The 116,740-nt window shown below is 44.3% G+C and overlaps 5 protein-coding genes across 8 annotated transcripts; 4 read left to right on the top strand and 1 right to left on the bottom strand.

The window, feature by feature from the left end:
- The first annotated feature begins 2,106 nt into the window (after nt 1-2,106).
- LOC143099902 (rap guanine nucleotide exchange factor 4-like) lies at nt 2,107-10,501 on the top strand. The gene is made up of 6 exons (XM_076262812.1): nt 2,107-2,174; nt 5,529-5,671; nt 5,895-5,983; nt 6,804-6,950; nt 10,204-10,255; nt 10,371-10,501. The coding sequence occupies exons 1-6, from the start codon at nt 2,107-2,109 to the stop codon at nt 10,499-10,501; spliced, it is 630 nt and encodes a 209-aa protein (XP_076118927.1).
- A 4,109-nt stretch (nt 10,502-14,610) lies between these two features.
- On the top strand, nt 14,611-35,436 carry rapgef4a (Rap guanine nucleotide exchange factor 4a). Its single transcript, XM_076263785.1, has 28 exons — nt 14,611-14,739; nt 19,269-19,341; nt 19,876-19,940; nt 21,790-21,840; nt 21,975-22,081; nt 22,912-23,033; nt 23,687-23,870; nt 24,320-24,404; nt 24,506-24,566; nt 24,792-24,868; nt 25,370-25,516; nt 27,044-27,153; nt 28,607-28,692; nt 28,856-28,934; nt 29,304-29,454; nt 29,607-29,695; nt 29,784-29,814; nt 30,051-30,129; nt 30,227-30,373; nt 31,499-31,596; nt 31,934-32,059; nt 32,205-32,383; nt 32,813-32,903; nt 33,057-33,107; nt 33,478-33,565; nt 33,752-33,816; nt 34,040-34,094; nt 34,361-35,436. Exons 2-28 carry the CDS (start codon nt 19,284-19,286, stop codon nt 34,486-34,488), a joined length of 2,610 nt encoding a protein of 869 aa, XP_076119900.1. The 5' UTR covers nt 14,611-14,739; nt 19,269-19,283; the 3' UTR covers nt 34,489-35,436.
- Nucleotides 35,437-35,723: 287 nt separating this feature from the next.
- On the top strand, nt 35,724-58,954 carry map3k20a (mitogen-activated protein kinase kinase kinase 20a). 3 transcript variants are annotated; one of them, XM_076263786.1, is made up of 20 exons: nt 35,730-35,900; nt 38,092-38,302; nt 39,078-39,165; nt 40,884-40,985; nt 41,182-41,247; nt 41,431-41,459; nt 41,603-41,740; nt 42,805-42,891; nt 43,230-43,304; nt 43,804-43,910; nt 46,505-46,640; nt 52,823-52,867; nt 52,973-53,003; nt 53,113-53,252; nt 53,404-53,466; nt 53,554-53,649; nt 56,434-56,550; nt 56,747-56,821; nt 56,978-57,128; nt 57,482-58,954. In XM_076263786.1, the coding sequence occupies exons 2-20, from the start codon at nt 38,144-38,146 to the stop codon at nt 58,183-58,185; spliced, it is 2,409 nt and encodes an 802-aa protein (XP_076119901.1). In that variant the 5' UTR covers nt 35,730-35,900; nt 38,092-38,143; the 3' UTR covers nt 58,186-58,954. The 3 variants fall into 3 exon arrangements, with proteins under 3 accessions (XP_076119903.1, XP_076119901.1, XP_076119902.1); XM_076263787.1 differs by lacking the exon at nt 35,730-35,900 and adding an exon at nt 37,834-37,906; XM_076263788.1 differs by lacking the exons at nt 52,823-52,867; nt 52,973-53,003; nt 53,113-53,252; ... (4 more) ...; nt 56,978-57,128; nt 57,482-58,954 and adding an exon at nt 47,999-52,805 and having other exon boundaries at nt 35,724-35,900.
- Nucleotides 58,955-59,081: 127 nt separating this feature from the next.
- cdca7a (cell division cycle associated 7a) lies at nt 59,082-62,988 on the top strand. Its single transcript, XM_076262635.1, has 10 exons — nt 59,082-59,163; nt 59,896-60,036; nt 60,152-60,274; nt 60,403-60,624; nt 60,739-60,816; nt 60,975-61,160; nt 61,468-61,602; nt 61,733-61,882; nt 61,991-62,127; nt 62,241-62,988. Exons 1-10 carry the CDS (start codon nt 59,152-59,154, stop codon nt 62,275-62,277), a joined length of 1,221 nt encoding a protein of 406 aa, XP_076118750.1. The 5' UTR covers nt 59,082-59,151; the 3' UTR covers nt 62,278-62,988.
- Nucleotides 62,989-97,654: 34,666 nt separating this feature from the next.
- On the bottom strand, nt 97,655-103,444 carry sp3a (sp3a transcription factor). Of its 2 annotated transcripts, XM_076263790.1 has the most exons (7): nt 103,323-103,444; nt 102,896-102,993; nt 102,628-102,723; nt 100,832-102,119; nt 99,580-99,769; nt 98,417-98,613; nt 97,655-98,017 (listed from the first exon to the last, which is right to left on the bottom strand). In XM_076263790.1, exons 1-7 carry the CDS (start codon nt 103,327-103,329, stop codon nt 97,731-97,733), a joined length of 2,163 nt encoding a protein of 720 aa, XP_076119905.1. In that variant the 5' UTR covers nt 103,330-103,444; the 3' UTR covers nt 97,655-97,730. The 2 variants fall into 2 exon arrangements, with proteins under 2 accessions (XP_076119905.1, XP_076119906.1); XM_076263791.1 differs by lacking the exon at nt 102,628-102,723.
- Between the last annotated feature and the right edge of the window lie 13,296 nt (nt 103,445-116,740).

Here is a 116,740-nt window from a genome sequence, read left to right on the forward strand (position 1 = left end):
AAGGTGGTGTGTATCTTTGTTTTTGAGACTGCTGCCGGCCACACAGAGACAGCATACCGCCCGTACTGCACATAGACTTTTTCAGAATCATCACAGCACCATCATTACAAGCATAGGGGTGGCTAAAGGCTACTCTGCACCAACGACTACTGTTTTCACAGGCAGTCTCAGCAACCCAGTTTATAGCATTCAAAATAGTCATGGGGTGTCCTTATGGTTGTTATGGCAACTGTATTCTACTGTACTATGTGTCTGTTTTGTGTAAAAGTGTCAAGACAGGGAAGACAGGAAACCATGGGCCTCAATAGAGTAATGCATGGCTGCCTAATAAGAGGGACCCCTGTAGAGTCCCTCACAATATGTATACATTAAAAATGTATGTTTAGGCCTACTGATCTGTAAACTGCTGATCTGTAAACACCATCCTGAAGGGCATGCCAATTAATTAACCATCCACTTCAAGAGGTTCCAAACTTCATGACCATTTTTTCTCAACTGAATCTGGCCCGAACCCATTTTGTGGATACAGTGGAAATCAAAAGAGCGAAATTATGCTGAACCCACCGCTCATAGGCTGCGGCACAACAAAAGACTGAAAAAAAAATCTTGCATCTTTCCCACCCACTCAGCTGTCACAGTGGCGCCTGGTGCTTGATCCTTAATTCACACTGCATTTATGCTGTCTCAGAGGGAATCCGCCACGTAGACTATGCTACAAATCCAAAAAGAATTTGAGTTTATTTGTGGGCTAACTATTTGTGTTCTACGTTGTGTTGATAAGCTCTCCAACACACTTAAAATGCCCAAAGCAACCACATAATTTTCAGTGTCCCGCCGGCGGGATGGTTACCCCCCTCCCCCACCTCCCGCCAACATTCTAAATCAATTGTATGCACCATATTGCTATGTAGCATAGTAATGTTATACACCATTTCAAAGCTTTGACTTTTTTCATGTACAATCTGTATAGTGCTTTATACAAGAATCCATAGAAATTGAATCTTCATGTTGATTTATCCAATAGTTGTACAGATGTATACTCTATCACACACTCATTGAACCATTGAATATTCCACCACATTGAACTTTTTTGTAATTATTCCATATTTTGTGTAGTCAGTCTATATCAGAACACCTGACATACAATCAAAATAGTCCACAAGAAACCTCAAAGTGTTACCTTTCATTTGAGACCAGGATTATGCTTCTACACAAAGGGGTTCATGTGCAGTAAGCATTTGATGTCAGTATGCATTTTGGATAAGAACAAGTCCTATGGGGAGTTTATAGGCACTTTACAAAACGCATGAGCATACCTTGGCAAATAATAGTCTAAAGCACTCATATTTTCATTCTATTTTGATCTACTTTTGCACACAGCTTCACAAGACCTGGTGCTAGGGCTCAGTTGTGTTTCTAAGGGATATGAAGTGACCTAGAGGGCTCAAATGTGGTCAGTTCAGAGATGCTTGTATTCCGGCAGAAAGAAAAAACTATATTCTAGCCTCTGTAATTCTTTGTCAGTACATCAAACAGTTATTTTGACTGTTTCCTACGAAAACTACAGGTTCTGAGCTTTCTATAGAGGTCCAGCATTTGATGGTTGGCCCCAAAAGAGGTGGGAACAATGCCCTTGTAAATAGGCAAAGTGCAATTTCAGGCAAAAACTTGAAATTTGTATTGAGATCCATGTCCAATAAACCCCCCCGCCCCCCAATATTCTAATTATGATTAGTATTGGCTACCCAATTAATTAGGCTATTATGAAAATACATGGAAGACTAGTGTATTAGTCTATAGTCTATCTCATATCCTAGACGTCATCTTCATTCACAGAAAAGCAATGCAAATATGATGACAAAATACATAGTTTCATACTATGCTGTCATTAATTTACGCATATTTGAACACCCACTGGACTGGCTAGATTACATTTGGTCGTTTTACATGTTAGCCTATAGGCTGTGGCCGGCATGGGAGGTGCACCTCTTGAAGCATGGGTCAGGTGACAACCATGTGTTGAAGTTCAATCTAAGAGAGGAGCAGCTCATTAACGAGTGATGTAAATCGTGCCTATAAGTCTCTGTGTCCATGATCTCGCCAAAAATGGTAGCAGCGCATACTTCTACTCATTCTTCTGCCTCTGCAGAATGGATCGTTTGTCTCGATAAAAGGTAAGTTAGTGCACTATTTCTTTCCTTCGATTGAAAGTCAGTGGTCTTCTGCATCTTCTGCTTGCGACTGAAGTGTCTGATTTTTTTTTTTAGAGATTTAAGTTATTTTTTTGTGTTGTGGACAGCACCCCATCGCACCTAGCGTCAGCATACATTTCGATGGGAAACTCGTAGTATGTGTTGCCTTAATTCAATCAGAGATGATGATTTGCGACTACGGTTTTATTATTTTAGGTAATTTGGCAGGAGGGACACATAATTCGTTTCCCTCGGTGTAGCTACTGTTCCGTTATCAAACAGATAATTGCACCTACGAAACATAAGATGTGGGCACAGCTTCTTTGCAATGGCATTAATGCTGGCAAGCATTTAGGCTACGAGGTGAAATAAACGGGACGGGAAAGGCGATACTAGATAAAGGGCGAATGTCACCTGGAGGAGAGAGACCGAAGCACAACCTTTATACCGCAGCCCAGTACAGCGCAGTCACAGCCACAGGAGATCCCCCCCATTTGTTTTCATAGAGAATCGCAGTGTCCCACCAAACACGAGGCGGTGCAGTTTTGTGAGGGGGTGAGTTTGGCATCCCGATCAGGTCGTCATCAGGCAGATTAGGTCTTCTTTCTAACGACTCTGGCTTTGATTCCAAGGTATGTGTAGTCTTCTCTGTCCTGTCTGCCAACTGAACTGGGCATATCGTGGTGTTGAAAACAGACGCTGAGACTGCTGCAAGGGACTGAGATGCCAAACTAACAACAGAACAGTTGTGCATAAAAAGCACAGTTAAAACCAACCTAGCTGAACGGCTGTCCCAGCTTCGCAATTAGACATCAGTTCATCACCTTAGAGATTAAACTGGAAGAAAATGATTTAGTGAATGTCAAAGCTAGGGGCCAACAGTGTTCCTCATAATGTGTTAATGATACATACAGGGTTCACACTGATGACTTAATGGACTCATAGAGCCATGCACATCAAGGATTAATGGGATCTTCTCCCTCTGGATCAATATCTTTGCACATTTATTACCAGTCTTTGCATAGCCAAGCATTGGTGGACTGTCAAAATTAGCCATGTTAATTGTGTGCACAGTTCAGAAGTAGTGGCATACTAAGTGATGTTAATTTAGGGGTGCTCAATTGAATCACTCACTCACATACAGCACATATACCCACTATAGTAGTTTGTCAGTACAGCCATCAATTGATTTTTCACAAAAAAACAGTTGTATCTACCTGACACTCATCCTGAATGCTGTCAAAACAGGCAGTATTACTCTTTATCCACTAAAGTGCATGGAGATTCTACCTTTGTAACGCTTAAGAAAGCAAAACTGAATCACCGACACCTTGGATGACACAGGTGGGAGGCTTGTTGTTTTATCACCAGTTTTTATGCACACTTGCCAGTCCTGCTTTGGAGAGAGAGAGAGAGAGAGAGAAATAGAGAGAGCTGTGACCTGTCTGAGAGATTAGGACCAAACTCTGAGATGAAAGGAGGCCAGCAGCTCTGGTTTTGGCTGCCTCTGCTGAAGGCCCTCTGGCCGGACACAGCCGAGCTGAGCAGCGGACGGGACTGCAGAGGGAGACGGTCCAGTGCTCCAGGAGATCACTGCCTCTGCAGTCCCCTCAAAGTACACTGGGGCATGGAGAGAGAGAGAGAGAGGGAGAGAGAGAGAGAGAGGGAGAGAGAGGGAGAGCGGGAGGCAGGGCGTGGAGGGGACAGCTGACACAGTGGAGGGAGGGAGTGAAAAAGAAGAAAGGGAACAAGAGCCAGAGTGACTCAGAAATAGTGAGGCGAAAGGCAGAAGCAGGAGACTGGGAGACTGTACCAGAGGAAAGCAGTACGAGGGACTAAATTAACATGAGAGGGAGAAAGAGAGATATAGTTACACAGAGAGAAAGAGAGAGAGAGATAGAGAGAGGACTTTGAAGAGGCTGATCTGAGGAAAGGTTCAAAGTGCACTCTGACAGACTGCTTGAGCTCGAGAGCTTTGTGCCGCAGTCTCGACAGATGTGTTTACACAGTGTTCCATGTTTACCTAGCGCAGGATAAAACGGTGGGTTCTGGAGGGACTTACCTGTAAATAATCAGACCTTGCTGCAGTAGGGAGGGGGGCTTATGTCAGGGAACAAGCCCTGTGGGTGTTAAGCAGGCGATTTGTCATTACACGTAATTTTGTCATATCTGATCCAGTGTGGTAAAAATAGGCTGGCTGCATGAAATATTAAGTACAACCTCTATACCTGATGAGTAAGCCTCTCTAAAAATTAGGATATTGTGTTTCTATGTACAGCATCAAAGAATACTCGAGAATATATGCCCCAGGCTCAAAACAGAGTCTCTTATCTCTAGATGAATGTGCCTCTGTATGCCCTGTAGATGCACTATTACAAATGTCAACAAAGTGTCCCACTAGATCGTCTGCTTTCAATTTAGTCTACTAATGTAGCTGAAGTGGATATGTTCTCGTACCAGTCTGGCTGTTGTTCTGTGCCTGTTGTGTAATAGGTAATTACAGTCTATTGCCCCTGTGCCACTAGAACCCTGCAGCTCCAGGTAGCAAAAGCACCAGTCTATCACATCAACGTTACATCAGAGCATGTGGGGTCTTTGTCCGAGTAAGTCTTTATGGTGTATTTAGGAGCTGGTTTTTGATGAAATGTTTTATTTGCAAGTATTTTGCTAGACAGTAATAGGATTCGTTGAGAGTGCATGTGAAATATTGCAGGGATGGAGAACAAGTGCAAGAATTAAAATGGATGATGCTGAAACATGGTTGACATACCAGTGGTTGGGCTTTTCAGAAATATATAGAAGTGGTGATATGCTTCATATGCACTATATGGTGTAAGTAAGGTCATATAATAAGGTAGGTGTGATGCAGAAGTATCATCAGATACCAGATCAGATTTCTCTAGACAAATGTAAGCAGGAAGTAAAAGACCTCAACAAAAATACTAATGAAGACAATGACTCACTGAATGCAAAGAAAAAACATTACAGACAAATTAAAGTAAAAGCAGATAAGTGGAGCCCAGCTGCTTATGGTGTACATTTAAGACTAAGTCCCTTCAGCACATAGTTTGAGAAAACAGACCTCATAGTCTGTTAGGCACTCTACTCATTTGTACAATCACTCTTTTATGCATTCACACATGTTCAAAAGAGAAAATCTGCTCTTATCAGTGTTGCTGGCCAGCAAACCCTGATTTGCTAGGTGTTGCTGTAGCAACCGAGCTTACATCAAACAAGAGAACGGGATGAAAGGACACATTCACATTCTCTCTGGCTGTTGTAAAGGACGGTTTGGTAAACAACTGATGGTGAACTAAATGTGCTTGCTTTGTCCAGGCCAACCGAACGGTCAGGGGAGGATGTGGACATCATACTGGCCCGGCTGAAAAACGTGAAGGCCTTCGAGAGGTTCAACCCCAGGCTCCTACATGAGATATGCCTGTGCGGATTTTATGAATGTCTGGAGAAAGGGATCACATGTAGGTTGCAAATTAAACTAGTTTCACTAAAAATGACACGGACGGAACATTTTTACCAGACTGAAGTAAATAACAAAATGTCTGTAGTTAATTTCCACATAGAATTTTCTGCTGTGTCAACACAGAACAACAGTATTTCACCAAGAGCTGTCACTTTATTGTATATATGGTTTTGGGCATAAGGCAGTTTCTCAGGGCTAAGCTTTGCCTCTGTTTTCCCCAGTGTACCGACAGGGGGACATTGGGACCAGCTGGTATGCTGTTTTGTCTGGATCTCTGGATGTCAAAATCTCAGAGACTGCCAATCACCAGGTACACGCCATCACTGTCATACTATAACTCATTTGTATATACAAGCCTCTCTAGAGAGACCATATTATGCTCTCAAATAAAGTGTTTTATTGCACATTTGAACTGTGACAAAAATATACTTTATTTGATTGTCGGGATGATAATGGTGCATATCTTTAACCTCACTTTATAGCTGTATCATCAGTACACTATGATCTCAAAACTAGCTATTTGTTAAGTCTGCTCAACATTCACATTACTGACCTGTAATACAAAACAACCTAACCTAATGTGACTAGTCATGATTGATGTGTTACGTAATACAGATTTGTTCCTAAGCTCATTTGAAATGTGTGCTTGAAGAGCTTCCTGACAGTGATGTCTAACCTTGGAGACCACAGAGACCTTTTAGTGTTATTGGGGCCATCACTCGCACCCCTCCTGGTGCAGAGTACTGGGATTTGAGAGCCTTTAAGAGTCTTGTGTGTGTTGTGTGTGTGTGTGTGTGTGTGTGTGTAGTGTGTGTGTGTGTGTGTGTGTGTGTAGTGTGTGTGTGTGTGTGTGTGTGTGTGTGTGTTTCAGTGTATGCGTGTGTCCAAGTGTTAAATTGCTTTCCATATCAGGCAGTGGATGGAACCACAACACTACAAGATCCACTCTCTTAGGCACATTTTAAATTGAGTGAATGTAACCTGATTAAATTTGTCCTCAACATCGTCCCCCTCCTCATCTTCTTCCTCCTTCTCCTCTCCTCTCCTCTCTGCCCTCAATTCTGCCCATTTCTCTCTCTCTCTCTCTCTCTCTCTCTCTCTCTCTCTCTGTCTTTCTCTCTCCTTCAAAGGATGCAGTCACAATCTGCACTCTGGGGATTGGCACGGCGTTTGGGGAGTCCATCTTGGATAACACCCCCCGGCACGCCACCATTGTGACGCGGGAAGTGAGCGAGCTCCTGCGCATCGAGCAGAGAGAGTTCAAGGCCCTGTGGGAGGTGAGGCCAGCGACACGGGCAGGTCACTCAGAGAGCAGCTCCGGCCCTCTCTCTTCCTAGAATGATGTGGACCGGTGGCTCAAGTGCTTACCACTCAGTATATATATTTGCTCATTGGGTGTGTTTATTTGGGCCAAGATGTAGGCCAAAGGTGTGTTCATGTAGACAGGACTTGTACTCAGTGGACCTTGATATATTGTACTGATGTGCAGTCATGAAGATAGAACACGATATGATTCCACACAGTTTGCAAGCAAGTTGAGCTTAGGATCTTGCTCATTTGCTTCGTTATTAAATTAGCTTTAGTTAGACTGCACTTTGTTCGTCCTTTTAATTAAGGCAGACTATATTGTACAGATTGACTGACTATATTGTTATGATTGTTATAGAGTATACTCAGTCTTGATAACTAAGGTATTCAATAGTAGTTGTTAGTTAATATTTTCTTTTTTTTCTCATGCAAAAGGGAAAAATATTATTTCCTAGTGTACGTCAACAACAACAAAAGCAATCACCACAGCACAAAGTACAAAGGATGTGCACACAGTACTCTAACTCACACACCTCATATTCAAGTCTTTCATAAAGTGTTAAGGCAGAAGAACTTTGCAGTGAAATACTGTTCCATCCAGTGGTGTTCTTCAAAATGCATACCTAATCAAATTCGTCCACTAGAGGGTGGTGTGACGTAAAAGTGAACTCTGAAGTCTCAGTCAGTCTACACAGCATGGCATGTTGGTTGGTTGCTGAAACTGAAAATGTCTTCTGTGACTTATTCTCACGTTTCCCATATGTGTGGTTATTTTGGTTTGTTGTTTAACTGTAGATTGCTTTAGATGCCAAGTAATGGAGTCCATTTGAACAACTCAGATACAGATGCTCTCATATAGATGTGGCCAATAATATTTCTATATGACAAACACACCACTTGTATTTGCATGAGGAAAAGGCAGATAAATATTTTCCTGGAAAACATGGAATGTGGTTTCATAACCTTACTAAGCCCTTTCCGCTGGCCAGTATTGTCATTGTATGCTCGCTATTCCATGGTATTGGGGTGTTTACATAAACTAGGAAATGGTTAATTGCAGAGAGACTTGCGTTGGGGTTCATTTGTGGTCAAGTGGAATGGGAATATTCCACCCGCCTGTACCAGGAAGGCACAGAATGGCCAGGAGGTGACAGAGTGTCTGGAGAATCCTGCCGCCCTGATGGAGACAACACTGCGGTTTCCTGAGTGGGAGAATCTATTTCCTCTGGGATGTGGAGGTGGATGCGGGGGAGAGAATTGGGCGAGTTGTGCTTAAGGTTTTGTGTATCAGTCGTGTATCCTCTCCCAGACAGGGAGGCACTATTCAAATGTGTATGTGGGTTGTGTGTTTGTATGTGGCTTATATGTGGTTTGTGTTTTGCTTGTTGGTTGTGTGTACTGAGAGCGTAGCATGGAATACTGCCTGCAACCAACAGACCATTAGACCTGAAAGGTTGGTCTGAAATGGTTACTTTCCATTCAGTGCTGGGTTATGTTGTGTGTGTGTGTGTGTGTGTGTGTGTGTGTGTGTGTGTGTGTGTGTGTGTGTGTGTGTGTGTGTGTGTGTGTGTGTGTGTGTGTGTGTGTGTGTGTGTGTGTGTGTGTGTGTGTGTGTGTGTGTGTAGCTTTTATAAGTAGGCTTGTTTTTTTGTCTGGTAGACTGCTTTTAAGCATCTGTCTGCCTGGAGCCTCTGGAAAGCTTCTCTGTCCCATGGACCCTGCGATAGGTTTTTATTTGGGTGAGGTGGGGAAAAAATGGCTGTGAATCCTGTCTGAACTCATTCGCTAATGGAATAGGAGCTTCAGAGAAAGGAGTGTTATTATATATTTCTGTACTGTATTAGAGCATACCTGTCAACACTCAAGTTTTTCCCGGGTTTCTCCCGTATTTCAAGGTCATCTCCCAGCACCCTCCCGTTTTGTTATTTCTCCCGGAAAACTCCCGTAATTTGCATGGCCATCAAACTTCATTTTAAAATCATTGATCCATTCAGGTTGCCAGATTGTGTATGAAATACACCCTACACATACACGATCACTTAGTTTCACCGTTTTGTCATAGGCTAAAACCTGGCAACCCAAAGTCAAAGTCAAAACCCAAATAAGGAAGCGGGTGCCAACTGCGCAGCCTGAGTCTCGTCGTAAGCAAGCGGGTTAGATGAATGGCCTACTCCAGAACTAGCTGTTGTGAAATTGTTGGGAATTTAATTAATTAACACAAACACATCACATAAACTGTTATTGAGTGTTGTTGATACACTGAACTTGTGCCCTCGGAACCAAATCTGACAGCAAGCAGCTTTGGAAGGAGTTTTGGAAGTAGGCTGCAGGCAGGCAGCTGGTGGATACATAACTGGCATAAAGTAATGGTAAGGTAAAAGCAACGACCGAAATGCAGTGCTGAAACACGTGTATGAAACGTATTAAATATGCAAAGACAGATCCTGTATAAACACTGCCCCCCCCTCCCCGAAAAAAAATCTCCCGTTTTTTGAAAGCTAAATGTTGACAGGTATGTATTAGAGTCTGTCTTGACTTTAAAACTTGACTTGTTTTAATTGGTCTATAATATATTTAATGTACACATAACATTTAAGATACTACTTTTACACATAAAAAGTTGGTGCTTGACTTTGTGTTGTGTGCTACTGATTGTGTCCTTTGACAGTTACTGGCACAGTCGTGGAGTGGTTTCTAAAGTGGACTTAGCTGAAGTGATGTGTGCACACATAATCCATAATAACAGCAATGAAGAAATACACCAATGTCTATGGCTCATTTGTCTTGGTCCCTCTGCCAATTCAATCTTCTTATAATTACATTTTCTTGCTGTTCCATAGTTCAATGTACTATAAAATGTCAACTGTATGGCTGTGAATGACTTTAAAAGTCAGTTAATATACTCTGCACTAGCATCAAAGGACCAGAGAATAACTTTGATTCACTGTTATGTGTTGAGCTATAAGCGAGCGTTGTTTCCCAGTTGTGCACTGTCAGTGATAATGAGTAGGTTCTGTTTATCGGAGGCTCTCTAGATCTTATTTTGTGTTGGTTGAATGTTCCGTGGCAGACCAGTGATTTCATCACGACTATTTCTTATGAATTGGCTGCGTTCTTCAGAATTGTACCAACGCAAACCTACATGTGTGAGTCTATAGGGCCTTTCTAACTTCCCTTTACTCTTGTGTACTTCTTCACTCCCATATACCACATCCCTTTTAGTTGCCACCTCACTTCATCACTTGTGTAAATCAGCCCCCACCCCCCATGGTTTGTGAGGCAGCTTGGCCCACTTCATTGTTTTTAACGACAGCTGACATGCTGTGAGCTTCTTACTCAACTGGGTCACACGGATGCTCTGTGCTCTGCGGACCCCACTCCTCTCCGAGGGCACGTGGGCATCTCGTCCTCTGGGGACGCCAGGCCCCTGGGCATCAGGGCGTCCCCCGGAACAGACCTCCTGTCCTCCACCCACGCATGTGTCCTGGCCTTGCAGAACGCCTGTGGCGGCGCGTGCTGACGGAGCAGGGCCAGACGGAGCAGAGCGGAGCAGAGAGGATTTCATTTATACAGTAGACATGACGGGCTTTCCCTCTTTTTCTGACATCTCTCTTCTCATCTGCTCCGGGTTCCTCCACATCAAAAGCCCTGTCTGTAACGAGATGCTCAGTGGTGTTTAATGGGGCCCTCAAAGGTGTTCCATGGGAGATGGGTTTCCTTTGTGGTCCTTAAACACTATGAACATGTATTTTTAAATCGACTCCTATACAGTAAGTAGGGATGGAATTCTTTAGGACTTTATTGTGACATTTATCTCTCAGCTCTGGCGAATATGTTCCCTGGAACATGAGTGGCGGTTGGAGGTCTGTTGTATTCTAGGCATTCCCCTGACATCAGCACCCACCGCACTGAGAACCGCCAGGCATGGCTGCCTCCCTGCACATGTCACAGCTTAGCTGGCGTTATTCGAAGAGGCAGTTGTGAGAATGTTTATTCAACAGAGTAGGCACAGAGGAATCCCCTTCACAGGCACACACACACACACACACACACACACACACACATACACTTACACATACACATACACATACACATACACTAACACATTTTGTTTTACTTTTTGGATACCCTCTCTGACAATCCTGGAAACACCATCCAGATAGATCACTACAAATGTTGAAGGGATGGTTACTTGTTTGACTGGGAGCTGAATGTGTCTGTAGTATACTGAAGGTTGTATGAGTGTAGTCCATGATGTGTGTGCTGAAGTGTGTTTTTTGTGTCAGTTTGTGTATGATTCTGTTGGTTATATGTGAGTGTTGTCTATTACTGTGTGTGTTGTATGTATGTAATGTAATACACATTGTTTGTGTGTGTTTATATATGGTAATTTGTGTTTTGTGTATGGTGCTGTGTGTTATATGTGTGTGTGTATAGTGACATGTGTTGTGTGTGTGTGTGTGTGTTTGTGTGTGTGTATAAAACAAATGTGTGCGTGTGTGTGTTTGTATATGGTGACGTGCTGTGTGTGTGTGTGTGTGTGTGTGTGTGTGTGTGTGTGTGTGTGTGTATATATAAAATATATATATATAGTGCTATGTGTGTATGTGTGTGTTTATGTATGGTGACGTGTGGCTACACACAGCTGCTGAGGTGGGCAGGGATGACGACTGAGGCTTCAGCCTATGGGCCGGGCTGGCGGTTTGCTGTGTCAGCACGGAGACCTGATTAACAGGAAGTGACACAGACTTGGTGTGTGCTCTAAGTCGGCGAGCGACAGAGGGAAATGGGGAGGGAGGGGTCAAGACTGGGTCTGCAGTTTCACTTTTAACCCCTTTCCAAAATACCGGCGCCACCCCACAGAGATCGGAAAAGACAGAAAATAGCTCATTTATTTATTGTTTTTATAGTGTGTTTGGTTGAGGAACATTTTGGATGGAAAGGAGTTAATCTAACTTCTGTTGTGAATTGTTGGCTTCCAGCTAGGTTTATGTTGCTCTAGACATCTTATCACTCAGATGTCAGATGATGCCTTTTAAGTCTCTCCAAGTTTTTGTCTTAACCTTTGCAGCATTTGATATGCAATGGAAAGATGGAAAGACAAGAAATGAAAGTGATATTATATCATCACTCAGCCCCCACCCATACACACAGTCACGCACGCACGCACGCACGCACGCACGCACGCACGCACGCACGCACGCACGCACGCACGCACGCACGCACGCACGCACGCACGCACGCACGCACGCACTAAAAGTCTTTCTCTACTCTATGAGATCCATCTTCTGGCACAAACAGAATTTCTCTCAGCTTGTTGCCTTTTGTCTAATTGATTTTCAGTTAGTGCCTTTGAGGGATTCATTTGCATGCACTAAAACCGCGCGAAACGTTGGCTAGGGTTGGAAGTGACTGTCATGGAAAGCCCAGTCCTCCTTCAGATCACTTTTTGGGGAGTTTCTTCATTCATTCATTGTTCAATAAACTGTGTTTTATTGTAAGACATAGCCTAATACACAGTGCTGAATGCTCATTAAAGTAAAGTGAAGTATTTAGCACAGACTCCTAACAGGCTGACCGATTGCAGGCATTGATGCTATTCTTGCTCCACTGCAGCCACACTAATTGTACTTACTACTACAGTGGTGTGGCTTTCAAGAGCATAATAAGGTGCCACCCAGACCAGGTCTGTGGGTCTGATTCCCAGAAAGCATACACACTGCTAAACATGCATTCCCCCGATATACATCTTTATATAAAGTCATCTTTATCACGTCATCTTCACAGTTATTGATATCCCATACCAGAAATCTGGTGTGGATAACAGTGTCTGCTAAGTGAATGCATTTAAATGTAGTTGGGTTGGCCTTTTGGAGATGCAAAGGCCATCTCAATCACAGAAGTCTGATTCCCGCTTCCAGAGGAAATAACCATGCTCTTCTGTAATTGCATTTCTGCTCTTGTGTAATTGCTTTGGCATATAAACAGAGCTGTTCTTGACTGAATAATTCCACTATTCTGTTTACTTTATTCATGCTTACTTACTCTGGTTGATGGATGGCATGTACATTCACTTTTTACATTGCAATTTGTCTTGAGGTATGAGGTAGGTTTGTTGGAACAGTTAACCATCATAGGCTGTGTGGTGTCATTTTTAGATGTTCATTTTCAGGCCTACCTTACATACTCCAGCACCTGCTCTCATTCCGTAAGAATTACCTAATTCCTGCCCAAACACCCACATATGCGCCCGCACGCACACACACACACACCCATACACGCGCACGCACACACACACACACCCACACACACACACTCAGGCGCAGAAGCACTGAGATAATGCCCAGTCAAGTTGACAGAGATGCAGCAGCAGTTATGTAATGAGTAAAACGCTGCTGTGGCCCCTGGGCAGTTTGTCCACACTGTGACATCAATCGATGGGCATTTTTTTATGTCTGTATTAACTCATCGTGTCAGGGCGGAATGGGAGGAGGAGATGATGGCCCTGTAGCTACACCCCTCCGCTCTCTCTAGAAAGGACAGAGGCTAGACAACATCCTCTCTGAAAAGCCCACATGCAGTTCAGAGGAAATAACTCATTTATTATTTCAAAGCGGCCACCAAAACAGCGGCACTATGGTTTTGATATCAATTGGAAGTTCTCCTTTTGATATGCTGCTGGTCTGTTTGTTGTGCAGCCCCTCTGGCCACAGGCGAGGCAGCAACGCTGGGCTTTAATCAGCTGGAAGGTCAGAGCTGAGATTTTATCTGCCTCCATCTTTCTCCTGGAAGCTCAATCACGTGACTTGGGGAAGAGCACAGTGTTCCCTCAACATTCATATTCTGTGTAAAGCCTTTGATCCAAATGGTGACATACACATTGTTCTTACCGTACTTGTAAGTGAGGGTCAAATTCAGTTCAAGCAGTATCTCTATGACATACTAATGCCAATATGTGTTGAAAGTAGATTCTCTCTCTCTCTCTCTGCAGTGTCTGAAGGAGATAAAAGTAATTCCCACAAATCTCAGCCAGTTTTAAATGGCCATTTTTCAAAAAGAGTCTTTTTTTTTTCTCTGAACCTGGTTTTTCTCCAATAATGAGTGCTCTGTGAAAATGGTGGCTTAGGCTTATGCATTAAATATAATGGTGTTGGCTTGAGACCACTTATGGTGCACGTCTGTGTGTTTGGTCTAAATACTGCTTAATAGTTTGAATAATTGAAGGAACCCCTGCCTTATGGGACCTTCTGACTACTGTATCTCTCAGAGCCTGTGTCGAGTATTAGCTCAAAACTAGAGAGAGAGGGAGAGAGAGGTAGTGAGTGAGATGGAGAGAGAGAGAAAGAGGGAGGGAGGGAGAGAGGCAGAGAGAGAGAGAGAGAGGTAGAGAGAGAGAGAGAGGTGCATTCATCAGTGCACAATGATTTGAGTAGCGTAATCGCCTAGCAACTGCCCTATGAAGGGAAGTCAGCTGTTTGGTGCCCCTCTGCTGGGCAAGGAAACTCCAGCTCTGTTTTCCCTGCACTCAGCGTGAGAGAGAGAGAGGGAGGGAGGAGGGGGAGAGAGAGAGAGAGTGACTGGGACTGGGATACTCACATCCTTACCCAGCTGAAAGAGAGAGACGTTGGATGCTGGACGCATAAAGCAGCACTCTGATGCAGACTTCAGAAAGGTTGACTGGATTTCATCTGAGGATCTGAGGAGCAGACAGAATTATTACAACCCAGCTGTCTCATCATGAGCCACTCACTTGTCTAGGTGAGTCCTGTTTAGTCACCCATTAAATGTGTTGTCTGTGAACTGTTTCACTGGAGTTCAGTAGTGCACTGGACTTTTCATGAGAGAAGCTCAGAGACCCACACTCTCTTTTCCAATTGAAAGATAAACTCGTTTGGGAGTAACCTGGTTTTGGAAGAAGTGGTTTGCAAGTGTACAGCATGTCAATGATGTAATTTGAATGAATAATTCAACTTTGAGACTAATTGTGCAGCCATGCACAGTGATGTATAGAGTCCTGTGTAGTCATGTGTGTAAAACAGAGCAATTTGGGCTGTTCAGAGCAGATATTTGGAGTCATTGCAAAACAAGTGAAATCAAACCATCGGAGATACATGTTTCTTTCACTGTAGCCTTAAGGCACATTTAAAATGAATATATTTGGCCCCTTTTAATGCAATCTCTCTGAAGCCTGCCATCATTAGGGCTGTAAATAGAAGGCAAACACAGCTCCTCATGAAAGCAAATGTGTATCCCAAACTGACCACATGTCGGACAATAACCAGAGAGTGCTGTGAGGCTAAGGGCGTTGATGTCTGTGTAGTGTAAGTGATGAGCGTTTGGCTGTGTGCTGGGTCTGTGCGGGTCAGTTCTCATGTGGTCTCCACGTAACTCCCCAAAGAGGGGCTAGAGAGACTCAGCTGTCACGTCTCATAGAAGCACAGAGTCCCTGATCTAAAGGTTGAGGATGGAGCCCAAATTGAATGAGGTGAAATTTATTGGTATGGGAAGAGTGATTGGCAGACGGTGGGTTGTCATAGAGACGCAGTGGTCCCAGAGTTATTTGTGTGTACTCATGCGGACCTGCAAATGCTCTGTGAGGTGTGTGGTGGATTTGCCACACTGTGGAAAATCGACATTCTAAATTAGCTCTACAACACATGGTGCCTACTATGCCAGGCCCTTAGACTTCCAGGTACGGCAGTGTGAAGGTTTTAGTAGGCTTACGTCTTCTTTTAGCACTCTGTACTAATCCACAGTGGCAAGGGACAGACCCTCCTCTTAAAAGACAATTAACACATCCCTTTAAGACACAAACACAATTAACACATCCCTTTAAGATACAAACGCAATTGCAGGTAGTACACTCTGATCATGACCCTGGGGACATAACATTGTGTTGCATTTCCAGTTCTAATTCCCACATTAATTCAAAGAAAATCCAGTCAAACAGTCATGAATGATAACCCCTTAAACCACCCATAATGATGGGATTACAAGTATAAGATTTCATTATCCAGACTTAAACCAAGCGGAATTTGATTATTTACAGTATTTCCATGGTAAACTAGTTGGCACAGTTATGTTGGCATCCAAAAACAGATTACAGTGTATTGTTGTTCGAGTTGGTATTTCAATACAGTTTATGTACACACAATATTAAAGTTTGAACATTTTTCTAATGGACTTTACCATGTGAACATGTAGAAGTATGTGGCATGCCTTGCCTTGTACAGGGAGATGGCAGTCCAAAGTGGTAGTGGGAGCGACAGTGGTTGTGGGAGCGACATCCTAGATGCAGATTATATAACAAAGCCGTGTCAGATATATTTGCTGTCTTTCGGCATGACACCAGATGATCAACGGTTGATTACTTCTTAGATCGACGGAGACGCGTGTCACGGAACAGAGAGGCAGCCTGTCATGTTCCATTTCCTCTCCACACTGGACAGCGCTGTGTGTGTGTGTGTGTGTGTTTGTGCGTGTGTGTGTGTGTGTGTGTGTGTGTGTGTGTGTGTGTGTGTGTGTGTGCATGTGTGCAGATCTTAGTGTTGGGGGTGTGTGTGCTGGGCATGAGTGTGAAATCGTAATAATGCATTGGAGTGAGCACGAGCTGCCGTTTGTACAAGCTCTGATTTTACACGTGGTCTTGTGACCTGGCGTCTCTCTCTCTCTCTCTCTCTCTCTCTCTCTCTCTCTCTCTCTCTTTGTCTCTCTCCCTCTCTCTCCCTCTCTCTCCCTCCTCCCACCAAAACCCCATTTGACGCTCCAGCTAATTCTGAGTAATTGCCCCTCCTAAGCAGGGAGCCTCTCGGAGATGACAGGCCAGCTTAGCGGACCTGACACCATGATGAAGACGCCTCGCAGGATGCCGTGTGAGGTGTGTCTGCCCCCAGCAGAGTGCCTCTGGCCGCTGGCATGCTCACCAGTCAGAACGCTGCCCACGACCAGTGGTTGTTTTTCTAATCAGCATTAGGATTCTCTATAGAGCTGTCTGCATGCTGACATATGCTGGATACGTAATCATCACTGGGGGTCTGACAGTGCGTATTTGCTCATCTTTTTGAAAGTGATGGAGGATCTTTAGCCTCTACTGGAGGCTAATTCTCAAATAGTTATTCACTCTCTACCCAAGCAGTCAAGGACTGTTAAACCTGAGCTGAATGGTGAACTGCAAGAGCATAATATGTTTTAGCAAGGTAGAGCTTTTGTTCTGACTCGTGCATAGGCCTAACTGCCGTATATAATGTGTGAAACAGGGCCAGACAGACAGTGTGATGTGTGCAGTAATGGGGAGTAATTGAGGGACATGTGTGGGTGAATGGAGGCTAGCTGTGTTGAGTTCTAATCATCATAGTGGAGTCGTGTCTGCCCTAATGGGCGTTGACTGCAGCAATGATTAGGTCAGACACTCAGGCTGATGCTTAAATGGAGACAAGTGACCGTAATTACTGAAGAGTACTGAACGAGCATCTGCCAGATATGCCTAATATTCTACTGATTCCTTGCCCCTGGTACCCGAACATACAGTGGTACTCACTTGTACCGTAACATTGCTCAAAAGCTCTATGTCTCATGGACTGTCAGACATCAGAGTCAGGCAGCAGTGTGTGGAAACTGAGTATTTAGTCGCACAGATTACATTTGTCAAAGCCTTTCCCTGTCATTTACTGTCTCTGTCCCATTGAGAGATGGGCAGTGTTGGCGAAAGGAATGTTTTGTAGCAATGGAATTACACGAGTACAGGGACTCTTTTTGAAAGTAAGCGTCCATTAAGACATGAGTTGAATTGAATTAAAAAGCTGTTTACGTATGCCTTTAAAGGGACACCTAAAGTGATTAAGTCATGTCAGTGCCTTCCAATTAGATTTGGGGTTGGACCTCTAATGGAACATGGGCATATGTTTACGTTTTTTTTTTTTGCTTTTGGGAAAGCATGATGTCATGGAGAACATGACACCACTGCTGGTAAAAAAGGCACAATTGCTGAGACAAATTTTCAGAAGCATAGATATCTATTTGCTTACCGGCTATAATATTGTCAGCATATTTGCGTGAGACTACTGAAACGAAAGCCGCAATAAAGTTCTGCTTTAAGAGCGAGTCATTTTGTTCAACAGTGTGGAAACATTAGCCTTTCACCAAGCCAGGGAGCACACCACTCTAGCTGTGATTTGCTGTATACATATGGATGCTTTATCTTGTGTTGGTCAGAAGGACAAAGCTGTGTGAATAACAATACAACACCCACTCAACAACATAGACTTTTGAATATTGTCTGTGTACAATTTGTTTCAAATTGTATTTTATCTTTGTTTCAAATTGCAAATTATCATTGCAATATGAATCTTGACCTTGATTTTAACTCTCAGATCAGATAGAAATCCAGCTGTTCCAGCTGTGTGTGTGTGTGTGTGTGTGTGTGTGTGTGTGTGTGTGTGTGTGTGTGTGTGTGAGTCTGTATCTTTGTTTGCATGCTTGTGTGTGTATTTATATGCATTTTAGGTGGGTTTGACCATTGATGGTTTCTCGGCACCAGTTTGTTCCTAAAGGATGTAATCCGGTGTAATTCCATCTCATCTGTGGAGTCCGCAGATTGAGAGGATTTGATCAAGGCAGGTCGAAGGGAACCGCTTTTCCTCCCATGACTCCATCTGCTCTGAGTCATGGTGACCCCTAAGACGCCCGCGCGCTGTTCAGGGCATGGCAGCCATACAGTCCTCTAGGTCCTCAGTGGGCTCTAAGCCCCGGCCCGTAAGCCCTTACCGTATGCCCCGATTACAGGACCGCCAGCCCATATGGATACATGAGCCTGATTGGACATGAAAGGATGTGTATATGTGTGTTTATTTGTGTGATGGGATGTGTGTGTGTGTGTGTGTGTGTGTGTGTGTATGTCGCAGCTTTGTCCGGAGGAGACAGAGAGCAGCCTCCTAAAAGAGGGTGTCTTATGCAAGGGCCTTGTTAAAAGGATGCCGGGGCTGTGAATTTTGCTGAGTGCTTGTTACCGCCAGCTGTGTCCAGCTGTTGTGTAAGGTGCCAGAACCATGTTTGTGGTAAATAAAAACATACAGTAAGACATCTTTGCTACCTCCATGTGCTCCAATGTCCATATCAAAATGCTGTTAGCCTCATAGAGAAATAAACAAAGACGAACACATTTTGTTATTTCTTGTTTTATTTCATGTAAGTCACTTCTCAAAGCACCTCAGGCTGTGGATTTGGACTAGTGTTGAGTGAGAGTGTTCTATTTGTGGTGTGTTGATTGTTTTGTGTCGCGCTCTTTGCAGAAGTACCGTCAGTGCATGGCTGGCCTCCTCGCCCCACCCTATGGTGTTATGGAAAGTGGACCCAGCAGTGACAGTGAGTTCAGCTTCTCTTCTCTCAGACCCTCAGGGCTCCTCAGAAATGCACAGCCTGGCGTAACCCCGCCACTGCCTTTCAACCCCCTCACAGACAAGACGGGAATAATTCATATGGCAGTGTGTGGAGAAAAGAGCAGAATGAAAGGGAATGAAAGAGTAGGCCCTTAGTGGAAGCAGCATTCACTATGATGAATTCAGTGGCTGTCTCTTTGGCAATTCATGGAGAGTCTAGTTCATACTGTTCAGGCATTTCAGTCCATGTTGCTGGTGAACTTTAATGTCAGCGATGCCTTTTCCACAAAGATGCTATTGTTAAAAGGCAGATGAATTTAAATGTTGTCATGGCCCTGAAGCAACTCCTCTATATTTAAATGATAACAGAGCCTTCTAGCAACTATCTATAATTAGTGTGTTAAGTACATTGCAACAGTCAGGCATTGTGTTTGAAACAGACTGAAGTAAGCCAAATGTTATGTATGTGTGTATGTAGAGATGTGTGTTGCCTATTGTGTGTGTACATCCATCCCTACAGGAATGCCAGACAAAGAGAACTTAAACAACAACACTTTGGGATCCATGTCTAAACATCTTAGCAAGGTATGATACAATTTAAAGTTACTCTGTCTATGAAGTCTGTGAACTGAACAGAATACCTGTAGCTATAGTTAAATATATGCAGGAGGCTAATGTACAGTATTACTTTATAGTTGTAAGTTACAATACCAGCAAAACAGTTTGTATTCTGACCGCCTGTTTGTCTGTTTAGTCTGTTTTGCATTCTGTCCAGTCACCATGACCATCACCATCCTCATGAAACAGCACTGTTAGGAAGGTCCCGACCTCTGTCCTCATATGTGAAGCGATGCTCACACACCTCCCCCATGCGTGGTCACATGCAGCCACATCCTCTGTAGTCGGCAGTGTCCGTCCGAGTGAAAAGCGGAGGTCAAAAATAAGACAGGAATGCAAAGTTTGTTGTAAAAGCTTGTCTAAATATAAGCAGGGCGGTCGTGGTCGAGCGCGGCGTGTTCGTCCTCAGGGGTTCCTGTCCTGCCCTGCTCTGTGTCGTTTCCTGACCTTTCCACAGACAACATGTCACTTACCGGGGAGAGGCCTTTATTTACTGCCCAGTGCACTTTGTTTCCAGAGAGGGCTTTTTGCCAGAGGTCTGGTCCAAAACATTCAAACTATAAATATCAGCAACAGAGAAGACGTACAGACCATACTTACCGGCAAATGGCAGAGAAACATCCTACCCACCCCAAAGCTTTTTGTTATGTAATGCAGTTATACAGTATGTTTATGTTTGACCATAAGTGCAAGCAGAGCTATATAAAATAATAATGCATACAGATTGTGTGATGGTCAGAGTGGCTGGGGCGGGGGGGGGGGGTGTGTGACTCAGCTGTGAGTGGGGGTGTTTTAAAGACTCAGCTGTGAGTGGGGGTGTTTTAAAGGTACATACTGTAAATCCTCCCCTGGCGAGACTCATTGATCACTGATGCATGTAAAATGCTGCTTTAATGCCACTGTTGCTCTTTGTCATGGGCTATATCTCAAACCAGATCATTATCATCTTGGCAGGTACCACTGCACACAGACCGCAGTGGTTAACAACATTTTAATCAATATGCACCGCTTAAAATGTCCAGCACTAGAGATGTGTGTGGAACTATACTATGGATTTTTTAATGTAAATATATTGAGAGTGAAGCAAAGACAATAAATGATTAACACTGCAATTAAATATGCATTACGTTGTGACATGGCAGCCTGAAGGAAATACATTGCCCACTTACAGTGACAACAACTGAAACAGAAGGGGGTGATGTCCTCCAGCAATGCCTGGAAGTCCTCTTTGCTGTTAATTGAATGCTGACTTGTGCATTTGAATGCTGTTTTATCCCCATTATATACTTGTAGCCACATGTGCTCTCTAAACAATTAGAGAATCCAGTGATGTCACAGTGTATTATTCAGTTCATCACTTCATGGAATGCTGTAGTATGAATACAGAATCATTTCTCACCCTGATATTTAATATTCTGTTGGCTTTATATTCTAGTCTGTGCACAAAGTTCACATCATGTCCTATGTGGGTTATATTCTGTGTCTGCATCAATAATATCAATAATTCAGTAAGGCTGGGCGTCAAGCTCACATGAACTAAGGGTGTTGCCAAACCAGCTGTGAAAAATCAATACCGGTGGTTCTGTGTGGGGGACAGACCTGTTTTGTCTATCTAGGGAGAAAAAAAAAACTAGGAAAAGATTAAATAATCAACATTTTGCCAGTAATATGGGAATTCTGCATTCAGTAATGCAGAATTCCCAAATTTTGCCCATGCCAGATTTCCTTTGTGATTTTACTGTGTTTTCTTTAGAGAATCCATTATCGTTTGTGGTCCCTTATGTTTGGTCAATGTCCATTAAATTGTATTTTTCAGACATCACACATTGAAACCCAGGCCAAACCCCATCCTAAATCCATTTACCAGGTACTTAAAAACAGACACAGAGGCCTTCTCCTCACTCACCATCACCATCATCATCATCATCTTGCCATCCTCATTTACTCACACATCCTTAACGATAGCTAAAATGGTTCTTCCTGTCTTTGTTTTTCCCGCAGGTTCCTTCAGAAAAGATCTTGCGGGCAGGGAAGGTCCTACGAAATATCATCCTGTCCAGGGCTCCTCATATGATCAGAGACAGGAAGTACCATCTGATGACATACAAGTGAGTCAGTGGCACAGCCACAGGGTCAGAGGGCACAGCCACCAGCCCTGTAGATGTATTGGATATATACTGTATGCAGACCTGCTCCTTGTTTCTGTCAAATAGACCAGATGTAGGATAAAGCCAGTTACATGTTAGCACACAGTGGGTTACAGCAAGTGTGTCCGTCACCATGATTACCATGCTGTCCAACATGTTAGTATGTAAGGGTTCATTTCATTTCTATAGTATATAAAACATGCACACCGGTAATATATTCTAGAAGGACAGGTGTGGTGCCAAGCTGACACTGTGCGATTTCAGCCCTGAATCAGTCGCATTCGATTTGTCATGTCACTTGAGCAGGCTCAGAAAGAAGATGTAACAATCCATGTTTTAGCTGTAGTCTGATCTGATTTGTCTGATCATTTGTGGCATGTCTGAAACGCTGTCAAGAGTGCGAGCAGTCAAACGTACAGTATGAGCACAGTAATCACATCTGATGTGTAGTGTGAGTTACCATGTCGCATGCCACTGAGAGAAAATGCTGCTTCTGCCCGGCTGTATGTGTGTACATACAGTGCTGCTGTAAGTCTATCTTCACCATTGTCTGTGTCTGCGGTGTGCGTGCATGCGTGCGTGCGTGCGTGTGCGTATGTGCGTGTCTGTGTATGTGTGTGTGTGTGTGTGTGTGTGTCTGCGATGTGTGTGTGTGTGTGTGTGTCTCTGCGGTGTGTGTGTGTGTGTGTGTGTGTGTGTGTGTCTGCGGTGTGTGTGTGTGTGTGTGTGTGTGTCTGCGGTGTGTGTGTGTGTGTGTGTGTGTGTGTGTGTGTGTGTGTATGTGCCCATAGGCAGTGCTGTGTGGGCACAGAGCTGGTGGACTGGCAGATTCAGCAGAGCTCCTGTGTGCATTCCCGTGTCCAAGCAGTGGGCATGTGGCAGGTGCTGCTGGAGGAGGGGGTCCTCAACCACGGTAACACACACACACACACACACACACACACACACACACACACACACACACACACACACACACACAGGAAGTCATCCATATACTCCCAAATTCATACACACAAAGGACACAGATGTACTTTGCACAGTCACCCCAGTACTCCCACGAACATGCACATTTGCATACAATGTTAATACTGTCATAGCATTAGTTCATCCTGAGCTCCCAGGAATAAACACAGACACACTGATGTGCCTCACCACACTCACCTTACAAACTCTTCTCTAGTTCAGCTGACTGTAGCTCTGATTGGCCTAACCTCACACCACTAGTAGAACACATGGGCACATTGTCCACAAGGTTTACAGTCATTTGCTACCAAAGCCTGTCAGCTCAGTCCTCAGTCCCCAGGTACTTCATTTGCAGGTGAAAACACTTAAATCTGAAATCCTGTTCCTGCTCAAATCCTGCTTCCCCTACACCAGTCGACTGCTTGTCAGTTGGCTCTGTGTCATACTGGCGCAGACTGTCAGAGACTGTTCCAAATGGTGTCTCTCTCGGGAAGTGGGGGTGTGTGTGTGGGGGGGGGGGGTCAGGGGGGTGCAGAGGTGTGTCTTTTTTAAAACACAAAAGTGTGTCAGACACCTCTCCCTCTCTGTTGATTTATGCTGCAGTGGACCAGGAGCTGAACTTCCAGGACAAGTACCTGTTTTACCGTTTCCTGGACGACGAGCAGGACGGCGCCGTGCCGCCGAGCGAGGAGGAGATGAAGGAGAGCGAGGACGAGCTGCAGGACACACTGCTGCTGCTGTCCCAGATGGGCCCCGACGCCCACATGCGCATGATCCTCCGCAAGCCGTAAGGGCCCCGCACACACACGCATGCACACACACACAAACACACACACACACACACACACACACACACGCGCACACGCACACGCACACGCACACGCACACGCACACGCACACGCACGCACACACACACACACACACATACACACACACAAACACGCACACACATCCCCTCTCCCAGACCACATGCTAATACAAATCGCCTGGAGTACTTGCAATGTTGTTTCATATTAAAAAGCTAGTGCATATTACTGTTTGTATGGCAGCATTCTGGAGTCCTCTGTCAATGGACATAACTAGTCACATCCACCCCCCCTCCTCTCTCTCTCTCTCTCTCTCTCTCTTTCTCTCTATCCTGCTCGCCATTGAATGTTCCCTTCCTCCTACCAAACGGCCACTTGATTAGATACAGTATCATCCAGTTTAAATTGCCGCTCACTTCCTCCCTTGCAGGCCGGGCCAGAGGACAGCGGATGATTTGGAGATCATTTATGAGGAGCTGCTGCACATCAAGGCCTTATCTCACCTCTCCACCACCGTGAGTGCGGCTTCTGTTGCGGACGCTGCGCATCCATAGCCATAAGTCCTGTCTCGTCCCGTGTAACGATCCTCTCCCCTGTGGTCCTCCGTTTCCTACAGGTCAAAAGGGAATTGGCCGGTGTGCTCATCTTTGAGTCTCATGCCAAGGCTGGTACTGTGCGTAAGTAGATCCTGCAAATTAGCCACATTAGTTTGGTTGACAGTTGACATCATGATAATACTGTGGTTTTACTGTGCTGTTAGACCAGGAGAAGTGTATAGAAGCAAAGGATTACATGGTCAGCTGGGTTATAACATTCTGACAATTGTCAGTGTTCTACCAAACCTCTCAAAAACTGAAGTATAATGCATTGTAGTGATTGACCTGGTGTTCTCTGTCTTCCAGTATTTAATCAAGGTGAAGAAGGCACTTCCTGGTACATCATCCTGAAGGGTTCTGTAAATGTTGTCATCTATGGGAAGGTGAGACTTTCCAGGTTTTCTAATGATCACCCCCCCTATTCCATCCATTCCTAATGGTTTTGAATGAAAACAGCAGGAACTGATCAGATATCTGCACACTGCTCAGTGCTCCCCAGCAATTTATTAGGCACAGTTTGCCAACTACTAGGTGTTCATCAGGTGCTAATTGCAGTTCATTCTCATTGTAGCTAATTAGCTCTTGGCAAAGACCTTTTTTATGGAACCCTTTTTAACAGTTTTCTGATATGTGATTGTCAGTGACACAGCCATTTTTCTCCAAGATAGTGTTCCCCTCAATACTAGACTAGGTTTTCTATTTCTTGTGCTAATTCCCTACAGATATATTTAGAAAGCAGTAGTAGTAGCAGTATGAAGTCTCTACATGGATCATTACTGCATAATGGATTCATGTGCAGTGTATGTCGTGTGCCCATGCTGTGCCTCTTGTGGGCAGTGGGAGCCTGGCCCTCATCAACCCATGCCATGCTGTGTCTCACGCAGGGCGTTGTGTGCACTCTGCACGAGGGCGACGATTTCGGGAAGCTCGCTCTGGTGAACGATGCGCCCCGGGCGGCCTCCATTGTCCTGCGCGAGGACAACTGCCACTTCTTGCGTGTGGACAAGGAGGATTTCAACCGGATCCTGAGGGTGAGTGGATGTTTAGCAGTGTTATCGTTGTTGTTGCTCTGGGAGGTCCTCCACCTCCTGGCTGTCGACCTGCGTAATCCTACCAACTTGATTCCGTGAGCTCAGGAAAATCCCACTTGATCTGCCCCACACAATAGCTCAAGCACACAGGATTGCCAGGGCAGAGGCGAACCCCACACAGCACTTTGGGGTGGATCTGTGTCCAGTCTCCAGTTATAAAATGATTTTGACAATTAAGTACAGATTTTTAATGTGTTTAATGCCTGTTTCAATTTGCTAAATCTCTAAACTGAGACATGGATCATTATGGTCTATTTAAACTGCAGTATGTAGTACACAGAGCATACAATGAATAAGATTAGTTTTGGGGACGTACTCCATTGGCCCATGACACAGTAAAGGCTAAATGAACTTATGTGGTGCTTTCAAAGATGTGCCAGCATGTGTTACTCAAAGATGTGCCAGTATGTGTTACTCAAAGTGAGATTTTCTGTTTAATATTTTAGGTGAATGCTTTCATTTAGTGCATCTTCAGGAACGACTGCTCTGTGATTGGTGTTGATCTCCCTCTTCTGGCCATGACGTAGAATTGCACAGTTGTCAGCCCACTACTATACAATGCCTCCTAGAAAAAAGGACATTCGTCACAGTTGAAAAGATTGTTAAATACATAAAGTAAAAAGAACAGCACAATCCTCTCTCTGTACTGGTTCTAGTGCACAGTGCCTGGGGTAGTGTGCTGGGGATGTCTGGGTTGCGAGGCGGAGGAGGGTGGGGCCGGTCAGAGGGCTGCCCCCTGTGTGTGTGAGGCTCACTGAGTCCTCCTTATCCTCTCTAAATCTGCACTTGGCGCTGACCCACCCCCCGGCCGCCCGGCAACAGTCAGAATGCTGACCCCCGCATACACTCTCGCTCTTTTACTCGCTCTCCACCACTGTTTAGAAGGTGACTAATCCAGTATGCTTACGGTGCACTCTCGTGTAATCACATTGCTCTCTCTCTCTCTCTCTCTCTCTCTCTCTCTCTCTCTCCCTCTATCTCTCTTTCTCTTTCTCCCAATCTGCCGATGGAGGAGTTGTGTGCTGTTGATGTTTTGATACCGCATGACAAAAGATTTTCTGGGTTTAAGCACCACATGTGTCTTGCTGTACTGCTACTATACCCTTTTGCCATTTGTTTTATTTATCTCTGTAAAGTGGTTCCCTTGCTTTATTGCTGCTACTACTACTATTACTACTACTATTAATAACTATAATTATTAGTGACAATTATATAATCACTATCATATAATTATATTGTTATTATAAGCCTATAAATGTAGATCTTCAGAATAAATCAGAAAATAAAAAAAAGTCCTCAGATTTTTTCAGTGCATATGGTCTGACTGTTCTGTATGACTGTTATTGTCTGCTGTACAATAGTACAATAGTACAATAGCTATACTTCTGTGTGTGTGTGTGTGTGTGTGTGTGTGTGTGTGTGTGTGTGTGTGTGTGTGTGTGTGTGTGTGTGTCTATACCCTCTCAGGATGTAGAAGCTAACACAGTTCGTCTGAAGGAGCATGAGCAGGATGTGTTGGTGCTGGAGAAGGCCATTGGCCGCACCTCTAGCCATGGAGCCTTCTCATCCCACCACAAGTACGAAGGCATACACACACACCCACACACACACACACACACACACACCCACACACACCCACACACCCACACACACCCACACACACACACACACACACACACACACACACACACACACACACACACAGACAATTAATTCACTCATGCATGTGCACACACATACACACACACACACACACACACACACACACACACACTCACAAATTCATACATTTAAATTAATTTAATTTCAATGAGCAATTTCCCAATGTTTACCTTGAGAATCAAGTGGTTACAGTAGGCTCAGGGTTTATAGAAGGCATCTGGCCTCTGATGGATGTAGAAAAACTCCTTGACCTGTTAATGGTCCAGGTCTGGCATATGATGGAGACAGAGGTGAACGGGGCAGCAGGAGACGTGGGGCACATCTGTACACAGAGCCAGAGAGGATTGAGGGGAGGGGGGGGCTATATCCAGGTGTGGTATCTTCTCTACTGTAATATATAGAGAATATATATTATATATTAGATTTTCTAGAGAGTTCTCATTGGACTCTCCGTTTGTGTGGCTATTATTGCGGGGGCAAGCGTACATGTGCGAGAGTGTCGGAACACTCCAGTGGCTCAGGCGGAGGACAGGAAGGCCCTGGACCCTGGCTGTCGGAGCCCGCCGTGTGTGGCTTAATGGAGGCGGCTGATGGCCGACCAGTGGAGCCACAGTGATGGCGAGAGGCACATTAGCGCTAATGACAGACGGCTCTCGGGGAGGGGGCAGGCCCTTCAGGGGGTACATCCACTCGGTCAGGGTCGCCCTCTAATCAGCCGCGGCGTGGCAGGCGAGGTGGCAAGAGGGGCCGGCGTGTCAAGGGCTGCTCCTTCCCGCTAGAGGGGCCCAACTTGCGTCTGGTCACCTAACCCCCCCCCCCCCCCCTCCCCCCGTCTGTCTCGTTAGGCTGCTGGCTGGTAATCAGAGTGCCACCTCAACGCTGGCCCACTGATCTGCTGCTGCTGGGAGTAGCACGCCCGCCTGCCTAATGGAGCCACTGACATGGCATTATCCAGCAGACACGGTCATTAATGAATTCACAGGGACTCATGGGGTCTGTTTAAATGGCATTATGTCCCACATGCTTTTGGCTTTTAATGTAACAGGATCAAAACAGCACAGTCACACAGGGTTTGGAAGTGGGAGCGTGACAAAATATTTCTGCTCTTTTATCCGGCATAAGGTTCTCATTTTTGTTTCTCTCTTATCCCTTGGCAGATGACTACAGTTGCAATAGAGTTTATAAACCAGAGCAGTTGAAAGGAATTCTTTAATTGGACTCAAAGACATGTTTCTCTGATCACAGCTAGGCTCTCTCCAAGCACATCATAATAACAAACAACATCAGGTACTTCTGGAGACTATGGAAAGACACACGCTAGACTGGTGGTGTTTGAAATCTCAAAATGCCCATTCCCCTTCATTGCAGATACACTGTTATGGCAGGCACACCTGAGAAGATCCTGGAGCACTTCCTGGAGACTATGAGGCTAGACTCACAATTCACTGAGACAGGTATAAATAAAGATTCATACGGGTGGGTTTGTTTCTGTCCTCAGGTGAGGGCTTTTTTAGCAACAGTTCACAAAGTATATACTTGAAATAAGGACCAGGACCAGCTTTAGTAACTGCTTTGTCTTTTTGTCCATCTATCTCCCTGTCTTTCCTGTCCTCACAGACCCAGCCCTGGACGATTTTGTCCTCATGCACTCTGTCTTCCTTCCCAACGGTCAGCTCTGTCCCCTGCTCATGGCCCAATATCCTTTCAGTACTCTCTTCTTATCTCATTTTGCACAGTCATGGAGTTAACCAGGTTTACATTTCACTTCTAGTTGTATACTGTTCTGTGTGTGTGTGACAAGTCAATCTCTGAATCTGAATCTCTGAATCTCTCCCTAATAGCTCCTTCAACACTAGAATACTTGTTTGGCCCCTTTTTTCAGTGAATTGGTGCATCCTATTGCCTACCGACATGTAGACTTAGGTTTGGGTGTAATGGGACATTATTGTGTCTGTAGTGCGTGCTGCTGCTCTTCCATCTACACCAGCTGGTGTGCGCAGATCTCACCCACAAGGCATCCTTCCACCCGCTGGCATTAGTTATTATCACCTTGACTGCCTGGCACCTACCATGCCCAGGCCTCCCAGGGCTCCGAGCAAGAGAAGCTGGACTTCGCCCTCAACAACAAGCGCCGTGTGGTGCGCCTCGCCCTACAGTGGGCCACCTTCCACGCCGACCAGCTCCAGGAAGAGGAGGCCTCCCTGGCCTTCCTGGAGGTCAGAGGTCATTGTCATTGGGGTTAGAGTGCAACAAGGGAGTGTTGCCCTCTGTGGTTATTCTCATGTTCTCTCTCTCTCTATCTCTCTATCTCTCTCTTTTCTCTCTCTCTCTCTCTCTCGTTTCTCCCTCCCTTTCTCTCTCCATGCAGGAGCTGTATATAGCTGTGTCAGATGATGGCAGGCTCTTCCCTGCACTTCATGAACAGCTCCCTGTGCTGGAGAAGATGGTCAAAAACAAGTAGGTAGACAGATCTGGTTATGGCTTTTTGTATTAACAACTCCCCTCCATGTTACTCAGTTCTTACAAATATCAATTGTGTTTTCAGTTCAGATGACTCCAGATCATCACAAAAGAAGGTTAGTAAAACCTCACAGGCATGAGCCTAATAAACTGTCTCTGTAAAACATGTTGAGGAAATTCAGACAGATAGGAACTCGTTTAGTTCTTGAGAAAGTAAATATTTTGTATAAAGGGCGTACTATTGATTCAAGATGCCAGTTGCAAGAGTTTTCATTTGCAGTGGCTGCTGAGGATGGATATTGTTATCTTTGCCAAACCATTTCAGTTGTGTAATGAAAGTTTGTTTTCTCAGCACAAGGTCCTCCTGAGACAGTTCAGCATGGGCGACGAGAAACACCAGAAGAGGCAACCCATCAAGAGCAATGATGAGAGTACGCTTTCACAGTCCAGTTTTATTCATGTGAACTTCACCACAGTTGTGGCCAAACTGCACCCCACTAATGCATCTGCTTGCTTTGCCGTCTGCAGTCTTGTTCAAAGTCTACTGCATTGACCACACCTACACCACCATCCGGGTCTCGGTTTCCGCCTCGGTCAGGGAGGTCATCAGCGCCGTGGCTGACAAGCTGGGGTCAGCGGAGGACCTTCTGCTGGTCAGCCTGAGTTCGGCCGGAGGTGAGAACGGGCACCGCCACCCTCCCACTAATCAAGCGCACAGACACAGCGCCGAGAGCTTTCCGGGAAGGATGCGTCTATTTAAAGATGGCCCTGGATGGTGCTGCGGTCATCAGCTTGGGACTGACCTGGCCACTGACCCTGGTCCCATCTGTTTTAATTACCGGTGCATGCTGAAGTTGGGGACTTGACCCCATGATGGCTGTGAGGAGAGGATCACAGCACAACATTGCTGTACTTGCTGCAACTTATAAAATTCTACAGGCTCTCGCCACTGGTTGCTACTAGCAGCGTTGCGCTTACTGGTGCCAGAGCTCATTCATCTACCTCACAAAGGCCTGCCTGTGACCCCTTCACTGTACTGCCCCCACCAACAGCAGAGACTATGCAAGCCCTTACTGTAATAGTATCATGCCCTTAAGAGGGTGTGTGTGTGTGCGTGCGTGTGAGTGTGTGTGTGTGTGTGTGTGTGTGTGTGTGTGTGTGTGTGTGTGTGCGTGCATATCTACATCTCTGTGTGTTTTGTGGCACTTCATCATGGTTTTTCATGACAAGTGTTCTGATGCTTATCTTTGCTGTGCTTTGTCCATCTGTGTGTGTGTGTGTGTGTGTGTGTGTGTGTGTGTGTGTGTGTGTGTGCGTGTGCGTGTGTGTGTGCGCGCTCTACGTCTCTGTGTGTGTTTTGTGGCACATCATCGTGGTTTTTCATGACAAGTGTTCTGAAGCTTATCTTCGCAGAGCTATTTTGCCATCAGATGAAAATGAATGTCCACATGTCTAGCTAATGCATGGCTTTAATGCATCTCTTTTAACATGCATACAGTATACTGGTGATCTAACATGAGGGATCACTGGGTCCAATGTCAACAAATGTGTTATGGCAACCAGATATCATCATCTGAGTTGCCTCATTTTTCAGGAATGACCAAACTGGGCTATCACACTGTTTATACGTTCAACATTAGAGCACTACAAATGAACTGTTTAAATGCACTGTTAGGCTTTCTATGTTTCCTGAGTCAGGATTTATTACAACAATTGATATAGATAGCTTTAATGGTGTTTTAACCCTGAATATAATAGTTGAGTTTGTTTCTGTCTTTGATCTGTAATTTATTTGGACAGATAAGGTTGTGCTGAAACCCAGTGATGTGTCAGTCTTCTCCGCGCTCAGCGTTAATGGACGTCTGTTTGCGTGCCCTCGGGACCAGCTCGATTCATTGGTGCGTAGGCTACCCGAAGGGGCACTGGGGAAGGAACAAAAAAAATACATTAGCTGACATTTACTCAACGGATCTAACGCATTAGCAAATAAAATAGCCTGCACCTAAATGGAGAATGGAACAAAGGCTTCAAACCACCCAACCTTTAATATTTATTCCAGTGTGCTCCCCTAGTAACAGTAAATGTGTAGAATTACATTTTATTTTTAGAAATAACATCTTTTAAACTACATGCTCTGTTAATAAATACACTGAAGAGGAGATTGTCTGTTAATATTCTCTCTATATATTTCTCTCTCTCTCTCTCTTTCTCTCCCTCTCTGCGTGTTACCTAAAGACACCTCTGCCAGAACAGGAAGGTCCTTCCACTGGCTCCTTACCAACATTTGAGTTGATGAGCTCCAAGGACCTGGCCTACCAGATGACCCTCTGTGACTGGGAGCTCTTCAACTGTGTGCATGAGGTGCAGCACTAGCTCACTTTCAACCACTCTCCACCTGTAGTCTGTCATCCACTAGTAGCTCATTCCTATATGCATGTATTTTACTTGTCACAGTTGTGTTACCTTACTGAATTAAGTGACTGCATGCATAAAATGGACATTGCAGCTTGAGCTGGTGTACCACACGTTGGGAAGGCAGCACTTCAAGAAGACCACGGCCAACCTGGACCTGTTTCTGCGGAGGTTCAATGAGATCCAGCTCTGGGTTATTACGGAGATGTGTCTGTGTGCACAGCTCAGCAAGCGGGTGCAGCTCCTTAAGAAGTTCATTAAGATCGCTGCTCAGTGAGTAGTGCTGTGCTTCTGTTCCATTTCCTCCTATAGCTGATGTGTTTTTTTTTTTATCCAATGTTGATCATTTTTGCACTACACAGAAAGTCACATTTTGGATGGGTATTCATTATGAAACATGATGTATAGTTTTGTAAATTACTGGGTCAGAACTGGATTTCCTACAGATGTAATGTCATCTGACAAAAACAGATGTCTAAAAATGTCAGGATTTGTATGCCAACATTTATCCATGCCTTGCAAATAAAAGTCCACTAAAGCTGTTTCACAGTATCATGTATTGTTTCTCAATGGCTGGTTCATTAGTGAACGCATCTGACAGTGGCCTACATCCAGTGCATGAGATGAGATCATTAGCGAGGACCTCGTTAGGCCTGTATGGCTGATGAACAGTCATGTGACCAGTGTGCTTCACTCTTTCAGCTGCAAGGAGTACCGGAACCTCAACTCCTTCTTTGCCATCATCATGGGCATGAGTAACCCAGCGGTGAGCCGGCTCAGTCACACGTGGGAGGTAGGTACCGCAGGCTCCCGTCACCTCCTGACACCACCTGTTGAAGATCACTCCCGACTCGCAGTAATGTCTCACCTGAATGCTTTTCATGTTGCCAGAAGATCACTCCCGACTCGCAGTAATGTCTCACCTAAATGCTTTTCATGTTGCCAGAAACTGCCAAGCAAATTCAAGAAGTTCTATGGGGAGTTTGAGAACTTAATGGTAAGTCTAGTGAAGGTTTCATTTCCATTCCTATTGTTGTGAATTCCATTAGTTTTGCGCCGAGAGCCGGGAACTCTAAATAGATTGTGGGGAACGGGCCCTTGGACGTGCTCGGCTTCTATAGGCTCAATTCGCCAACCACCGTGGCACAGAAACGCACTCACATATTAATGGACCCCTCTTTATAATGCAAGCTCTGAATCAGCACATTCTTCCCGGAGAGCCCTGTAATTAAGGGTGATTGATGTATTCATGGAGACTAATTGTGCCTCATTTAGTTGTCAGTGTGATGTGTCTAACCAGCAAGCGCGCGAGGCCCAGCGGGGTATCACTCCCATGATGACTTCTTTCCCCCTTTCTTTCCCACCAGGACCCGTCCAGGAACCACCGAGCTTATCGCCTCACCATGGCCAAGCTGGACCCTCCCATTATCCCCTTCATGCCTCTCCTGATCAAAGGTGAGCCCAGTGGGCTCGTAAGCACAACAGGCTCGCACGTACCACCCATGGAGCTGTCCATCAGGGGCTATTTGTAATGGACCGACCATATTTCGCCCCAGGTGTCCGGCATGATCAGTCTTAGTTTGTAAGGCAAGAACTGCACGGTGAAAGCAATACGTGTCATGTTTTTTTGCCTCCCAACAGATATGACATTCACCCATGAAGGGAACAAGACTTACACTGACAGTTTGGTTAATTTTGAGAAAATGGTGAGTCGTTTAAGATCATGATGCTTTTAGTTTGACGCTGATGAACCGTTAGGCTTCACTTTGGTTGGCTTTTTCTTTTTAAACAATTTCAGTGGGAACACACTATGATTTTCTGTATGAAAAGTGCAGCACAAGTAAAATAGGTTGCATTTTAAGTGCTTTTTTATAAGTGCTTTTTTCTAACAGGATGTGATTTTATAATGTATTTGTGTGTTTGTTCCAGCGCATGATTGCAAACACGGTGCGGATAGTGAGGTACTGCCGGAGCCAACCATTCAGTAAGTGACCAAAGCTCACGGCCCAATTTTGTTTTCAAGGCCAAGGTAATGAACAAAAGCCCTAAATAGAAAAACAGTCATTTTTAATCCAAGAGCACATTGAATTCTTATGGGGTTTGGCACACTTTTAAACACTTTGAGTTTGATTGTGGTATAAATCAGTTATATTTTCTGCTCATGTGTATATTTTGGGGTATGCAAATGTCTTTAGTGCAATTCCAGCAGCACTCCACTCCTTCATTGTTCTCCATCCTCCATCCCCTCAGGTCTGGACACATCTCAGGTCAACAAGAACCACCAGGATGTGCGGGGCTACGTGCACCAGCTGAACGTGATCGACAACCAGAGGACTCTCTCACAACTCTCCCATAAGCTGGAGCCCCGGAGGACCTGAGGCGCCGCCGCCTCACGTCCAGCATTGTACCCATGCTGCTTCACCTCTACTGCCAAAACAACAACAATAAGAACAACAACTTTAAGAAACAACAGGCTGTATACACGCCACATGACAAGCATCCTCTTCTTCTTCCGCTCTCAAGGGACCCATTTGCGTCACCATGGGTGATTCTGGTGACAGCCATATTGCATCAGCTCTATGTGATTTGCTAGCAGAAGCTAATGATATTTTATAAGTCATTATGAAGACATATTTTGGCTGTTTGTTTATATTGATGTATTGTTTTCCCATTCCTGTGGTGAAACATTCACCATGAACTACTGTTTCATTTTTAAGAGTAATGAAACTTGCTGAACTAGTCTTGCTTCTTGCACGGCACCCGGGCAGACCCTGCTTTGGTTAAAAAGAGTTGAGAGTGGATGTTTCCTGTTTGTGTGGCCCACTGGCATCAGATATGAGCACACTTTATAGTCTCAGGGTTTGGTCCGATCTACTGTAAGTGTGGGGGCAGCAAAGCGTAACCTCGGTAATCTTGGCAGAACGTCTTCCACAGATTACCGAGGCCTTCAGATCTGATGCTGGTGAAAATGCTGTCAGGCTTTCATAGGTGAACTCTTGTTCACCTTTACTGATTCTCTGATGAGCTCTAGCTCCTGTACAATCTTTTTTGGTGTGTTAAGCCTTCCTTTTAACTCTCTTATATGTGTTTTGTAAATGGTGTTATATTTGTAAGTACTTTAATTTTGTGGTTGTTTTCTCACACATTTTTAAACAATATGTTTATTTTATTTATTTTGACCTCTGCATGTAATGAGTTTAATATGAGACAGATTAAATATGAGCACATTTTAAAAATCTGTGGAAAACTGTCTGCAAACTTTTTACCAAGATGTAGCCTAGGCTATTCTGTAAATAATGTAAACCTATTAAAAGTATTTACGGACATTTGAACTGCGGGGACAATTTTGTTATAACTTTGTTACAACTGAATAGACCTTCAGCTGTCACGTGATGTTGTCACTGTTTTTGTTGACATTTTGAATATAGTTCTTCACTCAACACATTACCAGTAATTAGAATCAATAATCGGAAACAAAGCTTGTTCTCAGTGATACATGATGTGCCATTAGTCATGACAGCCAGAGGGGTCGGGCTGCCATACCTGTAGTGTAAGGAGATGCCACTTCTAGCCATCGAGTGGAGCTGTTGTCATCAGAATGAGATGGCGTTATTGATATGAGTCCTGTTTGGCAACTCCAGTGTGTGGGAAGAAATAGTTGAGCAATACGTGAAATTACCCGGCACCGGAGAAAGTTTGGTCATTAGCTGGAAGATTTCATGGTTGCTATCAGCGGGCATTGCACTGTCGAACATACAGAGATAGAGAGCTAGCCTACTGAGACGAGTTGGTATGTATCACCCTTGTATCGTTTAATCCTAGAAATGAAATCTGCGTATCGTTTTGGGGTGGTTACATAATAGCCTAATGTCTATGCATAATGGTAATGCTTGGCTATGCAAGCCTACACACCACGCACATGTATCTTAAGTTGTATCAATAGTCTATGAACTTGCATCACGTAGGCTACGTTAATGTACATATTCACATTAATGTACATATTCACTTCCTGAACATGCTTATAGGTGAGTCGTAGGTCATTTGTTGTGGAAAGTTGAGATATCCCACGCTGGTGGAGTAGCCTACAGTTCTGTCAAACTGCACAACGAATAGGAACTAGTCTAACCTTACAGGTGCGCTGCAGTAGCTATGTAGGACCTCATAGTCACAGCACATGAGTGGCAACTTTGAAGAATTACGAGTGTAAATCAGATGTTTCCAAACCTTCCTTTAGCTTCCTCAATCATCCGGATGCCGTGTGGACTGTAACCTTGTGACTCAATGTTGGACCCTTGAGATTTTTGAGGCCATGCATTTGTAGTGTAGCCTACGCTTAGTTTGAGATTGTGTTGACTGTCAAAACATTGTTTTCTTTCCATGCTGGTAGCAGATCCCCATTTCAAGTTGTTAATCCGAAAATCGGCTGATTAATAGGGAAATTAAGTGAGAAAGTATTTGTTTTTTACCCTCCAGTTGTATCTTGTGTCACACATGTGGCTCAAAGTCTCAGTACAGTGACGACATCTGGAAGCACCATACTGCCATTCAGGTGCAGTTTAAACCATTAGGATGCGTGAGAATAATTGACGCTGTCATTGTAGCAGTATGCCTAGTCCTTTTCCTCAAGGAATTCTTGTACAGAGAGCACCCCAAGTGTACTGTAGTTTCAGTGTCTGTGATATGCTATTTCAGACCCAAACACATGGTTTCTGTTTCAGTATCCGTCTGAAATGGAAACCATACAATCAAATGAAATCTACATGTCAGGGCCAAAGTGGACTACAGTGTAATGTTTGCCTGGTTGGACTGGAGCTTTCTAGCTTCCTCAGTAACCCTGGTGTTTGAAGAGGCTGTGGAGAGCACTGAGCTGTAGCTTCAGGGACCAGGTTGGTTGGGAGGCTAAATATAGATGGAATAGCTGTAAATCACTGGAAAGCATTGGCTCCCCTCTGTGACAATGGAAGCATTTCCTGCTGAGCTGGATAGCAATCCTCATTCTGGCCCAGGTAACAGCCTCTTAAAAGCCATAATTGCTTCACAGTAAATGTGAAACCCATGGACAATAACAGGGCAACAATTTCCTGTAATATGGGGATTCTCTCTTTTTTTATAAAATGTATTTAGGTTTTTATGTACAGTAGAAACAAAAGCTTACTGTTGTGTGTCGCCCGTAAAATGATAATTGCATGTTAATTCTACACATTCTACCTTGATGATGTGCACCGGACTATGTTATTATGTGATATGCAAAGCACGCTCACTCATCTTGATTCGCCATTTGAAAATTGGACACCGAAGTAAATATATACAGGTGCACACTGCACAGCTCCGAGTCGTAGGGTGCTGTGAGTTATTTTGGACTCAGTCGCATGGGGCCTCCAGCAACCCCTCTAAAAAACTCCAGGCTTCAATCTGATACGGTAAGCAGAGACAGCTCAGCACTGTGCCGCAGACAGTCGTCACTGGCTGTGAACGTGCATGCAAGCATGGTCGCAGCACTGGGTTGCCTTGAATGCCTTGAATGCCATGGGCCCTATACTAGGTGGTGGAGGGCCCTGACCCACTCAGTGCTTACGGGCTGCCGTGAGTCACTAGTGACAGAGGTGTCGGGTCAGGAACCACAGGGTCTGTAAAGCACAGACACACATCAGGGGAGGCACAAGGCTAAGACACAGGTCTAGCCAATAGCACGTAGGGTGAGTCAGGGAGCAGGAGTGTTGAGCCGCTGGGTCTCTGTTGGAGGTATTCAGACAGAGCGTCCCTTTCCTGAGCACTCGCTGCGTGTGCCACCTCAGGGTAAGTAGTGTGTTACAGGAGAACTGGCTCCTGAGGATGAAAAGAAAGGGAGTGAGGGACATATTGGGAGTTTCTGCTGGGCTCAGCAGCTTGCAGAGAGACCTCTCTCAATTCAACCCACCCCCCCCCCTCTCCCTCTCTCCCTCCCTCCCTCCCTCGCTTCTTCTCCCTCTGTTTTCTCCTAGGTCCTCCAGAAGTGCGGTGGGGCTGTTTTTCTCCCCGCGGTGTCATTATGAGATGTCGTCTCTCAGCGCCTCCTTCGTGCAAATCAAGTTCGATGACATCCACTTCTACGAGAACTGCGGCGGTGGCAGTTTCGGCAGCGTCTACCGAGCCAGGTGGATCTCGCAGGACAAAGAGGTGGCAGTGAAAAAGCTCCTCAAGATCGAAAACGAGGTGGGAGTCATAATTGCCTGCCGCTGCCTTTTCATATAGTTTTTTTAATTGTCAGTATGATAATCATTTTAATTGCTCCCCCTATTTAGTGGGTTGTAGTGACTTTTGTACCCATCAGTCACAGTCATTATACTCCCCCTCAGTGGAAGGAGGCCGAGAGCTCAACTCCAGGAGCCTCCTCTTTGTGCACACAGACACCCATGTACTGCTTCCTTTCAGAGGAAATTAGAACCAAATGAGATCATATTAGTCTCAATTAAGCCACTGGTTTGTCACAAGAGTCTTGGGATGACTTTCAAAGCGACAGCTTGTTTTAAGAATGCAGAGGGGGGAAAAGGACACATTTCAGACAAATTTGCCTTTTGTGAGTTCAGAGAGAGCACTATGAGAAGTCAAAGGGCTACAGTGTATTTAAGTTTTGATATGTTCATGTCTTCTGAAATGTTAGGGTGCAGAAGATCAGTAATGTTATACGTAGATGCCCTGAATGTATTTGTATTCAGCAGTACAGTTTCCTTTTTTTGTGAAGAAATCTGATGAGCCACAGTATATGGGTGTTTTATAAGGCCAAGCTTTCTTTGTCTTTACTCTGACATAGTCTATGATCCCCAGGTGGTAGTGACATTGTTATCACTGTTCAAAGTACAGCAAAAGTCTGCTTTGCAAATGACATACAATGCTAGAAGTTAGTTAAACTTGGCTCCCTATGTTTCCTTATTGTTTCTGTACACTTTTGTGTCGTTAGTTCTGACTTCTTCCTGTTTTCCCTGCTTAGGCTGACATCCTGAGTGTGCTCAGCCACAGAAACATCATTCAGTTCTATGGGGCAGTTCTTGAATCACCTAATTATGCCATCGTCACTGGTAAGTTCATCTTCGTTTGTTCAGTCCAAAGACTTTCTAAGACCCTTTCATGGCTGTGGTATCTCTGGTCAATGATAAATCCAGCAACTGGTTGTATAATACATAGTCACATGCTTTTTGTTTGCTAAACTTAATTAATACACATAAAGGATGGTCACCATTTATGACCGTGATTAAACATGCTGTCACAGTGACTCATCAGCATGTAATGAGGCTCTACAGTTCAACAACACATCAAGCGTGTATCAAACTAGGAGTGGGAAGAAGAAGCACACTGGCATGATAGCTCAAATCTGATGCAGTGTAATGTTTTTCGGTTGCTATGCTATAGTGTACTGCATGTTTATTTTGCACTGTAGTTTATGTATGCAAATCTTCAACCAAAACAATTTCATTGATGAAGCCATAGGTAGAATTCCCCCGCTGTTTGTCTGAATGTACTGTGACCTATTAGATGGGGGGGGGGGGGGGGTTACAGCAAATACCATTATCCCGACAGTGTCCAAAGACAGCTTTGATGATATGCACATTGGGTCACAGTTGGCTACGACTAACTAGCAGGTTGCCCCTGCTACAGGCCTACGCTCCTCCAATTATCAGCCCAGGCTGTGCCATGAAGACAGTGTGTTGTTGAGAGCTTCTGGACAAGATCATATTACAGCATTAATAATGTGTGTGCCCAGAACAAAAGGAGTGCATGGAGAACAACAACCCGTATTTGAGTATCAGAGGCTGGCCAGTGAAGGAAACAGATGTGGCTTTGATGGCCTCTTTGCTTGGTCTCCTGGGTCTGAAGAATGTGGTTTTCCTTAACATGTGATGCAGTAGGAAAACAATGTTAGTCTCTTGCACTCAATTTTGGTTTGAGTTGAGTCTGGCAACCCCAATGCGACAGCGGCTCTGAGAGATCCAGCCTAGGTTGTCATGGAGTGGCCGTCTCTATTTATCAAAGCACAAATCTAATTAGCACCAGGTAAAGGAGAAAAGTTTATTACCACTCGCCTGACCCTCACATTTCCACAGTCATCAGCAGGGTTATAAATCTCGCCTGTCTTCTCATATCTCAGGGGCCAGTGGCTCTTCTTTCTAGCAAACAATATCTATCTGGAGAGATCATTAATCAAATGAGCATGGCAGTTCACCAGCATGGAATATGGTGAAATATGCCAGGGATTCTCAGTGATTGCAGTCCAAAAGGAAACTATTCTGTTTGCAGCCAATGCTTGTGCACCTTATTGCAGAACTAGTTATATTGGTTTCCGATCTTGTTTAGGTGCATGTTTTTATATTGAATTCCTTGTCAGTGCATCTGTCAAGCTAACTTGCACGTTATACTTCCCTGTCCTGTACATCTTCAAACACATGGGCAGAAAAATGTTGCATCTATACAGCACTGTAGTACCAAAGTACTGGGTGCAAAGTACAAAACACACACTCATATAAGTCCCTGCAAAGACATAGGGGTAGGGTTAGGGTCATATAACATATTTGTGTGAACTGACAGTTGTATCAGTAGAATTCAGTCATAAGAGTTTTTGGGCCCTATCTCGGTGATCTAAAACGCATGGTCACTGGCGAATAGTTTAGGGGTTTGTCCAATTTACTTTGGGGATGGTTTTGTTATCAAACGTTATTGTTCAATAAGTGTTCATTGTTCAATGAAAGAGACGCGCATGGCGAAAAATTCGAATGGTGTTGTCCTTCATGTCTCCTGTCAGAGTATGCCAGCGGAGGGTCTCTCTATGAGTTCCTGTCTAGTGATGAGAGCGAGGCCATTGACATGAAGCAGATCATGACCTGGGCGATGGACATAGCCAAAGGTGAGGCCACAGCTGACTCCTTCACTCAATCATTCACTGTTTCTGTGTGACCCCCGGCTCCTTACTCTCATCTGAGTAGTTGTATATAGACCTTGTGATATACTATATCAGAGACAATCCCAGCCTCTGTGAAACTGACTCATGGTTTGGGTTCATAAGCTCTTCCTGACAGCCGAAATGTTCTTTATTGTCCCAGGAATGCACTATTTACACTCGGAGGCCCCAGTGAAAGTCATCCACAGGGACCTGAAGTCCAGGAATGGTGAGTTTCCAGAGCCACAGCGACCCTAACCACAGCTACTGTTTGTGTGCAGACAGCAGATGTTTATTTGGACTTAGTGAACTAACTGAAATTCAATAGAGCCTGGTTTGCAGAGGAAAAGTGTATGTCTTGCCTCCCCACTGACTTGTGGTCCTAACCTGCACTTTGTGTATTTATTTGCAGTGGTCATGTCACCAGATAAAGTACTTAAGGTAAGCTGAGGCTACAGCCAAGTAGAATACCTTGGCTGTTTCTGGCCACTGATATAGTATAACCACCTCATATTTTATGGCCTGGTGAAATGAATGGTGCACTGTGTAACGTTTCCTCACTTTTATTTTTCTCCACATCCCAGATCTGTGACTTCGGCGCCTCCAGGTTTTTGTCCCACACCACGCACATGTCCCTGGTGGGGACATTTCCATGGATGGCCCCAGAGGTGATCCAGAGTCTCCCCGTGTGTGAGAGGTGTGACACATACTCCTACGGTGTGGTGAGTCTGCATGACCTGCCTCGTCATCTCGGAGGTCACTGGTCCCCAACTCTTATGATCGCCACTAATGATTCATATGTGTCATCCATATAAAGCCTCAATCTCAGTGTGTCAAACACGAGGGCACTTAGCTGTTTTTTTTTTACTTATTGTTTATTTATACAATAAATAGCATGGAAATCAGGGAGTTTTAATTAAATGAACACTAATTACAGTAAAAAGAAATAATCCACAAAAACACACATACCAAATGTTTTTGTCACATGAATATAGGTGTGTATTCACTGCATGGTCTGCTGTGTATGCCTGATGTTTGTGTCTATGTATGCTCAAGTGATTCCTTTAAAGCATACCTGCCAACATTTAGCTTTCCAAAAGGTTTCCGGCCACACCTCCAAAGCTGCTGTGAGATTATCTTCCGAGGACACAAGTTTCCTATTGTGTATCAACAACACCCAATAACAGTTTATGTGATGTGTTAATCACAACATTTCTTCCCTAACAATTTGACAACAGCTAGTTGTGAAGTAGGCTATTCAACTAGCCCGCTTGCTTGCAAGACTCTGTGGCTGCACAGTGTGCACCCGCTTACCTATTTGGGTTTTGGGTTGCCAGGTTTTACGACAAAAAGGTTTAAATTGAAAATAAGTAATGGTGTATGTGTAGGGTGTATTTAATACATATTTTAAAATTAAGTTTGATGGTCATGTAAATTACGGGAGTTTTCCGGGAGAAATAACAAAATGGGAGGGCGCCGGGAGATGACCTTGAAATACCCGGGAAACCCGGGAAAAACGGGAGTGTTGGCAAGTATGCTTTAAAGGTGTGTCAGGGCATGCAAAGAATGTGTGTGTGTGTGTGTGTGTGTGTGTGTGTGTGTGTGTGTGTCCACCCAGGCTGTACTTGTTACGGCAGGGAATGTCTGAGTGAGTCAGTATGACTACATAGAGAACTTGTCACTGAGCCAGTCTACTCACCAGGTTTTTTTAACAGTAGAGAGAGGACAGACTGACTGTATAGTCTTCATCTAATATTTTGGCTATCTTTTGGTGTCTCTTTTCAAGGTTTTATGGGAGATGCTCACTCGGGAGATTCCCTTTAAAGGGCTGGAGGGCTTGCAAGTGGCCTGGCTGGTCGTGGAAAAAAACGAGGTAACTTAGTAACTATTGATGACTTGCACAGTCAAGATTGGCCTACCAGAAATATTTTACATAAAACTCAGCATTTTATAGTGCTTATAGTGTTTTAGTGCTCTCCCCTGAATTGAGAGTGCAATGCAATGTAAGGGCACTTCATAAAAAGTGTCTTGCCACAGCTATCAGACCGTTAAATGCAGCTAAGTTTGGGAACAGAAACGTTCTGTTTGTCTGTATTTAGCGAATAGTGCCATGGTGACGTGACGCAGCAGCAGACATGTTGGCTGAGTTGTGTTGCTGCTGCGGTGCTGTTGCTGGCCTGTGACCCCCCAACTCTGTCTGCCCTGTTCCAGAGATTAACCATCCCCAGCTGCTGCCCTGCCAGCTTCGCCCGCCTCATGAGGAACTGCTGGATCACTGACCCAAAGGTACGGGCAGGAAACGCCGCATGACAGCACACGCTGACCCACTGTGATGTAGGGCACCAGAAGTCTGTGCTCCACTGTGCTTATTCATGTTGGTTCATTTAGCTTTATTGTTGATCAAATAACCTGAAATAGTAATGGCAGGTGGCCAGAGAAAGGCTTATGCAATGTACTATCAAAACAGAATTCTCACTCCGTCAATATGTTGTTTAATTACAAGTATGGGGTGAAGTCTATCTTTAGCAGATTACTTCAGCTTGGTTGGCCAATGCTCATTACAGTAGTGATCTAACAGGCTTCCTTCCTCTGTTGTCTTAATAACGCTACACACTGCCTCCCTATCACTCAGCAATAGCAGTGTTGGCCATGTCAGACGGCCACTTCCTTTACATGCATAGAGTTGTGGTTAAAGGTCAGAGCTAAATTGATGTGCTGTCACGGAAGCTGATGGACTAGCGCTCTTTACCTCCCGTCTCTGATGGTGGGTCTTGTGTGCACGCAGGATAGGCCGTCGTTCAAGCACATCCTTCTGACCCTGGAGGCCATGTGGAACGACAGTCAGTTGCCCGAGCAGTGCAACTCCTTCCTCAACAACAAGGCAGAGTGGAGGTACACACACACACACACACTCACACACACACACACACACACACACACACACACACACACACACACACACACACACACAGACACACACACACACACTCACACACACACACACACACACACACACACACACACACACTGGGCAGCAGCAGGTCAGACACAGGCCTGCTGGGGTCACTATGAGTTGAGAAGCACCACTCTAGTCCCTACACAGAGGAGTCAGAGAATGTGGCTAAGTGTATATAGCTAATAAAGTGGAGGTGGGGGAGGAGGTGAGGGACACACCATCTGCTCCCAGATTCCAGATGTGAGAAGCACCTATCTTGGTGGTTTTGTAATCAGCTCCATCCCACAGTGGGACACTTGTGTGTGTGTGTGGGTGGGAGCGCATATGGGTACCTGAGCTGTTTCAGGCTGGCAGAGTCCTGCCGCGGGTGGATGAGCAAACTCTAAAGGAGACGACAGGTGTGCTGCGCGGGATTCACAGGTTCTCAAATCTGAATGGACTGGGGTTTTATTGGGCTGTCAGAGAGAGCTCTGCCGCGGCCTCGTCCACCTGTAGGGGCCAGGTGCTTGTTGTGTTGTCGGGCGGCCGCAAGTCGGTCGTGCCTCCTCATTAGGGCAGCCAGCGGGGAGCCAGCGGGTAGCAGATGCCCGAGCGCTGGCGGAGCCTCTGCAGTGGGCGCCTCGTGGGTCCCAGCGGACGTCCAGGGAAGGGGGGGGGGGGGGACACAGCGCGCCTCGGAACATGAGTGCACTGCGGCTAATTGGGATTCATGGGACTGCGAGCGTCTGTGTCCAGCAGCTGTGGAGGCAGTGGGCCTGCATGGTGATTAGCAGCGGACCCGGGCCCCACCTCTGACCTGGGGTCGCTGGCTTGGACAAATGTGGTTAATCTGATGAGTCTCATGGCATTCCCTCGCACGCGCAATAACAGCTTGTTTATCACTCTCTCAGAGCGGAAAATCAACTTTCAAAATCAACAAAGATAGCATAGTTAATAACAAAATGATTTTCCTTCGCCCATTTTTATTTATTGTCATAGCGAGGAACATTTTCCTGACATTTCCCAGATGTGTTGTTGTTATTGCCGTGTTTGAATGGGATTCCTGTGTAGATTGTTATCTTAGAGTCTATTAGTCGCAGCCCTGGGGTGTTCCATGATCTCTTCAGCTGATCTCAGCCCTGGCTTGCGCTCAGTCAGGTGACTTTTGGGAAACTGCCCCTGGTCACTCTGCTGCTCTGAAGTTTCTGGTGGCCGTCTAAATTAAGGCACTGGGGCTGGAAACGGTCCAGGGGAGCATGAGGAGGGAACTCCTTTCCCAGCGGCCCTCACAGCTGTCTGAAGCAGGAGGGAGGAAGGGGGGTGGAGGGTTGAGGGGTGGGACCAAGAATGAGGAAGTGATCAAAGAGAAGGAAGGAGAAGAGAGGAAAGGCGACGGGGAATTATTTGTCCTGAAAACACACACACACGCAAGAGAGGGATGGTCGAGGGCAGATGAGAAATACCAAGAGCCCTTGCCGGGAAAGTGACAAGCGAGGAGATCAATCATGGTTGAAGTGTGCAGCATGGCTAGAAAGCCAAAGGAGGAGGGGAGAGCAGGGCAGGGGAGACAAGAGGAGGGCAGAGGAGAGGAGAAGAGAGGAGAGGAGAGGAGAGGAGAGGAGAGGAGGGGGCTACTGTACCAGCAACAGGGTGGAGCCATCAGGTCTGGGACGTCCAGCCTGCGTCACTCAGCGCTTTATAAATAATTGCGTGGGAGAGCAAATTGGTGCAGAGGGCCCCTTACAGCCCCACCTTGTGGACAAATCTGAACCCCAACATGTTGGACCACATTCAAAACCAACAACATACTGATAAAAACATGACATATTATATTGAAAAAAGTATTATAATGAATTATATGAAAGGCCTGTGTGGCAAACTATACACAGTTGTTTATAACTTGCTTTACAGACAACATTCAGTGTTTTGCTTTTATGGAAAGCATTCAGCAATACTCAATACATTTTCCGTGTTGTGATATTTAGCGTAATATATGCAGTATGTAAGATGCAATTTGTATGTATTGGAAGACATAAAGTAGTCCTTTGCATATTGCTTTTGTTTTCTTTCAGTATGTGCACCATAGCCACCTGCTGTTTCGTTTTCTCATTCAAGAACTGTGCTAATGAGTAAATCCAGATGGTGGGCAGAATGCTCAGAGGAAGAGTTTAGTTTTCTGTGGATTATCCCCCTCTGGCCCGACGTGTTTGTGAGTGTGTGTGTCTGTGTGTGTGTGTGTGTGTGTGTGTGTGTGTGTGTACTGTATGTGTGTGTCTGTGTGTGTGTGTGTGTGTGTGTGTGTTTGTCTGTGTGTGTGTGTGTATGTGTGTGTGTGGCCGTTCGTAGTCTGCTGTGGTGCTGATGGTGCGGTGTCTCTGTGTGTGTGTGTGTGTGTGTGTGTGTGTGTGTGTGTGTGTGTGTGTGTGTTTGTGTGTGTGTGTGAGGCCGTATGTATTCTGCTGTGGTGCTGATGGTACCGGCGTCTCTCTCTTCGTGTGTGTGTGTGTGTGTGTGTGTGTGTGTGTGTGTGTGTGTGTGTGTGTGTGTGCAGGTGTGAGATTGAGGCCACGCTGGAGCGGCTGAAGAGGCTGGAGCGCGACCTGAGCACCAAGGAGCAGGAGCTGAAGGAGCGCGAGAGACGCCTCAAACTGTGGGAGAGGCAGCTGGTTGAGCAGTCCAACACGCCGGTGAGCACACATACACACACACACTCACACACTCACACACACACACACACACCCACACACACACACACACACACTCACACACACACACACACCCACACACACACACACACACACACACACACACACACACACACACACACACACACACACACACACACACACACACACCCACACTCACACACACCCACACACACACACACACACACACAGACACACACACACACACACACACACACACACACACACACACACACAGACAGACACACACACACATTGTGCAGAACATAACCCCACAGCACACACACATGTGGTTATAGATACATGTTTTTAAACTGATGCATGTCACACACCCATGCATGCAGTCAATAGCCAGTCATCCCACACTCCCCATGATCACTGAGCACCAGTCACACGTGTGTCAGTAGCCTAGAGTGTGTGGAAAAGTTTGAGATGGAATGGCCTGGTGGGACACTATTGATCACTGAGACACTAAGCACACGCAGGATGGGCCGGCGCGGTTGCATTCATCATTGTTGGATATGAGAGAGAGAGAGTCCATGAGCCGCCAGCGGTGCACCATGGGAATTGTGTCGTGGATGGAAAAAAGCCATTCAGATTCAGGGTCGGCTTGGCTGTATCACAGAAGAGGGCATTTCAATCCACTGAGATGGGATTCTGTGTTTGTGTGTGTGTGTGTATGCACATGATTGTGAGAATGAGTTTGCACATGTACACCAGGGTGTTTTTGCGTGCATGTGTGTGTGTGTGTGTGTGTGTGTGGTGAGTGCATCATGTGTTTGGTACCCAAGCTTTCGTAAAGAGACCAGCTGGGAGTGCATGTGCAAGGAAGGGCTAATTATGGCCATTATTGTGTGTCCTTTTTGCATTGTGGAGGATTTGAGTGTGTATGATTTTATATTTTCAAGCCCAACACCTCAGAACACTCTCTCTGTCTCACAGGGACCTGAATCATTAATCACGCCACTTGTAATGTAGATATGGCATTTGCATGCAGCAACATATCTGGACTGGATCTCTGTCTGTGCATGTGTCGGAGGCTGTTTACGGACACGCTTTGATTGCCATGCTGAATACATTTACTGTAGCCAAATCTATGTGTTCTTTCACCCTGCTATCACTACTACCTCACCGTCTTGTCTTTTTATCTACTTCTAGTTTCTATCCTATTTGTTTCTCAAAATGTCTCTTGTTCTCTAATATTCTTTTGTCTTGTATGTGGGTGCTTTCTTCCTGGGTGATATGGTTCGGCACTAATCTACTTTTCTCTCTTTCTGTCCCTGTGTCTGTCTGTCTTTCCATCCCTCTGTTCTTTTCTTCCTCCCTGTGTCCTCTCTCAGCAATTCCTACCTCTGGCCAGAAAGATTAGCGCTGAGTCATTTTTTGAGTCTAAGACGGAGGAGTCGAAAAGTTCGGAGATGTCGTGTGAGTTCTCTGCGTCCAGCAATGGGCAGATTGACCAGCTGAGCCTCCAGTCCATGATGCGGGGCTTCGATGACATGTTTGCGCTGGACGTGGCTGGCCCAGTGCTGCACTCCGGCATGCAGGTCAACATGCAGGCCAAACAGAACTCAACCACACGGTCCACCGTGGTCCGGCAGGGCCGCAAGATCACCATGGCTGTGGGCCTGGGGGACTTCAGCTGGTCAGACGACAGTGATTAAAATGGCATCAGTAACATCTGTGGTGGGTCCAGACAGGAGCCACTGGAGTGCAGGACATCAATCACTTTGGCCTGTGTCAAAACAGTGTTCTTGCATTGAGATCTAGAGCTTGACCGATAAATCGGTGTGCCGATATCAGCTATTTGCCGCTCTATCGGTAGTATCGGACGATAATTATTTTTTAATTAAGTAGGCCTAAAGCAAAGCCAAATAATGATCCTCCATCTAAATTTCCAGTATTGTCTTTCCATCTTAACATTTCGTCCAACAGTAAAATAATGTTAGCATTGGTTGAGTGATGAGGCTAACTTGATTGATGGTGTATTTGTGAAACATAAACACGGTTATACTTATATATATATATACTGTATATATATATATATATATAGGGTCAGAGGGGGGTGCCCTCATTTTAGCCAGTTTGTCCTCACTTCTAGACACAACTTCTGGTTGGTTGGAGTCTGGTAGGGGCTCACCCTATTTCTGCTACTTTATAGTACACATGTAGCTTTCACTTCCCCTTTTAAACACAAACTATGACTATCAACTAATCTTTTCAATGTATTTCTAAATGATTATGATTTTACACACTGTTTAATGCTGTTAACTGTGTGTAAAAAGCCATCATAAAGCATAAAGAAAATACCTTGAAAGTTATTGTGGCAGTGGTGTTGATCACAGATAAGAACAAAGACCTGACACTATTATTCATAATAGTTATTTTATTGTATAAGAGCTTTTCATTAGGATAACAGATAGTTGGGCCTATTTAAATACAATGTCCCACCTTGATCACACCTTTTCAATATGCTAAATATTAGAACACATTTTTACATTGTTAAAAATGAATATCGGCCGATTTATCGTTTATCGTTTTTTGAAATCCTCAAATATCCTCAAAAATCGGTATCTGTCTTTAAAATCCCATATTGGTCGGGCTATATGTTCCACGTTCACACGCGCAAGCCTTAAAACTGCTTAATATTAATATGGTGGGGAGAGGTCCATTCCACCTTAAAAAAGAACACTAGTTATTTTTTTATGATGTCTAACTCACCCTGTCTAAACCCTCTAAATTCATCTCATCTGAAGACTTTGTCATTATTTTTTTATAAACGATTGAAAGTCAGGAGGCTTAGCAGGGAGTTTTAGCCATCAGCTGTGCCGTATGTTGGTTGCTATGTGTCAACTGGAGCCGCCCGCTGTCCGCGTGTCCCTTATGGATGTCATTGCTGCCAAATGAACTGGATGCATAGCGACATGCTGGGAAGAAAGAGCAGTGTGTGCGTTCCGTCGCGGAGGCGATGCTTTTATGATGAAGTGACATTTTGCTGACATTAAGATTGGCCAATTTGTGCTGTGCTGTGAGAGCGGTCGGTGTGATGGAGTCTCTCGCCAGGACAACAGGCCGAGATTTCCCAGAGATTTTCCGCCGACGACGGTTACAGAAAGTTTCCCACTTGCCTGGCGAGATTGTGTGCTCATATCCCCCCACCCCTCTTTCCTCCCCCACCTCCATTGTAATCTTTCATTCACCGAGCATGAAAGTGTCATGCCCTATTGACATGCAGAGCTCCCTGGCTGTCAGACAGCCTCTGTGGACCATCTATGAGCCATTTGCCACTGTAATGGCCATCAGAAGAGTGCATGGTTCTGGTGCTGAGACACAGTGTGCTTTGTGAGGAGGCGGTTGATTTAGCTCACTTTGTCACAATGCACTCAGAGAGGCATCAGTAGGGAACAGCACAGGATTACTGTGACCGCACTATACTGTCACATCTCCTCCCCGTCACATTTGGGCAATGTTGAAATGAAACCAATGTATGTTTTGTTAAGGGTTTAATGACCTACCAGAGAAATTATGTTTGAGATGTCATTTGTGTATTTATCTGGACATTTGCAGAGAAAAAAGGCTTGCCTTGTCTTGTGCTGTCCTTCGGTGTCTGTCAGTGGTTTTAACACAGGCCAAAGTTTGGTCGACGCCCTTGTGATAAGCATCTTCCATCACTCGCCATTTCATTTTGCTGTCTTAAGGGTGTAGTGAAGCAAATTAAGCATGCTTCTAAACTTTCAACATTAATGCTATTTTGAAGGCATGATACAAAGTAGTCTCCCTAGAGATACTCCCATCCATATTATTGTTTGTCTTTAGTTTGCTTAGTTTGCTGTAGGTAGTTTTTGCCTTTTGTGCAGCTTATATGTACCTACCAAAAAGCTGTTTCTTAAAAGGAATCAACTGCAGCAATGGAATGCAAGGTACATTTGAGAAACACTGTATTCACAATAGATTTTGCATTAATGTCATAGAAGTTGAACTTACAAGCCAAACAAAAGATCATGAGAACATATAGAAACTAGGCCTAGTATTATTGTGATTTACAGAAAGACTTTGTGTGAGGTAGTGAAGTAGTAGTATATGCTGAGGTAGTGAAGTAGTGGTATATGCTGAGGTAGTGAAGTAGTGGTATATGCTGAGGTAGTGAAGTAGTGGTATATGCTGAGGTAGTGAAGTAGTGGTATATGCTGAGGTAGTGAAGTAGTGGTATATGCTGAGGTAGTGAAGTAGTGGTATATGCTGAGGTAGTGAAGTAGTGGTATATGTTGAGGTAGTGAAGTAGTGGTATATGCTGAGGTAGTGAAGTAGTGGTATATGCTGAGGTAGTGAAGTAGTAGTATATGCTGAGGTAGTGAAGTAGTAGTATATGCTGAGGTAGTGAAGTAGTAGTATATGCTGAGGTTAGTGAAGTAGTAGTATATGCTGAGGTAGTGAAGTAGTAGTATATGCTGAGGTAGTGAAGTAGTAGTATATGCTGAGGTAGTGAAGTAGTAGTATATGCTGAGGTAGTGAGGTAGTAGTATATGCTGAGGTAGTGAAGTAGTAGTATATGCTGAGGTAGTGAAGTAGTAGTATATGCTGAGGTCATTATTCTGTTGTTTGTTTCTGTTGCAGACATTTTTGCTTTTTATTTTTTAGCTTTAGTAATAACACTGTGGTACACAGGTTTTTTTCCATGTCTATTACCATTATCTGTTATTAACTTTCCTGAGAAAGACTCTTACCGCTGTTATTTAACTGTAGTATTTTCATCTGATACACCTGATAACTGAATGGACACCCGATCCACTTTCGTATGATCTTTTGTACTCTTATATCAAGTTGCAGTGCCTTCCGTTTATTCTTCTATGTAAAAGATTTTTCACTTACCAATATATTTATTCAAAAGCTTTTTTGTCACTTTATTACAAGTTATTTTCAATAAACACTTTGTTTAAGAGATATTGTGTTCCGTCTCACTCGAAATCCATCCCTGATCAGATGTTGAGCTACTGCTGCCTTACAGAGTCACCACTTTATTGGCTGGCGTGCTGACGTTTCGCCGCTAGGCCTTAATCAGAGTAGGTGACTCTGTAAAGCAGCAGCCTTTTCCTTACTTTTTCAAAAGTTTACTCCTCCATAGTGCACATATTTTACAGTAAACACTTGTGTGATAAACACTGTGAAGACCACTGGGATGGCCTCAGGCTCCTCTCCTGATTTGTGCATGTGTGACATTCTGGCCACGAAAGGTTGGAAGCCTTCAGCTTGAAGGCAGGCTCTGCTCTTGTGTCACTAGGTGCTGAAGGATAGGAACTGCTAAAGCTCTGCAATGCGCTGAAAGGAATCTCAATTACTGAGCTATGTGCGCCGACAGAACTCCCTCCCCACTCTCCATACAGATCTGTTTCCCATCGTCAACACTGTGCGTTGGGTTTTTAATAAAACGCGATGCAAGTCATTTGTGAAATACAATATGGCAGCTCGAAATGCAATATTATGTCACTTTAATTAGCCATGTGGAATGTAATGGAACTTTGGCAGCTGCAGAGAGTTTTTTGAATTTGTTTACTTCCGTCGGGGTGTGCGCGCGCGCGCGTGTGTGTGTGTGTGTTTATGTGGGTGTGTGCGTGCAAGAGGAGCGGGCTATGGCATGCAGCTGGGCTGGAGGGTCGCGCTGCAGAGTGGAGCAGACAGACGAGGCTCGCATTGATTACGAAACGCGCCCCTTTTCAATGCCAGCCATCAAGATAGACAGTGGGCTCTCGTCTGGTGCTGAGATATCAGATGTGAAGCCAGTGGGAATGAAAAGATTAGATATTCATCTCTGGTATCTTCCCCCTCTATCCGTTTTATTTTTTTTAATGTAGAAGCATGCCTGTCACCACATGCAGCAGCAGCAGCCTCGTTGCTATAATAATGAAATTATTATTTTGTCTGGCGAGCATTTAGCCCCATTTAACCAAAATGAGCAGTGAGGAATGTGACAGGACACTAGACCCACATACTAATGGCTGGCTCTTGGTTTGAAATGGGAAGTCTCAGTGAATGTTGGCCATTTCTATATGCACTCATCCGATTTGCTGATGTGCACATGTGGACGTGGTGGACATGACCTAAGATGTGTATCAGATCTGTGCTCCTGGTGTTATGTCCTTCTCTCTCTTCCTCTTTTCCACATGCAGTTACTCCCTAACCTTGAGATACATGCCTGGACAGAAGATCATGTGGTTAGTATCAATAGACATGTCATTGCTTCCTATTCTTTTTGTATTCTAAATATCTAAGTGATCTATACCAAATATGTTGAACTTGATTCATTACTATACTTACAGCACCTCTGGATGGAGCAGATATTTGGTGCCGGTAAGCTACTGTACTAAGCTACATGTTTGGTTAGGCTTTAGAGTAATGTAATATGCCTTTCAAATACTGTGAGTGTGTGTGTGAGTATGTTTCTTCCCTATTCTCCTAGGTGAGGGGGGCTGTGAAATGCTGCTGTATGCCGACATGTTCAAGAAGAACCACATCACAGGGAAGAGACTGCTGCTGCTCTCCGAGACGGACATAAGGGACATGGGAATCACGTCCAAAGGCCACATCATCCACCTCAAGGTAGCCATGCCACTCACCATGTTCAGTCCATCACACAAACACACTGCCCGACCCGATGCCAACTCATGTTGATCATTAGAGCACAACTCTCCCCACAGAAGTGAAGTGTTTGATGTTGATTGTGGTGATGTTTTTTTTCCCTGTCTGCTAGACTGAAATTGAGAAGTTGGCTAATGATTACCTTGGGCTTTTCCACTTTCCTCCTTTGGTTAAGGTAAGTTGTTTTTTTGCCGCTCCAAGAACAGAGACGCACACAACAGATGTGTTGTTTACATAATGTTTGTGATTTGCCATCCTTAAGGATGAGTGGGCCCAGGAGGAAGAGGAGGAGAAGAGTAAGATTGTCAGTCTGGAGTTGGTCTTTGGTTACCACTGGAAAGCAGGAACAAGCCAGTCGGTAGGTGCACAGTTAAGCTGAAAATATACATACTTTGCAATATGTCCTTTATTTGCACAGTTGAACAATTGATTTTGTGATTGTACAGGTCATATCTTTGGTTTCATCAAGGTGAATGATGTTGCCAAAGGGATATTTTATTTCCTTTCATATCTGTGCAGAAAACTAATACTATGAGGTAATGATGTAAATTATGTAGATGGTGTGAGTTCAGAACTGGCTTCACAGCAGAGGAAATTGATGTTTGTTTGCTTTTCCAGAATAAGCTATTTAAATATTACTACAATAAATCTGCATTATAAAGTTATACAAAATAGTTATGGGCTAATTGAGCAACTGGTAATAACAGTTGAATTATTAAGATATTTACCATGCACACTGCACAAATGAAATGCCATATACAATGCAAACAGATGCATCTTCTTGCATAGACACTTGGTGCACTTGGATACATTATGTAAACACTTGTGTGTTCCCTTGTACATAATATAACAGTTCAGAAGTTCACAAAATAACAAACCAGTCTATCATGCACAGACCTTGTGCCTTGTATGTGTTAGGGGCACTTGTTTTGAAAGCATGGGAATGGTTGGGAACTGCCTACAAAGTAGCCAGACCCTGAAATGATACGACAACTTGTAATGTTTTTTGTTTTTGAAATATGCTGCTTGTTTTATCTGTCACCCATCATGAAAGCGTGTGAGTTATTTTCTGATTTTCTGGAGATGAAGGCAGAAAATTCAGACAGCCTGGCTGTCAACAATCACTTTGGTTATGGAGGTGCTCCCAGCTACAAGCCAGACTTAACCCTGCACTTTAAACCAAAATGTTGGTGAAAAACTCTCAACGTGAAACATATAATTAGGCTGGCTTTTCTATTAATTGTCCTAAGGATGGTGTGTTTTTCTGCCAATCATTATTTTGTAATATCATCCATGCTACAGCTCTCCAACACATCTCCTTTTGTTCGCATGGTCACACTGTGATAAGTTGTCATTGCCATTGAATTGAGACGCTTTGCTGTGTCAAGAACGCCATGCTTCTTCTCTTGAAGTTGCCATTTCCTTAACCAAAGATGCCCATTATTTTCCCTGTCAAATATTGACCACTGTTACGCTAAGCACATTTTTCGCTCAGAAGACATTTCTCCCCCTCTTTTTTCAAATAGAAAGCAACAGATAAATAAATCTTTAATCTAAAGCGATGTATCTCATCCACCCCCACATGCTAGCAGTCTTTTGTTAGTCTCAAATGCTGGAGAAAGGCTGCTTCTCCACTTGCTGTTTGAATTTAATCAAAAATGGCCCATTTAGCCAGAAGTCATTTTCTTTTTAAAAGGCAAATGTTATTTAATCTTTCAGCTGTTCATTGTCCCATCATAAATAGTCCCCTTTCAGTGCGTTCGGCGGGGCTGAAACGAGCCTGCTAATTGCCTCCATTTCTTCTGACATGTGGTGGTTTAGTGGGTAGAAAACACAGCGGGGAGAAGGAAACAGGAGGCTGAGAAAATGAGAGCTAATTATTTTCCCCTGCCTGGTGTCAGGTTCCATGTCAGCCTTGTTTTTACAAACTGGAAGGTTTTTTTGCACTAAATAAAACAAACCCGCTCTCTATCGTTTTTTTTTCTTCTTTCTACCCCGTCCCACTTTGCTGGCGGTGTCATGGAAGCAGCTGCACTTCTCAAAGACAAAATGAGGGCCTTGCGAGTGTGCGGCCACCATCTGACAAGCACCGAGGGTCCCCTGCTAATGAGGATATCACCGCGCAGCCAAGTGAAAGGTGCTGAATTATGTATGAGTTGTCATTAGACGCACTGCGGTCCTGGGCATCATTACCAGACATTGTTTCTGCTGGAGTGATTAGGCCTGGATGGACCGCGGACCCTTGGTGTGATGGGCCAGGACTGGCCACCGCGCTGCCAGTCCATCTCTAAGCCAGGGGGAGCTGCCTGATGCTGGGCGCTTTGAGGGACAACAACCCCCCCACCACCATCACCACCACCATCCTCCCCGTCCTCCGCGACCTCACTCCCGGGGGAGCGTGCAGGAGTGGGCTGCGACTCGGTGGACGAGTGTGTTAGCACCTCTCCTCTGATGTCTCCCCCTGTGATCCCAGCACACAATAGATTGGCCCGCTCCACGGTCCCTGTGTAGTTAAGCCATGACCTGTGGCTCGGGCGGGTGGTTAGTGAGAATGAGACAATCATTACTGCTTTGTCAGCAAGCACAGTGGTGGGTGAAGGAGTGGCAGATTTTTCTAATCCCCTCTAGCTCATGTGTTCATTTTGGCTCATTGAGTCAGATGTGAGCTGCACAGAGTCTTCTGTGATGGTGCAGTATAGCATACTGCCATGTTTACACAACAGTTCAACTTGCTTGTTCCTTTTTTTAATCATATAATGCACTTGAACAATAGAATTTATATTTCCAAAATATGACGAAATTGAAAGAGAAGACGAACCGTTAACCGTTAGTCGTTATTCCAAGATAATTCAGTACGTCAGAACGTGTTCATGTGTTGTGTTTATGTCTTGTACTGAATTCTTCACTGGTCTGATGCTGGGGACCTTAGAGGAGAAACCTGTCTTCAAGCTCAACATTACCTGAGCTCCACCTCTAGGTTGTGCTGTTGGTTTAGCAGAGCTGAGGGCAGCCAGACAGAGAGACAGAGTCGGATCCTGGCTCCAGACTCAGAGCTGCCAGAAGGACATCAGGGCTGTCAAACACGTACAACTACTGATGTGTGATGAGAGCTTCACTTGTTCATGGGTTTGTGTCTCCTCAGGACTGCAAATGGAAGATGTACATGGAGCTGGATGGAGATGAGGTGGCAGTGACGTATATCAAGGATGTCACCTTCAATTCTTACAGATCAGATGTGAATGTCCTAAAAATGACCAAGGTATGAGGTCAAAACATGGAACAAAATACCATAAAGCTAATTCAAGAACTAGGTTGTTATTACTAGAAATTGTGGTAATTTAGTTAATACTGGCTATTTCAGTTTGGAAAATAGTGGGATAATTTTGGAAGTATTTTGGCAAACATTACATTGCATTCCATATTCAAACTTGCCATGTTTATCACATATTTTGCAGCCACCATTTGTAATGGATAAGTGGGTTATTGGACTCTTTGACAACCAAATAGTTGACTGCACTGTGAATTATGAGGTGAGTAGGCTAAATGTTCACTTATAATCACATCAAATAGTTCTGAGGTTCTACCATTTTCCTCTCTGCATCAGTAAGTAGGTTTAGAGAGGCTGAAGGTAGGTTACCATAACACATTACAAAATGGCTTCCCATTTTAATCCCTTGTGCCCTCAGAATGATGTGAGATGTCCCAAGTGTACCAAACACAGCCATGCAGTGCGCTGGAGCCCCATGGGTGGAACGGATTTCATCAAAACCGTAGAGCTGGTCATTGAAACAGGGCAGCAGAAAGCAGAGGGGAACCCAAGGAGCCGGTCAAACTCTGGTAATTGGCCTTTCAGTGCAACTTTGTTTGCCACACATAGGCCACACTTAAGTCGATTCAACAGTCAGTCAACATCAAAACTAGCGCTTTTGAAATCGGCTCGGTGTGCACTTAGCATTAGGGTAAAAGACCCTAATAGTCTTCATCATTGTCCTACGCACCGAAAAACATACAGTATTAAACTCCTTCTGTCACCACAGAATCTCAGGCAAGTAGACGTATCTTAGACAAAGACCTGAGCCAGCGCATCCTCCTGTTCTATTATTAATGTTTCATAACTTTGTAATTGTCAGATGCTGCCATTAGCATAATGGTAGGATTAATTCATGACCCATTTGCACTCCCCCCCCTAGGAGTTGATCCTAAATGGATCTACAGGCTGAGGATGAAGCAGCAAAGGAACCGGCAGATGGCGGTTGTCACTCCCCCTACTTGCCCCAGCACCATGACTCTGCCTCAGTTCCTGTCTGCCTATGGTAACCAGTCCTCGTATGCGGCTGCGGTGAGGCGCTCGCCCAACCACATCCCACTGTCCCCGTGGAGGTCCGACTCACGTTGCTCATCTCCAACAGCAGGCCTCTCGTCCCGCCTCTCCACCCTGCACCTGGGGTCAAAGGGCAGCAGCCCGTCCAGCACCACGTCAGAGAGTGCTTCAGAGCGCGAGCGCCCCCTCAGTGCTGGTGCCTTGCACAGGCCAAGAAATTCATATTTTGGCACATCGTTCATTCACAGGTCGGGCCGAGATGCAAGGAAGTCACCCACCTCACCTGGACCCAAGAAGTCATCCATCACCCCTGAACTCAAGGCATCAAGAAATGCTCAGCATGGATGGAGGCCACGGTCTAATTCTAGTGTTGGAGGAGCACTCTGTCAGATCCCAAGGATGATACCTGGCATGTCCCCAACGAACCCAAAGGAGGAGCCAGAGGTTAAGGCCAATGATGGGGGTTGGATTAAAGTGGAGCGTCAGAAAAAGCCTCAGAGGCAGCTGGAGAGTAAGCCATTCAGGGGCAGAGGAGGGAGGAGAGGCCGGGGTGGTGGGCGTGGACGGAACTGACAATAACTAAGTTTACCTCACCAGCATCACAGGCTACTGTACAGAAACTTGAAAGCCATTGTTCAGTAATCATCCAACAATATGAATATAGGGATAAAATGTTGTGAACAGATATTTTGAACTGAAGATAATTCCGTGTCAAAGTCAACTTTTGGCTACACGGCTAATTTGTAAACACAAACTTTCTCGAAACCATGTCTCAGGTCTTTATAGCTACAATCAAAGCAGGAAATTGAAGGTTCATTTGTACATTGTAAGACTGACTTTTAATATGTGATCAATTAAATTGCTGATTATGTTTTCTGCCTTTTTAAATATAGTCATGTTTTCCAAAATGTTTCCTTTTAAGTCATTGGCGATTAATATGACACTGAAAAAGATCAGCATTGGATACTGGCCTATTTTTCCAAATCCAAATTAGTAGATATATTTTTCATTGTCAAACTTCTTTTATTCTGACGTTTTATACATGCATTATTTTAAAAATCACATTGTATTTTCTCTGGACACATTTGGTGGGCATTTCATGAAGAAATATGTAATAGGCTATTTATATTTTAGTTATGTAGGTCGATCAGAGTTAAAGATTTACTGGGTCGTTTGTTATGCAGATTTATCGAGGATAATTTGGCGCCACCGAAAGGGTCCAAACATGTAATGAAATCGTACCACAACATGTATAATTGTGCACTGAAATAAAAAAAGACTGTAAGTGTTTTCAATGTCTATATACAAATATAAACAATAAAAATCCCCTTCCCCCCATAAATGATAAGTTTTTCTGTTTTTGTAATGAAAATGTTTTAATTGTATTTTACATAACTGTCAGGACTTAAGCGTGGCGCGGGAAAGTGGTACACCTCTTTCAGGCTTCCCGCGAAACTTAGTTAGTCTTCAAGAGTTCACTGGTGGAGCCTGGACCCATATCCTTCCTTCTCTTTTGTTAATAAAACAGCTAAAAGGAAAATGCGATCAAAGGTAATTTTTGTGTGAAAACAGTTTTGTACTTCGTAGTGGGCATTTTACAACGTCAAATGAGTCTGTATACATTAATGTAACTAGCCTTAGTTGTCTGTACATTTACGCTGATTAACGTTAAAGTTAGCAGCTAGCTGCCTTTTAAAACAACTAATATAGCTTGGAAAGTATTGCACACTTACGACGATTGAAGTCATTACGTGTCAAATAGTTTCGTGGTGTCACGTTATAATGCATTATGCCATTTATTGTAAACGGACTGTGGTCACTTTGTTAGCCTTGGATGATGACAAATGGCTGGTGACAAATTAAAGGATCATTTTCCTCTGTGTCCGTTCACGTTTGATTTCATTCTGATGTCTGAAGTTACTGTGTTGGAAGGCATGACGCTCGCTTTTTAAATCGAATTGACAAAACAATCTATCATAAAGATATTACAAGTGACTTAGAGCAGGCCTATCGATAATATATCTGGCGGCTCGATTACTTTTACTTGCACTTAAGTTGGACTAAAATCTTGCAACAGATATAACGTTAGGTTATGTTAACAATAGTTGCTAACATAATAACACCTGAATTACTAACATTACATGTCTTATCAAGATAGTCTTAGACATTAGCGACAACGCTGCTCTGTTATCGTTTGCATATGTTAGTTTAGAAGATGTTGGGCTTCACCCTAATCATGGAGCTTTGTTGTAACCCCTAACTTCTTAAAATGTGCCATTTCAGAGGCAACAGACTGTTCAGCCCCCAGCCACCAGGATGAACCTCCGCAGCTACAGGAACATGTCTCTTGTACCCATAGAAACCTCATCCTCTTCCTCAGATGACAGCTGTGACAGTTTCGGTTCTGATGGGTTTGCAAATACGGTAATAAACATACTGGTGAAATTGCACCATTTATTACTACTCTCTTTTGATTTTGGCTGTCTAATCTACCATCTGCCAACTACCAACTATCATCTTTGTGGTTCATATTGTGCAGAGAAAGATCTTAAAACCAACCAGATTCTCTCCACGGAGGGCTAAGGCATCTGAGGTGACCTCTGAGGAAGATACACGCAGCAGCTTTGAAGACAAGAACCTCAATGAGGAGATGAACGCTATGGTGAGCAGTAGCAACTTGACAACATGCAACTCAGCTTGATTTCTTCATCTTTAGACAAAAGTGTCAGATAGTGAGGAGCTGACCGATAACGGCGTAACTGTTGGTTCGGCACCGTTTTCCTTTGACAGAATGTGGACTCTGACAATGACTCAGTGGAGGCAGAGCCAGAGCCTGAGAGGCGATCCCGTCGCTCCCACACGCTGAAAGTGGCCCTGAAGTTCCCCCCAAGGAAGAGTGCTCAGAAGCGGCCTGCGTCTGGGCCCAGCCCAGCCACCAAAGACCCTGACTCTGATGCTGAGGATGATTTCTTGACCAAGAGAGCTCTGAACGTCAAGGAGAACAAAGCTATGGTAAGTGCTGACTGCTTTAACTGACCAGTGGATAAACCAATGGTATAGTTTTGAAGTGATTTGGAGCTGTGACTGATTTTCACGTTTTTTTTTATTATTATTGTCCCCTCTAAGCTTGCAAAATTAATGGCTGAGCTCAACAAAGTCCCAGGGCTGTTTCCCAAAAGAGCTTCCCTACCCATGACCAATACGGTAAGTTGAATATTAATAGCACCCTCTGAAATTTTACACAAAATCATACACATTTAGCCATTTTTCATACACATTTAGCCATACACACTTAATCCATGTTTGTGCCTAAACGTTCTTGCCATGAGTTGTTGCTGACTAATGTTCTCGTCTCCCCTCAGCCTCGACGTGTCCCACGCCACTCTTTGGGGGGGCCGACCAGGAAGAACCCTGAGCGGACCTCGCGCATCCACACACGCTCACGGTCACAGGTGGATGGCCCACCCAGCCCTGTGTCTGACGATGATCCCGAGGACAAGTTCAGCCTGGTGCGCAAGAGTCGCAACTACGAAGAGGTGGACGAGCCGGTATGTGATCTTTGTCCACTCTGCCCTTTGTGAATGTGTAGTTGATAAATCGCTCACTCATTTCTAGTTTCGAACATGTAGCCTATACTAGTGTGGTAATAGTTGGGAAATTGTGCTGGACGTGATCATTACCTGTTTAAGTCAAGTGTTGGATTTGGATAGCTGTTATGCAGGGCTGTTGATTATTTCCATTTTTGTGAGGTATGCTAGATTAAATAATTCCATTTTTGTGAGGTATGCCAGATTTAATAATTCCATTTTTGTGGGGTATGCTAGATGAAATAATTGAAACGCTTGATGTGTTCAGAGGGAGCCGCGGAGGAGAAGCTATAATGGAATCATGGCCATCCCACACACGGTCAGGCCGGTGGAGGAGATCACCGAGGCTGAGCTGGACAACATCTGCAACAACGTTCGGGAGAAGGTCTACAGTAGCTCCATGGTGGGTCCTCTGCTCTCTGCTATGTGTCTCGTTGTTGATCGTAGACTTCAAAGTGTTATTGATATTACAACCAAATGTGACCAAGATTATTTGACCAATCATAAATTATTTTCCCACTAATCCTCCTCAGGGTTCCACTTGCCACCAGTGTCGGCAGAAAACTACTGACACCAAGACCAACTGCCGTAACCCTGAGTGCGTGGGTGTGAGGGGTCAGTTCTGCGGGCCTTGCCTCCGCAACCGCTATGGGGAGGAAGTCCGTAATGCCCTGTTGGACCCAGTGAGTACAACAGCACATGCAGTGTCACAACCTCTTTAGCTAGCGTCTCCCATCAGTCTTGCCATGTGAACTGTGGGCATGCGGACTTATCTGGTTTTCCCATCATAGGAGTGGCTGTGCCCGCCATGCAGAGGAATCTGCAACTGCAGTTTCTGCAGAGCGCGCGAGGGACGCTGCGCCACAGGTGTACTGGTCTACCTGGCCAAGTATCATGGCTATGACAATGTCCATGCCTACTTGAAAAGGTAAGGTGACTTGTCATCGATACATTACTTACGCTTACCTTCCCTTGAACTTTCTTTCTAAAAAACAAAATGTTGTCGACAATGTTTTTGAACCGTTTATCTCTGTCTTGCAGCCTGAGAAAAGAGTTGGAGGAAGAGGAAAGCAAGTAAATGATGGATGTCTGCCTGCTGAGTCTAGATACAGTTCTCTATCAGTTCTCAACCATTCTGCATGCTCAGTTAGAGAAGACAAAAAGAATCACCCACTGATTTGTCTTAACAGTGTGCAAGTTGCACAGTGTAGACTGTTGAAAATGGCCTACCATGAAATGTTTTTTAACTTACATTGTTATAAATGTATAAAGTTGTCAAAGAATGAAAAAGACTAGCCCCAGGGAAAGTGGTAACAGTCTGCTTTTGTACCTTTTTTAATTCCCTTTTGACAATACTGTCTTAGGGTTATGTTTGTAACATGCATTAGAAAAGAAATAATACCTAAGAGATCGTAAACTGTACTTTTAAAGCAATCTGTTTTTAATTTTTTTTTAACATGTTAGTACTGTTCTTGTAAAACACAGGTTCACTGTGTTTTTTTTTTCTTCTTTCTGTTCATAAAACATTTCTCGTTGCCAACGTTCCTCTGTTGAGTAGTCCCCCCTCCTGCTGCCCCTGAGGTGCTCAGGGTGGAGAGGGCATCGTGAGTCTGGACCATTACCCTTTCCTTCTAGTGCCGAGAGGAGCCGTGTGATATACGACAGCGCCTGCTTGAATCCTTCATTAGATAACTGTCACTAATGGTGTGGAAACAATTAGCAGTTCTCTAATGGGAATCTCGTACCTGTAAATCATTTTTTCCTATTAAAGCACTTTTGCTCTCCTCTGCTCTGATCTCTCCCTGTTTCCATTTCCACAGTGGTGCTTTTCAGCACAAATAGTCCTGTTCAACTAGGTGTCACTCATGTGCCAATGGCAAAACTGCTTCAGAGAGGGTTTGCTCAAGTATGGACATTATGTCCATTTGGGTGTTGGGATTGCATGTTAATGTGCTCAACCTAGACCAGATGTCATGGAGGATACCTGGCTCTTATTGATGTTTTACCCTTGAGAAAATGCACAGCGTTTGACCTGCGTAATTACAGCTGTCCCTGCATCAACCAACATGTCAAGTTATGACGACTCACGGTAATAATGCTTAAAGGTTAAACGCGACAGCACGATTATGGGCTCACAACATTATGTTCATTATTGCTTATCTTATTGACAACATACAGTTTTTTTTCAAAATGCCTATTAGGTTAGGCTATATTCTAGTTCTAAGTAGCCTGTCTTAATTATTGGCATTTTTATTATAGCTCTATGGAGGTAGGGTATTGTCGAATTCATATTTGCAGTCTACCACTGGTGTGTTGGTGTGAATTTATACTTGTCAACGTTATCTGCCCTTCATGCCTGTGACAGACTGCACGGTGATAAAAAGAGTTTTAACTCCTATTATTTTGCAATGTGAATCTTTTTAGTTCTGTGGGAAACGAATGCTTCAAATACTATTATTTGCATAATAAAGATGCACTTGAAAATACTGGTATTAAATACCAATGATCATCCACTTTGGGATGATGAATATTTAGGGAAATAATTGTTTACGACGCTCAAGCATCGAGCTGATCTGGTAATCAGGCTATGAAATACAATATTTATTCATTAGAGCGGATTTAATGAGGCCTTGCGGCGCTAATTATGAAAACCACTGTAGCAGTAAATGAGTAGCGCATGGCGACGGGAGGCCGGGTACCTGTTAGGAGGGACTGGGGCTGGAGAGCTCGACGAGCCCTGCCTGGCTGAGCAGCACCGGGCCCGTGGGTCAGCCCAGCCAGCGTTGATCCCGATACGCTGTAATTAGACCGCTGCCGCTCGCGTCGCCCCACTGCTGCGGGGAAACACCAGTGGAAACAAGAGCAGGTGCGAGTAGCGCATTGCAGCCTACGAGGAGGGTCTTATCGTCCACATCTGGGCTGTTCAGGTGACTGGAAGTCCCCCTCTGAGTGTTTTGTCACAGAAATGGGATGTTTTTAAGATGGAGGTATATTTGGATGGTGCGCATAAAACATCAGTGGTTTGTTATCCTTTCTGCTTTGTTTTGGTTTTGCGTAGCTTAATAGAAATAGCAATGCAATAGTGATGCAGAATTGAGCCTAATACTGATGTTGTAGGCCTACCTAAATAACCAAACACCTCTTTGTCACAAAGTAGACTTAGTCAAACATTTGAAAGGAGGGGGCGCTATACTTTTCAAAAAGGGTAGGCTACTAACATTTTTTTTATTCTGAAATCAGTCGACTCAAAAGTTTTCAGAAGACAAACAATCACTGGTCTTGACCCTGCTATGTGGCACACAGGAGGTGTGATTGTAGGCCTATGTGGCATTGAGTCTCATGACACGCTCCTTACCTCCTGCTCTGAGGGCTGATGGGAACGGCTTCGTCCTGGTGTCAGAGGCATTATCAAAGAAAGAGGCTGCCCGCAGTTGTTCCATCTCCAAGGAAATTGCCAACTCACCCTAACAAAGGAAGGCATAAGTGCCCTCACTCACTGCTGGCCGTCAATAGGAGCGTGCATGATAAGATGACGTTATAAATAGTGACATTTTTGCACAAGGGGGGCAGAGAACATGAAGCATTTGAGCTCAAGACTGCTGTTTTGTGTGTATGCTTCTGCATCTGTTCCCTTGAATCTGTGAAACACTTACAGGATTGGAGAGCCAGATGCGCACTGGGATGTTCACAGTATTGGACTATGGACCCATTGCTATTACTTAGCCTATTATAGGCGAACTAATAGGCCTAATATTACTTTATATGATCAGCAACACATGGTTAATTTAGAAAAGAATGAGCTCATTGTTATTAGATTTCATAAAACATCAAAGCACTATCAATAGATTATTTACTCTGTTTTGGAGAATGCTGCTGCTACTTCACAAAACCATACTGCCCCCTCCGGAAGAGACCTAAAGGGGGAGCTCTAATACAGGCGACTTCTCCAGCAGTTGCGTAGAGTCTGCAGCTCAAGGCAGTAATCCACAAATCAACAAGCTTGTCTCACACAGGCTATGAAGTTTCAAGCAAGCACTATTTGTCACTTTTTAAATGCAAACTATATACCAACCTTTGAAAGCATCTCTCTCTCTCTCTCTCTCTCACTCACCCTCTCTCACCCTCTCTCTCTCTCTCTTCTACATGTCCATCCTGAAGAAGCAGGAGAAAAAGATATATAGGGTAAAGAAGAATTCTCATTTGACAGCAGTGGCAGTCTCTCTCTCTCTCTGTGACATCTTCCTCCGTGCCAAGGCTGCATTCACTGATCAGTCAGAAGCAGGCCGGCACACTGGAACCAGCCCATAAGCTACAGACTGTGCTGAAGTCTATTGAACTGCACTGATGAAAAGATTGGAAGATTTTCAACAACCTGTGATGTACTGAATTTTATGTACAAGAAAACTGCTATATTACTGTCCTTTGTACGAAGATCTTACGTCTCTATTCCAGCATAATGTGTTACAGTCTAAATTTACACATAAAAGGCTATACAAAGACATGTCAACAGTATCACATTTCTCTTCCACTTTCTTGTGATATTTCATATTTTCATATTATATTTTAAAAGCACATTGTGTATACTAGCTGTACCTTATTAATACATTTTATTAATGCTCCTTTTTTGTTTTGTTGATGTTATGGCCAGACAGTGTAATTTATAGGCAAAATATTGATTTGCTAATATGAAGCACCATTACCCTTATATTGACTGTGTAGCCTATTTACTGTCAAATTTATGAGAATACACCCCAGGCTAATAGCAGATCTAATAATTTTCCCAGTTTTGCTACTATAATAATTGTAATTTCATGATTATTATTTTATTTCTGACAATTTTTTTTTTTTTACACAGTTGGCCTTTAAAATCCAGATGAGTCCGTGGGCAGAGAACAGCAGGAGTGATGAGTGGGAGAGTGGACCAGCCCAGCCTCTTCACTGTTCCTCGTCTCAATGGCCTCTTCATCACTCAGATCAGCCGCCCATTTACATGCCCTGTTCACTGGGCAGATGTTGTAGTCGGAAGCGAGTTGCAGGAAGGGCAGTGTGTATGTGTGTGTGTGTATGTGTGTGTGTGTGTGTGCGGCTGGGCTACTGATAGAGACAGACTGGCGCCTGCCCATGATGACAGTATCGCTGGCGTGTTTCAGCAGGCTCAGGGCGGTGAGAAACTCTGTGGCTCTGCCCGACTCCCAGCAGAGGAAGATGGGAGTGCGTGCCCAACACTCCCTGACCCCGCTGAGTGGTTGTGGGGGAGGGTAATTACGATGCTGAGGAGGGCAAGACTCTAATATGTACATTTAATCTCACCACAAGAGAGGACTGCTACATTGAATTGATTTTTATTGAGATGGTACATTACAGAAGAGAAGCTCCAACTGCAGTGATGTGGTGGTGCTTGTGTGCTTCATTAATTTTTACCTCATTAACGGACTCTCGCACTCTCTCCTCAGAACCTACAATACACAATTCATCGCTGCTCGTTATCTCTGGGCTTCACTTTGGAGCCCTTCACTGTAAGCTAGTCTGATGCAACTTTGTTGACATCCAATGTCATATATCTGAACCTAATATCAATTTTTAAAACCAATCGACAGTAACTAATTACAGTGAATACTTTCTAATTGTATGGAAATCACTCCATGAGATAGGCAATAGAGGACACATATTTGAAATCCAAGAAATCAACGCTTTTGAACAATAGTGTAAGGGTAGAGGAGGTTGAAATACCCACAGTATCTAAAACAACAAACTCAATCTATAACTATATATATATATATAGTCATAGAAATATTATATATTTTGGCTGATGTGCGATATTAACTTGGTATTTATGTTAATTTGCTCAATTTATGAGGTGGTTACGTGTCAGTTTTCGAGTGCTGCATTTTGTTGACAACAGCAGATACATTTTTAATGCAAGACCCTGTCATTGTTATCCAGTGTAATGTACTTCAATTGTCCCAGCTTCCTTTGTTTCAAAAAAGGGTCAAGTCAAGTGTGGTATTGCCAGAAGAGACTCAGCTTTCTCTCAGCAACTCAGCAGAAATGTGGGGCGGAGGAAATCAAATCACCAGTATCTGTCTACCTTAATTCTATTCATTATTACAGGAGGTGGGATCACCTTACCTATCACCTGCAGTATGTCAGAGAGACTACTCTGCACTCTCTCTCCTTCTCTCTCCACACCTTTGTGACCATGACCCAACTGTGACCTTTGACTTAGTCCTTCATCCTCAGAATAACTGAACCTGACCTGTGAACTATGGGTGTCACAAAGATCAAATGTTAAATAACTACCATGTAACAGATGACATCAGTGAACTACTACAGCGGTAGCAGGGAATAACAGCAGAATGAAACAGTGGTTGTGGGACAAAGTGCCATAGAAATGCTCCTGCATGCTTTTCTGATGGTACACAAACGGAACTGAATGTAATACCGTTCAGACTAAGGCTTCAGAACATGTTTCCAATTGTTTAAGCAGTGTGACAATTATGTTCGGCAGAACAACGTCATTGAGGCTCACAACAATGAGGATGGATGACAAGAAACGCTATTCAAACGTTTAAAGAGACCACTCCAAAGTAAAACAAAGACCAAAAAAAAAGAAAAAGAAAAAGATGAGCTGAAGGAAAATTAGCATGGGAGAGCTCTTTGTAATCTTCAGATTACACCCACCACTCAGACACTACACATGCTCAGCTCCGTTATTGTGAAACAACAGAGGAGACAAGAGCTGCTGTTTTTTATTATGGCTCCTTAATCAAATAAGCATTGCCTTCTATTGCGGGAATTTTTAACAAATTTTGTTCCCAGATGGTGAATCAGACTAATTTGGGATTAAAAGACTCATTTAAAAAGAAGACCAGTATAAACTCACATCCCAGGAAACGAGACAGACAAAAAAGAAAAAGAAAAACAATGACACACACAACAAGCGGTGAATACCGTCATTCTTGTAATACAGTTAAGTCAGAAACACTGTAAGCGCAAATGTTGGAAATCTACAGTGGTATTTCGCAGAAAAAAAACAAACTGTTGTATGCTATTTTAGAGAAGACTGATGACAGTGCAATCCAGGTGGCATATACTATTGATTTTTCTCTCTAAAGTGTTTTTGGGTGCTCTATTACTGGGACCCCCAAGTGTCTCTGCCTGTGGCCAGATGGAGTGTCACCATCCTTTACAAACACATCTATGACTATGGCAACACTCATCTCAACATCAGCTCAGGGAACAACACAACCAAACACTCAACATATTTAAAGCAATGTACTGCTGGAAATCTCAGGAGCATTGACTTGTTTAAAAGCCCTGAAATCTCCCACAGCTATGATCATTTAAATAATACATTAACATTTGTGCAAAAAAGTGTAATTGCAAAATATTAAATTAAACCCTGGAGCTTGGTTCCTTAACCAAACATGCTTTGGCTGGTTAGCTCTCCACACAGAGGAAATGTCTGGCATGCAGATTAATTTTTTCTCCATTCTCTCCCTCTCTCTCTCGCTCCCTCTCTCTAGAGTCAGACCGAAGAAAACAATTAGGCGTCTGAAACACATTTCACAGTGTACCTCTTGACACAGTTTCACACATCATAGGGGCAATTGTGTGAAAAGAGGGATATGAGACAAAGTCATTATTTCCAATGCCTTGGAAAAGGCGGCATTGTCATTTCCACGATTTTGAAACATTTCAATTAGGACGGTGATAAGGATAATAAACATAATGGCGTTAAGACCTCCACTGTTGTCTTCAGCTCGTCCTTGTCAGGGCGATAACTGCCTGCAGGCCAGAGGTGGCAGGCCGCCTGGGCATTCAAAGAGACACGTTTGGTGTGGTGCCATCTTCATAACCCCCTCCCCTAGTGTGCACACGCGCACACACACACACACACACAAAACACACACACGCACATTCACCTCTAAATGCTTTCTTCAGCCATCAACCCTTTCAAAACAAGGTGAAGTTGGCAAAGTTGCTCGGCAGCAATGATCAAACAGAGTCCCGTTGCTTCTGCTGCAGGGTGACAGGGCCAGCGGATACAGATCAGCTTTAATTGTGGCAGGCCCCTGCGCCACTGTCTGTCAATCAGAGTCTTTGAATTGGGGGGAAATTTGCTCTGTTCACTCTGTTAAATGATGTATCCAATTAAACACGTTAGAATTCATGATCTTCAGTCAAGGTTAAATGAAAGCAGTTACTCCTGTCAGTAAGGTGATTAAATACTGGCTACATCAGGCACATTCTGAGCAAAATTAAAATTTGGGTCTAAAGCATGGATCTTTATTCATTATCCTGCCGACTTGCTGTATAAATGCCCTGCACATTTGCTGTTAATCACCATGTTCATTTTAAAACTTGCTTTAGTGTTATATTAAAAGGCATTCCCTTCCTCAAATTAGTGTTTTACATATTCACAGAGGAGGGAACAGAGGAGAATTCTGCTGGTGTTCAAAGGCTTCTTGCAGCAAGCCGGGGGAAAGAGTGTTTTGTGTTGATTATGCAGGAGATGCTTTTCGTTTAATTTATGTTTTTGGGGTGCCACCTAAGCACTACATTGTATATATTTGCTATTTTTGCACATTTTTTTACCCAACATATTTTACAATTGAACAATGACATGTCTGCATGTTAAAGATGTTTGACATTTCCAGTGTCTTAATGCTGAACTGGCACTAAGAACATCTGAACATCTGACATCCGAAACTTCACCAACACAAAACAAAACATATGCATATCATCATGCTTTTTATGTGCATTCATATGTTCACTGCACATAATCAAGTAGTGTGACCCATACAGTGTGTATGTGTTCAGAGAGGACAGTGAATCCACCGGGTCAGAGAAATGTATTAAACTTTCTTGAAAGTTGTGGACCGTCATTGTCTTATACCTACAGGGGCTTCACAGGATCAGAGAATATTTATTGGGAAAGTGAAAAAAAAAAACACTGAACACAGAAAAGTGACAAAAATGAACAATTATGCCACATAACAGGTATTAATTTTGCCCAGCAAAGATGAATTGTTTGTCATGGCATTAATATGCACAGGCGTTGAGGGGTACGTTTCCTATTTACCTGTGATGAATGTGACGATGGTGGAGGAGAGCACAATGAGTAATGACCAGCGGTGCTGGAGTGGTGCTGCTGCCCTCTGGGGAGAGAGGGGCCAACGCCTGCATTTCACACATGACATGACATCCACCATCTCCTCTCCTCTCCGAGCGTCTCAGACAGAACTTGCAGGCTGGAGCTACAGCTCACCTCAGCTGCTAATGAGATAATGGTGGCGTTACAGTCACTGGTTAAATAGGTTTGGACCCCCCACACACACATAGAAAAAAAAGTGCTTGGGGTGGGGACGAAAATAAGTGGCTGAAGTTGTTCAAAGGCATTATCAGGAAGTCCTCCTCCTAAACTGCCCAAAAACATGGGGCGGTGTGGAGGTACAGCAAGAGAGGACAAATGATGGTGTTTGCAGCACTGACAGATGACATGGCGGATTGGGGAAATGGAGGCTTTTTAAGAAAGGGCAGGTCATGGAGGAACTAAAACAGGACGGCTACACACTTCCACAACGAGGACAGAGCGAAGCGTAAGTGTGAGACCACGGGCGGAGGAGATCCAGAATTTGGCACATCTTTTAAAGAGCACCCCAGTGACTGCTCTTCCCCTCTACGGCCCCTCGGAGGTCCTCCCGCCGAATTCCGACTCTATTTTGACACATTGTCACCGGAATTATGGCCCGATGCCTACAATTTGTCTTTGCTCAAGGGTGCAATATCCATAAATAAGATTGTGGATAACACTGGGCTTGCACTCCCTACGCTTGCCAAACAACAAACTCCCACCGTAGGAAACCCTGTGGACTCTGGCGCAGGGTGGGTCATCAACCGCAGTGGGTCTCATTTAAACAAGTCTGAGGAAAGCAGGAAATAAATAAGGCCCCTGGCTCTGAGCCCTTTAATGTATTCAATTAACTGGGGTCCCTCTGGAGAGGGCCGCGGCACACGCTGGCATAAAGGGAGAATATCGCCTGGAGATGAATACACTGAATGCGCTCATTCCGACGAGCGTGATTGGAAATGTGCCTCAACAGGTACTCTTTTAATTGAACGTGCATTGATCAGACTTGGAGCAGACTTTTGTCACTTTTGAAAGAAAGTAGGAGGGGAAAGGGGGGTATGCTTACTCCTGAATGAAGAAGCGGAAAGTTCCTGAGCGTATATTCCATTTTGTTTACCAAGTCATTTTGGGAGCTGAAAGGAAGCCTGGGGTAATTTCTATATTTCAGCGGTGGTGTGAGCTGCCACAAAAGTATAAAAGAACTGCCACATCTCCACATATATCAAATTAAATGGGGAAAATGGAATCAGCTCTGTAGATTATCTAAAATTACATAGCGAGTGTGAAAACAGAAATGCAGTAAAGCAATTTCTGAAACTAGGTAAACTTTTTTTATATACCCAATGCATTTCCAAGGGGATAAATGCATTTGATTAAATATTGTATGCACCTAAGAAAAAATGCACCCTAAAAAAAGTTCCTCAAAGTTCAAACTAGGCAAGATAGGTAGACTGGGAAACATAATTCTTTCGTCTAAGAATCTGAAACGTCTATGAAGAATTAATCTAGCAATTCTTTGTGCTAATTTCCCAGCAGTCCCATTGTGTTTCAAAACCCCACAGAATTTATTTCTATTAAAATGATTCTCTTATTACATCGCCTACATTCACCCTTTGCTGCTTCATTTTTTCCATAACAAATCAACTTAATCAAGCTCATTAAGTGTCATTATTAGCCCTTTATTGTTATCTTTCCCAGTGCACTCCTGACAGGCGCTCCCCGCCTACCCCTGACACCGTGGGCCTCAGTGGTCCTCAGCACTGCATACACACACACACACACACGTGCAGTCGCGCACAAGCCCACACACACACACACACGGACGCACGCACACACATGCGCACATGCACGCGCACACACACACACACACACACACACACACACACACACACCAACACACACACACACACACACACACACACACACACACACACACACACACACACACACACACACACACACACACACACACGCACACACACACACACGCACACACACACCAAATATGATACATGCTTCAATGACACAAGCTCACTCTTAGAAAATATATACCTGCACAACATGCCATTTGCCTCTTTGTTTTGCACCGATTCAATGAGACTGAATTGCTCATGCTAACAAAGACTGCAAATCACCTCTGCAGTCCAAGTGCCTCACACAGAAAATAAATCTCCATCCGCTGAGCTTAATCAAGGACAGAACTTTGCGAGTATTCTCTCTGATGCAGGTGCAGGATCCCTAGTGCTTCCACCAGCAAAAAACCCAAACAAAACAAACAAAAACAAATGACCATAAACACAACAGAGAGAACCCATCCTCCCAGCTGTCAGAGTGATGGACAGGCCTAAGGAGGGGATCCTGCCCCATCGTTACACAACTAGCAACTCACAATAGCCCTGCAGGACCCTGTCTCTGGACTGGGGGAGGTGAGGGGGGTTGAGCGGGGTGATGGGGGGAAAGCGGGAGGAGGATAAAAGTTTGTCCCACTGCTGGGGTTATTAAGTTTGTCTCCAGGACACAGTCGGATGCACCAGGGCGCTCGTCCTGGCGTGTGGGGGAGATGCTCATCAGTTCAGGGCTGACTGATGACAGAGCTTCCTGAAGCCCTGCTAGAATTAGGCCTCAGCCTTATCAAAGGACCCAAACTGGCTGCTAATTAGACTCATTTCCTCCCTCATGAATTATTTATCCCCCATTGTAAGCCGTCGCCCGGCAATGGCAACGCATCCTGCCGCACGTTGCCTTCACATATGCGCATGCTGCCGCCGCGACTTTTATAAAGTCTTCCTCACTGGCTTAGCACAGCCCAGAGCTGGAGAGGGGGTGCCAACAAGCTTTTAAAATTGAATGGGGGAATTTTCTCCACAATGAACACAGTTTCTGACAGAGAGAGAGAGAGAGAGAGAGAGAGAGAACAGCCCTAAATTAACACATGTGAATCTGTGCCCCAGTAAATGTTTTGCCAGTGTTGTTTACAAACACTGATTACAATATGAAGAGTTTGTGTGACATTAACAGTTTAACTGAAAATACCAACTGGTATTGTTTATCTTAATGTTAAAGAGAAACAGACAATTTTTATATTCTTGCGTGAACAACTATCCTGTCTATGTACTGCTTTCCCATCTTAAAGACCTATATATGTTTGTATATGTATGTATTTTATGATACAGAGATATGAGGGACTCTCTCTCCTTGATAAAACTGCCATATGTAACATCATAGTTGTCTTGGCTTAGATGGTTGAATGGAAGTCAAGCAATCTGAAAGTATTTGTTTTGATAACACAAAACTTTGCATTTAAGTTTTATATATTTTTAGTTATTTTAGTTTAGTTTATATATGGCTGGTTAATTGCATAGAATAAGGGCACTTTAAATGTGTGGCTTAATTACATTACTATCTTGAAGACAGACATATTCAGTCACCATTTAGCATCATGGGGGAGATGCTGATTAGAGAGATAATTCTCCTTCATTAGCAAGTTGCAGAAACCAGGGAGACCAGAGAGAGGATGACGTAAACTTCAGAAAATCAGTCAGGTGTACAGAAATGCACACATTGCTGAACCTCTTTGTGATTTAAAAAATGTAGATGACATATCAGAGGCTTACTTCCTGTGAATGGTTCTCTGCATGGTAAGAACATAAACAGCTGCAATTGACTGATTCAAAACTATGCTGCTATTCTCTACAAATTCGGTGCAATTACATTGCAGCAGTCCAATGTACAGTATCTCTGCACGGTGCCACAAGTAGATTGCCTGCCATTTTCTGTCCAGGTCTATTTACAAATCAGATGAAAAGCTGGGGTATTCAAATACGCTTCAAGGCCAGTGTGTTTCAGAATATGAAAGTTTAATCAGACTTTCATTGCATTGGTTTAAAAGTATCTTAAACAAGCAAAAGCTCTGCACTCCACAATAATACTTTTTTAAAAAGTCTTTTGTGTGGCTTTTCCACACGAACAATAGCAAATTATATCAGGGTAAGGAATCTTTTATAATGAATCGTACATTTGCTGATTGCAAATAATTGCCTTAAGCTGCTTATTTTCCTTGGGTCGCTGAAGGTGACTCCAGTGTAACTAATATGAAGATTTGATCCCTTACCCTCGCTGATGAGGCCTATTCACAGCTCGACTGACCTGCACCCCCTGCCTACCCCCACCACTTCACTGTGATGAGGAGTGTGTTTGTGAAAGTTTGAAGCGAGGTGTGATTATATCAGACCCCCCCCACACACACACACACCCACACCTCAACCCTTAACATCCCACCATCACCTCCGACCACCTCCACCCACTCACCTGCGGCAGCCAGGCAGGAGAGGAGAGTGGCGAGTGTTCTCTCGAGCAGCAGTGGCCATCAGTGTGGAAGGGCTCTGACACCGCATGATTCAATCCAGACTCCGTGGAGGTGAGGGCCACAGTATAGAGGAAACCAGGGCTAAATGGATATAGGAACCTTTCGCCCAAAGAGAACCTTTTGAAAGTTGTTAAACTGCACACAGGAGAAATACAGTAGTGCATCAACATTGTTACTCAGTTCTGCACATACGGTATCATGTTTGCCATGTACCTTCTAATTGTCAATTCACTAGTTATTGAACATATATTCTAACTGTCTTAGAACTAAATGTATCCTCCAAGGATTTTGATGTAGGAAAAAATATGTCTACTATCTATATGAAGAGGTTTCACTATATGGTTGACTGGTGAGGGGCTAAAAATGAGAGCTCAGTGAGAGTAAAAAAACTCCCAATTACACACACACTGTATTGTGTTTGCAATATACCAGGGTGCCAAAGATGTTTTTGACGTTTGTGGCTTTCCCTTGCTGGAAACATCTGTTTATCATACTTGGGCAGGATTGGGCATTCAACATTCAATCATTAAAAAACAAAAACCATTTTGAGTCAATTGTCCATGTGTCCTAGCCAAAAAACAAATGCTCTTTGTTATAAAAAAAAACAATTTCAAAGACAATTCTGATATTTCTTCTTTCAAACACTGACCGTGCTCTGTTCCACTGTTAACTATTCAGAACTGCATTAAAAGATGGACACAGCTTATTTACAGTGTTTTGAGCCAGGATGAAAAACACACGTAGCCAAAGCATTGGACACATTGTTCCGAATAGAAAAGGAATGTCCTGGGAAATCATCAAAGGAGCAACAACAAAAAGAAGCATAAATTTAAAATGGATTCTTCTGTAATTACTTCAGGGTATCCAAAATTCTCCCATGAAATATTTCTGAGGCTGCCATGTCTGGCTTTCAGGGTTTTTTTTTTTTCCTGATGTGAATATGATGTGGGAGAGCCACGAGAGAAAAAACAAAACAGTGAGAGAATAGACACCTCGCCACTCCGGCTGCCGCACCGGCCCCTGGGGGCCCCACGCCACAGAGCGCCACAGCCAAATAATCCGAGCCATAGCACACCCTCACCCACACGGCCATGGGGCTGACACTGAGCACAGACAGGCAGGCCCGCCACAGCTAGCGCCACATGAAAACAGCCGTGGAGGGCAAGTCACTGCGGCGAGAGGAATTTGATGTATGATGTGAATAATTTCAATAACTATGATTGGGCAAGTCCAGCAAAGCAGGGCTCTTCTGTTTGTTTCTGTTTCTTTTTAAAGCAGAATTGACTTGTTTGGGGATGACCAGGCAGATGGGGTTTTTTTTTGGAGTTGTCTTTCTCATGCATGCTCATGAATGTTGCAGTAAGGCATGTCTGGTTTTGTTAGAATGTTATTTTTTGGGGTACATATTATTCTTTTTTTTTTTTTTGAAAGATCTCTTGAGATGGTCTAGGGAGGTGTTATCATGCATGAAGATTTACTATCAAATTATGAAAAAGAAAATCTGAGTAATTACTGATTATTTGTAAACCATTTAACATACACTTAATGGAATAATTTTAAAATAAGGAAGGGGTTCATCTTTAATTCATATTTGTAAAGTTGCACAGGTCCGCGTCGTTCTTGCGGACGGCACGTGTGTTTAATTCAGAGAAGCGCTAGATCTGATGTGATTAAAATAATGAGCGGAACTAAGAGTGGGGGAAGATGGGAAGGAGAGAAGAAAAAAATCAGAGGAAAGAAAGTTTTTGCAGTTCATGTACAGTTCATGCATATTCTCATCAGGAACCTGCGCTTATTAGCCAGCCAATGGGGAGCAGGCTCTGCAGCAGCATGCAATTAGGTGTCTCCATGCAGAACGAGCACTCAGGTCAGCTCTAATGGGCAGCCCGCTAATAAAGGTTGGTAGGCCAGCAGGAGGGGAGGTGAGTCACCCCGCGCAGCAGCCCCCGGTGAGACGCCGAGGACGCCGAGGGCCACTCACCGCCATCACCGCCTGCCCGCCGCCCGCCGCCCGCCGGCCTCGTCAGGCTACGGCACAATGTGCTTATTGCACCCTTTCAGCTTATACAAAACAAAAGCCTTTAGCCTGCGGTGGCCAGGGTCAGAGAGGGCGCCATAATGGATAGAAGTGTGTTGTGGAATGACGCAGGCTAGTGCGGTTTAGCTGTCAATGATGGCTATCAATCAAGAATTCTTGTGGAAAAGAGTGTTCAGGAATATGTTTTACAATGTGGATCTGTTTTGGGATTCAATGAAAGGGCCGTGACTGAGGTATTGTACTTACAACAACACATTTATCGATTCACAAGTAATTAATTCACTGTTTTTTTAATAGTTAATTTTTGAGAGCATTGAAAATATCATTCTGCATTGCGCATTGGCTTTAGGTCTGAATAATTAACACTCCATCAGCAGTCAGACAGCAGATTCAACTGACAACATGACCTATAGACCTCATTGTCAGTGAGGATCCGCTAATGAAGAAAAATGAAAATATCAATATGGCCTCCGATAAGAATGTGTTGTATGTCAAATGACTCATTGCCCATTGATTCCAACCGGCTAATGGAAAATTTATTCAAAAAGTCAATCGCTAGAATTCAAAGCAAACAAAGAAGATGAGGTCAGTCCATCGAATGGGAGAGAGGAAGTCAATTCCCAGGAGAGGACAGGATTAGTAATAGATCACAGCACAGGGGACACAATATCATCAAAGTTGGGTGGAAAAACACCTGTAAAACATTGCGTCCCCCACGGAACAATATCCTCTGGCTGTTGGAGTCTGTGGGACTACTTTAAAGCCTATTTCCTGAAAGTAGGTGAGACAAGTAAGAGGAATAAATCCTTTGGTGAATGTTATTACAGACAATGGGGCCTCATTCTAACACATACACAAACACACACAAAACACCACCAGCAGAAGAGCAATCTGCACAGAGACTCTTTCGCAAACCGTTTATCAGCTTGAAATGCAATTTTATGCATTAATACTCCTCAAACTGCACAGCCCCCTCCCTCCCTCAGCCACCCAGCACCCTCCCCAAACGTTTTTAGAGCAAAAAGCCCCTGCGCCATATGATTACCAGTCAACTAAACAATCCCCTCTCACCCCCGCCAGCACCACTTCCACTTGCCTGGCCCCGGGCGCCTCGTAGGGCCCCTGCAGGTTTGGGGAAGAGGCTGTCAGGAGTGATGGGTCGGACGGAGGGTGGCCGCCGCTACCGGAGCAGCCAAATCGCGGACCTGGCCGGATGACATTCTTTTGATTTTTAACCATTACAGAGTTTTTATAGAGCCGCAGTCAATTTATTTTATTTATTCTAATGAAGAGCATTAGGAGTGCCGTAGTGTGCCGCGGTGCACATTGATCGCCTCGTTAATCACACTTTGCAGACACTCGCAAATCAAGTTCTAACAGCAAGCACTGAATCAAGGGCAATGAAGCATAAACTCCTTCACAATTTATGATCTTTCAAACTGCATCTTTTCAACCATTAAATTGCAAGATGCCATAAATTTTTATCTCCTCCACTTCAGTCTTGGTATTGATTCTGTCGTGTGAAAAATAGAAAAGTAGTAAATCTAAGCAGTTAGATAGAATTTGAACCTTGTCTTCAGAAAAGAAACCGAATGGCACAAGGAAGGCTGTTAATTTGCCATTGAGAACAAATATCAGGAGTGATAAAATTTAAAGGCCCTCCTGGGGTTTAAATCTGGGTAAGATGAGCTGTAGTCCTCTGCAACCTTGAGCTCCTCTCCAATCTGACATCAGTGCCACTGAAATGCCAAAGCGCATTCTCAAGGCTATTCACATGCCATTTTCAAAAAATGAGGCACTTTACCTGCGGCAGAATTAGGAAGCTCAGCTCTTGGAGCTAATGGAGATCTGGAGTTCAAAGAAGGAGGCGTCTTAACCACTTCAGGAGAAGGAATTTGTGATGCCATAGTTAAAGAGAAATAAGCTGTAATTAAGTAGCAGTCATTCCCTGTCTACTAAAACAGCATCACTAGAAAGGCCCATGAACTCAGGAGCCAGTACAGGCCACTCCACACAGACCACATCCACACAGACTGTGAAGGAGAGAGTGGATACAGGTCCTAAATTGTGCAACATAATGGTTAAAACAATACCTTACATTTAAATGACAAAAGTCATTTTGTGGCAAAAAAAAAAAAAAAACATAACAAGCATTCTCATCAGTAGCCTGCAGCGCTTTAAAACACATGGTATGACAGCTTCTCCCACAACGCCATTGAGAAGTAGTTCCGCAAGTCTGTAAAACTTTCCCTAACTCCTTAAAGAAGAATTTGCTGTACAGGCTACCGAGAGGCCATTGAATTTAACCCGAAGGCAGCAAAAAGCACTACTTACCTGCACCATACTGTTTTCAGGAATTGGCATAATTGTTTTTAGATTACATCTTACTTGCTCTGAGCAGTAAGGAACACACTTGTCAAACAATATAGCCAGATTAGCTCTTTCTGATTGAGCATGTTGAGTATCTATCCAGCTCATTACATACCTAAGAAAAGAAACAAAAGCACTGTTAAAGTGACTCAATTACGGTGATAAAGAGGAGAGTGACAAAGCCAGCCAGTGGGTTCTAAAAGTGAGACATTAACCCTTTCACACAGCAATCTCTGACACCACTTCAGAATTTAAAGAGAACTAGAGAGTGAGAGAAAAAGAGAGGAAGAGAGAGAGATAGAGAGAGAGAGAGAGAGAGAGAGAGAGAGAGAGAGAGAGAGAGAGAGAGGCAGACTGGTGTGAATTGAGCAGGAAATGCCATGCTTGCAAGACAGCTGTTCACCAATGAAGCCAGAGGAAAATACTATATGCTTTACACTTCAGATTCAGGCAGAAGCACAGCATTTTAATCATTTATTTTGAGGCATGCATAAGGCATGCCATGTTTTATATTTGAGAGGAAATGTATGCGTAACCTGTGGCCATGTTTTCGCTTGGTATGTAACCCATCCAGTCTGAAACTCGGATGTCATCACAGCTTCAGGTAGGTGAGTGATCATCTCAGGATATCATTACCTCAGAACATGAACTCAATCAGACAGGCGAGAAGCCAGAGAGGAGAATCAATCATACAGAGAGAGAGAGAGAGAGAGAGAGAGAGAGAGAGAGAGAGAGAGAGAGAGAGAGAGAGAGAGAGAGAGAGAGACAGAAAGCAAGAGAGAGTGAACTATCCATCATTTAACATAAAACAGCTTCAATTCTATTCATGCCTCTGCTACATTTGACAAGTATACATTTTGTACTTAAAAGGTACTAATGTATTTTTTTCTATTTGGGAGAGCAATTATTCTAGAACTGTCTTCATTCAATATCCTAGAAAAGAATGAAGAAAGAAAAATATAGTGTAACCTACCAACAATTTACCACACACAAAAATGTAGTACACCCCCATAGTCTTTCCAGTGTGCAAGGCTCATAATAGCATACAGTATCCTACAGACTAAATGCTAGAAGCTACACCTTTCTAAGATTGATTAATGACAACAGGCAAAATTCCAAATTTCCTCCTGTGCGAGCTATTGAACTTTAAGCAGCTCCAAATCGCTCTGCCTCTCAGGAGCATTCAGGCTCCTCTCTGCCACCTCACCTTTGCAGAGGCACTCAATGCTCCTGCCTCCCTATCGCTGCTCTTGACAAACACAGGAGCCCCCTTCGTGCCAGCAGCCCCTGCTGTGCAGACATTGTAACAAAACCAAGAGAGACATCAGGTGAGGGGGAACGTGACAAGTATTCAGCTCTTCATCAGGACTGGCATTTCAGACTCATATATATTCACCGTATCCATCAACTCCATTGTGGAGATAAACCTCAGCTACATTTGACATATTCACGTCCATTGATGTAGATTTTCAATATTTACACCACAAGCCTCACAGGTGACAGAGAGAGGAAGGGAATTAATTGAAACTCATCAATAAATAAATAAATGTGGCTTTTTTAAAACCCCTGTTTGTGTGTCGTCATCTCTACATAACCACACTGCAGATGTCGTGCAGAGCGAGAGAGAAAAGGGGAGAAAAATAAACGCTATCTGGGAAAAAAAGACGAGAAGAAAATGTCAGCTCTGAAGTAAAGCATGGAGGAGGAGGAAAAGTAGGGGGGAAAAGGAAAACAGGGAAAATATGTTCCGATTCTGTCCACACACACGGCGGTGCTCAGGGAGGGCACATTAGCCATATGCTGGCGTGCGACAGGCTCTGTGGCGGGCGGTGAAATCACAGCAGTGTGGCAGGAGGCCGGGGAGGACAGGGCTTCTGTCAGGTCAACCACCCAGCAGCCCCACGCCAGGTCACGCTCCACTCCCTGCAGGATGTGTGTGCGTGTATGTGTGTGTGTGTGTGTGTGTGTGCGTGTGTGTTTGTGTGTGTGTATGTGTATGTGTGTTTGCATGTATAACATCCGTCTGTTTGCCTCGAGGGAGGTGTGTGTGGGTGTGTGTGTGTGAGTGTGTGTGTGTGTGTGTGTGTGTGCGCGTGTTTGTGTGTGTGTATGTGTATGTGTGTTTGCATGTATAACATCCGTCTGTTTGCCTCGAGGGAGGTGTGTGTGGGTGTGTGTGTGTGAGTGTGTGTGTGTGTGTGTGTGTGTGTGTGTGTGTGTGTGCATGCCATGGCACAGTCAGGACATACCTGGCCTCCCCAGAGTAAGAGAAACCAGGAAGCTAAATTGCGTGTAAGGAAAACAAGCCGTAATAAAAGGCATAAAAACCTGCAAACATTGGACTGATCAGACAATTACAACCCATCTGGCTTGTTAAACTCAATCTGGTAGCCTTACCTGAACACACACATACATACACACAACCCCCCCCCCCCCCCACACACACACACACACACACACACACACCTACACAGCACACACACACACTCTTCTCCCTGTTACTTGTGCTCAGTGATCTTGCATCTGGAGGATGACGGTACAATAAGGTAACCGCACTGTGCCAAGATAAATAATTAGCATAGCGGCTCCGTTGTGGAATGGCTGTGTATAATGAAGTCAGCCCAGCAGAGGCTATTTGGGAGACATGAGACATGGCGGCTGCACAGGCGCCAGCTGAAACGTTGCGATGGCTTGATGTGATGGTGGCTGGCTTCTGAGGCCTCAGCGCGGGTTATCTCTGAGTGAAGGCTTTGAGCTGTGACTGGCTATCGACCTCCACTCACACGGGCCCCAGGGTGCCGGGATCAGCCCGGAGAACCACTGAGCCGTCCTCACAGTAGTGGACAGGGACATATATGGTGGAGATATATAGAGCTATCTATACCTTACTGAAATACCATTTGTGCTTGGAGGGTGGGGCTGTAGATTCTATGGCCAGAGAGAGTGGTTTGCCCTTGTGTGCATGCAGGTTGTTTTTATCTTGTACAAGCTTGTATCCAAATGTGTAATGAATAGGTTGACATAAAAAATATACCGGTAAGCTAATTTGGAGAAAGTCTAGAATCTGGAGTATGCTTAAAACATCTGATGTCGCTTCACATTACTGTTGTGCTATGGCATTAGGAGTATAATAAATGAGGTCATTATAGTCTTGACAAACCAATCAAACCAAGAGCAAATAGCAATATATGCGTACCCACCTATCCCATATACATCTACTTAGCAATATATGCGTACCCACCTATCCCATATACATCTACAACTGACTGCGCAAGCAGGTATGATGGTGAAAGTCACCTGTAAGCACCTGTAACACTGCTTAGTTGCTATGCTCTTTGTTTTCTCAACATCGTTCCTGCTGTTGGCAGCTGGAGAATAATCACAAATAATTACTAATTGACTCTTAATTGGTTTACCCAGGTAAATAAGGGCTAAATGAATAAATAAAGACACAAATAATAAGCAACAATAATTTGTTGGTGGTCAATTATTCATTCTTATAATCAAAACATGTAAATAACCGACACTCATCAGTATGCCATTATAAATCTGTTCTTAGTCAACTGGATGTTTACCATCCTCACAAATGGAAAATATATATTTTTTTCAGAACTCCAGGATTTCCAAATGTGTTTCAAGGCATTTCAAACACTCATCACAGATTATAAATTGCACTTTGCAGGCATGGTGTTAAAACTATGTGACACTGCAAGACTTACCCAGAGTGGGATTATACCTTCTTCTGCTCCTGAAAGCCACCTGGAAGAGATACACAACCACAGACAACAAATACACACATGGACACACCAGTAATGCACATGCTGATGTACATGTTCAAACTCACAGTATACTGAAGTAAACCCGCCTGTCAATGTCAAAAAAAGGTGCAAATGTATGGGCCAGCATCTATAGGGCGCACAGCAACAGAAAGCTTTAGCAAGTCTCTCTCAAAGAGACTAAATTATAGTAGATCATGTCCAGATCACTTTATCACTATTATATAAGTGAGATGTGCGCGTATTTTAAAAGGCCACGATGGAGCCCAATCTGAGCGGCGTGCGAGAGTATCAGAGCCATGCGTCGCCGATCGGCGCGGTGCGTTGCATGGAGTCTCGCCCGCGGGGCAGTAATGGTGAGAATAATTGTGTGATGACAGTTTCCCTGAACACTCGCATGCCCAGGGGCATTGTGATCATACCTGACAGGTGCTACGGCTCCTGAGGGGGCGCGGGATGTCTTACTGTGGGGGCCCCTGGTCCTCATTTAACACCAGGCGCCGAGCACACATCTCGCACAACTCTGCCTCCTCACTCGCCGTGCACCCAGGTTGTGTGTGTAAATTAGATCCATCGTGTTTCCCTTAGTAAGGAGGACTGGTACGCAGGTGTTGCGGGTCTCGCCTAAGAGGACGCCGCGCGAGAGCTCAAACAAGGGGCAACGGGGGGAAAAAAGTGCCGGAAAATCAAAATATGCTGTCACAAAGTCACTGTAAGTAGCACAAAATGCCCTTTTAACGAGGAAATTATTTTTCCTGGATGCTTTCAGAATGCATTAGTGAGGTAATTGCTCCAACACAATTACCCTCTGAGCAATGAGTTGGGCCAAGCATGTCTCAGGCAGGCCTGTCAATACTCTCAATGTCACGATCTCCTGGTGCCTCCAAATGAGGGTCTCTGTGTGCAGACAATAATGGAACAGTTCAGCTGAGTAATCTACATGAATAAACACATCAGAGATGCCCTATAGGAGTACAAAGCTCTGGTCACTGTTCAGGCAACCCTTAACGGTACAGTTTGTTCTCTGTACATGCTATGCACAATATTTAAGATAATTGTCTTGCCTTTTCATTACATATGGATAGTTTTGACAGGTATTTGAAATGAAGTGCTTTAGGATGGGATAACAGTCTCAGCACCTTCTGTTGCAAATGACTCCCACCACCTCATGAATTCATTGGCGCTCCCTCATGCAGAAGCAGGGAGAGGCCATGGTTAAATTATCTCACACAATGTCAGAGGCCGACATCCCGCTCCCACCTCTCTAGCGGAGTCCTGGCCCAGGCCGGCCCACCTCATCACACTTCAAATGGAGTTGGATGTCTTGACAGAAATCATCTACTCTGATCTCTCGCATGCAGCAGTTTCAAGTACCTGCACAATCGGACGGTGTCAGGACCCATTTTTCAGAGGACGCCGATGGAGCCTTGTGCTCCGCTGAATGGCTGACATTGTCACACATGCAAGCGCTGAAGAGACTGAACAATAGAAACGGTAAAGAACAAGCTGCCTTCTGTTGTCTACAGATTCAGAGCATATATGCAGCAAAGTCTTTCTGCAAGTCCTCTCTTCACTGCCATTCTCAAGGGGCCGATATTAAAATGCCCACCTTGTCAGCGATCTGATGAGGATCGCCCACATCAGTCTGAAAGGTGACTTGGGAGAGAAATTGTTCCGTGCTCTCATGCTGCTCGAGCTGAGAGCACATTTTTCCAGCATGTTAACAAACATGTAATTTCCATAAACACGTTGTGTAATTGACAGCTTGATTCGGGCCGCGGCGGAGCGCTGACAGGCCCTGCTCCACCGTTTTAATGGAGGCAGCTCCGGCACAAGGCCGCTCTGCACCGCACCACACCGCTCCGGGGCATAATGAGTTTCAGATGGCTACGCTCCGATTAGACAGCAGAGAGCCTTGTTGCCAGCCAGACATTGCAATAAAAAGGTGCTCACATAATGAGCTTTATTGAATTGGATAAATGCTATGGTCGTATTTGTGCTCGTATTTGTATGAACTTAATTACAGACTGCCATATATTCTATATGCTACATCTATCTATATGTGTGTGTGTTTGCTATTGTGTATGTGTATCATGTGTATGTGTATGTGTATGTGTGTGTGTATGTGTATGTGTATGTGTATGTGTATGTGTATGTGTATGTGTATGAGTGTGTGTGTGTGTGTGTGTGTGTGTGTGCGTGTGTGTATGTGTATGTGTATGTGTGTGTATGTGTGTTTGTGAATGTGTATGTGCATCATGTGCGTGTGTGTGGGTGTGTGTGTGTGTGTGTGTGTGTGTGTATGTGTGTATGTGTGTATGTGTATGAGTATATGTATATGTGTGTATGTGTGTATGTTGTAGATGGGGTAAAAGTCCTGTAATATTTTGTGTCTTGCATCAGTACAGTTTATAGTAATACACAGGAGAAGATGATTACTTGTGCTATTGATTAGGCAGCAACCAAACCTGTCACTCTTAGCCACATGCACTGCATAACCTCACACTGATCCAACTCAGTTGTTAAATGTGCAGACAACTTGGTGGAGGTAGGACTCGTATCTAGCAAAAATGACACAACCTATCTGAATGAAGTTGAGATGTTGTCATCATGGTGTAAAGAAAACATTTTAGAGTTCAATGTCTCCAAAACCAAAGAGTTGGTGATGGACCTCAGGAGGGAAAAGCAGAGTATGCATTATACACCACCAAAAATCTAAGGCGCCCCTGTGGAGAGAGGGAGTAGTTTCAGATACCTTGGAGTTCACATCTTTGAGTATCTGTCATGGACATCACATATCTCCACTTTGTTGAAAAACACAGCACCTATCTCACCTCAGTAGGCTGAGACAATTCTAAATATTACCTACATAGTTGCAGACCTTCAATACTGCCACAATAGTGTTTGTTATTTCTGAAAACATGTGGTAGCCTACAGCAATAGTAACTCTCTGAACAAGATGGCCCAGCACAGAGTGATTAGATGTGCCGAGCAAATGATCAGCAGTACACTACCTGGGTTACACAGCATATATACCAGGCGCTGCCGTTCTAGGACAAATAGAATCACATAGGATGTTCACTACATTTCAAAGGCTACATGGGAAGCACCTCCATTCTCTCAAGGCCAGAAATGAGAAAAGGAAGGACCATCTTCCCCCAGGCCATAGATAGATAGATAGATAGATAGATACTTTATTGATCCCCAAGGGGAAATTCATCCATACGGGCCACGGATGCATAACTGCCCCACTACTTTCTACTACTATACTCCTATATACTGGGAACCAAGAAAAAAAGTGTCCAACAATTTCTTTTTTGTTGTGATTTCCTTTCTATTTAGGATTAAAAAAAACATTTAAACATTTTTTTTCTTTTTTTTTTCTTTTTTTTTTATTTTAAATTTTATAGCATGTCCCCTGTGGTGGACAAAAGGACCGTTTTAGTATGAAAAGGTAGCCATAAAAATAGACAAAAATGGACAAATTATGCTTTTAGTGGTATTAAATTAAGGGTAAACTTAACCAAATATAAAGGAAAAGGTTATTTATCCTTTATTTGCCTTTTTGGACAGTTGTATTTTTTTTCTGGATTGTTCATTTCATTTTCATGTTTTTCTTTCATCTGCGATAATTCATTTTTTAGTCTTACTCTTCCTCGCTATCTTCTTGAGGCGCAGGTTCATAGTCCTCATCTCTGTTTCACTCACTCATCACCTGAAAGCTCCAAATCTGACCCCCCCTCATTCATCCTACAAATGATCTCCTAGATTTCCCAAAAAATCAAAATATTTTGGTCCTGGTGTCCATTATAATGGACATTCACGAAGTCACTATTATTTCAAAATGTAAATAACTTAAAGGAACCGTATGTAAGAAATGTATTTCAATTAATCATAAAATGGCCCTGATATGTTACTAGACATTAAGAAATCATGTTCATTTCAAATACTTATATCACTGACAACAGTAGTCCGGCCAAGATATTGTCATTTAAAAAGTGAAGTTGCAGCACTCAACTGATGTTGATGTTGTGTTTTGTCATGTCATGTTGTGTTTTGGCCTGATGCGCCACCCTCTACCTATCTACTAATCACAAAGTCAGTAGTGTTTCGGCATCTGGGTTGGCAACCTCGAGTCAGGGGGGAGGGGGAGGGGATACACCGCTCTACAGTAATTTGAAAGTGATTGCAGTACTAGTTTTGGCCACAATCTTACATATGGTTCCTTTAACTTCTTTCAAAATGAATCATATGATTCCTGACATTTTCATTAAAAAGACTATATATTGCCATCATAATGAATGCTTAATAAGAAGACACTATTTGACTTATCTCCTCCTTCCATAAAATGTGCTTGTTTTGATGTCAACCATTTTTGAGAACAAGAAAGAGGAGGTTCCCAGCAACCCAGCCAATCACATGATATATCATTAGAAAGCCCAGGATGTCCTCATGAAAGACCACAGGAATTGATAGAATAGCTCAAAGGGGTAAAGGGGTATGCATCTAGAACCTATGTCCACTACAGAGGACATAGGTCTATGGATTCGGTCTCAGGAGGATATCATAATATTTATGTGTTTGTTTTCACTGTTGAGGTGTGTCACAATCCCCATTTCACTGTTTGTCTTATATCTTAGATATTTCTCATACATAATATTTCTCAAAATCCTATATCACCCCAAACAACCAAGCCTATACATTAAAACACCTCAGGGAGTACCACAATCACCATACCCATACTTTACCATACTGATCAACAGCAACAATAAAGCTATGTATTTATGAGCATTTCACTGGGTAGTCAAGTAGGCACCATCTATTGTCTATTTTATTAAATCAGACCCACTACATCTATCCAGAGGGCTCACCACCAGTGATGTAGAAATTGGAGTGAAAGTGGGCACTACTTGTATTTCTACCTTTGCTGACTCAACTGGCTGGTGAACCTCTCTCTCCACAAAAGGAGCACATGCCTACAACTGAGACAGGAGTTATTATGCCAAATCTTAAAAAGTCACTTAAAGCTCAGTGGTCCCACAGTAGTGGGTCCGACGGTGGAAAATGAGCAGGTAAAAAAAGGGGACAAATCTGATAAATGCGTATTGAACAGTGTCTGAGAAAGCTTCAATACATATTTATGGTGACAGGGGTATTTGCAAGTGAATACAAAGGCGGGGGGATTAAACATGACTCTCCATAGAGGGGGTGGTATCATCACTCCCATTCTGGCGTGGGACTCTCTGTTATCTGATCCATCCCCAAGCGCATTGGTGGCAAACACTGCAGCGTTATCTCTCGCTGGGCCTTTCTGGAGAGTTTACAATTTCTCGCTTCGCTGGAGCCTGAGCCGAGCTTGTTACCGCAACAAAGGGAGAGAGGTGGCCTGGATGAGAGCACAAAGCCGGCCTCACCTCAGAGCGGACACATTTCCCCCAGATAACAGAGGCCTTGTTGGCCAGCGCTGGGGAGAGTGCATGCCTCCGCCGTGGGGAGGAAGTCATGGGAAATTCTGTGAATTCAACTGGACTTGGCCACATTCTAATGGTGATGCTAGAGAGGGACATATACTACAGGATATATACTAGGGCATCTACGCGGTCACTTAAAGACAGAACAGTGGAGATAAGTCCTTCTCTAAGCTGACCTGATCTCACTTGTCCAACTAAAATATATATATTTTAAAAATCTAAATACCAACAAATTATTCTAAAGACAAACTGCAGCAGGAATTGTATGAGTGAGCAAATGGAAGAAGAAAAATCCATTTCGGTATTAAAGAAATGACAAGGGAAAAATAAATTCTAAAACACCTTTTGTGTGTAGGCATATCGCTGGACAGCTTCCACACAAGCAGAATGCATAAAGTTTAGCACTGCATCTCGTTTTATTGAGGCAGACGATCTGAGATAGGAGCATTATCCCAGTAAGTGTAAATAGGAGCGAGGGCAATTTGACGATACACAGAAATGCTTAGTGTGACAGCATCTGCATTGTTCTCCTGTGAACTGCACGCCACGAATTTCTATTTTCAGTTTTTACTAGCTGCAGTAATTATGCACATTGTTGGTGAGAATAAAGAAAATAAAGTGTATGAATATGTCCTGGTCAATTGGATTCTGTCAGTTCAAGCTGAATTGGGTACACATGCAAGCAGCTTGCCAGCTCGTAATAACGATGCTGTTTGCAGGGAACAATCTCCCCTCTAAACAGCTCATCAACAGCGGAGAGAGTCTGTCACCCCCGAGCATGGAGTGACATGTCTTCCGCATCTCTGCCTGTTATTAACATGTCTCTTAAGACAAGCTCAATTATCTGACACTGCCCGTAATTTCCATTCCGTTTCTGGCACAATGTAAAGTTCCTCTCCTTTATTTCAAGCTGCTCATTTGGATGTAGAACATAAGACAAGTGTGGGTGGAGGACAAAACTTGACAAGGAAAACGGATAAAAAAAAGCCTCGAGTCAAAGGCATAATCGCATGTCTACTCTACAGTACTTCCCTGGCGAGCTCCAATCATCCCTGTTCAGTACATAGGGTACATACGTGCAAATGTGATCATAATTAATAAGTATAAACTGGCAGGCATCCTCTCTAAATATGACTGAATTGACAAGAGCTGAAAATGAGTTGATACTGCGATATCCAAGCTATTAATTGCTCCAAACAAATAATAATTAGAAAAAACATAATTAGGGAGCAAAAATGCAAATTCATGACCTTAAAAAACACATTATACTTCCTCTAGTCCTGCTGTTCACTAACACACTAAAAATGACTTGGGAAGCAGAGTGGGACTGGTGGTAGGTTTTTGCCAGCAGCTACCTCCACGCCTTACCTGGCCTTCTCTGCATGCCCATAAAGGCAGAGAGGCAGGGCTGTGGAGGGAACCTTGAAGGAAGTGGTAATGATGACAGCTCTAAGTCAGAGGATGTGCACTAAACTGTGTCAGGTTGGTCAATTGCCCAGAACTCATTACTTCTCTCCTGGGACTCGCAGTCTAATGTGCTAGGTTCCCTCTGTAACAGAGTGACCCACTGTCGACAGAGATATCTTTTGTCATTTAAAAGAAGAGACTAATGCCGGAGACAAGGTTATAAGGACAGGGAGGTGGGTACCGTGTACTCTGTGCCAGACGACAGAATGGGCTTGCTCTGGCTGTCAGTTCTGCTCTTTTGTTCTGACGAGAGATGTCCATGTATATCAGTCGGCAGTGTCCCTGCTGATCCGCTTGACATCTGGCTGCAGGTTAACTGTGGGAGCGGCGCAGTTTGGTGTGGTCAGGAGAGTTGGCGCTGAGGGGGCGACTGGCTCAGAGATGAAGCCCAGTGGGGGAGGGGGGGGTGGGTTTCAGGGGGGGGGGGGTGCGGTGGCCGCCGGCTCTCCGCTTACAGGGCGCTGACCCTGTCCACACCCCTCTGTCCTCTGGAGATGGCAGCCCTGAGCTGCCTCGCTCATAAAAAAGTTTCCCCCTCGTTCTACCTGGAGGAAATGTGTATGTCTCGTCAGTGAGACAAGCGCGACCTTGAGAGTCGCAATCAATCGGCGCACCTAGTGTCATCCGCCCCGACAGACACTGTTTGACCAACTGTCCACGGCGTGCACACACACTCACCCCTCCACCCCACACACACACACACACCACCACCACCACCACCACCACATCTGCCGCTTGCGTGCAAGAGAGCGACGGCGCCACTGAAATGGGATGAAAATTGTGCCCGCCCCTGGGGGCAGAGCGCCAGTCCTCTCGTCGGGGAGGGGGGGGGAAGAGCGCTCTCCGGAGCCCGGCGGCAGATCGCGGTGCCCAGCTGCGGCGCCCTGGCCCTTGTTTTGCTCGGTGAGACGTGTGTAATCAGAGAGAAAGTCCTGTGCAGATTACAGTCTTCAATCAGTCAGCGAGGAAAATGATATGTACATCATTGTCGCCGCCGCACGTCTCAGGCACTGTCAGGCTGCATGCATATTACCTGTGTCAAAGCTGCCACCGACATGACGGCAGGATATGGAGAGCCATCAGCCCAACGGCACCCAGTGGGGTAGGGGGTGGTGTGGGGGGACTAGCCTCCTCCACTACAGCAGGCAGCCGTATCCATGGGGACTCTGCGCTGACCCCCTGAGATTTAGCTGACACCGTTTAATGCACATTTTGGGGATGGAGAAAAGGAGAGAGGGAGACTATTCCTTTCACCGCTCAATTCACTTTTCTTTTATATGACTGACTGAATAACATTTCTTGGAATGGTTCTTGTCAGTCTCTAAAGGGAAAAAATAGAGAGAGAAAAAAAAGGTCTGTGCTCAGGCAGACAAGCATCTGGTGATGGGTGAGGTTTGTCTTCTGAAACTTCACTCAAAATTCACTGGTCAACATGTCAGACACCAAGAGGGCTGCATACACACAATAAATATTTAAAATGCGAGTATACCAAAATCCTCATCCAAATGGATAAATAAATATTTCAAACGGAAGTGTACCAAAATCCTCATCCAAATTGATTTCATGTGCTGAGATGAAACAAAAGAGAGCAAAGGTCGACAGCACCAATCGGAACATCACTTAACATCTTAAATGAACAACAATGACATAGAATAACACTATTCAAATGCTTTCCTCTGCAAGTGAACAGTGATGCAAACCGGCAATTTCCACCAAACAAGAAAACACCTAATTAGACCTCACAAATAACACATCTCTCTCTGCAGAGAGACAGACAGAGAAAGAGAGAGAGAGAGAGGGATAGATAGAGAGAGAGAGAATAGCAGGATGAGAAAAACATTCGCAGTTTGGGTCATTTCTTTTCTATCTGCCTGTAAATTCCTCTCCTTTCCATTTTAACACCCCACCCAGACACCTCTGTTGAGCACTGATGACGAGTAATAGCAGGAAACTTGAGGTAAACAACAAGCCTGTCTGTGGCTCCCGCTCGCCTGCTCTCTCTCGCTCGCCCACTTGCCCCGTTTGCATAATAGGCACCCTCAGCCACCCCAGGATGCAGTTCACCTTGAGCAGGGGGCCCCCTTTAAAAAGCCCAATGTCAACAGAAAGACTTTGGCACGCTCTGACTCCACTCTCCACTCTCGCCCTGCTGGGACTCCACGGGGAGGTCACCAAATTGTCTCTGCCACACTCACACACACACACACAAAAAAGGAGGAGTTAAAAAAAAATCACTGACCTGCTACAAAATTGGCCATATTCAGTAGACAGGGAATATCAGGTTATTGAGTTGATCCATGCTGTGTTTTCATGCCTGGGGAAAATGATCTGCTTCATTGTCTGCCTTCTGCAGTTGATCAAGGGCAAACGTGTGCTGGGAATGCAGAGAGGCCGAGGCCAGCTACTTCACAGCAGAGAGAGGCGCAGAGTGTTTGGAGTCGGCCTGATGGCCCACAGGCACTTACATCCATGAGCTCCCGTCCTTCCTAACTCGCTTCAAACTCCCATATACACAACTGTCCGCAACAGAGTGAAGGGCGGAAAAAAAATGCTTGATGCACCCTAACAAAGAGAACAACACTTGAAATTGCTACCGTGAAATGTTTTTTAAAAGCAATGTCAGTTCCATGCTTGTACTCACAAAATGGCAGATGGAAATGGTACTTTCTGTTAAATGCTGAATGTATTTCTCCAAGTCTAACATAAGAACATTTACTGTGCATGAGCAATGGAGATGAAATCCACTTCTTTCATGTAGAACTGTTGCATCAGGTGAAGATGATGACAAAAAAAAAATCGCCTGTCATCTCAAATTACTCTGGTGAAATTGGCCTGGGTACACAATCCCCCACGTATTTTGAAATTGTGTCAGAAATAGAGCTTCAAAATGCCTTTATGTTATTATGCTACTGTGCATGTTGTCGACAGGCCCCTGGCATCTCCATAGTTATCTTATTTGTGTGCTTTGCACATGAATTGGAATAAAGAAAGTGGAAACACCTAGTGCAATTACATGGCAAATCTCCAGGAGCAGGCCTGGAAAGGAGAGCTCTGCAGCACACACAAAAAACACACATTTGGGTCTACGGACCACAAACCACAAACAACCTAAAGTATGTTAGAGAACACATGGAATTATACCTCTCTGTCCCAAATCAGAGACTAAATTGCATCCACTGAGACCTCCAAGCTTTTAGATCCTCACTCTGCACCCTTTTGCAGGGGATCGGTGCCGTCTCCCAAACTACAAAGCAAGACACTGATTGAGAAGAGAATAACCACACACTTAGAGAAGTGCAGCTAAGCAAGTGCAAATGCCCTTTCTATCAGCCACACAGACACATCCTGTTTTTTTTGTTGTTGTTGTTGAAGAGACATAATGAAAGAACGTATACAACTCAATCAGGCCTAATCAGAAATGGTTTGTGTGACTTGGTTTGGGTAACTGCATGCTTGACCCAAAAGAGGAGTATTTTTCTCTTCTTACTGTTTCAATAAGAGAAGAGAAAAGAAATACCGGTCAGTAATGAGATTTTGGTTGTAGTCAGATAGCTTTCACTCAGGCCCATGCATAAATATGTGATCTTAGGTTTCTCTTATCACCTCTTTGGAACAAAACATTCAATTGCGTCTATTTAAAAATCTATTCTGATGCACAAAATAAACGTGATATTTTGGGCACCAATTAATTTTGTTCTTTTGTAGCACATATTGTAGTTGTCTGATGCAAATATAAATGTTGTCTGTCTGTATGCTATCATACTCACATTTCTTCCCCCATCCTGGATGGCCTGCTGAAGGCGATGCGCCTGCATTGGCAGCTTATCTCTTGGAGGTCCAGCAGAAATGTCCAGCTCTCCTGAGCGGCGCTGAAGCAGCGCAACTTATCAGTCTCACAGCAAAGCCGAGGCCAACAAATTTGTAGACGGAATCAATACACTCACACATACAGAAATCTGCCCCTTCACCAGAGATCTGCAGAAACCACTCAATACAAACATACCACACATCACCAAAAACATAGAATATAAGTGAGGGCTGAAGGAGATGGCTACTGATGTGACATAAGGACACCACCACCATCACCCCCTTGCTATCACTCTCACTCCACCCAATACCTGGATAACACACAGCCAGCCTGAGCCATTCTTACACTCTTAGACGGAGAGGGAAGCAGGGTCATATTAGGTGCTGTGGGCTGATGGCACCTACACTTAGCGCTCTAGCGAGATACAGATAAAAGTGCTGAACGGCTGTCTGTAAATGGCCGTGTGCACGAACTGGAAAGCTCCGGCTATGACTCATGGGACCGCTGGCGCCTTCCGTGTGGCACTTCTCATTCCGGCAGGGGTGCAGATCATTATTGCAATATTCAGATCACCGTGCACAGAAAATTAATTGGACTAATTAACATACAAGTAAATGATGATACCGTTAACACATTTCATTAACTCAAACTGTCATTCGATGTTCCTCCTGCACTTGGTATTGCATTACAATGAATTGAATTCATTAAATTATGCAAATGAAAGGTGGAAGAAAATGGACGTGCCCCTTTTTTAACGTTTATGGGGCTACATTTTTTGTCCCCCCCCCCCCCCCCCTCCATCCACAGGCAAATCAAGTCAGGACCATGAGCTTTACACTTCCTTTGCTCTTTCCAGGTGAAAGGATTGATTATAGCACATTTCTAATAATATTCACCCAGCACAGACACAAATGTACACAGGAACAATATGCTTCTTCTATACATGTATAGTGCACTCATATTCGGACCTGCAGGCTAGGGAGCCCTCACAAAAGAGATTCTTGACTGATGTAAAAGTTGCACACTAGCAACAATAGCCCCTGCAAAATAAAATAAGCAGCACAAAAGCAATGTAAAACTTATGAAGGATTGACCAAGAAGGTAAAATATGAGAGACAATATACTCCTACACTACTGAATTAGAACCATTTTTTTCACTTCCATAGAGCTTCATTGAAATTCATTGAACCTTTTTTAAATATAAGGTGAAGTGAAATATTTCTTCGTGTCTGCCAATGGCTAGATACGTTTTCAAGCTGCAGCTCATAATTGCTGATTGATGGTAATGGACTTTGCCTTAGCTCCACTGAATGAGCCTACAAAATTATCTTGCAGAATAGTGCTGCCCCTTTATACAAATGAATGGTAGAGGAATTATGAGTGATGAAGGGGCACCATGGCCTCAACTTTCATGTTTGGCCCCTGCATCGGTTCAAGTAAAAAACATTTGACAGTTTTTGAGAGAAAAAAATCTGTCACCTACTGGTCCCTCTGGATGCTTCTTGTGTCCTGCTCAATCTAGTGGTTTGTCGTGTCTAGTCTAGGTGTTTGGTCCTATCCATTTGGGTGGTTTGGGGTGGTTAGAGGGCCAAGTGTGGATCTCCTCAGCTCCTGTGGTTGCAGTGACCCCTGCTGGATTGAGGGCTACTCCCAGACCACCCTCAAGGTCATGGACTCTGTTCCCTGCTAAGCAGCCTTGAGCTCTACAAGTCATTATAGACAAACAGCAGATTTAGCAACAGATGCAGATCTAGCAAGGCATCACAAAAGATTCAAATAGGAATCAAAGTGTGTCCTTGATACAAAGGCATTAGGCTGCTCTCTACAAGGACATACATACTTGCTGTCTTTCACACATCTTTTGTGAAGGCACCGGCAGCCTTTTGAGTTCTTCACCTCCTCTCTACCAGAAAACAAGACACCTCACCACAGGGTTCAGTTTAGTCATTTTAGTGTGAAATAAAACGCTGCCCTCAAAAGCGGGCATTGTACAACAATTTTAGGCTTTTGTTGGAAACAAAAAAAATATAATAAGAATATCATAATCCCAAAGTACACCCAAAGGTTAAAATGCTATTTATAATGAATATGACATGTGGACATCACAAGACAGAAACAAGTTAACAATGCCTTCCTCAAAACGTGAAATCTCTAAACGATGGCAATTATAACAAAAAGATAATCAAATCAAAAGTCAAAAATAGTGTTTTATTTATTACCACTGAATGTGTAGTATTCTTCAGTTCCACTGAGGCGCGTGTGAAACCTCATGTGGTCTGTAGTGAGCTGCTGCACATCCAGGAAAAAAAGAGAGAGAAAACGCAACGCAACAGCACGCCAGCTTTGCCACACACAACTCACTACAACCCTTCAATTAAGCATGGCAGCGTCTCCAACGTCAGGAGCAGAGCGACAGAGAGGGAGGACACAAATCAGAGACTACTGGAGAAAATCGGGCTGGAAAAAAAAATAATAGATTAACAAAACAAAAAAAACTAAATATACTTGGACATATACATACAATGACAGAGCAAGTTGATAACAGTATTCTAGGCAGTATATAAAAGTTTGTTTTTCCATTTTTTCTTCTTTTTTCTTTTTTACAAAAAGATCATATCAAACTGCAACTGATGCAAACATTAACAAAAAAGGGTACTTTTGCCTTGCACTCTGGATGACAAAGACGTTAAAGGTGCAGCATCCCTTAACCTGGCTACAGTATGGAGGGCAAGGGCAGTAGGAGGGGCACTGGGAGAAGGGGGCATTAGGGGGCGGGGGGGGGGGGGTGTCATTCAAAAACCCTGACAGGTACAGCTTGACACAGCACAGGTAATATGGCGGCTGCATAATTCAGCTCCTCTTTTGGTCCGACACCAAATGACACGTGTGTGTGTGCAACTCCCTGCTAAAGTATCAGGCACGGCAGGGGAGCGCGCGCTCCTTTGTGCCCTCTGACAGTACTGCATGACCAAGTCTCGCTGAGAATTAAGTCAAATTTGGCAATTTTTCAACCCTCAAGCATACATTTTTTTCAGTAAAAAGAACTCTAGGACTTCAATTTTGAAGAAAAAAAAAATCATATGCTTTTCAGTTCTTTTTCTTCTCCTACAAAAGTTACACAATTTGAATATCATACATATTTAAAAGGTAATTTTAAAATGAGATTCTGATAGCACAAAGAACAGTTCACTATGTAAAGCCTAATATAAATAGCTTTTCGCTTCAAAGACTTGATTTTGCAAGTAATGCATATAACAGCAGATCAACTGTAGACCTTTGAGAGAAAAAAAAAATATACAAAAAAACCTTTTTAATTACATGATTGTTCCATTTTTGACCCCTGCAATATTCACCGAGACGACTGTGCGAACCTTCCAGATAGGTATGCGCGCATTCAAACAGATGTCATTTGAAAATAAACAAGAACAAGAATTCGTAAATGCTATTGAGGAAATCATGTGTAATTAAATGTACACGATGCAACACTGAGAGACTCTCGGGTGCTGCAGCAGCTGCTTGGCTGTGGCCGATCAGAAGCCTAAACACTTGCTAAAACGAACGCTTCGTGTGCTGACACACACACCTTCAACGTTGGCCAACAACGAGCACACACAACCACCAAAACCTTTACAAGCACACCAGACTCACAACACTCAAGAGTTTCCTATGACTTCTGTCAACATCCTTTTTTTTTTTATCTCGTCCCCACTCAAACTAACGTGTATGGAAAAGCTCGAAGAGCACATGCAAAAAAACAAACAGTTTAGATTATGATCCAAAATAAGGCATTTCAGTGTGTGTTTACATAAGCTGAAACTGATCATTCATTTCTTTTCCTCTTGTTAAAATATATATATATATATATATATATATATAGTTACGTACATATATATACTGTATGCATGTGTACAAAAGAAAGGAAAAAAATAAAACAAGTAAAGAGACGAGTGAGGAGAAGTCTATCCGTTGCGGTTGAGGCCGTGAGGTTGGGGAGGGGGGTGTGTGTGTGTGTGTGTGTGTGGGGGGGGGGGGAGATGGGTTGCGAAGGGGGAGCTCAGAAGGAATTATTAAGGAGGGGAGGAGAGGAGGGTGGAGCTGCAGGTCACTCCATGACCTCGCTGGCCGAGACGGTGACGAGCTGCAGGGGGATCTCGGTGGTGGAGAGCACGTCCTGCTGGCCCTGCGGGATGTTGGTGAGGATGAGCGTGGTGCCGCTGGCCGTGATCAGGCTGTCCGACGAGGCGGTGGAGTCGGCGCTGGCCACCACCGCGCCGCCCCCACCGCCAGAGTTCGTGCCCTTCTTGTTCTGGTGCGTCTTGATGTGCTTGGCCAGGTGGTCGCTGCGCATGAAGCGCTTGGAACACTCCGGACAGACAAACTTCTTCTCTCCTGCGGGCAGAGTGAGAGGCAGGATTATCAGACACATTAGACGATTATTCTGCATAAAAGTGCTCCAGACAGAAAGGAGAAAAACACACACACACACACACACACACACACCACACACCACACACACACACACACACAAACACACACACACACCTCCTGGAGCAGAAAATGAGGTTTCCCGGGAAAAAATCTAAATGCTAAATGCACTTGTCAAAGTACGCGCACACTGAGTAATTCAAAATCAGGAGAGGCTTGTGACTGCTGTAAACGGCGTTACTGAGGATCTTAAACAGGCCCCCTAACGAGGAGTCACGCAGGGACAGATGGAGAGCTGTCGCTCGGCCCGTCGCAGCGAGACAGCCCCACACTCTGCGTGCGAGCATGTGTGTGTGCGCGTACCTGTGTGTGTCCTCCGGTGTCTCTGCAGCTCGTCGCTGCGCGTGAACCTCTTGCCGCAGAAGGACCAGGAACAGACGAAGGGGCGCTCCCCAGAGTGCCAGCGCAGGTGGGCGCGCAGGTGAGACGTCTTGCCGTACACCTTCCCACAGCCCGGAATGTGGCAGATGTGCTGCTTCTTCTTGCCCATGTTGGAGCCCCTGGTGCAAACACAGGCAGACACAAACAGACACAAACATTAGAGGCTGAATAACACATTCTTCACTTCAATAACCACTACTTCTCTACAAACATTAGAGGCTGAATAATACATTCTTCACTTCAATAACCACTACTTTTGTTTATTTGGCTAGCACCACCAATGTTGGAGTTATGGATATATTCTCTCCAGTTGCAATACAGCTATATGCACACAGATGTAAAAATATATTAAACAATTTTGTCCAGAAAAAAAACAGATATATTGTTAGAAAATGATAGTAACAAATAGTATGTGACCTGCTCAATAATTCTATGAACTACTGTTCCTACTGTTGTGAGGTACATAGATAGATAGATAGATACTTTATTGATCCCCTGGATCAATAAAGTATCTATCTATCTATCTATCTAGGTGCCACTACTAGAAATTTGTTAATGACTGAGTGCACATGCATCATACTCGCAGAATGCAGAACTCACTGAATTTCTAAAATAGTTCCCTTCTGCATTTTACGATTCAGGATACCTAAATCATTTCTAAATTCCAAAACCATTTATGCCTTTTACAGTGCACACATAATGTATTTTAAAATCCAATTTTTATAGAATTTTGTATCAACAAGCATCACTAAAGCAACACCTAGACAGATGTAGCCTCCAGTGCAATGTCTGGAATCTACATCTACGTTATCTAGATCTTTGGAATGTACAGCTTTAGACAAGCAACCTAACTACATGACTAGATGAGGTATATGTTATTTTTTTTAATTTCTACAAAGCTATTCTTGGAATGCAAATTTGAAACATCATAAAAGTAATTCAATAATAAGATATGCCATATAATAAAGCACACATACAAGGACACCTTACATTTCCCAGTACATATTCAGAATAAAGTACTCTGCATAAGTTAATCTTCCTTCAAATGCCCCTGTCCTTTGCTGAGCTGTCCAGGAAGTGCTCACCTCCCTCCCGCCTCCTTGCAGTTAGGGCAGGTGCAGGCCACCCTGCGCAGCCTCTTGCCCTCCTGGCCCAGCTGCTCTCCGTCCTCCTCCACCAGCCGCACGCGCAGGTGCGACAGGTCACTGGTGTTGAGCGTCGAGTCGCTGCTCAGCTGCCACTCCTCCGATTCCGGCTCCTCTTTGATGTGGATGTCTGGAGAGAGAGGAGAGGAGAGGAGAGGAGAGAGGAGTGGAGGAGGAGAGGAGAGGGGAGAGGAGAGGAGAGGGGAGAGGAGAGGAGAGGAGAGAGGAGTGGAGGAGGAGAGGAGAGAGGAGTGGAGGAGGAGAGGAGAGGGATGTACATGCACGTCAGTGAGCATATACCGGCAGCAGTGCCGCTGATATCAAGGAAGGGTTTGTGACACATAGGCAGGGTTCTGCTTCTGCTTGGCATGACTGCCAAACACAGTAATCATATCCTTTTGGCTCAATCTCCAATTGGCTACAATGTAGCCATCAAAAGTGCATCAAACTGTAAAAACCATAATACACTATGCTGGATCTACTTTAACTATGACGTATGACTTGGACACATATGACTTATATGAAAACAGGGGGGACATTTAGACATCTAATTACATGAAACATTCCAATGCTGCAGTACATCTCTTTGGTAGTGCGATGAGACTGACAGCTAATATTCCTTGTGTATAAACATCAAATCAAGCCAAGCAAGTCCTGCCAGTGAACCTCGACCTGTTTTATGAGCTTGTGTATCTCTGTCTTATCTGTTATGGACAAAGGGTCTAGTAAAATCAGTCATCCTTAACATACAAATACCACTGTGAGACCCAGACCATAAAAACCAGGAGCAACCAAATCATCCACCATAAAACCAGATATATTTGCATGTCTGTTTTACAGGGCAATCACGGATTGCCCTGTATGTACGGAGTGTCATTCCTTCAAACACTTCTAAGGTTCTGGTAGTATACAGCATTCTATCAACTATAAAATTATACATTCTATAGACCCTTTCATGGAATTTTCATTATCAGCATCATAGTTGGCCCCATAAGACTTCCTTTTTAACATTCCATATGTTATCTTAATGCAGAGGAAGTAGATTGGGGCCCAAAGCATTGTTTTTGTTTACCTTGTTGAAAGGGTCCATAGAACATTCTAACAAAAGACTGTATTATGAAATATGTATCTGAGAGTAAAATCACTTCCTCTTCCCACTTCCAGTTGTGAGCAGAGAAAGTATTAGATTTACCTCCAGGGCTGTCTGTCTCGTCCGCCTGCTGGAACTGGATGCCCGCCTGGGCCACGGAGTTGACGGTGACCGTCTGCAGGTTGGGGATCTGCCCCGAGGCGATGCTGACGGGACTGGACCCCAGCGTGGCGCCCTGGCCCAGCGAGAGCGTCTGCACGGGCGCCAGCGTGATCTGCTGCGTGGCGGGCGCCGTCTGCAGGTGCAGGTTCTGCAGGTTCTGCACGCCCTGCACCTGGAAGGTCTGCCACTGGATCTGGCCGCTGGGCGTCACCGTCTGGGCCTGGATGAGGAAGGTGCCCGGGTTGATGAGCTGCACGTTCTGCGTGCCCTGCACCTGGCCGTCGGCGCTCTGCAGTGGCACCTGCTGCAGCTGGATGATGGGCTGGGCCGAGGACACCTGGATGCCCTGCACCTGGTTCTGCTGCTGCAGGTAGCCGTCGCCCAGGCCCGAGGCGTCCACCTGCTCTGAGCCAGCAGAGACGGCAGTGGCCTGCGTCAGCACCCCGGTGCCGTCTATCGTCTCGGGCAGGTGGGAGGCGGCGGAGGACGGGGTGGTGGTGACCGAGGCGGAGCTCGTAGGCACAAACATGTCTTGGGTGGCGTTGGGGTCACCGCCGGCCGCCAGTGTGATGGTCTCACCCACTTTCTCCGAGCCGTCCGTCGGCTGGCCTGCCATAATGAGCTGTCCGTCGGCAGTGACCCCCGTGGCTATCGTCTGTGCCCCCGACAGCCCTAACGAGTCCAGGTCCAGGCTGTTGATGGGGACGAAGGTGATGTTCCCGGGCAAGCCCATAGGCACATTAGTGACAACCTGACCTTGGCTGCTGAAGGCAGAGCTACCCAGGGACACTCCCTGGATCTGCTGGACATGGCCAGTCTGTGATATGAGGTTCTGGTGGTTGGTAAGGAGGTCGCTGGAGGACGACACACTTATGGCCTGGCTGCCGTCGGGCAGGATCTGGATCTGCCCCACGCCGTCCTGGCCCAGGGCGGACGTGTCCACCGTGGAGGTGGAGAAGCCCAGCTGCCCATCGGTCTGGATCTGCGGGATCACCTGGTACTGGATGTTAGGCACTGCGTTGGCCGAGCCGTCTCCGCCCGACGTCACAAATATGGGCTGGCTCTGGAGGCTCTGAAGTGGGAGCACGTACTGTCCGTTAGAGGTCACGAGTCCCGTGTTGGTGTTGATGTGCACGATGCCCGGCTCCTCTTTTACACTTGTGGGGGTTAAGGCCTCCCATCGCTCCGTCGTCCCGGTTAACTGGATGGAGGTGAGGTCTGTTGTCGTCTATGGGGGAAGTTTGTGGAAACCACACATTCATCAAACTTACCATCTTTCTTTGAGTATGAACTGTTTGTCTGTTTAATCATGTGGGGAAAAATGGAAAGGAAAAGGAAGGGGCACTAGTCTGTCTTTAAAACAGATGAATGACTGTTCCTATTAAGTTGCAAGGGCATGCCTGACGGTGTCTGATCGTTCACACGAGTTGAATTAGTGATTAGTGGATCTGAAAATTACAATTAGTGAATCTGACCATTACAAAAAAAAAAAATGAAAAAATGTCCTACAGCGTCCCGACTGTTATTCGCACCCCCCCCCCCCCCCTGTTTTTGGGACCCACTTTCACAGACAAAATGCAGAGAGCTCTATCAATAACATAATGCATCTCCATTGTCTGGACTCTTAGCACAAGAAGTCAATTAGTGCCAATATGACGATCTTTTGTTCTAGCGATATCGCACGGATGAACCGAATCGGTTAAGTCATCATCCCAACATCAGAGGGGGTGACTTACCACTACAGCGGCAGCACCGTTATCTCCCTCTGACGATGGCGACCCAATCTTGCTGCAGGTAGCTGCCAGCAGAGCAAGCGGTGACGGCGGAGCGTCCTACCCACAATGGGCGGGTTTTAAAAGAAGAAAGTGGGTGGCCGTTAGTCCGGAGCCACACAGGAAGTACGACTTTTTACAACAAATTTTAAAACGTGTGAACTTCACAAAGCACCATGCACTAACAACAACCCTGGCAGAAGAGCATGCGAGAAAGGAATGATAAAAATACCTGATCTCCTCTGCTACCATCTTGCTGCAGAAAGTCGCCTTGACTGCTGTCCACGTCTAAGGCAGCCATTTCCTCTTGTTTCACTGGCTGTTCAGGGGCTACAGAAAGCCACAGTAAGAAGGAAACGAAGCAAAACAAACCACTTAACTACGCACTTTACTTATCTTTACAATCACTAAAACATTACAAACACGCGCAACAACTTGAGAACATTTACAATACTTCGACATCAGTGAGACATGAGAAACGAGAAGACTGATAAGCTAAAGAGAATCCAAGCTATGTTAGCAAACAGCTTTGCTCTAGTAAGATTAGCCAGCCAAACAACTGCAAACCAAGCTAGCTCAATACTTGGCTAACATTAGCTTAGCCAGGGGCTGCAGAAACCCTATACGGAAAGTCGTATCTGTATTTGTATTTTACATACCAGTCATTGCGTGGATTACATTAATTGGAATAAAAAGCTCGGTTTAATCACACGCCACACATGATTATATTAATCGGAGGCGGGCTGCGATCGGTGATTCGAGTCAATTTTTTTCTATTTTGATTGACGGTGCGGGAAACACAAAAGGTGGGGCTTCTAAGCTTGACTGTAAAATTTTCGTCACTCACAGGAAGTCCCGCCGTTCTTCTTAAAATCAATTGGCTGTTGCGCGTACGCTCGTGAAATGTCATTAGTCCAGTCACGCGACAATCATGTTATCAGTCGACTGTTTCCTGTTTGCATTCTTGCAGGAAGGGAATCGCGTTCAGCTGTTCAAGATATGCTAGCTATCTTAGTTAGCGAGGTAACAAACTGCATGGCAAAGACCTTTTAATGTCCTAGGAAATGGCCAGTGTTGTTGTCGAATTCCGGGGTATCTGCCAGCTAGAGTAGATTTTCGCCTGATCGATTGCATACATTTTCAATTAAAACAACGCACAGACAGAAGTAACAGACTCGAAACGTGAGGTTGGTAACATTAGCCATTTAGCCTGACGGTAAATGGCTCGTCGAGCAGCCGATTGAGTAGAAAGGATAGCCTATGTGGAGTGTTGGAAACTCTATTTCTGAGTGTTGGCGCTCTGTGATGGGCTGTTGTGTTTGTCCCCTAGGCTAGGTAAACATATCAGCCTCATTTCAATGTAATTTCTCAGACGTTTGTAAGACCCCAGCGTCTCAAAAAAGAGGCATGCTGGCAAGTTCGCAACCCTTTTTTTCTTCAAGTTTTGCACTTTATTTCAGTAAGAAGGGCTAACGTCATTATTGGACCTACTGTTTTGCACTTAGTAACTGCGTTAGAAAATGTGTATTAAATAAAGCATAATATTGACATTACCCCAAAACGTTGCCTCAAGGTTGTTGTCTTTAACAAATTCCTAGTGAGGTATAGGCAGATACAGTAAGTTTAAACCCGGACAGCCATGATTGAGCTGAAAATTTTGACCACAAAATGTTAAGTGCTGAGTCTCCCTGATTCTACAAAGTATCCTGAAAGCTGTCAAGTCCTACCTGAGTGAGACCGAAGTGGTGCATTTTCTTCCAGCCTTCAATTCAAACTTAGGCCATTACAGCCAGACTACAAAAGCACTTTCCTGGTACTCGAGGGCTCGTGTCAGTGGAAAGTGGATATTTCCAATCACTCTGCTGTCAATCCAAGTGTCAGGTAAACACAGACCTGCAGGGACAGTCTTTAGAAATCGTGTGCAGCTGCACTCAATGCTCTCACTACAGCATAAGAAATTACTTCTCTCCAGTTGGCTAACCTCACAAAGAGTCAAGCTTTAATGGGGAAGTCAAATGTCTTCCATTATTGTCTAAAATCTTGTATCGATTGAAACGCCTTGAGACCATCAAACATAATTTCTGACCTTTTTGTCTTTGATCGACGTTTTGCCATGGATATGAAACCACAGGTATATGTCCATATGTGTGGTCATTATACAAATTACATTATTGTAAATGCATAAATTATACTAAAGAAGTATGGTAGCCTTATACAGTATGTATTTACTACACAAACAAATGAAGGTTCAGGTAAATAGCTGCTAAGAAATTATGAATTCCTTCATGTATCTGAGAGAAATAGAAATGATAGTTTTGACCATAATAGATGCTTATGAAACATCTAGCAGTAGTAGCGGTAAAGAGAAACAACAGGCCATAGGATGATTGATCATATTTATTTTGGTCCTTTGACAAAGTGACAATCAGTTATTGCCTACTGCTAGGCTTTGCAAAGCAGTCTGCATGCATTCTGTCTCTCTGTCTGTAAGGGTGAAAATAGCAGAGCCTGCTGACCATTTGACTGTATGAATAGGTCTTGACAGTGTCATATTAACATATTGACAGTTCTGCTGGTGTGGTCTGATCTGAGGAAAAGGTGACTGCATGTGGTGAGACAGCCCTGTTGGAGACACCTGGTGGAACAATATAAATGGAAGCACGGGGGGAAGCTTCAAAAATGCTGCAGCAGGGAGACATGTGGGTAGAATATCAAATGTGTCTCAATGACAACCAAGGAAACGGCTGGTAAGGACACAGGACTAAAATGCAGTAGCCTAAGACCTCTCCAGACAATAATAGGTTCTCCACCTGAAAATGGTGAAGACACTTGGTGAGAAACTTTGGAGATTGCATACAGTACTGCTGTCTTCTAAGTTCTTAAATTATAGAATTTTTTTGTCTGGTGTTGAGCATGGATGCTTAAGTGTTATCTACTTGTTCCATACCTCCTTCCGTATACACATATTTTTTTGTAGAAAACAGGCATGGATAGTGGTACGTAGAAGATTTAAAAGATGTGGGAGGCAAGTTTCGTGGAAACCTTGAAACGTCAAATTCAGGATCTGTTTTGAGTGGCTAAAATCCATTGCAATATTTTATGTTTATGCATACAATGTAAATAGCCTACATTAATATAGAGTATAGAACACAATCACATTGCATTTATACAGTGTTTTCTTTTGGAGTTGAGATAGGTTCCAAAATATGTGTCTTCATATTACCATGGCCACACAATCAGTTCCTGTTATCATGTTGGAAACAATCACGAGATGCCTTAATTGTGCGTTGTGCTGAAAATGTCATCTTTATTTATGTGTTTATTTTCATCTATTCTAAACACTTATTGTAAGGCATTATTTGTATTTTTCCAAGTGCTTTGGGGTTAGTCTTGAACTAGTATGATTTATAATAGCAGGCTTTGGTCTTTCATGAGCTCAGTTCTTTGAGTTGCCTTTATTCTCATTGCCAGTCTTGGTGTGGTGCCACTGTGGTTTGCCTCTGGGCGGAGTGGCACCACTTGATTGATGATGGTGACAGAACATTGGTACCATGAGACAGAAAGGGCCTAACCAGCAACTAATCGCCCCTTTGATATCTCATAATCCTTCTACTTCATTTAGCAAATTTGTGACAATAGAGGGAAAATGTAATGAAAACAACTTGATTTCAGATAAAGAGGAAGTTACATGATAATGTGTTGTTCATCTGCAGTGAGCCCTATTTTCAGAGGAAAGGGGAAAATCCAATCTCTTTGGCCGTGGTATCTTGAGAGCCCATTTGTTTCTACTAAACTCTAGTTTGCTTTTGGCCTGCATAAAATACCAAAAAAATGTTTATGATTTGTCTCTGTAGATTAGCTACATCAACATAATTTTGAATAACTTTATACTGTCTCAGAAATGTTGTTACAAATTCAAAACACAACACACTATAGCCAAACCACAGAAAATGACTTACATCGCAGTCAGTAAAGCCTTGATGAATGGGCCCCAGTAATGGTTTTCAGGGTTGGCTCGCCATTACCACACGCTCTTTTGAGACGACAACCTCAACACAGCATTTATCCCCCTGTGAACTTTCTAACGAGAGAAGCCACAATATTATTTTCAACCAATAAACAAACCAAATGACACAAACATAACTACAAGAATCTGAAAGAAACTCAAACGTATTCACTTCCTTATTCTGAATAGTCCAAGACAAGTTGAGAGGACTCTGGCTCTAGACCACATAATGATAAAAGCAAACACAAAGCGTAATTGACAACATTCATAACGCATTTGCTATGTATCCTGCCAAGCAAAATAATGACAATGATGATAATGTATCTACAAGGAAACATTCCTATTCACACCATATAGTAAATCCACTGATAGATGTAAATTGCTAGAATGTGCCAAAACACTGTATTTTGTCCTCCTTAGTCCTACACGCATATTATTGGTTGTCAAGGACAAAAAGGGCACACTCTGTGTACAACCCTATCCCTCTGCATGTTTACCAGTTTGTTTTGAATTCTACATGTAAGATGCTTTACAGTAAAGCATTGATGAATTTATTCAGTCTCAGCAGCATTTTCCATAGACACAGACTATAATAAAATCTAATCTATGTGCCCACACCTTCAAGTACAATTGCAGTGCAGAAGATTAAACTATATGGCGCCTGCATACACTTTGTCTCAAAAACACAAGCGAAAGATCATTTTTATTCAATGTCTTTGCCTCTGTGAGTGGATCATTTTGTTTTCTGTGCAGAGGGTGAATTTGGAGATATATTCCGTCATCAGTTCTGGGCGCCTACTCCTGGGGAGAATACAATCTTCTTTACAACACCGCAATGACGGCTGTATCATTTCAGCCACATAACCACCCCAGAGACACAAACCAGCCCACAAGAGACAGGAGAGGAAAACTACGTCTGAATGGTAATCATTATATTGTGCATATTATAAGTTGCATATTATAGTTATCATTATAATAGATGAGAACAGAATGCAGACACACAAAAAATGGAGACAAAACTAATAGACAAAAACACGGTTTATTATAGATAATACACAATAAAGAAGAAATGAAAGAAAAAACAAGTGCCTTCTAAATGTATTTATTTTTTCTCTTTCTTAAGCAGTCTAACCTCAGTTGGAGTGTGGGGTGGTGTTTGTGTGTGTATGTGTGTGAAAGTCTGTTTGTGTGTGTGTGTGTGTGAAAGGGGTGTAAAGCAGTCTTATTACATGAAATAATAAATATTCTACTTTCTTTTTTTAAAAAGAGGAATCACCCAACAGATACAATTCTAATCCCCTCCCCTCGTGACAGACCCCACTGTCACCCCTGCCTTTTAATTCTGTAATCAGCTGCCAGCAGGCCTCCGTATCACCATCCACATGCCCCCCGCCAGTCAATACAGACATCCCCAAACACACACAGGCTGGGTTTTGTCAAATGTTTTATTGAGTGTAGACATCTGGGCTACTGTAAAACATGCATTATCTGTGGAAGGGAGAGAGGAGCAGGTCGCATTGTTCCCCGCTGTCAGCTGTGTCAGGGCCGGCACTGGTGATGGAGATTAATGAAGTATCTGGAGAGTAATACGCTTCTTCAAATGCTCTTACCATTTGGAGTGGGGGGTGATCCTGATCTTAAATAGCAAAGCTGTCAGCGGTTAGTGGACCTGCGCGCTGGCACACAGGCCACAGTGTTTGTCTGGGTAACAAATGGGCCCGCCGTGGACAGCAGGCAGGGAGGACGAGACTGGAGGCTTCCTGTCAGGTAGCAATCACACTGCACTGATGTATTCAGTAGGATCTCGTTCCACACACAGCACATGCTAAGGGGCCAGTGTGATGCTCTTCAGTCAATACCTCTTCGGTTTGATGGATTCATAAATAGTAAAACAATTTCTCCTTATGTATTTACATTTGTGTTGTTCTGCATCTCCATATGTCGATAGGTGATGGTGATGGGGGAGGGGTACTGAAAGGAATATTTTATTTAGAATAATGGCAGGTGTGAAAAAAGTAGAATTACCGGTAGTCAATATATAAAGCCTTGAGTGACTGCAACAGAGGAACACAGTCTCAAGCACAATCTGGGAATGTCCATGTTTTATTCATACCACATCTTGATGCCCACTGAGTGAATATACCTCTTCTCTGTCAATTTCTATTCATATGTACAAGTAAAATGGTAATGGTGCTCTTTCATTTTAGTGTATTCATACTTTCCTCCGAGACAAAATAAGTTCGAACATTTCTTTGTATACATTAGATCTGTTTGTTCCCCTTCCCAACAAACTCAAAATAATTGACTTGAAGTGCTAATACGGACGGGCTTACGCATCCTGGTTCTGAACAGCGTACAATTAATTAGAAGAATCAATGTTCCTTTTAAAGGCTCAGGAGACCATTTAATCCAGGCTCAATACCAGCAGAATCAGTGGTTGGAGAGGGAGACAGAAAAAAAATCAATGGCTATTTGTGATTCCTGAGTATGTATTAAAGCAGACACGTCTAACTGGTTCATTTGCACTTGAAAGCAGCCATCTGGAGGAGCAAGCTTGGCTTAAGCAGATATGATTACTAATAATGTGATATCCCTGTACACGGGCTTATTCAAACACCCAATTCCCACAGCTGAAATTAAAAGGCCTGGGCTCCACGGCAGTGGAAGTGGCAGCAGCAGACGCACACAGTCCATACGTTTCAAACTCCCTGTGGGATCACTGAACAAGCATGTGATGGGGACTTAGGCTCCTCAGCTGAACTTCAAATAACAACATTACAACCGTAATGGGTTCCCTAGCGCTCTGGAACACACACACACACACACACACACACACACACACACACACACACACACACACCTAAATACCACACCTCCGAAATACTCTGATGGTAGATGTCATGTTTAATTTCAATTCAATGATGACATGATTTAGAGATGAGATCATTTATAGGACTGGTCGAGGCGCTCATTGTGTGTGCAGGACCTGCCAGGCTGATTGGATGGTAGTTGTGATTGTGTGTGTGTGTGTGTGTGTGTGGGTGTGGATGTGTGTGGGTGTGGGTGTGTGTGTGGGGGAGTGGGAGTACTCAGCAGTACCAGGAGAGTGCAGCCTCTCAGTGCACAGCGGTACTAATCGGGGTTAAAGGCCTTGTCTCAATTACACACAAATATCCTGCCCAGAGAGCTGTGTGTGGGATTACAGCCTAACACCCATTTACTGGCCTCCCACGGCTCTGAGATATGCACCCATCCCTAATTGTTTAATCCACCAATCACACAAGGAAGTAAATGTTAAAACCAAAAATAAAAATGATCCTACAGAGACGTGGAGTTGGCAGCAGTGCTTTATATGGAAATAATGCTCTTTTAGATGGTGTGACAGGGCACATAATGGGCAATGGATCATTGTTTGAACTCAGCAGCAGGACCTGTGGTGTTGGCCAGCAGAAATGGTTGGAAATGTAATTGCTATGACAAGCAGCTTTTTCTTTTTTTTTCCTGTTTTTTTTTTACCGTTAAGGGTTTCCCTGCCCTGTGGTGGGTTGGTCAAGGCTGTGAAGCTATAAGCACCAGAACCACCCCTGCCAGATGCCTACCCACCACTGTCCCTCACACACACACACACACACACACACTTCTCCAGTGGCTTAAGGCCATGACACTGCTGGTGGCTCTTCCCATCAACGTCTCAGAAAATGTACGGTAAGGAACATACTGCAGACTGCATTGCTGCATGACATATATTGCAGGCTTTTTTTATTGGGTTTGGGAAATGACACAGCAACACAACATGCAGACCAGAATGACATGAGTGTGAACACGTAGACACAATGTGCAATGAGAGAAACAGCTGTAGAGTGAGCTATGAGCTGGAGCCAAACAACTACGCACTGCAACTTACCTGCGCTATCATCACACACAGCTGATGTCTTCACAAATGCACCATGAAACACATTTATTATGCTACACACTGTGCCTGTGTAAAAACAAGAAAGCCCAGTAAAAAAAAGGTCAAAGCTCATTGGCAGCTGTAAAAGAAGATATGCGAACCATATTTCTGCACTGTTCATCCGTGAAACATTTCTTATGTTAAGAATTTCACACTTTATTACACTTGCCTCTTGGTATCACTGTCACTGTGCCTCCGAGTCTTTGGGACTCGGCCACAAATACAGTCGGCTAAAAGGGCCAGCATGGAATTCTCTAGATGCCACTGATAAAAAGCCGAGGAGGAGAGAGCGAGGCGGCCGAGGGCTTCTTTTGAGGAGAGCACCTCTGATACAGAGGAGGCGAGTGAAGCCTAACGGGAGCCAGTTCAGGGCAGATAGAAAGCAGATGGTGGTAAAGATATGCACCACGGGGTGGAGAGTTGCAGTGTTTAGTGTCGGAGCCGGCCGGCCTGTCAGACGTGGAGCCGGTGCGGGCCCGGTAATTTCTTCCCCTGTGTAAAGGTGAAGAGCGTCCCGCGTCCCGGTGACTGTCAGCTCCGCTGATCACAGGAGACTTCCTCATGGTCTCGGGCCCGCTCTGCGAGCGTCCGCGACTCACCTTGACAGCGCTCGCCTCTGCCTTCCTCTTTAAGAGATTCCTGGAATTTCATTACCCGGGGCCGATAATGAAGCTGTGCTCCAAAGTCGGCGCGGATCCCTGCAGGCCGGCAGCCTGGACTCAGCTCCTCTCTGTCAGAGGCGAGAGAGAGAGAGAGAGAGAGAGAGAGAGAGAGGACACACAAGGTAAAGGAATTGTTTTGGAGAAGATGGATTGCACCATGACATCCTGACAGGGGATCACAGGTGTCACCCTGTTGGCCATTGAGGTCTGGAGGTGAAGACGGGGCTGGGAGGTTGGCTTGGCTACTGATTTTTGGATAGCACTTCAGCCTTGCTTGTTTTTTTTTAGCCAGGGCAGTATTTGGTCTGATAAGGTTTGTGTTGTCGCTATCAATGCCTACCAGCAATTTCAGATCCTACAACAAGGTGCTATTGATTTCTGTCCAGGCAATCTGCCCTCATTGTGGGTTGCCGTTGTGGCCTTTGGTCAACAAAGTGTGCGAGGCAATGTTGCAATTGAAAACACTGACCATGCTAGATGAAATCTGGTGACCTGAAGGACAAGTTAGGAGTACATCATTTTTTAAGCACTCTGAGTACAAAATTTGAGAACTTCACCTTGATTGCAGAACCCTCACAGTCTTCTTGAAAGCTCTTCCTACATACATGCCCGTATAAACTCCTCTGCATGATAGCTGTCTGTAAATATAAAATACAATTAGCACACCAAAAAAGTCAAGTTTTTCCTGCCGGTATATCTAACAAAAGAACATTTATATGCATAGGAAAGGTTAAGCAAAAATGACAAATGACCTAAATAAATGACATTCCCACTCAGCATCAATATGACTTCTAGCTGTCGACATACCACCCCCCACCACCCCACCTCCCTTCTCGCTCTGCAGCCCACTGCTCAGAAACTGTTGAGCACTTTTAATTATGTATATAATAAGGTTGGGGTCAACATATTTCATGCCAGGAGAATGATGTGTATTTAATGACTCCAATACATTACCATCCCAGTGTAATCTCACTGACGGAGTGCTTGTAAGTTTAACTACCATTAATCAGCATCAAGGTTTGTCTAGGTGGAGAAAAATAGATTGGGGTGTGATTTTTTTTCCACGCTGTGCATTACAAGGGAAACACGCCGTGCTGGAGAACAGCTATGCAGAGCAGGCTGATAGATAATGGTCACCTCGAGGCTGCTTAATAAAGCATGCTAAGGGGTTTAGGAGCACAATGTTACAGAGTGTAGTTTTTACAATGTAAGATGTATTGGGTTAATATAGTTACTCACTGATGCTTACCTGACTAAATGCCTCTCACGCAAAATCAAGGCTAGATGTAATCAGTTATGTCTGAGGCTCTGTTTTCCGAAACGACCTGGATTTCTGAAGGGGGACTTCTCTTCATTTTTCTTATTTTACAGAATCTATTTGAAGGAACCCAAATACACTGTAAGAACCCTACTAAATCATTCTACACCTGACATCTGAGAGAAAAGTTTCCTGTGAGGAGAAAAAAAAAACTTCACAGTAGAACATTGCTGCTCAGATATATTGACTTCCTCTGTTTTCTTTTCTGAATTGTCTGATATAAAGTATTTCTGTGCTAACCTGCTCATGTGTTTTAGTCGGAAAATAAAAAGATGTTCCAAGAAGCGTTGACAAGCCACACACATCATTATGAGTCCTCCTAATCCCTTTTCTTGTGCAGTGAAATATTTGCAGCAAGAGACCCCAAGTGCAAGGCCAACATCTGTATCGACGCAAATCCTTCCATTTTTGTACGGAGGGCTGCAACACAGCGCACAGCGGGCTCAGTAAACTGAGACACAAGGGGGAGGGACCCCCACGGAAGGCCCACAAACGGTCGAATGAAAAGCCACATCAATTTCAGCACAGACAACCCCCGTCACACAGATTAGGCAGGCACAATGCCGCGGCCCCTTATCTCCTGCGGCAGGAGGAGGGCAGGCAGATCGGCGTGGGATGGAAACATTCTCAGGACGTAATGGGCAAAATCAATTGTCGCCCTCCTCAATCAATGTGGCCCCCACTTTCATCGTTCAGCGGCTCACCAGTAATTGAAGTGATCCCTCCTGTCTGTAATGACTAGCTAACGCAGCACCGTGACAAAGTTGGAGGTGGACGATAGCAGAGGGCCTCTGGATTCCCACAGGGTGGAAGAGTGATCATGAGGCTGGACGAGCGATCGGTGACTTACCCTCAGGATGCATGCTTCAACTTCCTCAGGTCCGACTCTGAGCCGCCCTCTCTCTGACCGTCTCTCTCTCTCTCTCTCTCTCTCTCTCTCTCTCTCTCTATTTCTCTCCTTCTCCATCCCTCTTTCTCTCTTTCTCTCTCCTCACTTACATTTGTGGGTAGCCTTCAACATCAAATATTCAATGGGAAGAGACACAAAGACTTGGCAGCTCCTTCAACTCAACAGGGTGAGCCCACCAAGTCTTTGTTGAGGAGGTGGTGACTAACTGAGGGTACACTTGTACGCTAGGACAGTATCATTAATGGCATATGTAGTAATTAAATAAATAAAAAAGGCTCCAGGCTGATTTTAAAAGACGTTATTCTCTAGTGAGACTGTATGCTTAATTAGCATACACTCAGAATTCTCCCCAACACCATTTTCCATGCTCCAAAAAATCTGCTGTCACAATTTCTTTTTTTTTTCTCCACAGAGATTTTCACATTGCTCGAACAATGGACCTAAAATGCCCAAGTTATAATTATACCTGAGATGACAGATGACAGTTAAAAACTTAATTTAGAATAAAAATCCTTTTGACTGAGTTGTTCTGGAAAAGAGAGGGATCCTTGCTTTATAATGGTAATTACTCTGCCGTTTATTATTCGATCAGCACATGCAATTAAACGAGTGCGTGGAGGACACAGTTGATAATAAAGTGTGAGGAAAGTGAATGCTAATTAACCTCTGAGTCTGGTGCTCGTCGCTGTACTTCGGCGTCTTCTCTCTCTCTCTCTCTCTCTCTCTCTCTCTCTCTCTCTCTCCGTGCGCACGCGTGTCCTCAGCTGTTGCCTCCTCAGACCTCCAGCGCTGGGGCAGGGGCGTGCGGGGGTGGCTGCAGGGCAGTTGTAGGCCAGCAGGGGTGGCGACTCCTCCACCCCACCCCTTGATTTTCTCTTGCCTGGAGAACAAAATGCCGGTTTATGGTAGGGGTGATTGACAGAGGAACATTTGTTATCCGTGCCCCCCCCCCCCCCCCAACATGCATATTCATGAGGAAGGGCCACGGCTGTTTACCATGCAGTCTCGGGACGCTGCGTTGCCAAGGTCGCTCCCGCCATCGTGCCAGCAGCCCGCGTTCACTTTGTTGCCTATTTTTGTTGTTATTTTGTCATTATTTGACTGTCAGTTTGTTTACAAATACAGAAATAGATAACAGAATAAAATCAGTGACTGTGGTACCACAGGTGTGGATGAACATCTCAACTCGTGTTTAAAAAGCTTTGCCTTCATGTCAACTGTAAAAATGAAAAAGTGTGCAGATTGGCAGTCTTTCTTCTGTCAATATTCTATGCTGTACCCCCCCCCCCCCACACACACACACACACACCCTCCTCCACCCCCAATCCCACTACCCCCCACCCCAGAACAGCTGACATTGTGGGACAGAGATATCCTTGCAGTTAATGGTAACTCTCTGTCAGAACAATATGTGGGGGTGGGACAATTATGAGATTAAGGCCCACTTGCTTTCAGTTTGGGCTTGGACCGCTCTCAAAGAGCAGCATCACACAAAAAAGCCATTTCACACATTGGGCTGACAGAGCTTGGAGGCTGGATTGATTCAGGGGGGCTCCTGTCATTATCTGTAATCCCAGTTTCCTGTGCAAGACTCGCCAAAGGAAGAGAGGAAGAAGAAAAAAAGAAGAATCAAAGGCGGGGAGTGACAGAACACCCGCAGCATCCCAGCCATGCCGACGTCCTCACCAGTTTATCATCCGCTGACAAGACTGATTTCCATCTGTCTGAAGGAGGCCCTTCTCCAGCTTGATTTAATGATTTGAACTCGGTGTTAAACTGAGAGACACAAGGAAGTGTGCTTTCGCCTTCCTCTGGACAGGATAAGCCTCTCCATGGCTGCCCGATTGAGACACAATTATTTTTTGGGGGGAGAGAGACATGAGTTGTGGGCTTTAACTAAAGCACCTCTTGATCTTAAGCCAAGCTGCATTCTTCCACCTGGTAGTCTTGCCATCTGTTGTCATTCCAAGGCATTTCCTATCTCTCCAGAGCTCCTCTCACCCTGATCCACTCCAGCAGCAGTTGATATTTAACGCCACTGTTTGTGCCAGTGGGCACTTCTGATAAGGGGGAGAAATTTACATTTAGTTGAGACCTCAAACTTGAAAGCAAAGAAGATGACTGCCTCTCGAAAAAAAAAGGGGAAAAAATCCAATCTGGGATAATAACAGCTGTAGTTTGTCACTTTTAGGAGGCCAGCCATCCGTTGGCTGGCAGTTTATTTGCATCCCTCAGGTATCGCGTTCTCTACAGGCGTCTGAATAATGATTCACAAATCACTCTCCTCACACCAGTCAAGGGCTGTGATCCCGTGAATAGACCATTGTACCTGGAACTGTAATTGGTGAAGACTTGACAGAGCCAAGCGTCGGCAGCCGCGTAACAAAGAGGCCCTTGCTTGCGCGCCGTGGGGATGATTTTCATAATGCCAAAGCCACAGACGGGAGCGTGAGCGGCAAATGAGAGCAGGGGTCCCGGGGTCCTCACACTGAGTGGCACAAGACCAGACAAACACTCTGCCACGGGAGCAGGGCCCTCCCCCCAGCCCCAACTTCCCAAAGGCAGCACTGTCAATTAGGAGAGCCGACGCTCCGTCAACATGACTTTTCTCCCAAACCAATTTCACCAACTTTATGACAAGTGTAGTCAAAGCAATCTGCCACGTTCCATTACAAGTCTTTCCAATTATTTGTGGGGGAACAAACATACTGACAAATGAATTGGATAAATGTTAATGCCAAAACATCAAAAAGAGTCGCTTCATCCCGAATCACATCGGATGGATCATTATTTCGACAAGCACGCTCTTAGTTTGAGAAAATAATGGCTTGTAAGTGTCATGTGTTATCATTCCTTCATTCCCACGTTTTGCAGCCAAAGAGCATTTTGTGACAAATGATACAAAAAACTTGCCTTTAAATAATATATCAGGACAAGTACAAAATAACACCACTTGTCCTCAGGAACACAACGCGCTAGTTAAATGATCAGTGGGCATAGTGGCAAGGACTCTCAGAGAAGCAGGACACAGATGGGACCCAATATTCAAAGAATCTGTTAGGGTTGTTTAAGTCTGAACGCGTTTTAGAGTGAATTATTATATGCTTTTGAATGGATGTTGTCTTTCCCAAGTGATATGGATCAAGCTCACTCCATATGGCTTTTATAAATCCACATCATCATCATATATCTATCACATTTTTTATTGTGACAACCAAGAACCCTTAAG

Source organism: Alosa pseudoharengus, unplaced genomic scaffold, assembly GCF_046254945.1.
Source record: "Alosa pseudoharengus isolate Yale_2024_CS ecotype anadromous, Long Island Sound unplaced genomic scaffold, YU_APseudo_1.1 YU_APseudo_1.1_scf_3, whole genome shotgun sequence".
In the NCBI taxonomy this organism is placed as follows: domain Eukaryota; kingdom Metazoa; phylum Chordata; class Actinopteri; order Clupeiformes; family Clupeidae; genus Alosa; species Alosa pseudoharengus.

Excerpts from the sequence above, each read along its gene's own strand:
- LOC143099902 (XM_076262812.1), top strand. The coding sequence starts at position 2,107 with ATGGTAGCAGCGCATACTTCTACTCATTCTTCTGCCTCTGCAGAATGG. Across the intron at positions 2,175-5,528 it reads ATCGTTTGTCTCGATAAAAG|GCCAACCGAACGGTCAGGGG; the intron begins GTAAGTTAGTGC and ends TGCTTTGTCCAG. Across the intron at positions 5,984-6,803 it reads CAGAGACTGCCAATCACCAG|GATGCAGTCACAATCTGCAC; the intron begins GTACACGCCATC and ends TCTCCTTCAAAG.
- rapgef4a (XM_076263785.1), top strand. The coding sequence starts at position 19,284 with ATGGCTGGCCTCCTCGCCCCACCCTATGGTGTTATGGAAAGTGGACCC. Across the intron at positions 21,841-21,974 it reads ATCCTAAATCCATTTACCAG|GTTCCTTCAGAAAAGATCTT; the intron begins GTACTTAAAAAC and ends TTTTTCCCGCAG. Across the intron at positions 27,154-28,606 it reads GCCTTCTCATCCCACCACAA|ATACACTGTTATGGCAGGCA; the intron begins GTACGAAGGCAT and ends CCTTCATTGCAG.
- map3k20a (XM_076263786.1), top strand. The coding sequence starts at position 38,144 with ATGTCGTCTCTCAGCGCCTCCTTCGTGCAAATCAAGTTCGATGACATC. Across the intron at positions 53,253-53,403 it reads GCCACATCATCCACCTCAAG|ACTGAAATTGAGAAGTTGGC; the intron begins GTAGCCATGCCA and ends CCTGTCTGCTAG. Across the intron at positions 56,822-56,977 it reads ACTGCACTGTGAATTATGAG|AATGATGTGAGATGTCCCAA; the intron begins GTGAGTAGGCTA and ends TTGTGCCCTCAG.
- cdca7a (XM_076262635.1), top strand. Across the intron at positions 60,037-60,151 it reads CTGATGGGTTTGCAAATACG|AGAAAGATCTTAAAACCAAC; the intron begins GTAATAAACATA and ends CATATTGTGCAG. Across the intron at positions 60,625-60,738 it reads TCAAGGAGAACAAAGCTATG|CTTGCAAAATTAATGGCTGA; the intron begins GTAAGTGCTGAC and ends GTCCCCTCTAAG.
- sp3a (XM_076263790.1), bottom strand. Across the intron at positions 102,120-102,627 it reads ACGGTGCTGCCGCTGTAGTG|ACGACAACAGACCTCACCTC; the intron begins GTAAGTCACCCC and ends CTTCCCCCATAG. Across the intron at positions 98,614-99,579 it reads TGCAAGGAGGCGGGAGGGAG|GGGCTCCAACATGGGCAAGA; the intron begins GTGAGCACTTCC and ends TGTTTGCACCAG.